The following is a 144,179-nucleotide window of genomic DNA, read 5'->3' as shown; positions in this document are numbered from 1 at the left end:
TATATTATTTCTACTTAAATGAATCATAGTTTCCCTGTAATTGTTTTATAGTGTATCACTTTTTCTTACATATTTTGCAACAGATTAAATTTTAAAATGCAATTCTTTCAAGTTACTTTCTTTCAGATGTTGATATTTAGCTGTCAACTTCATTTAGATATTAAGTTCAGTCACTCAGTCATGTCTGACTCCTTGAGACCCCAAGGACTGCAGCACGCTAGGCTTCCCTGTCTATCACCAACTTCTGAAGCTTGCTCAAACTCATGTCCATCGAGTCAGTGATGCCATGCAACCATCTCATCCTCTGGCTTCCCCTTCTCCCAACTTCAATCTTTCCCAGCATCAGGGTCTTTTCCAAGGAGTCAGTTCTTCGCATCAGGTAGCCAACGTATTGAAGTTTCAGCCTCAATATCAGTCTTGGCAATGAACATTCAGTACTGATTTTCTTTAGGATGGACTGGTTGAATCTCCTTGCAGTCCAAGGGACTCTAAAGAGTCTTCTCCAACACCACAGTTCAAAAGCATCAATTCTTTGGCATTCAGCTTTCTTTATAGTTCAACTCTCACATCCATACATGACTACTGGAAAAACCATAGCTTTGACTAGACAGACCTTTGTTGACAAAGTAATGTCTCTGCTTTTTAATATGCTGTCTAGGTTGGTCATAACTTTCCTTCCAAGGAGCAAGTGTCTTAATTTCATGGCTGCAGCCACCATCTGCAGTGATTTTGGAGCCAAAAAGAAAAAAATAAAATAAAATCTGTCACTGTTTCCATTGTTTCCCCATCTATTTGCCCTGACGTGATGGGGTCAGATGCCATGATCTGTGGTTTTTTTATGTTGAGATTTAAGCCACCTTTTTCACTCCCCTCTTTCACTTTCATCCAGAGGCTCTTTAGTTCTTCTTCACTTCCTGGCATAAGGGTTGTGTTGTCTGCATATCTGAGATTATTGATATTTCTCCTGGAAATCTTGATTCTAGCTTGTACTATACCAATATGGCTATACCTGCTTTTTTTTGGTAACATTCACTTGGAGTATCATCTTCTACTCTTTCACTTTAAATTTGTTTGTCTATAGAGTTGAGTCTCTCAAGGCAGTGATAAGTTGAACTCACTCGACCTCTGAGTTCAACTCATTTACACTTAGGGTGATTTCTGATATATAAGGACTTGTTATTTAGTTGCTAAGTCATGTCCAACACTTTTGTGATCCCATGGACTGTAGCCTGCCAGGCTCCTCTGTCCATGGGATTTTCCAGGCAAGAATACTGGAGTGGGTTGCTGTTTCCTTCTCCAGGCGATCTTCCTGACCCAGGGATTGAAACTGCATCTCCTGCATTTGCAAGTGAGTCTTTCACCACTGAGCCACCAGTGATTGTTTTGTATCTCTACTGTTTGTTTTTTACTTTATACTTCAGTTTACCTTTTAGGGTTGGTAGTTTTCTAGAATGATTTGTTCAGTTTCCCTTTTTTGTGCTTTTGCTCTAGACATGTATTTTGTGGTTACCATGAGGTTTGAATAAACAATTATAGATAAAACAGTCTTCTGCTGATAGCAACTTATCTTCATTTGTTTTTAGAGGTCCCATCATTTTTCCCACCCTCTTTTATATTTTTGCTGTCACAAATGATCCCTTTTTATGCTGTGAGTTTGTAACTGAACAGTAGCGGTTATAATTATTTTTAATGCTTTTTTTTCCTTTGAACCTCAATGCTATAGTTGTTTAGAATCCTATTCTATAATTGCATTACAGTTTTCTGATTCTGTCTTTACCAGCTTACTCAAAGTATTGTGTATTTCTGTCTTATTGTTTTAAGTAGAAAAGGTCCTTTCAACATTTCTTTTAAGGCAGATCTAGTAGTTAATGGGTGAACTCCCTTGGTTTTTTTTTTTTTTTTTTTTAATCTGAGAAAGCTTTTTATTTACTCTTCATATATGAGGGGTAACTTGACTAGAGTATCTTGTCTGGAAGTCTTTATCTTTCAATACTTTTAACATGTCATTCCACTCTGTCTGTAGAATTTCTGCTGAGACATCTGCTTATAGTCTAATGGAGGTTCATCTATAGGTTTCCCTGTCTGCCTTTAATCACCTTTCATTACTGAGATTGATGGATTAATTGTAATGTATCTTGGAGGGGGTCTTTTTGCATTGAGATAGTAAGATGATCAATTATCTTCATGGACCATATGTCTGCATGTTTCCCTTGGTTTAGAAAGTTCTTAGCTATTATTTCCTGGAATATCCTCCTTGTCCCCTTCTCTTTCTCTTTTTTTGGTACAACTATTATTCTTCTGTTAGTTCTCCTAATGGAGTCTGATGGTTCTCATAAAGTTTCTTTACTTTTTTAAAATCTTAGTTCTCTCTCCTATTCCAACTGAATCATTTCTAGATTCCTATCTTCCAGACTGCTTATTCTCTCTTCCACTGGATCTGTTTCCATGTGTTCTAGTGCATTCTTCATCTCATACATTGAGTTCTTCAACTTCAGAATTTTTTCTGTTCTTTATAATTTTAGTATTTTTTGGCAATTTACATCTCTTTACTAATTTTATTCCTGAGTTCACTGGATTACCTTTCTGAGTTTTCTTGTAGCTCACTGAATTCACAACAGCTATTTTGAATCCTCTGTTAGTTAGATACCAATCTTCCAGACTTTGAGTTTGGCTGTTGGAAAATTGCCATTCTCTTTTTTGTGAAACCATATCACTGTGGGTTTTTTTTCATGGTATTTGATGAGATGTGCCTCTACCAGCACATTTGAACTAGGGACACCTTTCTTTTTTAAGTGAAGCTTTATTTACCTTGGGAATTAGAGGCCTTTCTTTTCTTTCCTAGAAGGTGGCACTGTAGCACACATTTTCTTTTGTTTTTATGAGTTGCCTCCAGCTATATTTGGGAGTACACACTTCCACCCCCTATTCCTTCTGCCAGAGGAGTTGCAAGTGCCATTGTCCTTTCTTGCACCATAAAGGTCACCAGTTCTGTTGCTGCTTACAGGATTGCCAGAATCATAGGCACCACTATCATCGCTGGGGTAACCAAGGTGCCCTATGCTGCAAACACCACAACCACAGCTAGGGGAGCTGGGGCTGCAGGTGTTGCTACTGTTGCTAAGGGCACCAGGGTCATGGGTACAACTGATGTTCCTAGAACTGCTGGGGTTTTGGAAAGCACTGGTTCTTCAATCCACCCACCATCATATGTACAGATCTATGTACATACAATATTATGTAAGTTAAGACATATGTATTGATTTGATAAATTTATATATTATAGTATGATTATCATCAAAGCATTAACTAACATCTCTATTATATTACATAATATAACTTCTTTGGGTGAGGGATGAGATTTAGTCTCTTAGCATCTTTGAAGTAAGAATATAATTCAGGATTATTGGCTATAATTATTATGCTATGCATTAAACCTCTAGAACTTATTCGCCTTCAAATTGCAACTATGTATCCTTTAATAACATCTTCTGATTTCTTCAACCTCTCTAGACACCAGTAATAAAAATATTACTGGAATTATTCTTCACTGATACTCATATCTTCTCTTCATCCTATATTTCCATTCTCAGTAATTTAAGCCACAAATTTTCAATTCATTTCCTCCTTTTCTTTATCCACTCTTATACTAAACAACTAAATCATGAAGTATCTCTTGCTCTACTTTCTTAATATTTCTAGAATCTATACCTTTTCTCCATCAGGCCAATTTTAGCTAAGCCCATGTGCTCTAGCTTAGTTTACTTCAACAGCCTATGATCTGGACTACCTGTCTTTTGAGAGTCCTTTGGACTGCAAGGAGATCCAACCAGTCCATCGTAAAGGAAATCAGTCCTGAATATTCACTGGAAGGACTGATGCTAAAGCTGAAACTCCAATACTTCGGTCACCTGATGTGGAGAACTGACTCACTTGAAAAGACCCTGATGCTGGGAAAGACTGAAGGCAGGAGGAGAAGGGGACAACAGAGGATGAGATGGTTGGATGGCATCACCAACTCAATCGACATGAGTTTGAGCAAGTTTCGGGACTTGGTGATGGACAGGAAAGTCTGGTGTGCTACAGTCCATGGGGTCGCAAAGAATCAGACATGACTGAGCGACTGAACTGACTTATTGACCTGCTTTTGCAAATTAATTCATTCCCTGTATTGCATTCATTTACTCATTCATTTATCCAGTATTTATTTAATATATACTCTGGGACCAGTGTGTATGTGTGTATGGCTAACCTTGCTAAAACTCAGTTAATCATCTTATTATCTTCCTTAAAACCCTTCAGTGAGCTTATCTATTTCTACAAAATCCAATTATTTTAAGTTCTTTATTTCTCCACTACTTTGCTACTTCTCAATCCTTCTTATTGCTGTTGTTCAGTTGCTAAGTTCTGACTCTTTGTGACCCCTTGGACTGCAGCACACCAGGCTTCTCTGTCCATCACTATGTCCATGAGTTTGCTCAAACTCATCTCCATTGAGTGAGTGATGCCATCCAACCATCTCATTATCTGCCACCTGCTTCTCTTCTTTCCCTCATTTTTTTCCCCCAGCATCACAGTCCCCTTTTCCAGTGAGTCAGTTTTTTGCATCAGGTGGCCAAAGTATTGGAACTTCAGCTTCAGCATCAATCCTTCCAATGAATATTCAGGGTTGATTTCCTTTAGGATTGACTGGTTTGAACTCCTTGCAGTCCAAGGGACTTTCAGGAGTCTTCTCCAGCACCACAGTTTGAAAGCATCAGTTCTTTGACACTCAGCCTTGTTTATGGTCCAACTCTCACATCCATAATGATGACTGGAAAAACCATAGTGTTGACTGTATGGACCTTTGTTGGTAAAGTATGTCTCTGCTTTTTAAAACGGTCTAGTTTTGACATAGCTATTCTATTCTTCTCAATACTGGTCTACTTAAACATTTAGATGCTTCCTCTGGCTTAGATCACTCTTTTCCCCAGTGCTTTGTCAAGACTCATATGTCCTCCCATAGTATTCATGTAAAGCACTCATCATATTGTATTCTAAGTATCTGACTGTAATGCCTCATCCCTTGAAAATAAGTTTTTTGAAGATAGACAATGTACATTAGTATTCACTACATGTAAACTGTTTAGTAAAAGTATGGGGACAGTAGAATCTCAATAAAGAATAACTGAACAAAGCCCTGATCATCTGAGCATTACAATATATGGCTAAACTTAATTTTCCAACATTTTATGACAAACCTTTGAATCTTACATACAATATTAAAAATAAAGTTCAACAAAAGCATATTAAACAAATCTTAACAGAGCCATCACAAGGATGGATATCAAAACTGTAATAAAAAAACTCCCAACAAACAAAAGCTCAGGACCAGATGACTTCACCGGTGAATTCTACCAAAAATTTAGAGAAGAGCTAACACCTATCGTACTCAAACTCATCTAGAAAATTTCAGAGGAAGGTTAACTCCTAAACTCATTCTATGAGGCCACCATCATCCTAATACCAAAATCAGACAAAGATGACGCACAAAAAAGAAAACTACAGGCCAATATCACTGATGAACATAGATGCAAAAATCCTCAACAAAATTCTAGCAAACGGAATCCAACAACATATTAAAAAGATCATATATCACGACCAAATGGGCTTTACTCCAGGGATAAAATGATTCTTCATATTTGCAAATCAATCAATGTGATTCACCAAACTAACAGACTGAAAGATAAAAAACCCTATGATTATCTCAATAGATGTAGAGAAAGCCTGTGACAAAATTCAACACCCATTTATGATCAAAACTCTCCAGAAAGCAGGAATAGAATGAACATACCTAAACATAATAAAAGCCATATGCAGCAAACCCACAGCAAGCATTATCCTCAATGGTGAACAAATTGAAAGCATTTCCTGTAAAATCAGGAACAAGACAAAGATGCCTCTCTGACCACTACTATTCAACATAGTATTGGAAGTCCTAGCCACAGCAATCAGAGAAGAAAAAGAAATATAAGGAATCCAGGTTGGAAAAGAAGCAAAACTCTCCCCGTTTGCAAATGACATGATACTCTACATAGAAAACACTAAAGATACCACCAGAAAATTACTAGAGCTAAGCAATGCATATAGTAAAGTTGCAGAATATAAAATTAATACACAAGAAATCCCTTGCATTCCTATACATCAACAATGAAAAACAAAGCAAGAGAAATTAAGGAACTGATTCCATTCACCACTGCAATGTAAAGAATAAAATACTTAGGAATAAATTTACCTAAAGAAACAGACCTATATATAGAAAACTATAACACACTGATGAAAAAAACAAAGTGACACAAATTGAGAAATATGCCATGTTCATGGATTGGAAGAATCAATATAGTGAAAATTAGTATACTACCCAAAGCAATATATAGAATCAATGCAATACCTATCAAGCTACTAATGGTGCTTTTTCACAGAACTAGAATAAATAATTTCACAATTTGTACAGAAACACACAAAAAAAAACCTTGAATAGCCAAAGCAATCTTGAGAAAGAAGAATGGAACTGGAGGAATCAACCTGCCTGACTTCAGACCATACTATGAAGCTACAGTCATCAAGACAGTATGGTACTGGCACAAAGATGGAAATATAGATCAATGGAACAAAATGGAAAGCCCAGAAATAAATCCAGGCACCTATTGACACCTTTTCTTTGAGAAAGGAGGCAAAATTATACAATGGACAAAAGACAACCTCTTTAACAAGTGGTGCTGGGGAGTCTGGTCAGCCATGTGTAAAAGAACGAAACTAGAACACTTTCTAACACCGTACACAAGAACAAACTCAAAACAGATTAAAGATCTATATGTAAGACCAGAAACTATAAAATTCTTAGAGGAAAACATAGGCCGAACACTCTGACACAAATCACAGCAAGATCCTCTATGGCCCACCTCCCAGAGTAATGGAAATACAAATAAACAAATGGGACCTTATTGAACTTAAAAGCTTTGCACAATGAAGGAAACTATAAGCAAGGTGAAAAGGCAGCCTTCAGAATGGGGGGAAATAATAGCAAATGAAGCAACTGACACAGAATTAATCTCCAAAATATACAAACATCTCATGCAGCTCAATACAAGAAAAACAAGCAACCCAATCAATAAATGGGCCAAAGAACTAAACAAACATCTCTCCAAAGAAGACATACAGATGGCCAATAAACACATGAAAAGATGCTCAACAGCACTCATTATTAATGAAATGCTAATAAAAATCACAATGACGTATCATCTCATGCCTATCAGAATGGCCATGATTAAAACGTACAAACAATAAATATGGGAGAGTGTGTGGAAAAAAGGGAACCCTCTGACACTTATATATGTTGGTGGGAATGCAAACTGTTATAGCCACTATAGAGAACTGTGTGGAGAGTCCTTAAAAAACTGGAAATAGAACTGCCATATGACCCAGAAATCCCACTGCTGGGTATACACACCGAGGAACCAGGATTTAAAGAGACACAGGTACCCCAATGTTCATGGCAGCACTGTTTACAATAACTAAGACATGGAAGCAAACTAGATGTCCATTGGCAGATGAATGGATAAGGAAGTTTTGGTACATATACACAATGGAATATTTCTCAGCTATAAAAGAGAACACATTTAAGTTGGTTCTAATGAGGTGGATGAAACTGGAGCCTATTATACAGATTGAAGTAAGTCAGAGAGAGAAACAACAATACAGTATATTAACACATATATAGGTAATTTATAAAGACAGTAATGACGATCCTATATGCAAGGCAGCAAAAGAGACACAGATGTAAAGAACAGGTTTTTAACTCTGTGGGAGAAGGTGAGGGTGGGATGATTTAAGAGAATAGCATTGAAAGAGGTATATTACCATATGTAAAATAGATGACTAGTGCAAGTTTGATGCATGAAGCAGGGCATTCAAAGTCAGTGCTCTGGGACAACCCAGAGGGATGGGATGGGAAAGGAGGTGGGAAGGGGTTCAGGATGGGGAGACACATGTGCACCCATGGGTGACTCATGTTGATTATAGCAAAAACCACCACAATATTGTAAAGAAATTATCCTCCAATTAAAATAAGTTAATTTTAATAAAGCATTATAGGCAAAACCTAGTCACTTTTCTAAAGTATCTGAAACATTCAGGCAGGACAGTAAACCAAGAATTATACAAACTTCATGAGAAAGGCAAAGGGAAAGTCTTTGACAGGTTGCTCATACTTTGGATGTGACTTAGGAAGTCATATGTATGCTGGCAGCATATTATAAAAATCCATTCTTCAATATTCTTATGTTGTAATTTTTATTCAATACTACATATTATATAAAATAAGCAAGCATTGTATCACTTGATTTTTCTGTTATGACCATCTCTTCATTATATCACTGAAAATTCATGTACATTTGTGCCCAGGTGTGATGGACAGGGAGGCCTGGTGTGTTGCAATTCATGGGGTCGCAAAGAGTCGGACACGACTGAGCAACTGAACTGAACTGAAGAATGTCACAAAGATACTATGTCTAAATTCATATGAGGAGAAAGGCAGATTCCAGAATGTCAATATGACAGCTGGACTATCATTCATACAAACTTTGAGGTGAGTAATGGAAAATGTTTCAGTGAAATGTGTCCCCTGTTTTAAGATGTTTCGGGTCACTGTGTGATGGCTTCTTGATGTATCAACTTGGCTGAACAATATTCTTCAAAATTGTCTTCCTAGTGTATAGAGTAAGCTTCAGGGAATATTTTCTTGAGACAGTTAAAAGAAAGGTGATTATAGTCATCTTTTACCATATACTCACCTTCTCTTGATTATTCAGTCAAACATTTTTCTGTGTTCTACTTTTGTAAAGGGATTTTATAAATATTAACGTCCCTAATCAGTTGATTTTATATAAATCAAAAGAGAGCATCCTGTACATAAACCAAGCTTAATCCATTGGTATTTATTTAGTATAATTGACCTATATGGAACTGTTAGTTCCAAGTCAACAACATAGTGATTTGATATATCTATACATTACAATATGATCACCATGATAAGTTTACTGTCACCATGCAAAAAGATCATTATTGACTATTTCATAGCCATATATTTCATCCCTGTTACTCATTTATTTTGTAACTGGAATTTTGTACTTCTTTGTTGTTGTCATTCAGTTCTCAGTCATGTCTGACTCTTTGCAGCCCCATGGACTGCAGCATGCTAGGCTACCTGCCCTTCGCTATCTACCAGAGTTTGCTGAAACTCACTGTACCTCTTAATTTTTCTCAAATAGTTCAAGCCATCCTCCTCTCTTCTGTCAACTACCTGTTTGTTCTCAGTATCTATGACTGTTTGTGTTTTATTATGTTGGTTCTTTTTTTTTTTTTTAAGATTTCACACATAAGTAATTTCATACAATATTTGTCCTTTCTCATTCACTTAGCATTATACCTTCTCCATCTATCCATACTGCTGCAAAAGGCAAAATTTCACTTTTCATGGCTAACTGTATATGTACTCCACGTCTTCCTTATCCATTTAGCTGTCAAAGATAGCATCTATATTTTGATTGTTGTAAATAATAGTGCAATGAACACCAAGGTGCATTTATCTTCTCAAATTAGTGGTTTTGATTTCTTCAGGAAAATACCGCAAAGTGGAATTTCTGGATTATATGGTCATTGTATTTAAGGTTTTTTAAGGAACTTCTCTATTGTTTTCCATAGTGGCTGCACCAATTTACATTTCTGCTTTTCTGCAAACAGTGCAAAAGGATTCGCTTTTCTCCACATCCGTATCAACACTTGTTATTTGTTATCTTTTTTTTTCCATTTATTTTTATTAGTTGGAGGCTAATTACTTTACAATATTGTAGTGGTTTTTACCATACATTGACATGAATCAGCCATGGATTTACATGTGTTCCCCATCCCGATCCCCCCTCCCACCTTCCTCTCCATCCCATCCCTCTGGGTCTTCCCAGTGCACCAGCCCTGAGCACTTGTCTCATGCATCCAACCTGGGCTGGTGATCTGTTTCACCCTTGATAATACACTTGTTTCAATGCTGTTCTCTCAGACCATCCCACCTTCGCCTTCTCCCACAGAGTCTAAAAGTCTGTTATCTTTTCTATAATACCCATTCTGACAGATGTAAGGTAATATTTTGTTGTGGCTTTGCTTTGCATTTCCCTGATAATTACTGAATTTGAGCATCTTTTAATGTATCTCTTGGCCAGTTAAATCTCTTCTTTGGAAAAATGTTTATTTAGGTCCTCTGCCCACTTTTTAGTCAGGTGTTTTTCTCCTTTTTTTTTTTTTTTTTAATGCTGTGTTATGTGATTTTTGGATATTTTTTATATTAACCTCTTATCAGATATATCATTTGAAAATATTTCCTCCCATTCAGTAAATAAGAAAGTGTGATACTTCCAGACTTGTTCTTTCTCAAGATTATTTTTGCTTTTTTGAGGGTTTTTTTTTTTTTTTTTTGCATTTCCATAAAAAATTTAGAATTACTTGCTCTAGTTTTGTAAAAAATACCACTGGTATTTTGATCGAGAGGGTACTGAATCTGTAGATTGCCTTAGGTAACTTGGTCATTTTTAACAATATTCTTGAGCATGATACATGGTACATCTTCACATTTTTTTTTGTCTTTATTTTATGAATGTCATAGTTTTTTGAATACCTTTTACAACCTTGGATGGTTTTATTCCTAGGTATTTGATGACACTAATGCAATTGTAAATTCAATTGCTTCTTAATTTATCTTTCTGATATAATGCTAGTGTATAAATATGTGACAGACTTACATTTACTTTGTATTCTATAAATTTACTGAATGCATCTACTAGTTCTAATAGGTTTGGGGGTGACATATTTGGAATTTCAATATATTGTCATCTGCAAAACAGTGGCAATTTTACTTCTTCCTTTACAATTTGGATTCCTTTTGTTTTTCTTATTGATGTGCTAGGAATTCCAATATTACGCTGAATAACAGTGATGAGAGTGGGCACCGCTGTCATGTTCTTGATCTTAGAGGAAATTCTTTAAGCTTTTCATCGGGTATGATGTTAGCTGTTGGCTTCTCATATATGGCCTTTATTATGTTGAGATATGTTCCCACTGTACCTGTATTGTTGCATTTTTACCAATGGATATTAAATATTGTCAAAAGGTTTGTCTGCATCTATTAGAATGATCAAATGATTTTTCATCAATTTGTTAATGTATTTTATCACACAGATTTTGGGCTATTGAACCATCTTTGCATCCCTGAGATAAAACCCACTTTATTATGTTTTACAGTTCTTTTAACATGTTATTGAATTAGGTTTCCTGGTATCTTGAATTTATGCAGCCTTTTCATCAGTAATTGTATGCATATGTGTTCAGTTGTATCCAATTCTTTGCGACCCCATGGACTGCAGCCTGCCAGGCTCCCCTGTCCACGGGATTTTCCACATAAGAGTTCTGGAATGGGTTGCCATTTCCAGGGGATCTTCCTGACCTAGGGATGGAACCCACATCTCCTACATTGGCAGGCAGATTCTTAACCCATGCACCACCTGGGAATCAGTGATTATAGGCCTGTAATTTTCCTTGCAATGTCTTTTTCTGGTTTTGGTATCAGAGTGATACTAACCTTGTAGAATGGACTCCCAGGTGGCTCAGAGGTAAAGAATTCACCTACCAAGGCAGCAGACACTGCTTCAACTCCTAAGTTGGGAAGATCCCTTGAAGGAAGAAATTGCATCCCATCCAGTATTCTTGGGTTTTCCTTGTGGCTCAAATGGTAAAAAAATCTGCCTGCAACACAGTAGACATGGGTTTGATCCCTGAGTCAGGAAGATTCCCTGGAGAAGGAATACCAACCCACTCCAGTATTTATGCCTGGAATATCCCATGGACAGAGGAACCTGGCAGGTTACAGTCCATGGGGTCATAAAGAGTCAGACACAACTGAGTGACTAACAATTTCACTTTCCAGTATTTTTGTTGGGAAAATCACATGGACAGAGGAGCCTGGCAGGCTACAGTCCATGGTCACAAAGAGTCAGACATGACTCAGCATGCATGCACAACCTTGTAGGATAATTTCAGAAGCATTCTTTCTTCTTCCACGTTTTGGAATAGTTTGAGAAAGAAAAGTGTTAAATCTTTTTTTAAAAATTTTGATAGAGTTCACCTCTTAAGCTTTCTTGTCTTGGGCTTTTATCCAGTTAGAGTGTACGGATTACTGATTCAATTTAATTACTAGGAATTGGTCTGTTCATATTTTCTACTTTTTTCTGAATCTGTCTTGGGAAATTGTATATTTCTAGTAATTTGTCCATTTCTTATATGTTGTCCATTTTACTGGTGTATAAATTGATTAATTTGTTTGTAATAATTTTTATGATCCTTTGTATTTCTCTAGTACACATTATAACTTCTCTTTTTTCACCTTTTATTTATTTTCTTTATGAATCTGGCTAAAGATTAATCAATTTTATTCATTTTTTCTAAGAACCAGCTTTAGTTTCATTGCTGTTTTTTTAACTCTCTGTTTCATTTATTTCTGCTTCAACCTTTAACATTTCTTTCCTTCTACTAACCTTAGGCTTTGTTATTTTTCTAGATCCTTTAGGTATGTTGGGTTTTTTATTTGACACTACTTGTCTCCTGAGGTAGGCTTGCTATAAACTTCACTCCTACACAGTTTATCCTGTGACCCATATATTTTGAATCATTGTGTTTTCACTGTCATTTATCTCCAGGTATCTTTTAAACTCCTTTTGATTTCTTCAGTGATCCATTGTTTGGTAGCATACTATTTAGCCTCCATGTGTTTGTGTTTATTGTAGTTGATTTCTCGTTCCACAGTGTGTCAAGATGCATTAGATGACTGTAGTCTTCTTAAATTTTGGGCCTACCACATGATCTATCCTGAAGAATGCTTCAACTACAATTGAAAAGAATGTGCATTGCTCTATAGATATATTAAATCAATATGATCCCATGTGTTGTTTAAGGCCAGGATTTCCTAACATATTTTCTTTCTGGATGAGATGTCAATTGATATAATAGGGTATTAAAATCCCTGATTATTGTTATATGACTGTCAATGCAAAGAAATAGAGGGAAAAAATAGAATAGGAAAGACTGCTGCTGCTGCTGCTGCTGCTGCTAAGTCACCTCAGTCGTGTCTGACTCTGTGCGACCCCACAGACGGCAGCCCACCAGGCTCCCCTTTCCCTGGGATTCTCCAGGCAAGAACACTGGAGTGGGTTGCCATTTCCTTCTCCAATATAGGAAAGACTAGAGATTTCTTAAAGAAAAGTACAGATACCAAGAGAATATTTCATGCAAAGATAGGCTCAATAAAGGACAGAAATGGTATGGACCTAAGAGAAGCAGAAGATATTAAGAAGAGGTGGCAAGAATACACAGAGGAATGATACAGAAAAGATCTTCACGACCCAGATAATCACGATGGTGTGATAACTCACCTAAAGCCAGACATCCTGGAATGTGAAGTCAAGTGGGTCTTACAGAGTATCAGTACAAACAAACCTAGTGGAAGTGATGGAAATCCAGTTAAGCCATTACAAATCCTAAAGGATGATGCTGAGAAAGTGCTGCACTCAATATGTCAGCAAATTTGGAAAACTCAGCAGCGACCACAGGACTGGAAAGAGTCAGTTTTCATTCTAATCTCAAAGAAACGCAATGCCAAAGAATGCTCAAACTACCACACAACTGCACTCATCTCACATGCTACTAAAGTAATGCTCAAAATTCTCCAAGCCAGGCTTCAGCAATACATGAACCATGAACTTCCAGATGTTCAAGCTGGTTTTAGAAAAGGCAGAGGAACCAGAGATCAAATTGCCAACATTCGCTGCATCATCAAAAATGCAAGAGAATTCCAGAAAAACATCTATTTCTGCTTTATTGACTATGCCAAAGCCTTCGACTGTGTGGGTCACAATAAACTGTGGAAAATTCTTCAATAGATGGGCATACCAGAACACCTGACCTGCCTCTTGAGAAACCTGTATGCTGGTCAGGAAGCAACAGTTAGAATTGGACATGGAACAACAGGCTGGTTCCAAATAGGAAAAGGAGTACATCAAGGCTGCATATTGTCACCTTGCTTATTTAATTTATAAGCAGAATACATCATGATAAACGCTGGACTGGAGGAAGCACAAGCTGGAATCAATTGCCAGGAGAAATATCAGTAACCGCAGATATGCAGATGACACCACACTTACGGCAGAAAGTGAGGAAGAACTAAAGAATCTCTTGATGAAAATGAAAGAGGAGAGTGAAAAAGTTGGCTTAAAGCTCAACATTCAGAAAACTAAGATCATGGCATCTGGTCCCATCATTTCATGGCAAATAGATGGGAAGCAGTGGAAGCAGTAACTGACTTTATTTTAGGGGGCTCCAAAATCACTGCAGATGGTGACTGCAACCATGACATTAAAAGATGCTTACTCCTTGGAAGGAAAGTTATGGTCAACCTAGACAGCATATTAAAAAGCAGAGATATTACTTTGTCAACAAAGGTCCGTCTAGTCAAGGCTATGGTTTTTCCAGTGGTCATGTATGGATGTGAGAGTTGGACTGTGAAGAAAGCTGAGCGCCAAAGACTTGATGCTTTTGAACTGTGGTGTTGGAGAAGACTCTTGAGAGCCCCTTGGACTACAAGGAGATCCAATCAGTCCATCCTAAAGGAAATCAGTCCTGGGTGTTCATTGGAAGGACTGATGTTGAAGCTGAAGCTCCAATACTTTGCCCACCTGACGCAAAGAGCTGACTCATGTGAAAAGACCCCGATGTTGAAAAAGACTGAAGGCAGGGGACACCAGAGGATAAGGTTAGATGGCATCACCAACTCAATGGACATGAGTTGGGGTAAACTCCAGGAGTTAGTTATGGACAGGGAAGCCTGGCGTGCTGTAGTTCATGCCATCACAAAGCATCGGTCATGACTGAGTGACTGAACTGACTGACTGACTGTCAATATCTCCTATTGCTAACATCTGCTTTCAACTGTTGGGTTTTCCATATTTGTTGACATATCGAGTGCAATACTTTGGTGGAATCATCTTTTAGGATTTTAAAAAGCTCTGCTGTAATTCCATCACCTCCACTAGCTTTATTGACAACAGTGCTTCCTAACACCCACTTGACTCCACACTCCAGAATGTCTGGCTCTGGGTGAATGACCACACCATCGTGGTTATCTGGGTCATTAAGATCTTTTTGTGCAGTTCTTCTGTGTATTCTTTCCATCTCCTCTTGATCTCTTCTGCTTCTGCTATGTCTTTACCATTTCTGTCCTTTATTGTGCCTATCTTTGGATGAAATGTTCCTTTGATATTTCCAACTTTCTTGAAGAGATCTCCACTCTTTTCCCTTCTTTTGCTTTCTTCTAATCCATTGCATTGTTCATTGAAGAAGGCCTTTTCTCTGCTTGCTATTCTCTGGAACTCTGCATTGACTTTCCCTTTCTCCCTTCCTTTTTGCTTCTCTTCTTTCTTCAGCTATTCTGAAAGCCTCCTTAGACAACCACTTTGTCTTCTTGCTTTTCTTTTTCTTTGTGATGGTTTTGTTCACTACCTCCTGTACAACATAGGTGCTCCTATATTGGGTGTACATATATTTACAATTATTATGCCTTTGTTAGATTGATCCCTTTATAGTATGTACTTATTTGTCTTGTGTACCATCATTGCTTTATTAAAGTCTATTTTGTCTGATAGTTAATTGACCTTCTTTCCATTTTTCTTGAAATGTCTTTTCCATCTGCCAACTTTGTTTGTGTCTTTAAATCTGAAGTAAGTCTCTTGTAGACTGACATATACATGATCTTGCTTTTTCATCAATTTAGGCACTCTGTGTTTCTGATTGAAGTATTTACTCTATTTACATTTAAAGTAACTATTGATAGGCCAGCTTCCTGGGTGGCATTAGTGGGAAAGAACTTGCTGGCCAATGCAAGTGACTCAAGAGATGCAGGTTCAATCCCAGGGTAGAGAAGATCCCCTGGAGAAGGAAATAGCAACCCCCTCCAGTATTCTTGCCTGGAGAATTCCATGGAAAGGGGAGCCTGGTGGGCTCCAGTACATGGGGTCAAAAGAGTTGGACATGACTGAAGTTAACTTAGCACACACAGCATTGATAGTTATGTAATTACTGCCATATTGTTCATTGCTTTCCAGTTGTTTTGTAGATCATTTTTCATTTTACTCTCTTCTCTTATAATTTAATATAATTCAACTATGTTTAGTACTTGGATCCCTTTCTCTTTTGATTTGTGTTCACAATGAGATACATACATAACTTCCTAAATAGATATGATTAAATTTGATTCTCTCTAAATTCAAACACATTATAACCACCCTATAGTTTACGCTCCTTATATTTGTTTTTTCATATCATTATTTTACATATTTCTTTAAAAACTGAACAGAACTGATAGTTAAGGAACATGGAACAAAAGACTGGTTCCAAATTGGGAAAGGAGTATGTGAAGGCTGTATATTGTCACCCTGCTTATTTAACTGATATGCAGAGTACATCATGAAAAATGCTGGACTGGATGAAGCACAAGCTGGAATCAAGATTACTGGGAAAATATCAGTAACCTCAGATATGCAGATGACACCACCCTTGTGGCACAAAGTGAAGAACTAAAGAACCTCTTGATGAAAGTGAAAGAGGAGAGTGAAGAAGTTGGCTTAAAATTCAACATTAGGAAAACTAAGATCATGGCATCCAGTCCCATAACTTCATGGCAAATAGATGGGGAAATAGTGGAAACAATGAGAGACTTTATTTTCTTGGGCTCCAAAATCACTGAGATGGTGACTGCAGCCTGAAATTAAAGTCGTTTGCTCCTTAGAAAAAAAGTTATGACCAACTCAGACAGCTTATTAAACAGCAGAGACATTACTTTGTCAACAAAGTTCCGTCTAGTCAAAGCTTTAGCTTTTCCAGTAGTCATGTATGTATGTGACAGTTGAACTATAAAGAAAGCTGAGTGCCAAAGAACTGATGCTTTTGAACTGTGCTGTTGGAGAAGACTCTTGAGAGTCCCTTGGACTGCAAGGAGATCCAACCAGCCATCCTAAAGGAGATCAGTCCTGGGTGTTCACTGGAAGGCTGATGCTGAAGCTGAAACTCCAATACTTTGGCCACCTGATGCAAAGACCTGACTCATTTGAAAAGACCCTGATGCTGGGAAAGATTGAAGGCAGGAGAAGGGGATGACAGAGGATAAGATGGTTGCATGTCATCACCAACTCAACAGACATGAGTTTGAGCAAGCTCTGGGAGTTGGTGATGGACAGAGAAGCCTGGCATGCTGCAGTCCATGGAGTTGCAAAGAGTCAGACATGACTGAACTGAACTGAGACCTATGTCTTCATATTATCTGCCCTCTGTGCCTGTCTATATCTCTTCTCATAAGGATACCAGTCATATTAAATTAGAGCCTGTTTTAGTTATCTCATTTTAACTTAATCACCCTTTCTCCAAATATGGTGGCATTTTGAGGAACTAGGGTTAGGATTTTGACATAGGAATTTTAGGGGAACACAATTTATGGTAGTTAATCAGATAGCACCTGCTCGCTAGCACATATCAAAATCCCAGACACCAAGATAGAAACCATGTATCCAGCATAATCATTGTTTTTACAAACAATCTAGGCACAGTGAATCCACGTAATCAGTTTGTGAATGGCTCAGCTGCCAAGTACCTAGATTCCAGTCATGAGAGAATCTTGCAAGCAGGTTTCTCTAACAAGATAGCAGGCTCAGATCAAGTGTATTAATGCTTTTGTACATAGACTGACAAGTTCAAGATTATTTTTAATTTATGACATATTTCATACTACATATAACATGTTTGTTATTGTTGTTAAATATTACTTTGATTTTTAAGGAGACAAAAAATATTTTGCTGGTTAGTCCATAATCACTTTGGCCACTGCTTTCCTCTTATTCTTCCCCTAAGCTTATATAATAAATACATGCAACAGAAAGTTATCCAGTGATTTTGCTTAAATTTAGCAGAGTAAAAGTTTCAAAATACAAAATGAAAAAAAACCAGCGAGAAAATTGGGAGAAAAGAATCTATATTATCTCTAAAGCAAAAAAAAAAAAAAAAGAAAAAACTAGTTTTAGATGTTACTTGAAACACAACCCATGAGAAGTGTCTATTTAGGCACATACATTACCAAATCTCCACTTGTGAGAGGATAAACTTGTGTGACTGTTTTCAGGGAAACACGATGATATCTGTAAGTTGAAAAATAAAATCAGCAACTCTTTAATCTAGGAATCTATTTAAATAGATGCTTATTATAGAATTTTTCTAACAAATGTAAAAATTCATAAATGTAAGACTAGTTGCATAAATTATGGTAATTACAGCATTACACACTATACATGTGCAGTTAAAAACTAAATTAAATTACAGTGAGCTCATATGGAATGATCTTCAAGACATATTTCTCAGTGAAAATGAACACTAAATGCTTCATTAAGATTTGTTTGTATGTACATAATGATACACAGAATATAGTTGTTTGCTTCTGGGTTGAGAGTCTTGAGATCCGAGAAAAGGGTGAATTAATTTACTTTTGAGTGTTCAGATTTTTACCCACATATGTTAAGACTTTACCAAGACAAAATCCTGCTTCTTACGTCTTCTGAGGGACTTTAAATGATTAAATCAATTAACAGGATGAACTTTGAGAAGGGCTGTCATAGAAATCAATACATATTGGAATTTAAGATAACATAAAGGGTTAGATTGATAATGCAGATTCAGAGGACTCAGATCTTACCCATTATCAACCTTCACTAAAAATTTCAGGGATATATGTAATTAACACACAGGTGAAAAAACAAAGGCCCAAGACCTCTAGTCCAGTCCCCCAAGTCCTACTATACATCAGATGCTCTCTGGCTCAATGTAACAGACAAGTTTTTTTGTGAGAAATGCTTTACTTTCATAGAAGGAGCCAGTTAAATTAAGAGATATGTTTTACACTGAGAGGATTACACAGATACATAACATTTCCAACCAAGCATTACCCAAAAATCTCTATATTCCAGTTTGTTTACCATGAGCAATTCTAGACAATTTAGGAAGATTGTTGCTAAATGTTTCTTAGGCACTATACTTGGCTTCCCTCATGGCTCAGCTGGTAACAAATCCATCTGTAATGTGGAAGACTTGCATTCAATCCCTAGGTTGGGAAGATCCCCTGAAGAAGGGAAAGACTACCAACTTCAGTATTCTGGCCTAGAGAATTTCATGGACTGTATAGTCCATGGGTTCTCAAAGAGTCAGACACGACTGAGCCACTTTCACTTTCAGGCACTATATTAAGTACCATGCATATAAAGTTGAATAAAGAAAGACCTGCTTTCAAGAAGTTTATATTTCATTAAAGGGGAGTGACAGGTAAAGAGATATTATTTTTTTAACTTTTTGTTTTGTACTGGGGTATAGGCCATTAGTAATGTTATAATAGTTTCACATGAACAACAAAGGGACTCAACCATACACATGTATGTATCTATTCTCCCCCAATCAAGATTGCAGGGAGAAATATCAATAACCTCAGATATGAAGATTATACCACCCTTATACCACAAAGTGAAGAGGAACTAAAGAGGCTCTTGATGAAAGTGAAAGAGGAGAGTGAAAAAAGCTGGTTTAAACTCAACATTCAAAAAACTAAGATTATGGCTTCCAGTCCCATCACTTCGTGGCATATAGATGAGGAAACAATGGAAACAGTGATAGACATTATTTTCTAAAAGATATCCCAGAAGAAATTGAAGAAACAAAAACTTATGGCCCAGGAATAAATGCCACAGAAAATAAATGCAAATAAAAGTGTTGATTGTCTTAATTAGTAAATATTTCAAGTGTTACCAAAAAAAAAAAAGAAAAGTGCTAAAATGGAGGGAAGCACAGAGGAAGAGAAGAATTGGTGCTTTTGAATCATGGTGCTGGAGACTTCAGAGTCCCTTGGCCAGCAAGAATATCAAACCAGTCATTCCTAAAGGAAATTAACCCTAAATATTTCCTGGAACGAATCCTGCTGAAGCTGAAGCTCCAATATTTGGCCACCTGATGCAAAGGGCCAACTCACTGGAAAAGACACTGAAAATGGGAAAGATTGAAGGCAAAAGGAGAAGGTAGAAGCAGAGGATGAGATGGTTGGATAGTATCACCGACTCAATGGACATGAATTTGAGCAAACTAAGAGACAGTAAAGGACAGAAGAGCCTGGTGTGCTGCAGTCTATGAGGTGGCAAAGAGTTGAACTTAGTTCAGTGATTGAACAACAACAACAAAGGAAGATAATTTGACAAAAGCTTAAAGTGCACTACTCATCTCACACGCTAGTAAAGTAATGCTTAACATTCTCCAAGCCAGGCTTCAGCAATACATGAACCGTGAACTTCCAGATGTTCAAGCTGGTTTTAGAAAAGGCAGAGGAACCAGAGATCAAATTGCCAATATCCGTTGGATCATCAAAAAAGCAAGAGAGTTCCAGAAACACATCTATTTCTGCTCTTTAACTATGCCAAAGCCTTTGACGGTGTGGATCACAATAAACTGTGGAAAATTCTTCAATAGATGGGCATACCAGAACATCTGACCTGCCTCTTGAGAAACCTGTATGCAGGTCAGGAAGCAACAGTTAGAACTAGACATGGAACAACAGACTGGTTCCAAATAGGAAAAGGAGTACGTCAAGGTTGTATATTGTCACCCTGCTTATTTAAGTTGTATGCATAGTGCATCATGACAAACGCTGGGCTGGAGAAAGCACAAGCTGGAATCAAGATTGCCAGGAGATCTAAAAGAGACACGTGTACCCCAATGTTCATCGCAGCACTGTTTATAATAGCCAGGACATGGAAGCAACCTAGATGCCCATCAGCAGACGAATGGATAAAGAAGCTGTGGTACATATACACCACGGACTATTACTCAACCATTAAAAAGAATTCATTTAAATCAGTTCTAATGAGATGGATGAAACTGGAGCCCATTATACAGAGTGAAGTAAGCCAGAAAGATAAAGACCAATACAGTATATGAACATATATATATGGAATTTAAAAAGATGGTAATGATAACCCTATATACAAAACAGTAAAAGAGACACAGATGTATAGAACAGACTTTTAGACTCTGTAGGAGAAGGCGAAGGTGGGATGTTCTGAGAGAACAGCATGGAAACAAGTATACTATCAAGGGTGAACAGATCACCAGCCCAGGTTGGATGCATGAGACAAGTGCTCAGGGCTGGTGCACTGGGAAGACCCAGAGGGATGGGATGGAGAGGGAGGCAGGAGTGGGGATCGGGATGGGGAATACATGTAAATCCATGGCTGATTCATGTCAATGTATGGCAAAAACCACTACAATATTGTAAAGTAATTAGCCTCCAACTAATAAAAATAAATGAAAGAAAAAAAAAAAAAGTTTGCCAGGAGAAATATCAATAACCTCAGATATGCAGATGACACCGCACTTATGGCAGAAAGTGAAGAAGAACTAAAGAGCCTCTTGATGAAAGTGAAAGAGGAGAGTGAAAAAGTTGGCTTAAAGCTGAACATTCAGAAAACTAAGATCATGGCATCTGGGCCCATCACTTCATGGCAAATAGATGGGGAAACAGTGGAAACAGTGGTCGACTTTATTTTGGGGGGCTACAAAATCACTGCAGATGGTGATTGCAACCATGACATTAAAATATGCTTACTCCTTGGAAGGAAAGTTATGACCAACCTAGACAGCATATTAAAAGGCAGAGACATTACTTTGTTAACAAAGGTCCATCTAGTCAAGGGTATGGTTTTTCCAGTGGTCATGTATGGATGTGAGAGTTGGACTATAAAGAAAGCTGAGCGCCAAAGAATTGATGCTTTTGAACTGTGGTGTCAAAGAAGACTCTTGAAAGTCCCTTGGACTGCAAGGAGATCCAACCTAAAGGAGATTAGTCCTGGGTATTCATTGGAAGGACTGATGTTGAAGCTGAAACTCCAATACTTCGGCCACCTGATGGGAAGACCTGACTCATTCGAAAAGACCCTGATGCTGGGAAAGATTGAGGGCAGGAGGAGAAGGGCACGACAGAGGATGAGATGGTTGGATGGCATCCCTGAGTCGATGGACATGGGTCTGGGTGGACTCCAGGAGTTTGTGATGGACAGGGAGGCCTGGTGTGCTGCGGTTCATGGGGTCGCAAAGAGTCATATATGACTGAGCAACTGAACTGAACTAAAATGTCAGAAAGGCTTCCTAGAAGTGAGAATACTTAAGCAGTATTAAAGGCTGACTGAAATTATCCAAGCAAGAAAGTGGGAAGGGCTGTCAGGAAGAGAAAGCAGCACAGCAAGATAGAGAGTTTTGAGTCAGGGAGCTCATAAGGAGAAGTCATCTAGGAGGATTTCTCATCTTCTGGTTTGGGTAGACACTGGTACTGTCACTGAGCCAGGAAATGCAGGAAGAATGGCACCTTTGTTTTGTCCTGTGGTGAAAAGTGTGGGTTGATATTTGAATATATTGAATCTGAGTTGATTGTGAGAAATCCTTGTGGATTATAACCAAAGTTTAGATTTCAAATTTCAAAGTCCTAAGCATATGTGTGACGTTAAGACAAATAAAGCAGATGTAAAAGAAGAGTGTAATGATTAAGAAACTGTCTCTTGGGCCACTATTTAATATTGACCTTCTTTAATCTTTGAAAAAATGGGGTAATTGACAAGGGTGTTAAAACCATTAATGCACAAACTGTTTAGCACAGTACCTGGAGTTAGCAGATTCTTAATAAATAGTAGGTACTATTATTAAATGGCAAAAAAATAAAATAAAAGGATAAGAATAGATCAAGGAATCTAAGGGGCTAACTCCAAATTCCTAACATCAGATACAGTCTCTGCTTTTAAAGTACTCACAGCCTAGTTAGCTCCCTGAAGGAAGGTCCATATTTTTTTCTCATCATTGTATCCTTAAATTCCCAGCTCAGATGACTGGCCTAAAGGAGCCAGGCACTTGATAAATTTTCACTGAAAGGTTGAGAGGACGAAAAAGAGGCCCACAGGAGAACACAAGAGAGGCAGACAATAGGGACAGGAAGAAAGTAAAAAGAGAGCTAGAAATGAAAGAGGGAGACTAGAAGAGGAGGAAGGACAGTAAGTTATGTGGGATCTGGAGTGGATTGGGAAGAGATTATTATGGAAACATGGGGGTGGGATGTGGTCACAGTTTACAAGGGAGCCATGTGTATTTGCCAAGCCTCTGGCTCTAGAATGGGCTGCACAATCACTCTTGTTTGTTTTCTGCATAGAACCAAACCTTCTTGGAGAAGAGGAGAAATTAGCCAGCTAATGCGCCAGGGAAATTCTGTAAGTTTTGACTTTGGTTTGGTGTGGCTGAGGGCTGTAGGTTTCCTAGAGAAATATGGCGCCCTCGGCACGTAGGTACCAGGCCCCGCGCCCTAATTTCCTGGCTCTGAGGCTCCCAAGCCAGCGCGCGCACGCGAGGGGCTCGCCCTCGGGAGGGCGCTCTGTTCTGCGTAGTTGAGCACCCGCACGTTCGGAGCCTGGAACGCTGCGAGCGTGGGCCTCTGGGACGCAGGATACTGGTCATTCGGTCCGGTGGGGACGGAGGGACAACGTCAGGGACGGGGTGTGAGGGGAGGACAGCGGGGGCGCAGAGGGGCCCAAGCCGGCTATGGAGTTGTACCTCAGCGCCTGCTCCAAGGCAGCCAACGTCGCAGCCACCAAGACAGCCACCAGCGGCCTGACCACGGAAAGCCAGCAGTGCGGAGACGTGAGTGGCCCCCAGGCTGGTCAGCTCTGTGTCCCCATCTGCCGGGCCTCCAGCCTGGGAGGGAGGGCCGGGCCAGTGAGGGCCGCGAATGGTCACGTGCCCTCCGTGAGGCCCGTAACGGCCCAGCTTCCGAGGCCCTCAAGCAGCGCCGCCGCAGGAGGCGGGGCTGGGCGGGTGCTGGCGCGGCGCTGCTGAGAGAGCTGCTAACTGGAAGCCAAGGTCTTCCAGGCTGCCTGGCAGGGCGGGACCTTTCCCTTTCTTCCTTCCTCAGAATTGGAGTAGCAGTTAAGTTGGCCTAAACTAACATACCTAAAGGAACGATAAAACTCTCCAATTGTATCCGACAGGGTGAGCACAAAACTCAATTTTCGGGGGTCGGAGCGGCTCAGCTACTGGATCTGCCTCTTGGGGTCAAGCTGCCTGTGATCCCGGGAAGCAGTAGTTTATACTATACCACGAAATTAAGTGAGAAGGTAAAGTGATGTTTAATTTTCTTACATTGACTTCGTTCTTTTCTGAAAATTAAGTGTTAGTTGCTCAGTTGCGCCTAACTCTCTGTGATCTCATAGACTGTAGCCCGTCCATGTAGCTCCTCTGTACATGGAATTCTCCAGGCAAGAATAGTGGAGTGGGTTGCCATTTTCTTCTCCAATGGGTCTTCCCCACACAGAGATATAACCCTCGGGTGGCTCGGATGGTATCCGATGGAATCCGCCTGCAGTGCAGGAGACCTTGGTTCAATCCTATCCTTTGCTCTCCTCCCCAGCTATGAATTTGGACCATCTTTCAAGATTTCTTTTCAACTGTTACAGCCCCTAATTTGTATTTATTTCCTTAGAGTTTGCATTGCCCTTGGTTTGTATAAGTCGATCCAATACTATAATTTTATAATTTAAATCTTACTAGGTTATAGTGTATATGCCCCTCAAACCCTTCCATGTTTTTATTCCTCAGTGTAACAGCCTCCCTCAAACCTTCCCACTCCTTGATTCAGTAATTAACAGGGCAGGAAGTGCAATGCATTCTTTTTAACCATCTGCTTTCATCAATATGGCAAAAAAATTCTACTGGAAAGAATTTTCAGTTAACCGCCATGCATGCATACTAAGTTGTTTCAGTCGTGTCTGACTCTTTGCGACTACATGGATTGTACCCCACCAGGTCCCTCTGGCCATGGGATTCTCCAGGCAAGAAAACTGGAGTGGGTTGCCATAACCTCCTCTAGCAGATTTTCCTGACCCAGCAATCGAACTCTCCTCTGTTACGTTTTCTGCATTGGCAGACAGGTTCTTCACCTCTGTTACGTTTTCTGCATTGGCAGACAGGTTCTTTACCACTAATGCCAACTGGGAAGCCCAACATAGTATCTGTGATGTCATCAGAAATGAGTAGGACCCTCCGTATTTAATCCTTGCCTAATAAACATAACTTATTAAAAGTGAAACTTTGCTTTTGGAAAATATGTAATATCTCTTTTTTTAAAAAAAATCTATTAGCATAGAGCAAATTACCTGAAAACATGATACCACACACAGTTTGATTGCATCATAGCCACACAAACCAGGTTTATGAAAGAATGCTCAACCTATATCACTTCTCTTATTATATAAACTTAGCCCTGTCTTCCAAATGCTTCCTCAAATATATTATTTGCTGTATTAACATTTTCTCTGTCCAATATTAATTCAGTTGTCAACTAGGTTTTAAAGACATTCTCTATTCTTTATTATATTCATTTCCCTCAAATTCTTCATTAACCATAATTAGGCAAAATTTCCCTGAAGACTGACTTTGTGATAGCCTTCTTTTTCTTTCAGTAAAATCTCCTCAATGAAGTAGTGCCTTATATTTACACTTTTTTTTTTTACCCAGTTTTAATTGACAGCAGAAGGATTACCCTGACACTAAGGAATGGGTTTGTATAAAAGATGTTCTTTGTTTACCGATCAGTAGCCCAGGGTTGATTTTGAGAAACACAGACCATCAGAAGAACCAGAGATCAAATTGCCAACATCCACTGAATGATCAAAAAGGCAAGAGAGTTCCAGAAAAATATCTACTTCTGTTTTATTGACTATGCCAATGCCTTTGCCTGTGTGGGTCACAACAAACTATGGAAAATTCTTAAATAGATGGGACTACCAGACCACCTAACCTGCCTCCTGAAAAATCTGTATGTAGGTCAAGAAACAACAGTTAGAACCGGACATGGAACAACAGACAGTTCCAAATTGGGAAAGGAGTACATCAAGGCTGTGTATTGTCACCCTGCTTATTTAGCTTATATGCAGAGTACATCATGAGACATGCTGGGCTGGAGGAAGCCCAAGCTGGAATCAAGATTACTGGGAGGAAAAAGAAAAATCAATAATCTCAGATATGCAGATGACACCACCCTTATGGCAGAAAAAGAAGAAGAACTAGAGACTCTTCATGAAAGTGAAAGAAGAGAGTGAAAAAGATGGCTTAAAACTCAACATTCCTAAAATGAAGATCATGACATCTGGTCCCATCACTTCATGGCAAATAGATGAGGAAACAATAAAAACAGGGAGAGATTTTATTTTCTTGGGCTCAAAAAACCCTGAAGATGGTGACTGCAGCCATGAAATTAAAAGACATTAGCTCCTTGAAAGAAAAGCTAGGACCAACCTAGACAACATATTAAAAAGCAGAGACATTATTTGGCCAACAAAGGTATGTCTAGTCGAAGCTATGGTTTTTCTAGTAGTCATGTATGGATGTGAGCATTGGACTATAAAGAAAGCTGAGTGCCGAAGAATTGATGCTTTTGAACTGTGGTGTTGGAGAAGACTCTTGAGAGTCCCTTGGATTGCAAGGAGATCTAACCAGTCCTTGCTAAAGGAAATCAGTCCTGAATATTCATTGGCAGGACTGAAGTTGAAACTGAGTCTCCGATACTTTGGCCATCTGATGTGAAGAACTGATTCACTGGAGAAGACCCTGATGCTGGGAAAGATTGAAGGGAGGAGAAGAAGGGGAAGACAGAGGATGGTATGTTTGGATGGCATCACGGACTCGATGGACATGAGTTTAAGTAAGCTCCAGGAGTTGGTGATAGACAGGGAAGCCTGGCAAGCTGCAGTCAATGCCAAGACCATGGGGTTGCAAAGAGTCAGACATGACTGAGTGACTGAACTGAACTGAGATCATCAAAGCTAAAATTCAGTATCTAAAATACAGTGGAAGTGACAAATAGATTCAAGGGATTAGATCTGATAGTGTGCCCGAAGAACTATGGACGGAGGTCCGTGACATTGTACAGGAGGTAGTGATGAAGACCATCCCCAAGAAAAATAAATGAAAAAGGCAAAATGGTTGTCTGTGGAGGCCTTTCAAATAGCTGAGGAAAAAGAGAAGCTAAAGGCCAAGGAGAAAAGGAAAGATATACCCATCTGAATTCAGAGTTCCACAGAATAGCAAGGAGAGATAAGAAAGCCTTCCTCAGTGATCAATGCAAAGAAATAGAGGTAAACAGTAGAATGGGAAAGACCAGAGATCTCTTCAAGAAAATTAGAGATACCAAGGGAATATTTCATGCAAAGATAGGCAGAGTAAAGGACAGAAATGGTATGGATCTAACAGAAGTAGAAGATACTAAGAAGATGTGGCAAGAATATACAGAAGAACTATACAAAAAGGATCGTCATGACCCAGATAACCACGATGGTGTGATCACTCACTTAGAGCTGGACATCCTGGAATGTGAAGTCAAGTGGGCCTTAGGAAGCATCACCACAAACAAAGCTAGTGGAGGTGATGGAATTCCAGCAGAGCTATTTCAAGTCCTAAAAGATGATGCTGTGAAAGTGCTGCATTCAATATGCCAGCAAATTTGGAAACCCTGCAGTGTCCACAGGACTGGAAAAGGTTCCAAAGAAGGTCAGTACCAAAGAATGTTCAATCCAGTGCACAATTGTACTCATCTCACATGCTAGCAACGTAATGCTCAAAGTTCTTGAAGTCAGGCTCCAACAGTATGTGAACCATGATCTTCCAGATGTTCAAACTGGGTCTAGAAAAGGCAGAGGAACCAGAGATCAAATTGCCAACATCATTGGATATAGAAGGAAAAAGAGAATACCAGAAAAGCATCTACTTCTGCTTTACTGATTATGCCAAAGCTTCTGACTGTGTAGATCATAAAAAACTGTGCAAAATTCTTAAAGAGATGGGAATACCAGACCATGTTACCTGCATCCTGAGAAATCTGTATGCAGGTCAAGAAGCAACAGTTAGAATTGGACATGGAACAACAGACTGGTTCCAAATAGGGAAAGGAGTATGTCAGGGCTGATTTCTATGCAGAGTACATCATGCGAAATGCCGGGCTGAATGAAGCACAAGCTGGAATCAAGAATGCTGGGAGAAATATCTATAACCTCAGATTCACAGGTGACACCACCCGAAGGCAGAAATTGGAAAGGAACTAAAGAGCCTCTTGATGAAAATGAAAGAGAAGAGTGAAAAAGGTAGTGTAAAATTCAACTTTCAAAAAATGAAGATCATGGCATCCAGTCCTGTCGCTTCATGGCAAATGGATGGAGAAACAATGGAAACAGTGACAGACTTTATTTCGGGGGGCTCCAAAATCACTATGGATAGTGACTATAGCCATGAAATTAAAAGACGCTTGTTCCTTGGAAGAAAAACTATGACCAACCTAGACAGCATATTAAAAAGCAGAGGCATTACTTTGCCGACAATGGCCCATCTAGTCAAAGCTGTGGTTTTTCCAGTAGTCATGTATGGATGTGAGAGTTGGACTATAAAGAAAGCTGAGCACTGAAGAATTGATGCTTTTGAATTGTGGTGTTGCAGAAGACTCTTGAGAGTCCCTTGGACTGCAAGGAGATCCAACCAGTCCATCCTAAAGGAAATGAGTCCTGAATATTCACTGGAAGAACTGATTTTGAAGCCAAAACTTGAGTACTTTAGCCACCTGATACGAAGAATTGACTCCTTGGAAAAGACCCTGATGCTGGCAAAGATTGAAGGGAGGAGGAGAAGGGGATGACAGAAAATAAGATGGGTGGATGGCTTCATCGGCTCAATGCACATGAGTTTGAGCAAGCTCCAGTAGTTGGTGATGGACAGAGAACCCTGGCGTTCTGTGGTCCCCAGGGTCTCAAAGAGTCGGACATGACTGAGCAACTGAACTGAACTGAACTGAATATCTAAAAGAAGTTGACAGGTAAATATCAACATCTAAAAGAAACAATCCAGTTCTTGACTCATGACTCACGACTCAGATTGTTGATTGTTTTCCTTAGAGAAAGATATGGACTTCACTTCTGGTCTCACTGAATTATGACATTGCCCTATGGAATTCCTTTTTTTTTTTTTTTTTTCCTTCCTTAGTGAATCTTTGGTAATTAGGGAATTCTGCTTTAAAACGTAGACACCTTGGAAGAGAGTAAAGTCTAATATTAAGCAAATTGTCAGATATTTATCAAGGGAACTTTTAAATGGATAAGACATCCTAGCATCCTGTAGCTCCCCAGTCTCCCTCTTTTTTCACATAAGCATCCTCGACTTACCATGAAGGAGTTCTTTTTAGGGTCCCACCCAAGCCAGGCTCTTTAGTGTTCAGAATCTGACTGAGGTGGCTACTGCCAGACAGAACACAGACTGAACACGAATTGGTACTTGCAGACAGATACCAGTGTGCAAAGATGCATGGTGTGTCAGATCACAGAATTTGAATAGCATGCCTGCACAGGGCATGGTGTGCTCCCAGGTTTGCCATATCTCCCACACATTCCGGTTGCCTTTCACTTAAGACAGTGAAAGCAGTACTTTAACTTTAGACTAAAAATTTCTGTTGTCTGGCCAAGACGATCTAAAGGATAGTATAAATATAGGATACAGAGACAACATTTAGATGACTTCTGCACTTACTTCTACCCTCTCCTTTTCCCCTTTCAGAGGTTCTCCCATTACCTATTATCACCATCCTGCTATTGAAAAAATTTTGAAAAAATGAACTAAGTACTGACATATCCCCCCTGGCAGATTTTAAAGTGCCTCACCTTGGTAATGTTTTAACTTACATATGAGCTTAAATTATTCATGTTTCCTCTAGAGTAACAGATAAACTAACATGACTATTTGTTATTTTCCTTCTTTGATACGGTAATGGCTATTTCATAAGGTTGTATTTGGTCTTTACATGTATGGAGAAATCTCAATCCCTAGCATTATTCTTTATAATTGCTTCTTCAATATATTGAACTTTATAATATAGAGTGGTAACTTTTTCCTGACTGTAGCACTCAGAAATCATTGGGTTTCTTAGATAAGAGTTCAAAATACAATAATTCTTTTATTCATCATCTTTAACATATGAGTTTTACTTCTGTTTTTTTTTTGGTCAAAGTTGTTTCAGTGAAACTTTGTGGAAGATTTTCTGTTTTTCTTTATTGTCAGAATATGAGGTACAATAATGATATTGATATTATCCCTTTATCCTTTGAATGCAGTTCCTGGATCTGGAGGAGGGAAGAGGAAAAGAGAGAGTCTTAGTTTTGGCTTTATACATTAAAATAAAGTTTATACTTTATGCTTTCTATTCATTTCCTCCTTCTTTTTCTAGCTTTGGGCTAGGGACTGATAAAGATGGGGGGGATTAATTGAGTGAGGGCATGGTTTTAGAATAATTGCAGTTAGTGAAGAAAAAAAGGTAGGGATAAGCAATTAACACTGCCCATTCCAAATTCTTTTTCTGATTTTCTCCCACTTCACATTCTTACATGCTTTATTTTCTATATATAGTCTGGTCATTTTAATACATTGATATTTAAAAGAGAAATTGATTAATTGTACATTTATAATATGCTTAAATCTCTGTTTGCAGCTTTTTCAACCTTCTTACGGTTTTAACCTGACTGATCCTTACTGTCGACTTTTGGAAAACCAATACAAAAGTCTCCATGATCCACATTTAAGAGCCTACCATAAGCGTAAGGACATCTTGAGAAGATTAAAGAAAGGTGGTTACATCACCAGCAATAATAAAGTGAGTTGAAGATAACTTTAATCATTGAAAACCTCTAAGATTTGATAAAAGCTTGCTTCTGTTCCTCACTGGGGGACCTGGCTCACCTTTAATTTGGTCAGAAGAGATACTTAATGGAAAATTCCATTAAATCAATCAGTATTTGGGTCAAAGAAAATCAGACGGTAATTATTTTCCAAGTGAAACTACTTCTTCCTTTAACTTTTTTTCCTTGAAATATCAAAAGATGACTACCAAATAGTTTGAAGATATAAAAAGAATTTTCCCAACTGTATCATAGTTTTCTTTGTCTCTAATGGCACTGTATGCTTGTCAAGGATTATGTCCCATGTACTTTTTAAAAAATTAAGACAAAATAAGAACCTAGAAAAATCAGCCTGATACAGTCCTACTACACTCTGTTCTTATTGAGGTTGAACATTATTATTACATTGTTATTTTATTTTAATAACTGTATGTACTCAATTCCTTGCCATAGCATAAGTCATGTAAATAAAGTAATGCTGTTTGAATAGCAATTTCCTGTTGATTAAAAATTCTAGAGAGATATTACTTACAAAATTGTTAGCAAGTTTTTACTCGGTACCAGAGTGTTATTTTACTTCTATAAAGTAATTGCTTTGATTTTTAGATATTTTTATTTATATACATTTGTTTTTATCTTGTGTTTTTTTTTTAGATTGTGTGTACCTTGAGGGAATTGAATAAGTACAGGCAATATCTTACCAGTTTAAAATTAGACTTCGAAAGAAACTATATAAGAGAACAAGTAAGTTAAATATTTAAATTTGGTTTCTGTACGTGGGGTTTGGAACAATGGTTTGCTTGTGGGCAGAGTATTTTCTTATAATATTCTACCTTTAATTTTGGTCACCTAAATAATTTCTCCAAGTAAAAATTTAGAGCAGAAGAAGGTAATATTTTGAGGTTGCTATTTTGGGCCAAGAAAGGGAAAGGGACCAGGTCACCTATTAATATGCCAGTGGTAGCTGGCAAAATTTACTAATTAAATTGTTACTAGGATATGCCCCATCTACCTGATTTGGGACCAATTGGAAGAGTCTGTTGTGGCAGCAAGATTCTTAGGCTGGAAACCAAAACAAGTTAAGTAACAGGAGAGGAAAAGTATGAATAGTTATAACATCCTAAAAATGCAAGAACATGTACACTGTATGTTTGTACACATGTGTGGCTGTGTTCATCCACTAAAACATGTGAGCCTCTGCCCATGTGTGTGTAAGTGAATTCAGACTTTAGAGTCACGAGTTGGATAAAAATGAAAAAGCTGCACATATGTGTGTTTTACAGATTTATGTTCTAAGGTCAAGAGTTGTATAGAAATGAAGATGATTCCCCTAACTTTTAAGTGTTCTCTATTTCCCCTCATTTCCTCCTCTGTGCTGGGAGTTTCTCCTCTGCTTGTTCCTTTTTCTTTTAAATTAATTTCTTTAGAATGGATAGAAAAATAAGCTGAATTTTTTTTTTTAATTTTCAGAAACAGAAATCTTGATTTTGATTCAATTGTCCTTATCTACAGTGGATTCAAAATAGATTTAAATGCAGTTAAACGGAATTAGTTATTTACAAAGTATGGGAATTTCACTAAACATTAAATATAAAAAAAGCAGATCAAAAGGCATTTTTATTTCTGGGAAATGTTAAAAAATTGTATATACATATATACACACGTCTATATATACATATATATAGATATGTTACACATATGCTTTTTTTAATAGAAAATGCTTGCAAAACAAGTAAATAAACTACAGGAAGACAATCAAATACCTGGACGTTCTGATGTTACACAGTTCCAAAATTGGTTGTTAGAGGAAGGCGCCCCGTCTAGTAAGGACCAAGAACCATTAATAAGGCACAGGTGAGATTGAAGTTAATGCATATTTTATGTATATATTGTATATTGTATATATATTGTATATATATATATATAACTTATATATTGTATATATAAGTTACAAAATGCTAGAAATAATTGAAGCTAGGATTTTTTTTAAAGTACGGGATGCTATTTAACTTCACTATTTCAGTATGGAGAGGAAGGGAGACTAAAAGGTCCGGGAATTGGGAACTCTGGTACCAAGGCTATAATCATGAATTTCTGCTAGAGAAGATACAGTTTCTGGGAGTCCAGGAGGTAATCCGAGCTGTTAACTGAATAATCAAATCCAAAATCCATTCTATAGTCGGAAATGGAGGGAAAGTATCTTTAGCTTATGCTTTTAATAGTTTTTTATTGAGTCATCTTTAAGAACTGGCAGCATTGTTTGAGTAAATTAATGCAAATTCAAAAAAGGAGGTTAGATATAGCTTTAATACTGATAAAACATGTGTGATTGCTTAAAAAAACTGCAAGCTCTTTGTTGTTGTTGTGGTTGTTCAGTTGCCAAGTCATGTCCGACTCTTCATGACCCCGTGGACTGCAGCATGCCAGGCTTCCCTGTCCTTCACCATCTCCTGGAGTTTGCCCAAGTTCATGTCCTTTGCATTGGTAATGCCATCCAACAGTGTTATCCTCTGTCGCCGTCTTCTCCTGCCAACAATCTTTCCTAGCATCAGGGTCTTTTCCAATGAGTCAGCTGTTTGAATCAGGTGGCCAATATAATCGAGCTTCAGCATCACTCATTCTAATGAATATTCAGGGCTTACTTCCTTTAAGATTGACTGGATTGATCTTCTTGATTTCCAAGAGACTCTCAAGAGTCTCTTCCAGCATCACATTTCGAAAGATTCAATTCTTCAGCACTCTGCCTTCTATATTGTCCAGTTCTAACATCTGTACGTGACTATTGGAAAGACTGTAGCCTTGACTATATGGGCCTTTGTTGGCAAAGGGATGTTTTTGCTTTTTAACACACTGTCTAGGTCTTTCACAGCTTTCTTGCCAAGAAGTAATCATCTTCTAATTTCATGGTTGCAGTCACCATCAGTAGTGATTTTAGAGCCCAGGAAAAGGAACTCTATCACTGTTCTACCTTTTCATCTTCTATTTGCCATGAAGTAATGGGACCAGATGCCAGAATCTTAGTTTTATTAATATTGAGTTTTAAGTTGGCTTTTTTGCTCTTCTCCTTCACCCTCATCAAGAGGCTCTTTAGTTCCTCTTTGCTTTCTGCCATTAGAGTAGTATTATCTGCATATCAGAGGTTGATATTTCTCCTAGAAAATTTATTTTTTTTCCAAAAACAAGTACTCGGGCCTGGTACACTGGGAAGTCTCCCAGAAACCTTGGTTCCAGCTTGTAACTCATCCAGCCTGGTGTTTCTCATGATATGCTCTGCATATAAGTTAAATAAACAGGGTGACAATAAACAGCCTGTCGTACTCCTTTCTCAGTCCTGAACCAGTCAGCTGTGCTACAGGGTTCTAACTGTTGCTTCTTGACCTGCATACAGGTTCCTCAGGAGGCAGGTTAAAATGGTCTTTGTATTTCCATCTCTTTAAGAGTTTTCAACAGTTTTGTTATGATCTACACAGGTAAAGGCTTTAGCATAGTCAGGAAACAGAGGTAGATGTTTGTTGTTTGTTTTTTGTTTTTTCTGGAATTCCCTTGCTTTCCCTATAATTCAGCAAATGTTGGCAATTTGATCTCTGGTTCCTCTTGCCTTTTCTAAACCAAGTTTGAACATCTGGAAGTTCCTCGGTTCGTGTAATGTTGAAGCCTAGCTTGGAGGATTTTGAGCATAACCTTAGTAGCATGGGAGATGTGTGCAATTGTCTGGTGGTTTGAACATTCTTTAGTACTTCCTTTCTTGGCAATTGGGAGGAGGATTGACCCTTTCTAGTCCTGGGGCCACTGCTGGGTTTTCCAAATTTGTTGACCTAAAGAGTGCAGCACTTTAATAGCGTAATCTTTCAGGATTTTAAAAAGCTTTGCTAGAATTCCATCACCTTCACTAGCTTTATTGGCAGCAGTGCTTTCTAAGGCTGACTTGACTTCACACTCCAGATTATCTGATTCTGAGTGAAAGACTGCACCATTGCGGTTATCTGGGTCATTAAGATCTTTTTTTGTACAGTTCTGTGTATTCTTTCCATCTCTTCCTGATCTCTTCTGCTTCTGTTATGTCTTTACTGTTTCTGTCCTTTTTTGTGCCCATCTTTGGATGAAATGTTCCTTTGATATTTCCAGTTTTCTTGAAGAGATCTTCTAGTCTTACCCTTTCTGTTGTTATCTTCTATTTCTTTGCATTGTTCTTTGAAGAATGCCTTCTTGTCTTTCCTTGCTATTCTCTGGTACACTGCATTTAATGGGGTGTACCTTTTCATTTCTCCCTTGCTTTTTGCTTCTTTTCTTTCCTCAGCTATGTGTAAAGCCTTCTCAGACAAACACTTTGCCTTCTTGCATTTCTTTTCCTTGGCATGGTTTTGTTCACTGCTTTCTGTACTATATTACAGACCTCTGTCCCTAGTTCTTCAGGAACTCTAGTTGCTAGATCTAATCTCTTGAATCTATTCATCAACTCCACTGTATATTCATAGGGGATGTAATTTAAGTTGTTCCCGACTGGCCTAGTTGTTTCCCCCACTTTATTTAATCCTGAATTTTGCTATGAAGAACTGATGATCTGAGCCACAGTCAGCTCCAGTTCTTGTTTTTGCTGATTGAATACAGCTTTTTCATTTTCAGCTCCAAAGAATGTAATCAATCTGATTTCAGTATTGACCATTGGTAATGTCCATGTGTAAGGTCATTTTATGTTGTTTAAAAAAAAAGGGTGTTTGCTATGACCAGTGTGTTCTCTTGGCAGAATTCTGTTAGCCTTTGCTCTGCTTCATTTTGTACTCCAAAGCCAAACTTGTAGTTGTCCTCCACTCTTCCCCAGGAGCATGTTGGTCACCTTCCAACCTGGGGAGCTCATGTTTTGGTGTCATGTTTTTTGGCCGTTTTATACAGTTCTTGGGGTTCTCATGGCTAGTATACTGGAGTGGTTTGCCATTGCCTCCTCCAGTAGATCACGTTTTGTCAGAACTCTCCACTGTGATATGTCCATTTTAAATGGCCCTACATGGTATGGCTCATAGCTTCATTGAGTTATGCAAGCCCCTCCATCATGACAAGGCAGTGATCCATGAAGGGGCAAGCTCTTTAGATGCCATCTATTCATGTCCAGTCATTACCTTTCCATGGTCAAGACCATTGCTTAGGAAGTGAAAATATATTTAATTTTTTTCCCTCCTCCCTCATTAAGATGTGGAGTTAAGCTGCATTTCCTAACTGCTATGTTCCATGGTAATTTTGTAACACAGAGACATACCAGAGACTGAGACTATACATGGAAGATGTGTTCAAGGCCTTTTAAATTACAAGAGAATCACCATACATCTTTTCTTAGAAAATTCAAATCGTTTTTCCAAATTTGAAGTCAGTGTTTCAGTTATTTCAACCTTCTTTGCAAATACATATTCCTAAACCTGTTGTGAATATGTACCATACAAAATGTTTTTAATAATATGCCCCACATTTATCCTTTTCTTGGCTACAATAACAGATACTTATATATATAATATTATATATATAAGCTCAAGAAATAAACCAAACAAGGAGTAGTTTTGGAATATCAAAGCAGATGATGTCATTGTAAGCAAAATTCCTAGTTCACCGTGACTTACATTTGCTTTTACTTAGATATCTGGATATGATAAGGAGGGAGTTAGAACATCTTGAGCACACAGCTGAAGAGCAACGCCTACTCCAAATGGATAGAGAAGAAAGACGACTGCGAGAACATGCAAGAAGAAAACTTAGTCTTCGTAGAAAAATTGAAGAGGTGAGAGACAGCAAATTTAAAATAGAGAAAAATTGTGTACAGTTGTTCATTTGTAAATAAATTGAGCTGTCCATCATGCTTCTTCAGGTAATGTCAGGTCTAAACATTTTACCCACATGATCTTTCTCCACAGCTGTAATCAGAAGTTGTTACAGAAAGTAAGGATGACACCACACACTATGTATATGAGCCAGTATCTGCTCTTAAAGTGATGATGGAGAAAGTTACTAGATACTGTTCTACTCCATTATAGCCCTCAGTGTGGAGAAGAAAACATTTTAAATTTAGATTTAAATACCCATGCATTCCTAATAGGAGTACAGTAAAGAAAGCCCATTCTAGAGCCAATGAATGATTTTATTAGGTTAGTGCAAAAGTAATTGCAATTTTGCATTGCTGAATGTTGCTATGTGATATTGGAATGCATTCTTAAGTAAATGTGGTTATGTTATATATCATTTTAATGTACATTTCTTCCTTTATGTTTTTTGCTAATGACTTATTACTTGTTGTGTATTTATTTTAGACTAGGGAAATGACTGGAAGAGGTCAATCCTAATCCCAATTCCCAAGAAGCACGGTACTAAAGAATGTTCAAATCACCAGACAGTTGCACTCATGCTAGTAAGGCTCTGCTCAAATTCCCGCAAGCCAGGCTTCAGCATTACGTGAGCCGAGAACTTCCAGATGTTCAAACTGGGTTTAGGAAAGGCCGAAGAACTAGAGATCAAATCGTCAACATTTGCTGGATCACAGAGAATTTGGTGGTTCCAAATAGGGCAAGGCGTACGTCAAGTGTATATATTGTCACCCTGCTTATTTAACTTATATGCAGAGTACATCATGAGAAACGCTGGGCTGGGAGAAGCACAAGCTGGAATCAAGATTGCTGGGAGAAATATCAATAACCTCAGATATGCAGATGACACCACCCTTATGGCAGAAAGCGAAGAACTGAAGAGCCTCTTGATGAAAGTGAAAGAGCAGAGTGAAAAAGTTGGCTTAAAGCTCAACATTCAGAAAACTAAGATCATGGCATCTGGTCCCAGCACTTCATAGACAATAGATGGGGAAACAGTGGAAATAGTGACAGACTTTTTGGGGGGAGGGCTCCAAAATCACTGAAGATGGTGACTGCAGCCATGAAATTAAAAGATGCTTGCTCCTTGGAAGAAAAACTAGGACCAACCTAGACAGCATATTAAAAAGCAGAGACATTACTTTGCCAACAAAGGTCTGTTTAGTCAAAGCTATGGTTTTTCCAGTAGTCATGTATGGATGTGAGAGTTGGACTATAAAAAAAACTGAGCACAGAATTGATGCTTTTGAACCAGTGGTGTTGGAGAAGACTCTTGACAGTCCCTTGGACTGTAGGGAGTTCAAACCAGTCAATCCTAAAGGAAATCAGTCAATCCTAAAGGAAAGCATGATAGACAGCTGAATATTCATTGGAAGGACTGATGCTGAAGCTGAATTCCCGATACTTTGGCCACCTGATGCAAAGTATTGACTCATTGGAAAAGACCCTGATGCTGGACAAGATCGAAGGCAAGAGAGGAAGGGGACAACAGAGGATGAGATGATTGGATGGCATCATCAACTGTATAGACATGAGTTTGAGCAAGCTTCAGGAGTTGGTGATGAACAGGGAAGCCTGTCATACTGTAGTCCATTTGGTCACAAAGAGTTGGACTCAACTGAATGACTAAATTGACTGAACTGCTTCTTGGTAGGAAAGCTATGACAAACATAGTGTGTTAAAAAGCAAAACCATCCCTTTGCCAACAAAGGTCCATATGGTTAAGGCTATGGCCTTTCCAGTAGTCAAGTACAGTTGTGAGAGCTGGACAATAAAGAAGGGAGACTGCTGAGGAATTAATGCCTTCAAACTCTAGTGCTGGGGGTGACTCTTGAGAGTCCCTTGGACAGGAAGGAGATAAAACCAATCAATCTTAAAGGAAATCAACCCTGAGTATTCATTAGAATGACTGACACTGAAGCTTCAATACTTTGGCCACCTGATTCAAACAGCTGACTCATTGGAAAACACTGATGCTGAGAAAGATTGTTGGCAGAAGAAGGTGACAGGGGATGAGATGGTTTATGGCATCACCAATGCAATATACATGATCATGGGCAAACTCTGAGAGATGGTGAAGGACAGGGAAACCTAACATGCTGCAGTCTATGGGGTTGCAAAGAGTCAGACATGACTTGGCGACGGAATAGCAGCAAACAGAAATGATGTTAGACAAAAAGCAAATTTGAGCACTTTTGTTATTCAGTTTCAAAATGGTCATAAAGCAGTGGAGACAACTCACAACATCAACGATGCATTTGGCCCAGGAACTGCAAATGAACCTGTAGCGCAGTGGCTGTTCAAGTTTTGCAAAGGAGATAAGAGCCTTGAAGATGATGAGCAACAATGACCGGCCATCAGAAGTTGACAGCAACCAATTGAGAAGATCATCAAAGCTGATCTTCCATCGAAGCTGATCTTAAAGAGAACTACATGAGAAGTTGCAGAAGAACTGAACTTTGACTATTCTATGGTCATTCAGCTTTTGAAGCAAATTGGAAAGGTGAATAAAGCTTGTTAAGTGGATACCTAATGAGCTAACTGCAAATTAAAAAATCTTTGAAGTGTCATCTTATTCTACACAACAACAATGAACCATTTCTCAATCAAATTGTGATGTGTGGTGAAAAGTCGATTTTACGTGACAACTGGCAATGAAATGACTAGCTCAGTTGTCGGACCAAGACAAAGCTCCAAAATACTTCCCAAAGCAAACTTGCACCAATAAAATGTCATGGTCACTATTTGGTCATCTGCTATCAGCTTAACCCACTATAGCTTTCTGCATCCCCATCAAAACCATAACATCTGAGAAGTATGCTCAGCAAATCAATGAGATGCTCCGAAAACTGCAATGCCTGCAGCTGGCACTGGTCATGAAAATGTGTCCACTTCTCCTTACAATGCCCAACCACACATCGTACAACTAGTGCTTCAAAAGTTGAACAAATTGGGCTTTGAAATTTTGCCTCATCTACCATATTCACCTGACCTCTCACCAACTGACTACCACTTCTTCAGGCATCTCAACAACGTTTTGCTTGTTGTTCACAATCAGCAGGAAGCAGAAAATACTGTCTAAGAGTTCAATGAATCTCAAAGCACGAAGCACAGATTTTTATGCTACAGGAGTAAACAAACTTATTTCTCAGTGGCAAAAATGTGTTGATTGTAACAGTGCCTATTTTGATTAATAAAGATGTGCATAAGCCTATTTTTAATGATTTAAAATTCACAGAATTGCATTACTTTTTCACCAACCTAATACTTATGCTTGGTCTTATTTCTGTTAGGCTCTTGACTTGTTCTGAGTAACTTGTTTGTTGGTAGTGGATAAAATACAGAGGTTAATTGTGTATGCATACTGAATATGGTAACATGATGCTCTTTAGGAATGGAAGACAAAAGAGATGTTACTTCTGACAAGGATTGGAGAAGATGTTAAAAGAGAAGCTAGGATAGAGGAACAACGGCGTAAAAGCAGGGAAGAGACTGGCAAGAAGGTAGGGTGAGATTTAACCTCTGGTTGGGGCTGATTGAGGATGTACTTTTGATAGTTTTGATTTTTGAATGTAGTTCACTTTGTGAGATGGCAATAGAACAGTTACCCCAAATGATTTGTATTATACAAAGTGAAAGTTATAAAAATTTTTTATTGTATTTTGGTCATATTATATTGTAACTGTAATATAAAAAGTACTTCCCTATTATTTGATAAAGCTGCTTTTGACTTTATCTCACACCATAAACTACACTTGTAATTCCTATAGAAAAAATTTATATAACTGATTTTTTATTAGAATTAGAATTTTGAAACAAGTTCTCAGTTTTTCCCCACCAGTTAATCTTTTCAGAATACTTGTTTTGAACTTTAAATAATAATATTTTATGATTTAGAGTAAATCAGTATAAAGAGAAATAAAATTCATTTGTAATTCCATCACCACCATATTTATTTATTGGTATACATACACACAGAACTGTATTCTTACACATTGTGTAATACTTCTATGAATGTTTATGTATTTGAATGAATACATACATTCATGTTATTATTCCTTACAGATTCTTTTGTAGATTGCTTTTTTATTAACAAAATAACATGGACAACTCTATGTCAATAAATGTTATCTAAAATAATCTAAATAATTATTTTAGGTAATTTCTTGTCGACAAACCTATGTGTTAGTGTAAGATTTACGTAGTTTGGTTATACTGATATATACTGCTATATAATTTTTTAAATATTGAAATTGAAATATATTAATCTTTTATATTACCATTCTGTTGTTGTTGTTTAGTTGCTAAGTCATGTCCAACTCTTTTGCGACCCCTAGGGAAGCCCTATAGACTTATTACATGTACATTTTAGTATTGTCAGTGACTCGTTTTTCATATGGCAATCTCAGCTTACTTGAATTTACTATAATTATTATTTTCTATTTAATTTTTCACCACTTTTTTATTGGAATGCAGTGCCGGAGATCTGAGTTCAATCCCTAGGTTGGGAAGATCCCCTGGAGGAGAGCATGGCAGCTCACTCCAGTATTCTTGCCTGGAGAATCCCCATGGACAGGGTGGGCTACAGTCTGTGAGGTCACAGAGTCAGACCCGGCTGAGCGACTAAGCACAGCACTAATTGATTTACAGCGTTGAGTTAGGTTCAGGTGTAGAGAAAAGGGATTCATTCCATTTTAGATTCTTTTCTCATGTAGGTCATCACAGAATATTGAGTAGAGTTTACGGTGCTATACAATAGGTCCTTGTTGGTTATCTATCATGTATATAGTAGTGTTTTGTGTGTGTTATCACAAGCTTCTGATTTATTCCTCCACCCCCTCACATTTCCTCTTTTGTAACCATAAGTTTGTTTTCCATATCTGTAAGTCTGTTTCTGTTTTGTGAATAAGTTCATTTGTTTTTTTTTTTTTTTAATTGTATCCTACATATGAGTGATATCATAAAATATTTTGTCTTTTCTGTCTGACTTAGTATGATCATCTCTATCCAGGTCATCTGTGTTGCTACAAATGGCATTATTTCATTTTTTATGGCTGAGTAATTTTCTGTTGTGTATATGTACCACATCTTCTTTATCTGTTCCTCTATCAACGGACATTTGAATTGCTTCCATGTTTTCGCTGTTGTGAATGCTGCAATGAACACTGGAGAGTGTGTATCCTTTTGGACTATAGTTTTCTCTAGATACTTGGCCAGGAGTGGGGTTACTAGGTCTTACATAGTAGTTCTGTTTTTAGTTTTTTAAGGAATCTCCATATTATTCTCCACTAATTATCAGAGAAATGCAAATCAAAACTACAATGTGATAACACCTCATACTGGTCAGAATGGTCATCATCAAAAAGTTTACAAACAATCAATGCTGGAGAAGGTGTGGAGAAGAAAAGGGAACCCTTCTACACTGTTATGGCAATGTAATGGTGCAACTACTATGGGGAATAGTATGGAGATTCCTTAAAAAACTAAAAATAGAACTACACTGCTATGCTTTTTGGCCATCTGTGGGTCTTTGGAGAAATGTCTGTTTAGACCTTCTGCTTATTTTTGATTGGGCTGTGTGTTTTTCTAACTGAGCTGAAGGGACTGTTTGTAAATTTTGGAGACTAATTCCTTTTCTGTCTCATTTGCAAATTTATTCTCCCTTTTTGTTTATGGTTTCTTTTGCTGTGCAGAAGCTTTTAAATTTAATTAGGTCCTGTTTGTTTTCTTGTCTTTTTTTTTTTTTTCATTTTTCTTTTCATTACTCTAGGAGGTGGATCAAGAAAAAGATATAGTTGTGATTTATGTCAAAGAGTGTTCTGACTATATTTTCCTCTTAAGAGTCTTATAACATCTGGCTTTATATTTAGGTCTTTGATCCATTTTGCGTTTATGTTTGTGTATGGTGTTAGTGAATACTCAAATTTCATTCTTTTAGGTGTAGCAATAGAATGCCCCAGGTTTCCTCTTAATTTTCACCTGATGACATTTACTGTGTCTCCATAAGCTTTAGTCTCAATCAAATTCTGGCACTGGGCGTACCCATCAAACATGACCGCTGATGGTAGGCATGGTAATACCACAGGCTGCTTGGGGCATCTTAATGGCAGAGCAGTTTGAATTGTTGGTATTTCCAGTGCAGTTATTCTAAATTGGCTTTTTGAATTGCAGTGCAGCTATTCCAAATTGTCTTTTTGAATTATGTTTTAATATAAAAGCTTTTCAATTCATTTTTATGTGTTTCTTAGTATAATCTATATTCTTTTCTTTTAGATTTGACATTACCTATATTTTTACTCAAATTATGTGTGTTTTTCAGAGTTATCAAAAACTTTTAACATAAGAGATTTATCTTAGCTTCTTTGTCAAAAATGAGTTTCATTAGTCTAACTTTACTCCTTTTTTCTGTTTTTTGACCTATTTGTCTTATCTTGATTATACATTTAATAATTCTTTAAATCAGTAATTTTAGTATTCCAAATTTGTTTTTCTGTTTCAGAGTTGTTTTGTTTAATCTATATTTACATTTATATTTATATATATATTTTAAAACCATCTTGTCAGTGTTTGCCAGGAAAGTTTGCTGAGAGTTTGATGGGAATTGTATTGACTGTATAGGTCATTTTGGGCAGAATTGATTTCTTCAATATATCGGATCTTCCAACTCATGAACCAAATACCTCTATTTATTTATGTCTTCTTAACTTTTCTTATATAATTAGAAGTGTACAGCTTTTAGACATCTTTTGCTAGATTTATTCCTATATATTTCATAATTTAATGTATTATAATTTGTATTTTTAATTTTAAATTCCAATTATTTTGTTAGGATATAGGAAAGCAATTTTTAATATTCATCTGATATGGATAAAAACACTTACTAGCTCTAGTAGTTTTATTGTAGGTGCCAACTGATGTTCTACATAAATGATCATGGTGCTACAAATGATCTTGGTGCTCATTAAACATGGATGCTTTTTTAGTTCCTTTTCTTGCCTGATTGCATTGACTAGAACCTCCAGTATAATGTTTATTAGAAGAAATCATAATGGACATTATTGTCAAATATTTATTTTGTCCTGTCTTGCCTCTCTACATAGATATTAGACTGCTTGACATTGCACCAGACCTTAATGATGTTTTTCATTTTGTAGTACTTTAATTGAAATATAGTCAGTGTACAGTATTATGTTAGCTTCAGGTGTATTATATAATGATTTGACACACCCATACATTGTAAAATGATCACCACAATATGTCTGGTAAACTTTGTTATACAAGCTGATTTATATTATTGACTGTATTCCAGATGCTGTATATTTTGTCCCTTTAATTCATTAGATAACTTGAGATTTGTACTTCTTAATACCCTACATCCCTACATCCGCTTCCCACCAAACTCCTTCTGGAAACCACATGTTTCTTGTTGTCTATATCCGAATTTGTTAGTTTTATTTTTTAGGTTCTACATTTGATATTATGTCACATTTGTCTAACTTGAATTATTTCACTTAGCATAATATCTTTCAGATTGTCCATGCTGTCACAAATGGCAAGATTGAATATTTTTAATGGCTAAATAATATTCCATTGTGTGTGACCACATCTTAGTTATCCATTTGACTATGGATGAACACTTAGATTGCTTCCTTTTCTTGGCTACTGTTAATACTACTGCAGTGAACACTTGAGTGCCTGCATCTTTTGTATTAGTGTTTGTATTTCCTTTGATTAAATATCCAGAAGTGAAATTGCTGGATCATATGGTAGCTCTATTTTAAATTTTTTTAGGATTTTACATACTGTTTTCTGTAGTGGCTGCTACCAGCTTATAATTTATAATCCAGACAACAGTGCCTTGAGGGTTCCCTTTTCTCCACATCCTTCAGTTCAGTTCAGTTCAGTTGCTCAGTCATGTCCAACTCTGTGTGACCCCATGGACCGCAGCATTCCAGGCCTTGCTGTCCATCACCAACCCCGGAGTCTACCCAAACTCATGTCCATTGAGTCAGTGATGCCATCCAACCATCTCATCCTCTGCCGTCCCCTTCTCTTCCTGCCCTCAATCTTTCCCAGCATCAGGGTCTTTTCAAATGAGTCAGCTCTTCTCATCAGGTGGCCAAAGTATTGGAATTTCACCTTCAACATCAGTCCTTCCAATGAATATTCAGGACTGATTTCCTTTAGGATGGACTAGTTAGATCTCCTTCCAGTCCAGGGGACTCTCAAGAGTCATCTCCAATACCACAGTTCAAAAGCATCAATTCTTTGGCACTCAGCTTTCTTTATAGTCCAACTATCACATCCATACATGACCACTGGATAAACCACAGCCTTGACTAGATGGACCTTCGTTGACAAAGTAATGTCTCTGCTTTTTAATATGCTGTCTAAGTTTGTCATTGCTTTTCTTCCAAGGAGTAAGTGTCTTTTAATGTCATGGCTGCAGTCACCATCTGCAGTGATTTTAGAGCCCAGAAAAATAAAGTCAGCCACTGTCTCCCCATCTATTTCCCATGAAGTGATGGAACCAGATGCCATGATCTTAGTTTTCTGAATTTTGAACTTTAAGCCAACTTTTTTACTCTCCACATCCTTACCATTTGTTATTAGTTGTGTTTTTAACGATAGCCATTTTGGCAGAGGTGTGGTGGTACTCATTGTGATTTTGATTTGCATTTCCCTGAAGATTAGTGAAGTTGAGCATCTTTTCATGTATTTTTTGGGCATCAGTATGTTTTTTAGAAAAATGTCCATTCAAGTCCTCTGCCCATTTTTGGTTGTGTTGTTTATTTGTTTTTGATAAGTTATATGATTCTGTTTTATATTTTGGATACTAACCTTTTATTGGGTATATCATTTACAAATATCTTCTCTCACTCAGTAAACTGCCTTTCTGTTTTGCCAAGAATCTATGTGTCCAAAAAAGTTTTAGTTTTTTGCAGTCTCATTTGTCTATTTTTGCTTTTTTTTTTTTTTTTTGCCTGAAAAGCCAGATCAGAATAGTAATAATAATGCTAAAATTTATGTCAAAGATTATAATACCTGTTTTTTCTAGGAGTTTTTTGGTTTGGAATCTTAAACATTTAAATCCTTAATCCATTTTGAATTTGTTTTTGTATATGGTATGAGAAAGTAAATCAGTTTTATCTTTTCCCTTTAGCTGTCCAGTTTTCCCAACACCATTTATTGAAGAAGCTATCTTTTTCCTATTGTATATTTATGCTTCCTTTGTTGTACATTAATTGACCATATAAGTGCAGGTTTCTTTCTGGGCGCTCTCTTCTGTTGTAGTGATATATGTTTCTGCTTTTGTGCCATCTCCAGACTGTTTTGATTACTGTAGTTTTATAGTATAGTTTGAAACCAGGGATTATGATTTTGAACATCTTTCTCAAGATTATTTTGAGAAAAGACGCTCATCTATCTCAAAAACTTTTATGTTTTCATACCAATTTTAGAATTATTTGTTCTAGTTCCGTAAATGTCATTGGTATTTTAATAGGGTTTACATTGGATCTGTACATTGCCTTGGGAAATATGGTCATTTTAACAATATTAATTCTTCCAATTTGTGAGCACAGTATGTCTTTCCAATTTTTTGTGTTGTCTTAAATTTATTTCATTAATGTCTTAGAGTTTGTGATTTTAAGTCTTTAATCTCCTTTGTTAGAGTTATTCCTAGGTAATGTATTCTTTTTGATGCAATTGTAAATGAGATTGATCCTTAATTTCTCTTTCTGTTAGTTCATTGTTGGTTTGTACAAACATAACTTGTGATTATTAATTTTGTATCCTGCAATCTTACTGAATTAATTTATTAGTTCTAATAAATTTGGGGGCATCTTTAGGATTTTCTCTATATAATAAAATGTCATCTGCAAACAGTTTTACATCTTCTTTTCCAATTTGGACACAGCTCATTTCTTTACTTGTCTAAGTATTATGGGTAGGACTTCCAGTGTTCAGTTGCTAAGTTATGTCTGATTCTTTGCTCTCTCCTGAACTGTAGCTCACCAGGCTCCTCTGTCTTCCACTATCTCCTGGAGTTTGCTCTAATTCATATCCCTTGAGTCAGTGATGCTATCTAACTATCTCATCCTCTGTTGCCCCCTTCTCCATTTGCTTTCTGTCTCTACAGCCTCAGGGTCTTTTCCAGTAAGTCAGTTCTTTGCATCAAGTGACCAAAGCATTGGAGCTTCAGCATCAGTCCTTCCAATGCATATTCAGGGTTGATTTCCTTTAGGATTGATTGTTTTGATCTCCATGCAGTCCAAGGGACTCTCGAGAGTCTTCTGTGAACAGCACCACAATTCAAAAGCATTGTATTGTACTCAGCCTTCTTTATGGTACAACTCTCACATCTGTATATAACTACTGGAAAAACCATAGCTTTGACTATATGGGCTTTTGTCAGCAAAGTGATACCTCTGCTTTTTGAATACTTGTCTAGATTTGCCATAGCTTTTCTTCCAAGGAGCATGTGTCTTAATTTCATGATTGCAGTCACCATCTTCAGTAATTTTGGAGCCCAAGAAAAGAAAATATGTCACTGCTTCCACTTTTTCCCCTTCTATTTGCCGTGAAGTGATAGGACCAGATGCCATGTTCTTTGTTTTTTGAACGCTGAGTTTCAAGCCAGCTCACTCATCTCTTTCACCCTCATCAAGAGGCTCTTTAGTTCATCTTCACATTCTGCTATTAAAGTGGTATTATCTTCATATCTGAGGTTGTTGATATTTCTTCCAGCAATCTTGATTCCAGCTTGTGATTCATCCAGTCTAGTGTTTTGTGTGATGTACTCTGCATTTAAGTTAAATAAGCAAGGTGACAGTATACAGTCTTGTCATATTCCTTTCCCAATTTGGAACCAGTCAATTCTTCCATGTCCATTCTATCTTGTGCTTCTTGACCTGCATTTAACTTTCTCAGGAGACAGGTAAGGTGGTGTGGTACTCCCATATCTATAAGAATTTTCCAGTTTGTTGTGATCCAGATAGTCAAAGGTTTTAGTGTAGTAAACAAAGCAGAAGTAAATGTTTTTTTTTTTTTTAACGTCCTTGCTTTCCCCATGAACCAACAAATATTCGCACTTTTATCTCTGGTTCCTCTGCCTCTTCAAAACAACTTCCAATACTGTGTTCAATAAAGGTAGTGGAATGGGGTATCCTTGTCTTATTCCTTCTCTTATAGGAAATGCTTTCAACTTTTCACCATTAACTATGATGTTGGCTGTAGGATTATCACATATGACCTTTATAATGTTGGGGTATCCTTCCCCTGTCACCTACTTTGTGGAGAGGTTTTTTTTTTAACTTTTTATTTTTTTATTGAGAGATAAATGCTTTACATAATTGTGTTGATTTCTGCCAAGCATTAACATGAGTCAGCCATAGGAGAGTGTTTATCATAAATAGATATTGAATTTTATAGCACCTTTTTCTGCATTGATTGAAATAATTGTATTATTTCTATTTTTCACACTATTAATATGTATCATATTGATTTTTTTGCAGGTACTGAAACACTCTTATACTTTTCAGACAAATCCCACTTGATCATGGTGTGTGATCCCTTATAATGTATTGTCAAATTCTGACTTCTAATATTTTGGGGCTATTTACATCTGTGTCTACCATTGATAATGACCTGTAATTTCCTTTTTTGAGTGGTGTTTTTGTCTTGTTTCAGAGTGATGCTGGTCTCCTAGAATTAGTTTGGAAGACCCTTCCTTCCTCTTTGATATTTTGGAATTATTTGAGAAGGATAGATATTAAGTCTTCTTTAAATATTGGTAGCATTCATCAGTAAAGATTTCTGGTCCTATTGATTAAATTTCATTACTGGCAATTTCTTTTTTCATATTTTATCTTCAGTCTTGGGAGATTATACATTTCTAGGAATGTATATTTCTTCTAGCTTGTGTATTTTATTGAGATATAACTGTTCACCATAATCTTTTATGGTGTTGATTATAAATTCTTTTCCATTTCTGATTTTATTTGGGCCCTCTCTTTCTTGATGAGCCTGGATAAAGATTTTTCAATTTTTTTATCTTTTCAAAGAACCAGATCTTATTTTCATTGATCTTTTCCAACTTTTTTTAGTCTTTGTTCCGTTTATTCTGCTCTGACCTGTATGACTTCCTTCCTTCTACTAACTCTGAGTTTGTTTGTTCTTTTTCTAGTTTCTTTGGGTGTAGATTAGGTGGTTTATTTGAGAATTTTGTTCCCTGATATAAGCTTCTATTGCTGTAAATTTCCTCTTAGAACTTCTTTTAAGTTCCCTCTTAGAAAAGTTGCTTCCCATAGATTTCGGGTCATTGTGTTTCCATTTTCTTTTGTCTCCAGATATTTTTAGTTTGATTGCTTCAGTGACCCATTGGTTTTTTAGTAGCATATTATCTAGCCTCCACATACACATATTTTTGTGGATTGCCATTTCCTACTCCAGGGGCTCTTCCCAACTCAGGGGTCAAACCTGCATCTCCTGTGTCCCCTGCATTGGCAGGCAGATTCTTTACCACTGAGCAACCTGGGAAGCATAAAACGTGTGTGTGGTGTGTAAAATCATATATATATGTATATATATATGTGTGTGTGTGTGTGTGTGTGTGTGTGTGTGTGTGCGCATTACATATGATTGCTTTAGTTGATTATCTCTTTGATTCAAATGCTTTCTAACAACCCTATAGTTTTATTCTCCCCTCCATTTTTAATGCTTTTACATATTATATTTTATATATTTTGGGGTATCCCGTAACTACTTTTTGTGCATCCCTTAACTACTTAACTACACTCACAGTCAAGTGTGACTCAGTCTCTTGTCAGGATTGCTCCTTTGTCCTGGCTTCTGGTGTGCACAAGGTTTTGTTTGTGCCCTCCAAGAGTCTGTTTCCCCGGTCCTGTGGAAGTTCTGTAATCTAATCCCACTGGCCTCCAAAGTCAAATTCCCTAGGGGTTCTGAGTCACTTTGCTGGACCCCCAGGTTGGGCTTCCCTAGTAGCTCAGTTGGTAAAGAATCTGCCTGCAATGCAGGAGAACCAGGTTCGATCCCTGGGTCGGGAAGATCCCCTGAAGAAGGAAATGGCAACCCACTCCAGTACTCGTGCCTGGAGAACTTGATGGGCAGAGGAGGCTGATGGGCTACAGTCCATGGGATCACAGAGTCGGACACAACCATGCAACCAATTTTCATTTTGACTTAACTACTTACTGTGGATATGATTTTACTACTTTTGTTTTTTAACTTTCCTACTAGTTTTATAAGTGCTTGATCCACTGCCTTTACTGTGTGTGTGCCTTTACCAATGAGATTTTTCCTTTTGTGTTTTTCATATTTCTAGTTGTGCTCTTTTCTGCTTAGAGCAGTCCTTTTCACATTTCTTTTAAAACTTTTTAGTTGTCTTTTCCGTTCAGTTCAGTTCAGTCACTCAGTCGTTTCTGACTCTTTGCGACCCCATGAACTGCAGCACACCAGGCCTCCCTGTCCATCACCAACTCCCGGAGTTTACCCAGACTCATGTCCATTGAGTCGGTGATGCCATCTAACCATCTCCTCCTCTGTCGTCCCCTTCTCCTCCTGCCTTCAATCTTTCCCAACATCAGAGTCTTTTCAAGAGTCATCTCTTCGCATCAGGTGGCCAAAATATTGGAGTTTCAGCTTCAACATCAGTCCTTCCAATGAACACCCAGGACTTATTCCCAGTCCCCTATAATAAAAAAGATATCTTTTCTGGTGTTCTAAAAGCTCTTGTAGGTCTTCATAGAAACGTTCAACTTTGGCTTCTTCAGCATTCCTGGTCAGGGCATAGACTTGGGTTACCATGATATTGAATGGTTTGCCTTGGAAATGAACAGAGATTATTCTGTCATTTTTGAGATTGCATCCAAGTATTGCATTTTGGACTCTCTTGTTGACTATGATGGCTACTCCATTTCTTCTAAGGGATTCCTGCCCACAGTAGTAGATATAATCATCATCTGAGTTAAATTCACCCATTCCAGTCCATCTTAGTTTGCTGATTCCTAGAATGTCAACATTCACTCTTGCCATCTCCTGTTTGACCGCTTCCAATTTGCCTTGATTCATGGACCTAACATTCCAGGTTTCTATGCAATATTGCTCTTTACAGCATTGGACCTTACTTCTATCACCAGTCACATCCACAACTGGATGTGTTTTTGCTTTGTCTCCATCTCTTCATTCTTTCTGGAGTTACTTCTCCACTGATCTCCAGTAGCATATTGGGCACCTACCTACAAAATTCATGGGCTGACCTTCAAATTTGAATGACAGCCTTGCTAAATATTCTTAGTTGTAACTTTTCCGTTTATCACTTTGAAGTATTGTACCACTCTTCTGGAGTGCAAAATTTCTGCTGAAAAGTTAGCTCAGAGTCTTACGGATATGTAACTATTTGCTTTTCCCCTGCTGCTTTCAGGATTCCTTCTTTTCTTTAATTTTTGCCAGAAATTGGTGTGAACCTCTTTGGTTGATCTTGATTGGGATTCTTTGTGCTTCTTGGACATGGATGGCTGTTTTCTTTCCCACATTAGACAAGTTTTCATCTATTTTTTCTTCATCTAAGTCCTCAGCCACTTTCCTTCTCTCTTCTCCTCCTCCTGTGACCATTGTAATGCAAATTATGGCATGACTGATGTATAGAATTGTCTTAAACTCTCATTTTGTTTAACTGTTTTTTTCAGTTCAAGTTAGGTGATTCCAACTACTCTGTCTTACAATTAACTGATCCCTTCCTCTGTATCAGCTAATCTGTTGACTCCTTCTAGTGTTTTGTTTGTTTGTTTTTAGCTATTTTATTAGTTCCATTTGATTCCTCTCTATGTTTTCTAACACTTGTTAAACTTCTCACTGGTTCATCCATCTTCTTCTGTGTTCCTTGAGCAGCTTATGCCCATAATCTTGAACTCTTTTATCAGGTAGATTGCTTGTCTCCCCTTATTTAGTTCTTTTCTGAAGTTTTGTTTATGTTTGGAACATGTTTCTCTCATTTTGCCTTATTCTTTTTATTTATTTCTATGTATTAGATACATTGGTTATATTTCCAAGTCCTGAAGATGTGTACTCATGTGGGTAATATCCTTTGAGGCACAGCGGTACACTCTCCTCTGGTCATGAGAACTATGTGCTCAAAAGGTGTCCCATATCAGATCTACATGGCCTGGCTGACTGCCAAGCTCTGCATCACATGATGGCTGCCATGCCCACTGGTGGACAGCACTGGGTCCTGGTGCAGCTGGTTGAAAGGCCCAAGGGTCCCATGCCTCAGCCAGCTGACTGGTAGACAATGCATGTCCTAGTAAGAGTGGCTGTGGGACCTCTGGTAAATGGAGCAGGTACCAGGCCCCTGTTGGGAGATGATGGGTCCCAATCAGGATGGTCGTATAGCCCAGATGGGTCCCAGGACTGTTGCCAGCTCCCTTGTTAGCAGGTCATCCCTCAGTGCTAACGACCTAAAAGGAGGACCCCAAAATGGTACTTAGCAGCATTGGTATCCTTGTAGTAAATCAGGCCTCCAAAAGTGGCTGCCACCATCATCCCCATCCCCAAAGGGAATGCCACTTGCCTCCTGTCTCTCCAAGAATCTCTCCAAGATGAACAAGCTGGTCTGATCCATGCTTCTTTCACCTTACTGCCTCTGCCCTGGGCCTCAAAACATATATTTGCATGTGCATTTCTAGAGCAAAGTCATTATTTCCTACCACCCTCTGCTAAATTTCAAAGCCAGATATTCTTGAAGTTTGTCTTTTTGGTGCAGGACCTCTCTGGCTGGGAAGCCTAATGTTGAGCTTGGACCTTTTTCTCCTTGGGAAGAACCTTTTCAGTTGTGATTATCCTGTTGTTTATGGGTCACTGACCCCAAGGTGAGGCTCTAGATTATATTACATGTCTTTGTCTCCTACCAGTCTCATTGTGGCTACTTCTTTCTGTCTTTAGTTATGGAAAGTCTTTTCTGCTAGTCTTCTTGTCATTCTCTTAGTTACCCTGAAAATAGTTTTAATTTTGGTATGTCCATGATCAAGGAAGGAAGCCTGGGGTCTCCCTTCTCTACCATCTTAGCCACATTGCCTAATTTTGCATTTTTTTTTTCTCTCAGTATTTCTTTTTGGATGGTTTCTTTTTCTGAATATATATTAATCTCTTCCCCTTGAGTGTGAACTCTACCATTAATGCACCAAATGCATTGCTTATCTCACACATTTAAAATTGATTTGGGCACTTTCTGTACTTTCTGTGTCTCTTGTTTATCTTATAAATATTTGGAATTCAGTTATTGTATGTTTTTAATTCAGGTGTAGTTAATTTATAATGATGTTCTAAGTGTACAGAAGTGATTCAGTTATACACACACACACACACACACACATATATATTCATGTGCATATATAAAGTCTTTTCCAAATTTTTTTCCACTATAGATAATAAGAAAATACTGAATATAGTTCCCTGTGCTATACAGTAGGTCCTTGTTTACCTATTTTATATATAGTAGTGTGTATATGTTAATATCAAACTCTTAATTTGTCTCTCTACCCATTGCCTGCTACCCTCTTTGGCAGTTTTCAAATTTTTTTTTTTTTCCTGTGCCTGTGAGTCTATTTCTGCTTTGTAAATAAGATTATCTGTGTTATTTTTTAGATCTCACATATAACTGATGTATATTTGTCTCTGGCTTATTTCACTTGGTATGATAATCTCTAGGTCCATCCATGTTGCTGCAAGTGGCATTGTCATTCTTTTTATGACTGAGTAATATTCCATTGTATGTGTATACACACATATCGTGTCTTCTTTATCCATTCACCTGTCAGTGGACATTTACATTATTTCCTTGTCTTGGCTGTTGTAAATAGTGCTGCAGTGAATGTTGAAGTGAGTGTATCTTTGTGAGTGTATCTTTCTCTATATATGTTGAAGTGAGTGTATCTTTGTGAGTGTATCTTTCTCTATATATGTTGAAGTGAGTGTATCTTTGTGAGTGTATCTTTCTCTATATATATGCCCAAGAATAGGATTGCAGGATCATATGGTAACTCTATTTTCAGCTTATTTATTTTAATGTTATCTTTAAGTTTAACATCTGTATTATTTCTGAGTTATTTTTGATTGATTACTCTCTTTATGGGTCATATTTCTGTGCTACTTTATATGCTTGATATTCCTTGATTGGATGCCAAATATTATGAACTTTTTATTGTGTGTGCTGAGTGTTTTCATCTTTGTATAATACTCTTTAACTCTTTTTTCTTATATGTAGATAGGTTTATTTGGAAATGGTTTGATTTTTATAAGTCTTGCTTTTTAATATTTGTTAGATAAGAATAGAACCATATTGAACCTGGGGTGAGTTATTCATCACTGCAGAGACAAGACCCATTTTAGTACTCTACTCAATGCCCTATGACTTAATGAATTTTTCTGGGTAGCCTCATGTGAATAAGCATCATAGATTAGTGTCAAGTATTCTTTTCTTGATTCCTTTGGGATGGGCCTGTCTTTGGTCTTGGGTAGTTTCTCACATAAAAGTCATAAGTACTAATCCATTCTCTTGCTGACTGCTCCTCTAGGAAATTCTCTGAAGATTACTGGGGCTCTTTCTCTGTGCAGCTGTCTCTTTTCTGGTATATCCAGTGTCAATATTAGTCCAGAGATATACAAAAAAAAGCCAGATTTCATGTATGATTTTCTGTTTATATGTGTTTGACCTGAGTGACTTTTGGTAAGGGAATTCTCCAACTGAAGATGATTTAGAAATTGCCTAAAATCACAGGAGAGCAATACATTGAGATGATGTCTGATCTGAAACTGGATACCCTGAAGGTTTGCAATGAGAACAACTGCATCTAAGGGTTAAATATATTCTTCCTGTTTGACAACATATGGAATTTTACCCATTACCACCCTCCCAAATTTATGTTCAGAATAACCTTACAAGTCACAGGACAGGAATGACTGCTCATTTCCAACATACTGTCACATATTAAATATTTATTTGTATCTTTAAACAGCAAGTTGATGTTAACCAATATACTTGTTTAATATTTTAGAAACAAGCTCTTCTAGAGAAAAAAATGGCTTATCATTTACAAAAAATGCAAGAAAGTGGCATTAAAAAAGAAGATATGAGGAAAAATACAAATGATTACGGAGAACAAGATGAACAACATTATGCATGTGAGAATATTAATATCTAATGTAGCTATGTAGAAAGTACTTGACTATATATTTATGTAAAAAATTATTTTGCAAAACAATTACTCATGCTTGCTATCTGCTTTGTACCAGGGCAGGATTCTAGGAATTTCCCTATCACAGTTCAAGTTGAAATGTAGACATATATACATACATATATATATATATATATATGTATATATATAAATTAAAAAAAACTAAAATAGCCTTATCAAGTGATTCAGCAGAGTCATCCCTATACTGCAGTTCTAGCCAACTTCCTTATACTTAAAATATATTTTGTGCTTAGTTCAGATTAGTCGCTCAGCCATGTCAGTCGCTTTGCGACCCCATGGACTGCAGCACTCCAGGCTTCCCTGTCCATCACCAACTCCCAGAGCTTACTCAAACTCATGTCCATTGAGTCAGTGACGCCATTCAAACATCTCATTTTCTGTCATCCCCTTCTCCTCCCACCTTCAATCTTTACCAGGATCAGGGTCTTTTCCAAGGAGTCAGTTCTTTGCATCAGGTGGCCAAAGTATTGGAGTTTTCAGCTTCAGCATCCATCCTTCCAGTGAATATTCAGGACTGACTCCCTTTAGGATACACTGGTTGGATCTCCTTGCAGTCCAAGGGACTCTCACAAGTCTTCTCCAACACCACAGTTCAAAAGCATCAATTCTTCAGTGCTCAGCTTTCTTTATAGTCCAACTCTCACATCCATACATGACTACTGGAGAAACCATTGCTTTGACTAGATGGAACTTTGTTGACAAAGTAATGTCTTTACTTTTTAATATGCTGTCTAAGTTGATCATAGCTTTCCTTCCAAGGAGCAAGTGTCTTTTAACTTCGTGGCTGCAGCCACCATCTGCAGTGATTTTGGAGCCCCCCCAAAATAGTCTCTCATGTTTCCATTGTTTCCCCGTATTTGCCATGAAGTGATGCCATGATCTTAGTTTTCAGAATGTTGAGTTTTAAGCCAGCTTTTTCACTCTCCTCTTTCACTTTCATCAAGAGGCCCTTTAGTTTTTCTTCACTGTCTGCCATAAGGGTATTATCATCTGCATATCTGAGGTTATTGATATTCCTCCTGGCAATCTTGATTCTAGCCTGTGCTTTTCGCATGATGTATTCTGCATGTAAGTTAAATAAGCAGGGTGCCAATATGTAGCCTTGACGTACTCCTTACCAGATTTGCAACCAATCTTTTGTTCCATGTCCAGTTCTAACTGTTGCTTCTTGACAGGCATACAGATTTATTAGGAGGCAGGTCAGGTGTGTTATTTTCATTTCCTTAAGAATTTTCCACCATTTGTTGTGATCCACACAGTCAAAGACTTTGGCATAGTCAATAAAGCAGAAATAGACGTTTTTATGGAACTCCCTTGTTTTTCTGAGGATCCAATGGATGTAGGCATTTAGTCTCTGTTTCCTCTGCCTTTTCTAAATCCAACTTGAACATCTGGAAGTTCACAGTTCACGTATTGTTAAAGCCTGGCTTGGAGAATTTTGAACACTACTTTATTACCGTGTGAGATGAGTGCAATTATGCAGTAGTTTGAACATTCTTTGGCATTGCCTTTCTTTGGGATTGGAATGAAAACTGACCTTTTCCAGTCCTGTGGCCACTGCTCCGTTTTCCAAATTTGCTGACATATTGAGTCTGGCACTTTCACAGCATCATCTTTTAGGATTTTAAATAACTCAACTGGAATTCCGTCACCTCCACTAGTTTTGTTCATACTAATGTTTCCTAAGGCCCACTTGACTTCACATTTCAGGATGTCTGGCTCTAGGTGAGTGATCACACCATGATTATCTGGGTCATGAAGATCCTTTTTGTACAGTTCTTCTATGTATTGTTGCAACCTCTTAATATCTTCTGCTTCTGTTATGTACATACCGTTTCTGTCCTTTATGGTGCACATCTTTGCATGAAATGTTCCCTTGGTATCTATAATTTTCTTATAGAGATTTCTAGTCTCTCCCATTTTATTGTTTTCCTCTATTTCTTTGCATTGATTGCTGAGGAAGGTTTTTTTATTTCTCCTTGCTATTCTTTGAAACTCTGTATTCAAATGGGTATATCTTTCCCTTTCTCCTTTGCCTTTCACTTCTCTTTTTTTCTCACCTGTTTGTAAGGCCTCCTCAGACAACCATTTTCCCTTTTTGCATTTCTTTTTCTTTGGGATGGTCTTGATCACTGCATCCTGTACAATGTTGTGAACCTCCGTCCATAGTTCTTCAGGCACTCTGTCTATCAGATCTAATCCCTTGACTCTATTTGTCACTTCCACTGTATAATCATAAGGGATTTGATTTCAGTCATACCTGAATAGTCTGGTATTTTCCCCTACTGACTTCAATTTATGTCTGAATTAGGCAGTAGGGAGTTCATGATCTGAGCCAGCTCCTGGTCTTGTTTTTGCTGACTGTATAGAGCTTCTCCATCTTTGCCTGTAGAGAATATAATCAATGTGATGGGCCCTGCCTGTCAGAACAAGACCTAGTTTCCTCCTCAGTCAGTCTCTCCCATCAGGAAGCTTCCATAAGCCTTTTATCCATCAGAGGGCAGACAGAATGAAAACCACAATCACAGGAAACAAACCAAACTGATGAAATGGATCACAGCCTTGTCTGACTCAATGAACTTACGAGTATGCTGTGTAGGGCCACCTAGGACAGACGGGTCATGTTGGAGAGTTCTAGCAAAACGTGGTCCACTGGAGAAGGGAATGGTGAACAAGTTCAGTGGTCTTTCCTTGAGAATCCCATGAACTGTATGAAAAGGCAAAAAGATAGGACAGTAATGATGAACTCCCCAGGTTGGTCGGTGCCCAATATGCTACTGGAGATTGGTGAAGAAATAACTCCAGAAAGAATGAAGAGATGGAGCCAAAGCAAAACCAGCAACCACTTGTGGATGTGACTGGTGAAGGAAGTAAAGTCCAGTGCTGTAAAGAGCAATATTGCATAGGAACCTGTAATATTTTGTGCTACTGAAACTAAAAATTTGTAAATAATTGCTATTACCTACCAACATGATGTTCTACTATTTGGTCAGCCATAAAGAATAGATAGTACCAGGAGAAAAAAAAGATGAAGGAAAGGAGGAAGTAGAAAAAAAGAGGGAAGGGAAGAAAAAGGAAAAAAGGAAGAAACAAAGTTTAAAGGAAGGACTTCAGGTCATTACTTTGTTATGCCCAATATCTACCAGCTTCCTCTTATTTCCAACATTATAAGACTATAGTAGTATTTATTAAATTAATTATATTAAAATTTCTTGGCCAGAATAAAAATATGTAGGTTTATTTTTAATTATCTGTGAGTATATGTATCAGGGAAGAACATAGTAATCTTCCATGAGTTATCACAGCATCCCATCAATCCTGTCTCTGTCCCATCAATGCTGTTTCTTGGTGAGAGCCTCCCTTTGTCACTCCAGTAGATTATTAACTAGTCTCCATTGGGTCTTATTTTTACCTGCCTCAAATTCATTTTTTATGCTATTACATAATTATATGTAAAGGTCTACTCTGATAATTTCTTCTCTTGCCTGCCAAACTAGATTCCTATTAACTCTTAAATGAAGCTCAGACTTCTTAAGCAACCATTCATCACCATCGAGGGTCAAACTTAAACCTAACTTTACTTCACATTACCTCCTTGAAGAAGATGGATATGTTCTAGGGGTGATATGCACACAAACTGGAGCCAAACTGCTGAAGTTCAAGTCCTGCTTTATCATTTTCTAGCCTTGTAAATAGGTTATACAAATTATTTAACATCTTTGAATCAGTTTTATCATCTGAGAAGATCATACTTCTAAATCCCATAAAGAGCCCAAAAGTTCTAGCCCATAGCAAGCATTCAGTTAATTGTCTAATCAAATGAGACTACTGACCTTTCCCAAAACACAAGTTACCATTTATACTTTTGTGCTTCTCTTTATCCAAGTTTCTAGCCTGGAATGCCATGTTTACTGTTCATCTATTCAAATCCTACAATTCTTTAAATATTCATCATAAATGACACAATAAAAAAATCTTTCTTGATGTCTGTAATTGGAAGATACCTCTCCTTTGAACTCTCTAATACTTTGTGTTGTTCTTAATCCATGTATTCCATATTTCCTACTATCTTAATTACCCATAATATTGTAACTCCCACCTTTGTGTTTCACAGAGTACTAAGTACTCTTTGTGTTTGTGTCTGTGTGTTTGTGAATGTGGTCAAGAAGACACTTGAAACAAATTGTTACCTCAAATCTCCTCTTTTGAGAAAGTGGTATATAAATTATTTTATCTAGGTGACAAATTGAGTTATACCTCTATAGTGATGTTGTCATCTTCCAAATAGCTTCCAGAGGGACAGAGAGAATAAGAGAGGAAAGGAATATTGGCTGAACCTGGTCTAGTTAGAGGAGAGATCACTCTCATATGTGACAATTTTACTGAAAAAACATTGAGCACACATGCTATGAAGTTCCTTTGTCCTCCTAATTTGTTAGAAGCAGGAATTATCATTTCCTTTTTTACAGAGAAGGAATATGTATGTGGTTACTTTTGCTAATTTGTGAGGCACATTCAAGAGTTGCAGTTGTCACTGTGGGCTAGTGGGTCTCCAGCCAGTAGCTCTATTGATATCCCATCTCTATAAAAAGGAAATAGTAAGTTACAGTTAATAACCCAGGTATAGCTTTTCTGTCAGAAGAAAATTCTGTCCCTTCAAGTATATCTTTTAACCTAAAGGGATAATATTTGAAGAGTAATACCATTTCACATTTCTTCTTGTTCTACAATACCTCCCCAAAATGCTGAATATAATTAGCATGTGGGCTCACTTCCTATTATGGTATGATAAGAGAGTGTATCTTGGGTAATTCTGTCATCACCATTATTAAAAATAAATGTTTTGTTGCATTTTAAAGCTTTTTCTCCAAAGAAGAAAAAGAAGAATAATGATGACATAAAGGTAATTTATGCTGTTGCTGACCAGAAACCAAACAGAGGAGCATATGGTAATTTAATATTAAGAAATATTAAATAGTATTTTTAGGGAAGACTAAATTTGGATGGCTTTTTTTTTTTTTTTTTTTTGGCTTAAATGCAGATAATTCCTCTATTCCTTTTTGTCAAATGACAGATTTAGGGTGATACTTACAAATAATGATACAACTCTATTGCTTCCAGAATTTTATCTCTAATTATTAATTTAGTATTCTGGCCTTATATCATCATTTTAGAAAAATTAAATGGTCTATTGCTGCTGAATGAACAGTATGTGAAACAAAAAATTGCAAGATAATTTTTATATTGCCCAAAATGATTTTTGGAAATTATGAAGTGAATCAGAAATTAAGTACATTAATTCAGTCCACCATGAACTCCAATGAAACATCACTTTATTATTTACATCATTCTGTGTTACTTCATGTTGTCTGTTAGAGCTCATTGGATTAAACCAGGAACCCAAATAACAGCATAAATATCCTCCAAATAATACAGTATCAAAAGTATAAGACTATTTTAAATTGAGCAATATGAATTCTTCTCCCATATTAAATTTCCAAGGAAAAATTAAGTATAGAAATTAAATCCATATTTATTTATCAGTTAAATTCTAAATAAAAAGTTTAAAATCTTTCTTACCCGAGGGTGTAATTTGAATACTCTCGTAAAGTCTCTAGGGTGAAACAGGATTGAGCTAAGGCTGTCTTCCAATCAGGACTACTGTAGTTTACTTAATTCAGCTCTAAACTTTGTGGGTCCCATTTTTAAAATCCAAAGTTTTTTTTTTTTTTTAATAAAACACCAAATAATTCCTTACAACATATACAGTTATAACAACACAAACCACATATCCACTAAATAGAGACAATAAAACTAAATTCTCAGTTTCTGAAACAGTTATCCTATGCAGAATGATTTTCTAAAATTGTAGTGTTGAATGCAGGTCAGACTCGTCTTAGAAAGAAAAGAAAGTTAGTCATTTAGTCATGTCCAACTCTCTGTGACCCCATGGACTGTAGCCCACCAGGCTCCTCTGTTCATGGAATGATCCAGGCAAGAGTACTGGAGTGGTTTGCCATTTACTTCTCATTGATGTCAAAATAGCTCAGTGATACTGGTCGAGAGAATGGTAAATGGAAAGTACTATTTTCAGCCTCACCAGGGTATTGGTCTATCTGTGACAGTTCTCCAGGTATCAAAACTATAAATTTAAGTATAACTGAAAGACAAAGATGAATTCTAAAACTGTATTAATGCTTTATCTGGGGGCAGCGGGGAGGTACTATTTCTACTTTCCACTCCTAGTGATTGGCATGTGAATCATTCTTTTTTATGAACTTTAGAAATGTACAGTAGTGATATCACAGTTATATATTAAAAGTGTTCCTTTCTCTCATTCACCACCATAATCAAACCTCCTTACTTTGCCTCTCATCGTTGAATTGAATATGAATTCCATACGGTGTAATAGCCTTTCCCCTATTATGGGCAGTTTTCTCAACATTTTGTAATTGGCAACAATCCAAGCAGAGTTCAGAGGTCAGAATTCTCTACAGTTCTTGCTTCTTGTCTCTGTATTTTTACATTCTTGAAAAAAGATCTGGAGGTAATTTATTTTGGTTTTAAAATTACTTTAAAGCAAAATGGAATGGTTTTATGTAATTGCATGAGTTTTAATACACATGAAATTGTGTGACTTCTATCACAATCATAACATTTCCAACATTCCAGAAATGTCCTTTGGCAGTCTTATATTCCTCCCTCCCACTGATAAGCCCAGACAACCACTGATATGTTGCCCATCACTACAATTCTTTTTCCTTTGGAAAATGTCTTATAAATGGACATTTTGATAATCATTCCTTTCACTCAACATAGTGCCTTTGAAATTCATTCAAATTATTTCATTTGTCAGCAGTTTACTTCTTTTTATTTCCATTGTGTGTATGCAATGGATTTATCTATGCATATATCAGTTGAAGAAAATTTGGTTGTTTCCAGATTTGGGTGATTATGAATAGAAAGATCAGAAGTATACATTAAGTATACATTAAACTTCTTGTGTGAACAAGGGATTATTATTGCGAATATTGAAGTTTATAAAGAATTGCCTATTTCACAGAGTAGCTATAACATTCTGTATCCCCCATTAGTAATGAATGAGAGATCTATTTACTATGCATCCTTGCATCCATTGATATTATCAGTAATTTTTATTTTAGCTATTTAAGTAGATGTAATGATATATCATTGTGGCTTTCATTTGTATTTCTCTGATGTCTAATGATGAGGAGTATTTTCTCATATGCTTTTTGCCTTTTGTAAATCCTGCCTGGTGAAGTAGCTGTTGAAGCCTTTTCCTTATTTTTATTTGGACAGTTTTCTTACTATTGAATTTTTAAAGTTACTACTGTATTCTGAATATAAGTCTTTTTCAGGTATGTGATTTGAAAATATTTTAATCTGTGACTTGCCTTTCAATTTTCCATTTCTAATTATTCAGTATGTCTATCCTTTTGCCCATATTGCACTTTGATTATTGTAGCTTGTTATTGTCTTAAAATGAAGTAGTATAATTTCCAGCAAGTTTATTTTTCTTCCCAGTTTTGATGGACATTTTAATTCACTTGCCTGAGTATAACTTTTATACTCAGGTTTACATCAAAAAAATATGCCAGGATTTTTGAATGAAAGAGAAATAAATCTTTATAGGGTCTTCCAGTTCATAAACATGGTATTTCTTCCTATTTGATTCGGTTACCCTTGATTTCTTTCATAAGTGTTTTGTAGTTTTCAGCTTAGAAATCTTGTATATGTTCTGTTATATTTATGAATAAGTGCTTCATTTTTGGTACTATTATACATGGTATTTTAAAATTTTGATTCCCAGTTGTCTGTGGCTATTGTTTTTACTATATCTCTTTGTACAGATATTTTAGTGGTTGTTCAAGGTAATAGTATACTTACTTAGCTTATCACAATCAACTCTTAACTAGACATTCCACCTCTTTATGTAAAATGTAAAGTGTAAAATGTGGAAAACTTAGCACTACTTTCCTTATTCCTTATTCCTCTCCCCTTTGTTATTAGGTACCTTATATATTATGTCTACATACACCAAACACCCACTCACACAAAGTAATCATTATTTAAATAACTAAATAGAGGTAGACAATCTATTATGTTTAGTCAAATAATTTACATTTTGGTTGCCTTTTAACCCCTGATGTTTCTGTTTTTATGCTTTTTATCCTAACTATTTTTCTGTTGGAGTATAGTTGATTAACAATTTGTGTTAGTTTCAGGTGTACAGAAAAGTAACGTATACATGTGTCTATTCTTTTTCAAATATTTTTTCATGTGAAGAAATTCTCAATTCAGTACAATAAAATTTCATATATTTTCATTATAGTTTGTATATTTTGTTACTTTTTCAGGATCATTTGTATGAATTCTCTTTGATATTGAAAAATTATGAATCTTTTACCTTGTTTGTGGGAAATATTTTCATCATTTTGTTAATGGCATTTTTTAGCCTTTCTTATTAAACATTTCAAACATAAGCAAAAACCAACAGAATACTTATGTGCCTCTCTTTCAATTTCAACAATTCATGGACTATTTTGTTTTGTCTGTGCCCTCAACTTCTCCCTGGTGCCCTATTGTTTTAAAGCACCTCACCCACATTATTTCATCCATCAATATATTACTATGTACCTAAATGATAAGGATTATTTTTAATGCATAACCACAATACCATGATTGCATTACACAAATGAGTAAGTCATTAATGTAAAGTGAAAGAAAGTGAAGCTGCTCAGGTGTTTTCAACTCTTTGTGACCCCATGGATTGTAGCCTACCAGGCTCCTCTGTCCATGGGATTTTCCAGGCAAGAGTACTGGAGTGGGTAGCCATTTCCTTCTCCAGGGGATATTCCCAACCCAGGGATCGAACCCAGGTCTCCCACATTGCAGGTAGACACTTTACCATCTGAGCCACCAGGGAAGCCCTTAAGGGAATTGCTTAATGTAATCAGACATTAAATCACTATTCAGCTTTCCAGTAATCTCATAAATATCACAAAAATATTTGGAAGTTACTTTGAATCTACATTGACAAATAATACAGTAGTTTGTATATCTTCTGAGTCTCTTTTAATCTATGAATTCTCCTTCCATATATCCCTCTTCTTCCCTCCTTCCCTTCCTCCTCTTTTCAAACTACAGTTTATTTGTTTCAGAAACTGAATTGTTTGCCTTGTTGAGCTCCTCAGTGACTGAACTTTTGCTGATTGCATGTCTATAGTGTATGTTATTTCTTCTGTATTTCTAGTAAAGTATTAATTTATTTACTTTCAGGTTCAGGTTCTTTAGCAAGGTTGATTCATAGATGGTCGTGTATCTTTCTATCAGGAAGCACCATAATATTGCATTGTTTTTCTCTTTGTGATATTAACAGCCATTTGTGCTCAAGGCCTGATCCATGGATTAATTATAGATTTCAAAATTGGGTTATTTTAATTCTATCATCTCTCTTTTATAAATCAGACTAGTCTAATAAAAAGAAATTTACTCTCAACTTCTGATTGGTTATATTGTGATACAGGTATTTAAGAAAAGCATACTGATGCTTAATATTTTAGCATCATTTATTAGTTTTCAAAATAATGAATTATTTCAGTAGCATCTTCCATACGTGTGTGCTATGTCACTTCAGTCATGTCCAGCTCTTTGTAACGCTATGGACTGTAGCCCATCAGAATCCTCTGTCCATGGGATTGTCCAGGCAAGAATACTGGAGTGGGTCGCTATGCCCTCCTCCATGGTATCTTGCCCACCCAGAGATCAAACCTGACTGTCTTGCACCACTGGCAGTTTCTTGCATTACAGGTGGATTCTTTACCCACTGACCTACTAGGGAAACTTCCCATATTGCTATTACTGTGCTTGTTTATGCTGAAATTGTGACAGCTCTAGCAGGTAAGAGCCCCTTCAAGATAACTCTTAAATCCTTTTTGACACAACCCTATTGATTTTTGTTAGCTTTCTTGTTAACTCAGAAGCTTATCCTTTACACTGGTTTTCAACAAGTGAATTTCATTGGCATCGTTGAAAAGATGAAGTGATATATATAGTTGGACCTATTTCTGGACATGGTCTTTTGTTTCATTGGTCTGTTTGCCCTTATGTGAAAACAGTATCCTGTTAATTACTGTAGCCTTATAATGAGTCTTGAAATTTGGCAGTTTGAGTGCTCCAACATTTATTGTTTTTCTAGGTTAACTTGGTTGTTCTAGGGCCATTGCATTTCCATAGAAATTTTAATTTTTTAGTTGAAGTATAGTTTATTTACAATATTATGCTAGTTTTAGGTGTAAAAATGATTCACAGTTTTTGGCAAATTATATTCCTTTATAGGTTATTACAAGCTATTAAATATAATTCCTTGTGCTATACAGCAAATCCTTGTTGTTTTATCTATTTTATGAATATAGTTTGTATCCATTAATCCCATACTGATTTGTCTCTCCCTTACTCCGTCTCCCCTGTGGTAACCATGTTTGTTTTCTAAGTCTGTAAGTCTGATTCTGCTTTGTAGAGATTCACTTGTATTACCTTTTGGATTCCACATATAAGTGGTATCATAAAGTATTTTGTCTCTCTCTGTATGACTGACTTCACTAAGCATAATATTCTCTAGGTCCATCCATGTTACTGCAAGTGGCAATATTTCATTCTTTTTATGGCCACATAATATTAATATTCCATTTTGTGTGTTTGTGTGTGTATCTTAAGTCAGTCATTTGTTGATGGGAACTTGGATTATTGTATCTTGACTATTGTAAATAGCAGTGCTGTGAATATTGGCATGCATGTATCTTTTCAGCTCTCTAGTGTCTACAACAGTCATTTGGAATTTTTGTGGGTTCACCTTTCATTTCTTTTTCTTGCTGGCCAGGACTTCCAGAACAATGTTGAACAAAAAGGTGATTGTGTACATCCTGATCTTGTTCTAAAATTTAAGGCTAAGTGGTCAATATAAACTAAATTATTAGCTCTAGAGATTTGAAGATAACTTCTATCAAAAGAAAGACATATCCTTTCATACTCCCATTCACTAAGAAGTTTTATCATGAATGGGTGTTGAGTTTTCCCATGTTTTTCCTTGCATCTTGGAGGTAATCTAAATTTGCTCCTACTGTAGTAAGTTACTTTGACTTATTTTTGAATAATAAACCACCATATTTCTTGGGATAAGCATCACTATTCATTATGTATTATTTTTTAGTATATATTGTTAGATTCAGTTTATTTATAATTGTTACATCTTTTGGCATGGGAGGATATTAACTGAGTTTTTCTTGTAATGTCTTGTAATTTTTATATGATTTTTATATCTGAGTGATTCTGATCTCAAAGTATGAGTTAGGAGATGAGTTTACTCCTCTTCATTTTTCTGGATGAATTTGTGTAGAATTAGTGTAAATTCTTTCTTTGGTATGTTGTATAATTCTGAAGGAAAGTCATTTGAGCCTCGAGTTTTCTTTGTGGAAATGTTTTAAACTACACATTCCATTTATTAAATAGATATGATGTTCTTCATATTTTCTGTTTGTTCATGAATGAGATTTGGTCATTTTTTTTTGCTTTTTATGGAAAATATATCTCATTTTATAACTTATTGCTATACCTTTTCATAATTTATTATTTTTAGTATTATCTATAGACTCTGTTATGCCATTATCTCTGTGTCTTCTCTTTTTTCTGATCAGTCTGACTTATCAGTTTTATTAAACTGTTTATTTTCTCTTGTTTTTCTATTTCCTTTTCACTTGGATCTTATTTCTTTTCTTCTGCCTATTAAGTGTGACAAGGATGTGGAAGAATTAAAACTTTGATACACTGCTGAATAGTATGATATGGTACAACCACTTTGGAAAACAGTTTGACATTTCTTAAAAATTAGACATATACCTACCATATGACCTAGCCATTTACTACTATGTATTTACTCAATAAAAATGAGAACATATATTCACAAAAACTTGTGCAGGTAAATTCATAAATATTTGTAAGTTGCCAAAACTGTAAATCTCAAACAACAGGGGAGTAGATAAAAATAATTGTGACAAATCCATTGCAATGGAATAATTTTTAGAAATAAAAGGAATGAATTTTTAAAACATACAATATTATGTTAACAGAAAGAAAGCAGGCAAAAACAGAATACATACTATATGATCCCATTCCTATAAAATTCTAGAAAATGCAAATAAATCTTGTTTTAGAAGTACAGAGCAGTGTTGTCAGAGATTGGGAAGAAAGAGATAGATGATTACAAAGGTGAATGAGAGAACTTTCAGGGGGTATTATAAATTTTATTTTGGTTGTAGTGATGGCTTCACAGTTATGAGCATATTTTTAAATTCAGGAAACCATGTAGTTAAAGTAGCACAGTTTATGTTACTTCAATTATACTTCAGTGAGTTCTTTTTAAAAATATGCTGTTTCTCTTTCATTTCTTTCAGGACCCTCTGTAAACACTCTTCATAGATCTCTAAGTAGTTCAAAGAATGTTGCCAAAAAAACTGTACCTGCTGTTGTTTGTCAGCCAGACGCACAAGATGATGCTGAACAAAAGGTATAAAGTTATGTCTCAAACTTTTGTATGCTGATTATTAATTTATTTTGTTAACTGTTGCTTCTATGAACCATCTCCTTGTCTAGCATGTTAACTTATCTGTTAGGGATATTAGGGTCTATTCCTGAGAACTGATCCTTTTCCCTATATGGGTTGAATTACCTTTGTGCTAAACTCACTATGTAATTTAGCAGAAACTGATCCAAACAATCATTTAGCAACTGCAATGATAATAATATCTAACGTCTATTGTGCATTTGTTGGCCAAAACCCTATGGCTTTTTCCAGAAGGAAGGGAAAATGAATAAACCAGTCACACAGGATACAAAGGAGAATAATACATAATCTTTCCTCTTAAGGACTTGTTTAGGGAAGCAGACAAACACAAAAAAATGTTTTACAGTAAATAAAGAATATGGAAAGATAAATTTTATTTTGATTCTAAGCAATGTGTTTTTAAAGCATTAATTGGATTAGAATAGTTTGGATTATATTTCCCTGAAACAAAGCAAATGACTAAAGTTTTTAGAATCAGCCATTAAATAGATTACCATGAATTTAAACAAAGTATAGAATACTGGAAGAGGAGCAGATTTATACATGGCTACATACTAAACTCAATTTTGAACTAGTGAAATACCTATAGAACTAGTACCTACCTGTAGAAGGTACTATAGGAGGCTGGTATTAAGTATTGCCCCTGAGATAGTTTTCATGAGAGAAAAGATTAAAGACAAGAAAATCTGTATTAATTTGGTTGATTGATGGAAGGCAAATCTCTTTAAGAAGTAAAGTTACTAATGAATGTTCTTATCTTTAATGTTGTGCCATTTAGAAAGATGGAGAGACAAGTAGAAAACCAAGTGTTTTTGATGATAGAGGTAAGAAAATAAAGAATATTTCATAATTGTTCTGTTATTTGTTAAGTTCCTAAATATGGTTTCACCATATAGTTTCTCAAGTTGTTTTACTTGATTATAAAACTCATGGTTATTTTGGAAAATAAAGCATGATATGAAACTATTTATGAATTTTGATTTTTAAATTAGCCTAAAAATTTGAATGATTTCTTGATGAGTATGGTTTTTGAAAATTGTGAGGTATATGCATGAGACAAGTGCTCGGGCCTGGTACACTGGGAAGACCCAGAGGAATCGGGTGGAGAGGGAGGTGGGAGGGGGGATCCGGACGGGGAATACATGTAAATCAATGGCTGATTCATGTCAATGTATGGCAAAAACCACTACAATATTGTAAAGTAATTAGCCTCCAACTAATAAAAATAAATGGGGGGAAAAAAAACTAAAAAAAAAAATTGTGAGGTGTGGACAAGTTAGCATACTTGCTGTAGCTGTTCCAGTGATCAGTAGAGTAAGGTACTGACATACTGTGGTTCAGTAGGTTACAATACAGAGCACTTCCCAGGAAGGCCCTCATATTCCACTGCCATATATTCCTTATAGGCAATATATCCTAACTTGTATCTCCTCATGAGTGGAATATACAAAAGCTAAGTTTTTCTGCATGTTGTTAGATTTCTGGAAGTCACTTAAAGTACTTCCATGCATATCCTACAGTATACACACATAGAACATGCTAGAACCCTCCACACCATAGCCAATGACCACCTCAGATTCAATACAGAAATCAAATTCTTCATCCTCTGTTTTTACCCAGGCACAAAACTTACTAATCTTTGACTTTTCCTCTTAAATTTTGTATCCCAGCATTACCAGTCTCTGTCTAACCTACCTCCTTAATTCCTCTTCCCCTCTCCTCTTTTCTATTGCCAAAACAGCTGACTTTGTTTTGTCCATCTTTGAATATTTTAGTAATCTTTCCCCAACCTCTTCCTCCTCTTTTTAATTCACTATATGGTTTGGTATAAAACCAATTTTCCGAAAACACAGTTTTGGTTATTCACCTATTCAAGTTGTGAATGGTTTTCCATTGCAGGCTAAATGAAATGCAAATATCCAGTTACACCTGCCAGTGGTTTGTGATTATAGGAATTAAATTGGCATAGTAGTATATGAATTAGGATCAGAGGTTAAGGATCTCAGACTTGGTTTTGAGGGCAGTGGTGAGCCACTGGAAACTTGTAGGCACTGAACATCAAAAAAGCACATGTTATTCTTGGTGATACTTCCTTAACTCAGGTGAATCCCCAATTGATGTAACCCAGTGATTGTGCTCAGTCAGCAGGGAGAACACTGAATCAGTTCTTTTCATGAACATTCATCCTTAATCCAGCAATATTATCTTTTTGTATGTAATTGTTTCTCTTCTTTGTCCAGGGGAGCCATATGTCTCAATTCAAGATTCAATGATTTCACCTCAGAATTCAGCTACGAGAAATGTTCCCAGATCTTCACTGTCTTATTTGAATCGTTCAAAAGTTGAGGTAGATAATATTTTCTTTGCTCCAAATGCAAATAATAAATGAAGTACAGTTTTATGATCAACACTGGTTAAAAAAAATTCATTCATGAAGCTACTATATAGAACAGCTTTACTTGCTGAAATTAATCATATCCTAAAATTCCCCAAAATAGGCTGCAACATATAGTTCATGGTACATACCTGCAACCTTCAGAGAAAGTATCAAATTAGGCTTATTTGATTGGGCTTTGGGTAGTGCTGATGGAGTGTTCTGAGACAGACCATCTCTTCCCATTCCCTTTTTGACTAATGATCAGTTACTTGCTTTTGAAAAGTTACCAGCAAAAGTTCAGGGTGTGGCTTCTGGGTATTACATAAATGCATAGATACCTTTCTCTGTGGGTTGCCAACTTGCTATCACATGAGTCAAAAACCACATCTTCCATTACATTAGCAGCACAGTATTAACTGGTTGAATTCTTAAAAACTTAACATGATTTAAAAGAGATTTCAGTATACTGGAAATTTATTAAATTTTTTCTAAATGAATTCTATTTGATTACAGTAGAAAGTAGCATCATTTTCCATGTCTTCTAATGCATAATTTTTGAGAGAGTCCATTATATACAATTCATAAATGTGTGTTTAATATAATATGCTTTTCTGTAGCATAGTTTTATTATGAACAAGCAGTTTATGTTTCAATGTTCTGCTATTTTAATAACCACATTAAGCATGAAAAAGAAATTTTTTACTAACTCTCAACATCTGAAGTCCTCATATTGCCCAATAAATATTGAAGACTATGTCATTTACTAAAAACCAAAACAACAACAAAAAAATGAAAAACTTCTTAAACTTCTTTAAATACATTTTATTATTAACCTTTTTTGAGTAATGTGTATATTCTTAAATTTGCCATCCATATTTCTTGAAAATGAATATTAAATGTCCACAAATATCTAGTTTATTATGAGAAATACCATTAGAATTTTATCATGAAAAGTATTACATCCTGTTTCCAACATATTGTTCAAAGCTTACCACTGTCAGAAAATGTATGTCTGATGGTCTGTGTTCAACACTTTTATCTGGAAATTTAAAGTCTATTGTGAATTCACTGATTAGCTCTAGAAATCAACAAATTCAGCAACGTTGTGGGATACAAGGTCAACACACAGAAATCACTTGCACTCCTATATACTAGCAATGAAAAATCAGAAAGGAATTAAGGAATCAATACCATTCACCATTGCAACAGAAAGAATAAAATATCTAGGAATAAACCTACCTAAGGAGACAAAAGACCTGTATACAGAAAACTATGAAACACTGATGAAAGAAGTCAAAGATGACATAAAGAGATAGAGAGATATTCCATGTTTCTGGGTAGGATGAATCAATATTGTGAAAACGACTATATTACCAAATGTAATCTACAGATTCAGTGTGATCCCTATAAAATTACCAATGGCATTTTTCATAGAACTAGAACAAAAAAATTCATGATTCATATGGAATAGCCAAAGCAGTCTTGAGAAAGAAGGATGGAGCTGGAAGAATCAGCCTTCCTGACTTCAGACTATACTTAAGTGCTACAGTCACCAAGACAGTATGGTACTGACACAAAAACAGAAATATTGACCATTGGAACAAGATAGAGAACCCAGAGATAAACCCACGTACCTACAGGTGCCTTATTTCTGACAAAGGAGGCAAGAATATACAATAGGGCAAAGACAGCCTTTTCAATAAGTGATGCTGGGAAAATTGGTCAGCTACATGCAAAAGAATGAAATTAGAACACTTCCTAATGCCATACACAAAGATATGGATTACTCAAAATGCATTCAAGACCTAAATGTAAGACCAGAAACTATTAAACTCTTACAGGCAGAATGCTCAATGACATAAATCAAAGTAAGATCTTCTGTGACCCACATCCTAAAGTAATGGAAATAAAAACAAAAATCAACAAGTGGGACCTAATAAAACTTAAAAAAAAAAAAACTTTAAAAAACTTAAAAAAATAAAACTTAAAAAAAAACTAAAAAAATTTTAAAAAGTGTTTGCATAAAAAAGGAAACTACAAACAAGGTGAAAAGACAGCCCTTGGAATGGAAGAAAATGATAGCAAAGGGAACAATGATAAAGAATTAATTTCAAAATATACAAGCAGCTCATACAGCTCAATACCAGGAAAGCAAATAACCCAGTCAAAAAGTGGGAAAGGAACCTGAAGAGACATTTCTCCAAAGAAGATATACAGATGGCTAACAAGCACTTGAAAAGACGCTCAACATCACTCATTATTAGATAAATGCAAGTCAAAACTAAAGTGAGATACCACCTCACACCAGTCAGAATGGCCATCATTGAAAAGTCTACAAACAATAATTGCTGGAGAGGGTGTGGAGAAAAGGGCACCCTCTTGCATTGCTGCTGGGAATGTAAACTGATACAGCCACTATGGAAGACAATATGGAGACTCCTTAAAAAGCTAGGAATAAAACCACCATGTGACCCAGGATTCCCACTCCTAGACATATACCCTGAGGAAATCAAAATTGAAAAAGACACATGTACTCCAATGTTCATTGCTGCACTTTATACAATATCTAGAACTTGGAAGCAACCTAGATGTCCATCGACAGATAAATGGATAAAGAAGCTGTGGTACATATATACAATGGAATACTACTCGGCCATAAAAAGGAACACATCTGAATCTATTTAATGAGGTGGACAAAACTGGAACCTGTTATACAGAGTGAACTAAGTCAGAAAGAGAAATGTGAATATCATATACTGACACATATGTATGGAGTCTGAAGAGATGGCACTGATGAATTTCTTTTCAGAGCTGCAGTAGAGAAACAGACATAGAGAATAGACCTATGGACATGGTGGGATGAGAGGAGGGAGAAGGGGAGATGTATGAAGAGAGTAACATAGAAATTTATAATACCATATGTAAAAGAGATAACCAATGGGGATTTGCTATATGACTCAGGCAGTTCAAACAGGAGCTCTGCAACAGGCTGAAGTGTGGGCTGGGAGGGAGGCCCAGGAGGGAGGAGACACGGGTGTACCTATGGCTGGTTCTTGTTGATATATGACAGAAAACCACAAAATTCTGTAAAGCAATTATCCTTCAAGTTTTTAAAAAAATTATTTTTAAAGCCTATTGTGGAAATTCCCCGGCACTCCAGTAGTTAGGACGTGGCATTTCGCTGTTGGAGGTCTGGGTTCCATACCTGGTCTGGAACTTAAGATCCTGCAAGCTATACAGTGCAGCCCCCAAAAAGGAAAAAGTCTATTGCACCTGATTCACTGCTCTCAAACTCTCGTATATTCAGAGAATCTGCATTCTGCCTTCCAGCTCTACTTAAACATTTATTCTTTTAGTGTTGTTAAAAAAAAAATGTACCTGTTCATCTATTCCATTGAGTTAGCTTCCTTACTAATCAGTGCACTCCAAAGATACTTAATTTAACAGTAAATGATATTGTGCAGAAAAGAACAAGCTTGAGACTGCTGACTTTGTAGTGGCTTGCTTGCAAGACTGGCCTATGGCTAGTATTTGGAAGCCTGGCTTTTCTAACATTCTCTAACTGATATGAAAATTCCCCAACTGAACAGTGCATACATGTACCTAGACTCTGCAGAAAATGTGATTTTTGTTGAACATCTGATTTCCTTTTGAGAGACTAGAATTTCAGATATGCATTAGGCAGAGGATGTCTTCATGATGAACCTTCAATAAAATCCTTAAGTGCTGAGTTTCTAATGGATTTCTGAGGCAAAACATTACACACATGTACTTTTATTGCTGGAGAAAAGAGCATGTTCAAATGTGTCCTTTCACAGGAGGGAGAAAGCAACTGTGCTTGTATTTTCCCAGACTCCTCCTGTCTTTCCCCCTTACTTATCCTATAGTGTATCCTTTTACTATTAATATAATAAATATTAGATGTGAGTACAACTATATTCTGAGTCCCATGCGTCTCAGCAAATTACCACATGTGCATAGTCTTGTGGCCCTCCTATAATATATATATAATATATAATATAATATAAATATATTTATATTATATATATAAATATAAATGTAAAGTTGTTTAATTCTGTAAATAATAGATGTAATATAACCATCAAAACACATGCATTTCTTTAAAAATTGCTTTAAAAAATTTAAGAGTTCTCAAAAATCATAAATCTTTGTGTTTTAAATATATAAATAACAGTTGATCAGATCCTGGAGAAACGTATTTGAAGAAATTTGTTTTGTTGTTTGTATTATGTAGAAGGAGATAAATGTTGACTGGAATGGAAGATCAAAGAGAACAAACCTGTTCTGCGAATCAGGTAAATATCAACAGCTGTTGAGTAAATCGTGGAGTCTGTTAATTCATTTTTTCAACTAACATTTATTGAGCTCCTGATTCATGCCAAGTGGCGCTAAAGACTGAAAAAAGAAAAAACATAGTTCAGTTATAGTGTAGTAAGGAGATAGACATGCCAATAGCCACACCCAATAAGGTAAGTACAATAAAGAAAGTAGGTGTGCATACATAGCAGAGGAAATATAAAGAAGACAATGCCTAGATCTACCTAGGGTCCTCAGAGAAGCCTTTACAGAATAGGTCATAATTAAGACATGAAGGATGAGAAGCAATTTTCTATTTTAATTTTGAGAAAATTGATACTTTTTAATAATTGTTCTTTCTCTAAATATTGAGTACTTTTCTATCAAGAAGTTGCCTTGAATACTGTTTTATGATATACATAGATGACACATAAATATGTGAAACATGGGATAGATTGATTTGTGCATTAGTTTATTCCTAAGTAATTTTATCATTTTTATAAATATTTTCTACATTCATGTATAAATAGGTTCCTAATGCTAGAGAAACACAATAAAGTTTTTAATCTTTTATTGAATTATCTTATGAAAATCTCTTGTTAATTTTAATATTTTTGCTCATCTCTTTTTTCTTAATAAATAATTATGTGAAAAAATTCTTAATTCCCAAGTGTTTGTGCTCATTTTAATATCCTTTCTAAATATAATTACTGGAACTTCCAATATTAAGTGGCATGGTAGTTAACAATATGCCTATTAAATTTTGTGTTTTACCTGAAATAGTTTTGATGTTTCACCATTTAGGGTATTTGCCATTGGTTTTGGTAAACACACTTTTATTATCTTTAAATAGTGTTTTTCCTATCTTATTAGGAATATTATGGCTGATGATGAAATTATGAATTTATTTTATGAAATAAAGTCATTTGAAAAATCTTTTCTAGTACCTATTGATATAATCATGTGATATTTTCTCCTTTGATTTATAAGGATCATATTGACAGATTCTATCATATACTATTTTCCTAATCAGAAATAAATCGCACTCATATTTTACTTTTGTATATTCTTTAAATTGAAGTAAAACATAATCAGGAAAGACTACAAAACAATACAGCTTAATGAATTAACAAAGGAAAACACCCATGAAACCACAACATAGGAGAAATAGAACATTGCAAATCTAGCAGAAGGAAAGCCTAGTTATACTCACTCCCAAGCAATATTCTCTCTTCTCACCAAATACTATCATTATCATATAAACTATTCTGATATAGTTTATATATATATATAAATATATACATATATATATTTGTATATATTAGTGCAGGTCCCTACCATCTTCTTATCAAACCAGTACTCCACTGTCCTCATTCCAAAAGCCTTGTAACATATCTTGATGTCCAGTAGAGCAAGTAGAGTATCTTGGCCCTTTGCCTTTCCATATAAATTTTCCAAGAGTATATTTAAGTTTACTTTAATTTCCCTCAATAATACTTAATGCTTTTGTGTCTTAAATATATCTATTGGATTTATTCCTGGGAGCTTGATTTTTTAATGATAATTTGAATAGTATTTTTGAAATTTGTATTTTTATATTTATCAATAGTCTAATGAAATAAAATTGTTTTCTATATTAGTAAGAAACCTGTGTAACCTCAATTATTATTCCTAATAATTCATTTGCAGATTATTTTAGAGTTTCTACACATATCATTGTTTCTTACAAGTGTCAGTATTTCTTCCTTTTCAACCCTTTATTTATTTATTTATTTTTGACATTTTAACTGTCTAGTAGCATTAGTCTTTCTCAAGAGATAAGTCATATGGTCTGGTATTCACATCTCTTTAAGAATTTTCCACAGTTTATTGTGATCAACACAGTTAAAGGTTTTGGCATAGTCAATAAAGCAGAAATAGATGTTTTTCTGGAACTCTCTTGCTTTTTCGAGGATCCAGTGGATGTTGGCAATTTGATGTCTGGTTCCTCTGCCTTTTCTAAAACCAGCTTGAACATCTGGAAGTTCACGGTTCACGTATTGCTGTAGCCTGGCTTGGGGAATTTTGAGCATTACTTTACTAGCGTGTGAGATGAGGGCAATTGTGTGGTAGTTTGAGCATTCTTTGGCACTGCCTTTTTGGGATTGGAATGAGAACTGATGTTTTCCAGTCCTGTGGCCACTGCTGAGTTCTCCAAATTTGCTGACATATTGAGTGCAGCACTTTCACAGCGTCATCTTTCAGGATTTGAAATAGCTCAACTGGAATTCCATCACCTCCACTAGCTTTGTTTAAAGTGATACTTCATAAGGCCCACTTGACTTCACATTCCAGGATGTCTGGCTCTAGGTGAGTGATCACATCATCGTGATTATCTGGGTCATGAAGATCTTTTTTGTAAAGTTCTTCTATGTATTTTTGCCACTTCTTCTTAATATCTTCTGCTTATGTTAGGTCCATACCATTTCTGTCCTTTATTGAGTCCATCTTTGCATGAAATGTTCCCTTGGTATTTCTAATTTTCTTGAAGATATCTCTAGTCTTTCCTATTCTATTGTCTTCCTCTATTTCTTTGCATTAATCACTAAGAAAGGCTTTCTTATCTCTCCTTGCTATTCTTTGGGACTCCGCATTCAAATTAGTATATCTTTCCTTTTCTCCTTTGCTTTTCACTTCTCTTCTCTTCACAGCTATTTGTAAGGCCTCCTCAGACAGCCATTTTGCTTTTTTGCATTTCTTTTTCTTGGGGATGGTCTTGATTCCTGTCTCCTGTAAATTGTCATGAACCTCCATCCATAGTTCATCAGGCACTCTTGTCTATCAGATCTAGTCCCTTAAATCTATTTGTCACTTCCACTGTACAATCATAAGAGATTTGATTTAGGTCATATCTGAATGATCTAGTTGTTTTCTCCACTTTCTTCAATTTAAGTCTGAATTTGGCAATAAGGAGTTCATGATCTGAGTCGCAGTCAGCTCCTGGTCTTGTTTTTGCTGACTGTATAGAGCTTCTCCATCTTTGACTGCAAAGCATATAATCAGTCTGATTTTGGTGTTGACCATCTGGTGATGTCCATGTGTAGAGTCTTCTCTTGTGTTGTGGGAAGAGTGTGTTTGCTATGGCTAGTGCATTCTCTTGGCAAAACTCTATTAGTCTTTGCCCTGCTTCATTTTGTACTCCAAGGCCAAATGTGCCTGTTACTCCAGGTGTTTCTTGACTTTCTACTTTTGCATTCCAGTCCCCTATAATGAAAAGGGCATCTTTTTTGCGTGTTAGTTCTAAAAGGTCTTGGCGGTCTTCATAGAACCGTTAAACTTCAGCTACTTCAACATTACTGATGGGGGCATAGACTTTGATTACCTTGAAATTGAACGGTTTGCCTTGGAAACGAACAGAGATCATTCTGTTGTTTTTAAGATTGCATCCAATACTGCCTTTCAGACTCTTTTGTTGACCATGATGGCTACTCCATTTCTTCTAAGGGATTCCTGGCCATAGTAGTAGACATAATGGTCATCTGAGTTAAATTCACCCATTCCAGTCCATCCTATTTCGCTGATTCCTAGAATGTCAATGTTCATGCTTGCCCTTTCCTGTTTGCCCCCTTCTAAATTCCCTTGATTCATGGACCTAACATTCCAGGTTCCTATGCAATATTGTACTTTACATCATTGGACCTTGCTTCTGTCACCATTCACATTCACAACTGGATGTTGTTTTTGCTTTGGCCACATCCCTTCATTCTTTCTGGAGTTATTTCTCCACTGATCTCCAGTAGCAAATTGGGCACCTACCAATCTGGGAAGTCCATCTTTCAGTGTCGTATCTTTTTGCCTTTTCATACTATTCATGGGGTTCTCAAGGCAAGAATACTGAAGTGGTTTGCCGTTCCCTTCTCCAGTGGACCACATTCTGTCAGACCTCTTCACCATGACCTGTCTGTCCATCTTGGGTGGCCCCACACGGCATGGCTTAGTTTCATTGAGTTAGACAAGCTGTGGTCCGTGTGATCAAATCGGCTAGTTGTCTGTAATTGTAGTTGCTTCTTTACCTGCATACAGATTTCTCAGGAGGCAGGGAAGGTAGTCTGGTATTCCCAACTCTATAAGAATTTTCCAGTTTGTTGTGTTTCACACAGTCAGATGCTTTGACCAAGTCAATAAAACCGAAGTAGATGTTTTTCTGGAACTCTCTTGCTTTTTCGATGATCCAACAAATGTTGGCAATTTGATCTCTGGTTCCTTTGCCCTTTCTAAACCCAGCTTGAACATCTGGGCCATATCCAAGTTTATCTTGGTAAACTGAGTCTCTTATATTGTGTAGTGACCTTTATCATGAGTCATACTTTCTGTTTTAAATTCACCTTGTCTAATATTAATATAGTTGTATACACTTTCAATCTTTAATGTTTAGATGTAGCTCTTAAAAATATTTCTGGATTTTCCTTCACGTTATTCAGTATTAGCATTTCTGATTTTTAACTGAAGTAAACTAGTTATATTTATGTTAATTATAGATCTTTGGGAGATTTTTCCTTCCTTTTCTTGAAGTTGATTCTCCTTTTTAATATATGCATAATATATATGTTTAAATTAAGCATATTATATATATTTTTTAATTTATTATTTTCTCCTTTCTTTTAGAATATTAAATGTATTTTAAATACAGTTTTCTCTCTACTGTTTGAAAATGTATATTTCTTTTGACAATTATCCTTAAATTTTAACATGTATACATAAAGTTAGAATATTTCAAAGTGGGTATATTTTACTTCTAATCACAATCTCATATTTACCTAATAATTTATCAAGTAAAACATTCAAAATTAAACTGTTTTCCTCTTTTTCATACAGTCAAGCTGTATTTATATTTACTCAGATATTTATCATTTTGTTGTTGTTCATCATTCCTTTTTGCATTTCATACTTTATGGAATCACCTTCATTCTTCCTAAAGTATATCAATTCTTTAGAAATGTCACTAATGAATACATTTTGTTAGTAAACTCTGATTTTATTTGCTAGAACTATATTTATTTGCTATAGGATTTAATTAATTATGGCTGGATATACCAGTTCTCAGTTATGTTTTTTAGCACTTTAAGAAGATTGTTCTACTTAAATGATCTACATTCCATTCTACTTAATTTCATGTAATCAAAGAGTGATCATCCATCTCCCTGACCTTCCCACCCCCTGCCACGCACACCACACCACAGGCTGCTTTTAAGATCTTGCTTCACTTTAGTATCACTATGATGAGCAGTTCCAGATATGTATCAGCTGTATTTCTCTCCTATATTGCCTCTTCTCATTTTATTTTTTTCTCCTAAAATTCCAAATATGTATGTATGTATGCATGTGTCTGTGTGTGTGTATTTCCCTTTCTACTTCTACATCCTCTAAAAACCACTGTATTTTCCATTTTTCTCTATAGCATTCTGGTTAATTTCTTGAGTTTGTCTTCCATTTCAACCATTCTCTCTTCAGTTATATCTATTTTACTATTATATTAATTCAATACACTTTTAGTTTATAGAATAAACATATACATTTTATATATTATAAATATGTACTTTATATTTATTTAATATATAATATATTTTAATATGTAAAGTATATTTTATACATTATAAAATTTCTCATTTTCCAGATTTGACTGGATTTTTTGATAGGTTCTATGATTTCCAATTACTTTATGTATTTAAACATATGAAATGCATATATTTTATATATCTGATAATTCAGATATATGAAATCTTTGAGGTCTAATTTTAATATTTCTTTTTCCTGATAAAAGGTACATTGATTTTTTTTTTATTTGTCTATGTGTATGACAGGGATGTGTTGTTACATGTTAGCTCATTTATGACAGAATTCTATATTTTGATAGGATGTATTACTATGTAGAAACTCAAACTGCACACATTAAATATGTACAGCTCTTGGAATATTATACTTCAGTAAAGCTGTTAATTTTTTAATATACTTCTGCTAGGCATCTGGGAGAGCTATAAGTACAGGTTCATTTTAAATTAATTTCTCATTTGGAGGTTTATGGACCATAAAGTGAATTTACACCTGAAAATCACATAAGAGATAATCTGTGGTTGTGAATTATTAAGATATATTTTTATTTTCTCCTTTTCTCCCTCTTCCACACTGATACCAAGGCATAATGTGTTTGTGCCTTGGTATCATGTGCATCTCTGTGCCACAAATTTATTTAAAGACAGCTCTTTCACCAAGAGTGTAGCTCTGTGGGATCCAATATGTTTTTTATAAGCTCTAGGTTTCAATTTCCCATATGACTTGAGCCTGATATATTTTAATTCCCTGGCTCTCCATTAAGTTTGCAGTTACGGCCGATGGGCAGAGGGCAGGTATCAGCTTCAACATTTCCTTATGGTTCTATATTTATGTTCCCTCAGTTTCTTACTCTAAAAGACTTCTCTTTCCTACTTGAAACGTTATCATTTTAAAGAAGATAGCTATAATGTTGTATACAGAATTCTAGGAAAATATTTTGATTTGCTACAGCATATTAATGAAAACCATAGAAGAGTTTTTTTCTTTTATTTTGCTTTTAAAATTGTATTATCCTCACACTTAATTTCTCAGTTATATGAAATCTTAAATTGAAGTACTACTTCTCAAAATCTGAACACACACAACAAATATATCTACACAAACTCAAAAAGGTCCATAGGATTTAAGTAAGACTTTTTATATACATCATTGTTACATATTTGCTACTCATTCATTGGGATAAACAAGAATTACCACTTAAACTTGACTTTGAACAGGCTGTAATTACTAATACTTTTCTGTATCCAACACATTCTTTTTGTCTAAAATTTTTATTTATTTCTACATTTGCATAATTAACAAACTAAATCCACTGTGCCTGTAGAGATGTATGTAAAAATTTCCTGTCACCTGTATCCAGAATCTTTACTATTAGGTTGGTACAAAAGCAATTGCAGTTTCAGACCATGAATTTTGAATCATTATAATTAGGCTTAAGCACATCTTTATTAATCAAAATAGGAGCCGAACACATTTTTGCCAGTAAGAAATAAGTTGGTTTATTTCTGTGTTGCAAAAATCCATGCTCCAGGAGTCAATGAACTCTTGGAAAGCATTTTCTGTCTCCTGCTGGTTATGGAAGCATTTTCCCTGCAAAAACTTGTCAAGATGCTTGAAGTGGTAGTCAGTTGGCAGGTCAGGTGAATATGGCAGATGAGGCAAAACTTCATAGCCTAATTCATTCAACTTTTGAAGTAATGGTTGTGTGTTGTGCAGTAGGGCATTGTTGTGGAGGATAATTGCAGCTGGGTGTTGTTATGAATAAGAATTGGGCCTATTCTGTTGACCAATACCAGCTGCAGGTGTTGCAGTTTTTGGTGCATCTCATCAATTTCCTGAGCATACTTCTCAGATGTCATGGTTTTGCTGGGATTCAGAAAGCTGTAGTGAGTCAGAAGGTTATCAGACCACCAAACAATGACCATCACTTTTTTTTTTTTTTTGATGCAAGTTTGACTTTGGGAAGTGGTTCAGAGCTGCTTCTTCGACCAGCCATTGAGCTGGTCATTGACAGTTGTATGAAATCCACTTTTCTTCACATGTCACACTCTGATAGAGAAATGGTTCATTGTTTTGTGCAGAATAAGAGAAGATGACACTTCAAAACAATGATCTTTTGATTTGTGGTCAGTTCATGAGGCACTCACTTTTCAAGGTTTTACACCTTTGCAATTTGCTTCAAATGCCGAATGACTGTAGAATGTAGTTCTTTGGCAATTTCTCGTGTCATTGTTAAGAGGGTCAACTTCAATGATGGCTCTGTGTTGGTTGTAGTCAGCTTCCAATGGCCAGCCACTATGCTCCTCATCCAAAGCTCTCATCTCCTTTGCGAAACTTCTTGAACCACTGCTACTGCAGTGTACATTCATTAGCAGTTCCTGAGTCAAATACATGTTGCTGTTGTGAATTGTCTCCCCTGCCTTATGACCCATGTTGAACTCAAATAAGAAAATTGCTCCAATTTGCTTTTTATCTAACATCATTTTTATAGTCTAAAATAAGCAGCAAGTAACAAATAATTAGCAAAAAAAATAAATAAATAAAGTGAGAAATGTGCATTAAAAGGAGGTATATCAGTTATAACCACATTTATTTAAGAATGGATTCCAGGATCAAACTGTTAAGTTCAATGTTAAACCGCAATTACTTTTGCACCAACTTAATAAAACCCAGTAATGGAATCTTACTAGATTACATACGAGGCAAATTAGATGATATTTGAGTGAGAGAAGACTAATGGCCAACAAATCAATGAATAACTTTCGAGGAAACATTAATAGTGTTCTCAAAAAATGAATGTTGGGGATATAGTGTTGGATTCCTATCGTACTCGGGAGGACAGAAGAGCAGACCTTCAGTCTCAGCGTGGCACAGTCAGTGTACAGTGGGACCGGCAGAATGCTTTAGGAGCACTGGAGCAGAGTGTCCACGCATGCTGTGTGTGCTTAGCTGCTCTGCCATGGCCGGCTCTTGCGGCCCCATAGACGGGAGCCCACCAGGCTCCCGTGTCCACAGGACTCTCCAGGCAAGAATACTGGAGTGGCTTGCCATTTTCTTCTCCAGGGGATCTTCCCAACCCAGGAACTGAACCCAGGTCTCCTGCATTGCAGGCAGACTTTTTAACAGCTGAGCTATGAGGCAAGTCCCAATATTCATTTACTTAGTTCCAAAGAAGTCTTTCTAGAAGAGTTAACATAAGCTGAATGAGACCAAAAAGATAAGTTAAAAGAGGACATAGGGTGCTCCAGACAGAGGAAATGGCAAAACAAGGGCCCAGAGGCATGGAAAATACGATACACTTAAGAAGTAAGTAATTCTGTGCCTCTGATTCATAGAATATATATGGAAGACTTGCCAGTGAGGATACTAGAGAGCTAAGAAAGAACATCAGATTGTACGATATATCTTATGCCTTGCTAAGGAATTTAGATTTCATTGTGGAGAGTCCCTGGAGGCTTTTAAACAAGACTGATAACAGAAAAAAGACCTATTAAAGGACATGAATTGCCATTTTATAATTTGCTGGGGAAGGATGCAAACTAATTGTTCTTTTTCTGCTAAATAGGACTTCAGGCTCCTGCCACAGCCCAGGGTATTTTCCCTTCTTGTGTTTTTTCAAATACGTAAGTATCTAAGAAAGTTAATATATAATTATAAATTAATATTCTAAGAAGTACATGAGTGATGTTAAAAAGCAAATAATTGCATGGGATCCTCCATTGTAGTTCTACTTAGATTTAGTGAACTGATGTATTTTGCAAATTCTCATCACTAAGGTTAAATTGTAAAGTAGACAAGTGAATATTGTTCCATTTCCTTCTCTATTTCCTTATCCCACTGTGGCTCCACACTCACCCTATGTTTAGAGTCTTCATGGCACTTTCAAATATGACCTCTTCTCTTCAGGTAGCTTTCCAGAATCTAGACTTGTCTCTTTGCCTTTATCCCCTTTTAAACATTTACCTTTCCTTGAACTTTTTGAGATTACAGACTTCCTAAATATGGTAGATTAGTTTTAATTTTTAAATTTTTAATTAGTCATTCTTATCCTAAAATGTGTTTGCTGTATAATCCAAAATAATAATCTCTAGTGATGGCACTTGCCTTACTTTGAAAAAGAGATTTGGGGTACCTCAGGGGTTTTTATTCCTCAAACTGGTGGTGATCAGTTTCTATTGGTATTTAGATAAGGCTTTCTCAATGTTAGAGCTGAGAGACTTATCATTTTAGACCCAACACTGTTACCTTAAAAAAAAAAAAAAAAGCAATTACCCAAATAAGATCCAGCTTCAGTTCAGTTCAGTCGCTCAGTCCTGTCCAACTCTTTGTGACCCCCTGAACCACAGCACACCAGGCCTCCCTGTCCATCACCAACTCCTGGAGTCCACCCAACCCATGTCCGTTGAGTCAATGATGCCATCCAACCATCTCATCCTCTGTCGTCCCCTTCTCCTCCTGCCCTCAATCTTTCCCAACATCAGGGTCTTTTCCAGTGAGTCAGCTCTTTGCATCAGGTGGCCAAAATATTGGAGTTTCTGCTTCAACATCAGTCCTTCCAATGAACACCCAGGACTGATTTCCCTTAGGATGGACTGGTTGGATCTCCTTGCGGTCCATGGGACTCTCAAGAGTCTTCTCCAATACCACAGTTCAAAAACATCAATTCTTCGGCACACAGCTTTCTTTATAGTCCAACTCTCACATCCATACATGACTACTGGAAAAACCATTGGCTTGACTAGACAGACCTTTGTAGACAAAGTAATTTCTCTGCTTTTTAATATGCTGTCTAGGTTGGTCATAGTTTCCTTCCAAGGAGTAAGCATCTTTTAATTTCATGGCTGCAGTCACCATCTGCAGTGATTTTGGAGCTCAGAAAAATAAAGTCCGACACTGTTTCCACTGTTTCCCCATTTATTTGCCATGAAGTGATGGGACTGGATGCCATGATCTTAGTTTTCTGAATGTTGAGCTTTAAGCCAACTTTTTCACACTCCTCCTTCACTTTCATCAAGAGGCTCTTTAGTTCTACTTCACTTTCTGCCGTAAGGGTGGTGTCATCTGCATATCTGAGGTCACTGATATTTATCTTGGCAGTCTTGATTCCAGCTTGTGCTTCTTCCAGTCCAGCATTTCTCATGATGTATTCTTCATATAAGTTAAATAAGCAGGGTGACAATATGCAGCCTTGACATACTCCTTTTTCTATTTGGAACCAGTCTGTTGTTCCATGTCCACTTCTAACTGTTGCTTCCTGACCTGCATACAGGTTTCTCAAGAGGCAGGTCAGGTGGTCTGGCATTCCCATCTCTTTCAGAATTTCCCACAGTTTATTGTGATCCACACAGTCAAAGGCTTTGGCGTAGTCAGTAAAGCAGAAATAGATGTTTCTCTGGAACTCTTGCTTTTTCGATTATCCAGCGGATTTTGGCAATTTGATCTCTGGTTCCTCTGCCTTTTCTAAAACCAACTTCAACATCTGGAAGTTCATGGTTCACATATTGCTGAAGATTGGTTTGGAGAATTTTTAACATTACTTTACTAGTGTGTGAGATAAGTGCAATTGTGTGATAGTTTGAGCTTTCTTTGGGATTGGAATGAAAATTGACCTTTTCCAGTCCTGTGACCACTGCTGAGTTCTCCAAATTTGCTGACATATTGAGTGCAGCACTTTGACAGCATCATCTTTCAGGATTTGAAATAGCTCAACTGGAATTCCATCACTTCCACTAGCTTTGTTCGTAGTGATGCTTTCTAAGGCCCACCTGACTTCATATTCCAGGATGTCTGGCTCTAGGTAGGTGATCACACCATTGTGATTATCTGGGTCGTGAAGATCTTTTTTGTTCAGTACTTCAGTGTATTCTTTCCACCTTTTCTTAATATCTTCTACTTCTGTTAGGTCCATACCATTTCTGTCCTTTACTCTGCCTATCTTTGCATGAAATGTTCCCTTGGTATCTCTAATTTTCTTGAAGAGATCTCTAGTCTTTCCCATTCTGTTGCACCTAAAGCTGGCTAGATGGTATTGAATTCTGTTAGCTTTTGCTTGTCTGTAAAGCTCTTGACTTCTCCTTCAAATGTGAACAAGGGCCTTGTTGGGTAGAGTATTCTTGCTTGTGGGTTTTTCCCATTTGTTACTTTAAATATATCATGCCACTCCCTTCTGACTACAGAGTTTCTTCTGACAAATCAGCTGATAACCTTATGCAGATTCCCTTGTAAGTTATTTGTTGCTTTTCCCTTGCTGCTTTAATTATTTTCTCTGTCTTAAAGTTTTATCAGTCTGGTATGTGTCTCTGTGCATTCGTCCCTGTGTTTTTCTATATGGGACTCTGCACTCCCTGGACTTGAGTGTTTTCTTTCCCATGTTAGGGGTTTTTCCAGCTATTGTCTTCTCAGATACCTTCCCAGGCCCTTTCTCCTCTTCCTGGGACCCCTGTAATTGGAGTGTTGGCTGGTGTGTTTAACATCCTAGAAATCACTTAGACTGTCCTTTCTTTTCATTCTTTTTTCCTTATTTGTTCTGCAGCAGTGAGTTCCACCAGTCTGTCTTCCAACTTACTTATTTATCCTTCTGCCTCATTTATTCTGCTATTGATTCCTTCTAGTGTATTTTTTATTTTAGTTATTTTATCTCTGTTCTTTAAATCTTCTAGTGCTTTCTAAACATTTTTTATATCTTCTCAGTGTATACCTCCATTCTTTTTCCAAGATCTTGGATCATCGTTGCTAACATTATTGTGTATTTTCTTTCAGGTAGATTACCTATCTCTACATCACTTACTTGTTCTTCTGGGTTTTCATCTTGTTTCTTCATCTAGAACATATTTCTCTGATGGCTCATTTTGTTTCACTTTCTGTGTTTGTGGTTTGTGTTCCACAGGCTGTAGGATCATAGTTCTTGCTTCTGCTGTCTGTCCCTGGTGAGTGAGGTCAGTCTAGGGGCTTGTGCAGGCTTCCTGTTGGGAGGGACTGTACCTGCCCACTGGTGAATGGTGCTGGATTTTGTGCCCGTGGTGGACAGGGCCATGCCACGGGGCTCAGGACAACTTTAGCCAGCCTCTTTGTTGATGAGTGGGGCTGTGTTCCCATCTTGTTGGTTGTTTGGCCTGAGATATCCCAGCATTGAGGCCTGAAGGCTGTTGGATAGGGCCAACTCTCAGTGCCAAAATGGTGACCTCCTGGAGAGCTGACACTGAGGAATATTCCTTGGGACTTCCGCCAACTTCAAGGAGACCTTTCAAGACTCACAGGTAGGTTTGGCCCAGGTTCCTATGGAGATACTGCCTTGTTCTGGGTCCTAGTGCATGTGAAACCTTGCATGCACCCTCCAAGAGTGGAGTCTCTGTTTACCCTAGTCCTGGGGCTTCTGCAGTCAAGCCCTGCTGGCCTTTAAACCAAATTCCGTGGGGTCTCCTACTTGTGATGCTAGACCCCTAGGCAGGGAAGCCTGATGTGGGGCTCAGAACTCTCAGACCTCTGGGAGAAACTGCAATACGTTTCAAGTCTGTGGGTCACCAACCCAATGTATACGGGATTTGATTATATCACAGAAGCACACTTACTGTTTCGTTGTGGCTTCTTCTATGTCTTTAGATGTAGAATACCTTTTTTCTCATAGATCTAGTCTTTTCTGTGGATAATTGTTCAGCAGTTAGTTGCCTCTTTGGCGTTTTTGTGAGACAAGATGAGCTCAAGTCCTTCTACTCTGCCATCTCGTCACCCTTCTGAAAGCATCTATTTAACTGTATACATGTTCTCCAGAGATCTTGGGAGAATCCAGTTTATGAGCAAGCGAACACTGAGTTCATTCCAAATCTGTTTCCTTTGCATGTGACCTCACAGTTCAGAGACACTCATTGCTGCTGGAGCAGGAGCCCATGTCTCATCACTGCAAACTCAATGTCTCATCACCCAGCACAAACTCAGTGCCTGATTTTATAATGTAAAGTACAGGACTAGAAAAAGTGAAAAAGGTGTATCAATTTTATTATAAGTAATTAGGAAAAAGATAAGCAAAGGGCCTACACATTGAAATACATGAAAATAAACGCCTGAAATATACAAAAATAAGTAAGAATCTAAATCTTAGATTTTGTTTTATTAACTATTCTATAATTTTCATTGAGTTCTTGTTACCATGAGAAAATTGCATTGTTGACTTCATTATCATGATAAAAATCTGACTAGAATAAATGATAGAATATTGTCATACATAGAAAAGGGCTACATCTAAATTTGTATTTAAGAGGGCTATAAATGTATTATTTTAACCCATGGTTATTGAATAGTTATCACATAATTCCTTGCTGTTTGATGAAAGCATGGGTAAAACTATGGGATTTGAAAGGGTAAGTAAAGGATTATCTGAAGCTCTGGTTAAATGTCTTGCCACTTCATGCTGCCTTTTAGCAAACATGAAAGACTAGCTTACCTTCTCCCTCCAAGCCTGTGTCCTTTCCCAGAGGACCACACAGCAGGAATGTCTAAGGTGGGTCAGAAGTAGAATTTTCTAATAGACATTTTTATGCAACAGCTATAATTCTGCTTCTGAGTATTAAGGCATATGGGCCAGTATCAAAGAAGGAAGAGAAATAGGTGGTGGGGGATGGAAATACAGTTTATTCTTCTGAATTTCTGTTAAAAAAAAAAAAAAACTTTCAGATATAAAGAGAAAAAAACTGATTCAGTGATTATAAGTTTTGGAAAAAGCTACATAAATTCTTGACCCTAAATAATAACAAAATTATCAACCTTTCTTGACTTTACAGAAAACAGCATATCCTACAAAACTGCTTGCAAGAAAAAGTATGTATCATAAAACTCATTGATAAAGCAGCATATTAATGATAATTTTAAATGTTTCATAGTAGAAAAAAAAACTATGCAATCATTCACTGATATTAATGTCCCTCTTTGCTCATTTTTTCTTCTTTAAAGTTCACTTTCAGTTAATTCTTAGATTTTGCAGTAAGGTTCTCATAAAAAGATAATTTTGCCCATTCAGGAAGAGGTCTCATGGAGATGGGCAGGAAGTCAGGGGAGGAGCATTCAGGGACCTAGCCATTATAAGAATAGTGTCAAATAACCATAAACCCATTCTTTCATGGGAAGCCACTACACATCACTTTGCAGACTCGGCTCATGAGTTGGGATGCTTGGATTTGTCCCGAGTCAGTTTGGTGGGAAGGGACCTAACCACCTAAGAACAAAACATATTAGGAATAGCTTTCTTTCATATGTCATACTTAGCCTAAGAATAATAATGTAGTTCTATCATTTATGATCTCTGGTAGTAAGAAAAGCAAAAAGCAATATATATATTGAATGTCTCAGTTTATATGTCATAGTAGATTATAATAAATTGTTTTTACTCAAAACATTTCATTTTGGATGTTATATAATGTTTTGGATGTTGTATAATGAATGCAAAATGTATGAGAAGATTCAAGGATTAGAGTAGAATATAATGGCTTTCCCTGGGGTGCCCCCAAACACCATGTGTCAAAAGAGAGTATGCTGCATAGGTGTTAACTTATCTTTGATTGTTGGCCTAATATGGGTATAACTGTGTGCTTGTTGTTCAGTTGCTAAGTCGTGTCCGACTCTGTGACCCCATGGACTGCAGCACACCAGATTTCCCTGTCTTTCACTATCTCCCAGATATTGCTCAAACTCATGTCTGTTGAGTCAGTGATGCCAGCCAACCATCTCATCCTTTGTTGCCCCCTTCTCTTCCTGCCTCAGTCTTTCCCAGTATCAGGGTCTTTTCCAAGGAGTCGGCTCTTCACATCAGGTTGGCCAGAGTATTGGAGCTTCAGCATAGGTCTTTCTCATGAATATTCAGGGATGACTTCCTTTAGGATTGACTGGTTTGATCTCCTTGCCGTCCAAGGGACTCTCCAGCACCACAATTTGAAAGCATCAATTCTTCAGCACTCAGCCTTTTTTATGATCCAATTCTCACATCCACATATTACTACTGGAAAAACCATAGCTTTGTCTATACTGACCTTTGTCAGAAAAGTGATGTCTCTGCTTTCTGTGCTAACTTAAGGCAGTATTTTGGGTGTTAACAGCCCCATTACAGAAATCCTTTTTTTTTTTTAATTCTCCTGCCCACATGACAGCTTTCCAGGCTTTGCTGCCAGTTTACTTATGTTTACTAGTTTTTGTTTTAAGAGTCATAACAATTTTGAACAGACTATTAGTTGAGAGTCCCTTGGACTGCAAGGAGATCCAACCAGTCCATCCTAAAGGAGATCAGTCCTGGGTGTTCATTGCAAGGACTGATGCTGAAGCTGAAACTCCAATACTTTGGCCACCTCATGTGAAGAGTTGACTCATTGGAAAAGACCCTGATGCTGGGAAAGATTGAGGGCAGGAGGAGAGGAGGATGACAGAGGATGAGATGGCTGGATGGCATCACAGACTCAATGGACATGGGTTTGGGTGGACTCCTGGAGTTGGTGATGGACAGGGAGGCCTGGTGTGCTGCGATTCATGGGGTCGTAAGGAGTCGGACATAACTGAGCGACTGAACTGAACTGAACTGATTAGTTTATTATAGGCAAGAGGATTTTTATTAATACAAATCCAAAGTATGTTTTCGGTACATAAGCAGAAGTATATAGAAACAGATGGATTCTGTTACTGAGGCTCTTAGTCTAACTTTAAGTAAGTGAAAGTCACTCAGTCATGTCTGACTCTTTGTGACCCCATACAGTCCACGGAATTCTCCAGGCCAGAATACTGGAGTGGGTAGCTTTTCCCTCCTACAGGGGATCTTCCTAACCCAGGGATCGAACCCAGGTCTCCTGCATTGCAGGCGTTTTCTTTACCAGCTGAGCCACAAGGGAAGCCCAAGAATACTGGAGTGGGTAGCCTATCACATCTCCAGCAGATCTTTTTGACCCAGGAATCGAACCAGGGTCTCCTGCATTACAGGTGGATTCTTTATCAACTGAGCTATCTGGAAAGCCCAAACTTAAGCATAGGATAGCACCATTGACCACCAAGGATGGTCATTCAAATCTAGTCCCTGAGGTTTTATATCAAGCTCAAAAGGAGGAATTCTCTAAACCTATCCTTGCTCAACCCTCTTGACTCTTTGAGATGCAATTCTAGCGTCCCTTATTTTCTATCTAAACTCATTTGTTCCTTCACTGTATCACCTTTTCTTTGCCTTCTATGACAGTTTCCATTGATACTATCTTGTTAGATACAAACCCATGCAATCTCCATAAAGCATGAACTTTTTTTTTTTTTTTTTGCTTATTAGCTTCTTAACAATTAGCTGTAATCCTTTCCCTGTAAACAAATCACAGGCTCACCTCTGCATCAGGGAATGAGAGGAGAGCTGGCTTCTTTTCCATCCTTACTCTTAGCTAGACAGATGCCTCTGAAGGCACCCAAGTGTTTTGACCATATCTGTTTGAGAAATAATTTGTTAGAAATAATCTGGATCATTTTAAAATAATTTTGCTATGTTGTAGACACTATGTTTCTTCTTTAAAAAATACATGCATGTAATATAATATGCCTAGAAAGCAATTTAGTGATTTTTCATTTTCTTTCTTTTTAACCAAAAATTCTTTTATCCCAGTCATAAATGTTAGGAAAAAATAAATAAGTAAAAATGTTCTGAGGGAATGGGAGCCAAATGGAAACTTATTTTTTTTAACTTTAGTAGAGAATAAACCAACTTGAAATTAATTTGAAATTCTAAATATATATATTTACCATGTTCTCTTTATAACCGTGATGGTATCAAGCTATGCATTGTTTGATATAAAACATCAAATATTACCCTCTGTTGCATCATAGAGTAGATAGTTAAATGATTTTCTTTTCATTCCTGCTTGCCTCAAACCAGGTAACTTCTGAAGAACTGAATAGCATAATTCAGAATATAATGACCTGGGTTGTGGCTACAGTTACCAGCATATTATACCCAGCCATCACAAAGTATGAAGAAAGGTTGAAAAATAATACATATCCAGTGTCTGAAGACTCTGTCCTCTCCTCAGATAGTTCAAGTTTTTGTAGCACATGCAGTGAAGAGTTTACATATGGAAGCTACACTTCTGCAACAACTAAATCATTTAAGAGACAGCCCTGTGCATTTGCAGTTGACATATCAGTAAGGAGACCAACCACACCATTAAAGCCATCTGCCCATGTGGAAAAAGCAGTTGTGGGAGAAACATGTCACATTACAGGACAATCTGTAGCAAATGGATTAAAATATAATGAAACAAGCATGGTATATACATACCCTGACCTCAGAAGTTGCAAATCTGATAGTCATCTTCTAGCATCACTTGAAACAGGCCCAAAAAAATCAAAGGATGCTACCACTGAAACAGATGGTTTAGAGAATCCATTGTTTTCTGATCAAAAAGCAAAAGCCATGAATGAAATGAAGAGTTTAAAGAATGTTTTTGTTAACTTTAAGTGTCACTTAAAAGGGGAAACTGAATTGATTTTGGAAAGCATTTTTCAAGAAATAATGTCTGATTTAACACATGCCATTCCCTCTATTTCTTCTGTTACTGCTGAAGTTTTTGTTGACCAAAGTGAGCCTATAAGAGGAGACTTGGTTTCCAGTGCTGATATCTGCTCAGTAGCTTCAGAAATTGTGGAAAATATGCTTGAGAAGCTACAGTCTGCAGTTGAGAAAAAATGTGTCCAGATATATTCACAAGATTTATCAGCCAACATTCAACCAAGCCTAACACCCAGTGGAGAATCTCTCACTCTATCATATGAAAAACCTTTAATAGCTTCAGTGCCTGCTACTGCGGAACCCATGTGTGATGTTGCAGAGGATATGGTGCATGCCATTTTAGAAAAGCTGATGACTCTTACAGCTCGTAAGCAAAATGAGCTTCCTCATCTTGAAGAGGCAACTAAACTTTCCTATCAGCAACATGTGGCAGACCCAACATGTATGCGCCATATAAAAGCCGACAAAAAGAAATGTAATCCTGAACTTGATGCAGCTAATTTAATTGTTAAAGAAAAGATACAAAATTTAATGTCAAATATTCTTTCCCAGTCCTCTTTGGTTGGCTATATAGAGGAAGCAATCAGCACTATACTAGGATTTGTACAAACTGAACTTAATAATGAGAGACTTATTGCATCTGAAGAAACAGTAGTACTCCTTAAGTTGCTTGATGATATCTTTACTCAGCTACATCAGGAACCAGTAAAAGCAGGTAATCAAAAATGTAGACATTCTAGACTGAGAAGTCCTTTTGACACTGAAGTAAAATACAGACTCACTGGCACTAGATTATCTAATGGCCCTAGGTCTGGAAGACCATTTCCACCTGTTAATGTTCCTGGCATGGTCCTTTATTCTGAAGATGATAATGAAGAAATAGACAGAATTGTGGAAAATGTGCTTGATTCATCTTTCAAAGAGGAAAAAGCAAAATCACAAGAACAAATTTCTGAGCATTGGTTTACAAAAGGAAATGCTTGTCTAGAATACCAAAGAAATAGCAAACTACCTACAAAGCCTGCTTCTCCAAGAAGCAAAGTTGCATTTCATAGTCGCAGATTAAGGACTGAGTTACCATTTTTTAAGGATAGAAAAATTTTGAAGGAAAAACCCTGTTTGAATAAAGACATTCTACTTTTCAGCCAAGATCAAAAGCATCAAATACAAAAGGCTTCAGAAAACACAGTTAAAAATATTTTAACAGAAATGCTCAAGGACATATCTTCTGTTCCTCCTGGTCACTTAGAAAGTGGAACTGACAAAGCTTCAGTTCTTGTTTCAGAAAAATCTCAAGAACCATCACATCAAGAATGGATGGACCAGCTGTTTTCTGTGTCAGAAATTAGTACGGTAGCTCAGGAAATAACAGACACTATATTAAACATACTTCACAAGGCAAGCTGCATTCCCAGTACCACCAAAAATTCCATTTCATCATCAGTTCATCCAGCTTCTCTAGAGAGTCCTGACACTCTCCACATGGTCAAAGCAGCACCAAATAAAAAGCCACTAAAAAAATGGTTCGATAGTGAAAAGAAAATGAAATATTTATCTTCACTCGATGGAGATCTGGCAAAACCTTCCCTGTTAAAATCTGAAGAGAGTGAACCAAGACTTGCAGATGAAATTACTGATAAGATCATTAATGCAGTTTTTAAAAAGCTGAAGTTATTTATTTGTCCAAAATTGAAAATGGGCTTCAAACCTTCACTTGCAGAGAAATCTTCATTGCAATCTCAACTTAGTACTTACACAGCTAAAGTGGTAAACATTGTTTTGCGTGCTATCCAGAATGAACTAGAACTCAGTGAGAAAAACCTAAATCTTAGGGAAAGAAACCATACCAAATCCCTCACAGGTAAAGGATGTTTTACTGACACTAAGAAATTAAAATCTCATGTCTCAGATCTCAATGGTGACATCATGGAATCACCATTATTAACTTGTATTTGTGAAATATTATCAAGTGGACATTCAGATCAAAGCAGTATTTCACTCTCTTCAGATAACTCAAAGCCAGCAGCTTCACATGGATCTGATAATGTTGATAAAGGGAACATTTTGCCAAGCAGACAGGATAAAAAATCTTTTTACAAAGTTTTAGCTACTCCATGTGCTCTCCATAGTGTCGTTAATGGAAAAGATCTCAAAGAGAATTCCAGATTACAAGTGTTAGATAATATTGGGGAAACACTCTATGAAATGTTATGCAAGCTCATAGGGGCTCACCCTCACTGTCAGCCATCTTGTTCTAAGCTAAGCGGAGAGAAGACCAATAAGAATCAGCAAAGAACCACTGAATTGCAGTCTAATATTCAGCTCATTTCCACAACAATTTTGGAATATATCATTGCAAAATTATGTAGTGTCGACACAGATACTAGTTCTGTCAGTTGTGGATGTAAAGCTATCTCAGAGCCTCTCGATATTGACAACCTATCATTTACTTCAATTATTGAGGAAATGGCCAAATGCACTGAAATAATCTCCAGCATAGTTTCCAGGATGGTTCAAGAGGGTAATAAAGAGATGACTAAAAGCATGGAAAAACCTATTGCTCCCAAGTCTTCCAAAACAGGGAGCGCAAAAGAAATGCATTCAAATAAGCTAAAAGCGGTAGCTTCAGATATTCTTAATATGGTTTTTGCTAAACTGGAAGGGTTTGCCAATGGAAATTTAGAAACTCTGGATTCTACTAACGATGAAAATAAAAAAACCAGTAAGATGAACATGGAATGTGAAAGCCTCAGAGTTTTCACAGACACACATGAAGAACTATTGCAGTCAGCTTTATACACAAATGCAAAGAAAGTATCAAGTGCTATTTTGAAAGCTATTCAAACAGAATTAAATATGAACCCGTTAGATTTGAGGACAAGTGTGAAAACACCACCACCTGAGAAACAAATGCTAGAGAATATAGTCAGTTTAATCTTAGATGCAGTATCCTCAGATATGCTTGATGAAACTGAACCTGAAGAGAGAGACAGTGAAACTAATGGATACAGGCCAATCTATGGAAATTTTCTTCCTGGTGGAGCTGAATCAGATTCATTTCTAGAAGATGCTACAAACACAGAGAAAGAATTCATTGGTGAGAGAATACCACTAACAGAAGAAACTCAATCAGATTCTCTTCAACAGTGGGTTCTAGAAAGAACCTTAAACAAACTTGAAGTGAAGCTCAAAGAACCACAGAAATCTCCAATTGTTCCCATTATAAGAAATATTTTGAATGAGATCTTTCAAAATGCTTTGGTCAGTCAATTAAATATGCTTTCTCTCTCCCACTCCCGTTTAAGCGACATCCCTCACAATGTTGGTGAGCCAGTTGCTCAAACATCTGTTCCATTTATAGATAAAATGATGGTGTCTGAAGCAGATGTAACCATAGTGGCAGATGATGTTGTTACAACTGTATTTGATAAACTTTATACAGCTGCTAAGACAGAGACAATTGCAAGTGAAAATAGCTATAAAACCATCACCTTCTCAGCAAATGTTTCTTTCCATGAACACACCTATGGAAGAGGAAAACCCTCCATCACTGCACTGAACAAGAATCCATATACTCTTCAGTCCAGATTCAATATTGACAGACAGGCTAAAGGAAACATAGTTGAAGATATCATGCAGGCAATATTAACAAGTTTAGAAACTTTTGCTACTTCCAAAGTACAGTCTCTTTTTTGTCCCCAAATCAACTTCACAGTTCCAATGGCTTTACCTGTTCAACAGGATAAGAGTACATTAAGCAAAGCTTTGTCAGCCAAAGATCTGTATTCTGAGAGTCAGTTTTCCTCTTGCTCAGTGGATAATGTTATGTCACAAAACACTAACTCATTTTGTCAGGTCTCTTTGAACAAATTAAATACATATGCAACAGAAGTGGCCAGAAAAATTTTAAAAGGAATCAAAAATGAATTAGATAAAGAGAAGGAAACTCCTTTCTTAATGAATAATATTGTGGTTTCTGAAAGTATTACAAGTCAAATTGTTAACACAGTATTAGATATTGTATCATCCAAAGGAAAATGTGACAAGAACAGTTCTGACAAAGACATCAGTTCAGATCAGCAAGAAGGTATTATTGAAAAGCTGTTTAATAAGACTGAGTATCGAAAAGTACTTCAGTTTCAAATACAAGATACCATTGAAAATGTCTTATGTGATATTTATGAAAAAACACTCAACCAGAATAATCTCTCATTTGCCACACCCACTTTGAAATGTAGCATAGCTGGCAAACATCCCAGAGCAAATTCTGACATTGAGGATGTAAATAAAATTCTTCCAAAGTTTTCAGTTCCTAAATCTGATGTTATTTTGATATCCAATGATATAGTAGATATTGTACTTCATAATCTCAGTTCTGCTGTCATGCTTAGCATAAATGCAAAGGATCCTACTTCTACTAGATTGCCTCTGACCTTTTGTAATACGTTTCCAAAAGCACAGTGTCGGCAGTCTCTTCTTATGGAGTCAGAAAGTGAAAGGAAAACAGAGCATTTTCCATCTTCAAAAATTCTTAAACCAGCTTATGCTAATGATAGCCAGATAACTATAGTAGAGAAAGAAGACCCCAAGAAATGTGTTCCTGATTCATGTGAGGAAAGTGCTAACTTCATCACTCAAAGTATTTTTAATTGGTTAGAATCATTTGCCACAGAAAGAATAGATTCGTTAATTATGCTTGCTTTCCAGCCTAAAAAAAAGTCATTTGTGAGACCAGAACTGGAAAACTGTAAGCAAGATGGCATCATCTTTCATGAACCAAGCCAGGTGGAATCAAATGTGAATATTCTGAAAATATCAAATGAAAATATTCTCAGCCAAGAGCTCACGGATTCCACTTTTGCCAGTTACAGAGAAAAACTTGGATCTACAATTCATCTATCACAAGCTAGTCTTAAGGAATATTCTGACATCATTGCCAGTGCCATTTTGAATTTTATTAAAAATGACTTAGACCTTGAAATCCAAAAGATGCATCCATATCCAAACAATGTTTCATTCCAAGAAATTACCATTGTAAGTGAAATTGTCAATGGTATCTTAAGGAGTTTATATAATAAAAGATCCGCAAAGGAAATCAGTTTTTACTCAAAAGACAATCCTAATTTATTTTCACAATTAACCATATCAAATGAAATATCACTGGGACAAAGAGCTCAGGAAAAAAACACCAAACTGTCTCTGTCTTCAAAGTATCCATTAGAACAAACCCAAATGGCATTGGAAAGGGAAAGCCAAAGAATTGTTTTAGAAGAAATATTTATGAGAAATGAAAAATCAAAACAAAAAGAAAGAACTGCATTATTCATTGCAGTGGAAGAAATTATAAGTAAAGTGTATCAAAAAATAATAGAAATCATAGGCCATTTACCTTCCTTTAATGAAATACCCCACTTTATACCTAACTCTAAAACATCAGACATAACACCAAAAAACTTCTGTCAATCACATATCAACAATGTGGCAAGTGACATAATTGAAAATGTTTTGGGGAAAATGTACTCGGTAATTGTGACATCATTATATGAAAATAATGAAGGAGAACCAGCTGACAAAAATATTTTACCAAAGAAATCACCAGGCATCAAAGAAACTAAAGCAGGAATAGGAAGTAGTGTCACTAGATTTGTGCTACCACAAGTTTATCCTTATGCAGACAGTCGAAATATCTCTCTATTGGAAAATACTTTTTTACGATATTCACCATCACAAGTGGGGAAAGATCTAGTTCAAGTGGTTCTCAATAAGATCACAAATTTTGCCTCATTTTATCTAGAAGGGACTGTGTCCCTTGAAAGTTGTTCTGATGAGTCGCAACCTTTAAGACTACACAGTTCTAAAGTGAGCCCTAAGCCAAGTGTTAAAACAAGTTTAAAAGCAAGATCAAAAGTTACTCCTTTGCCTAAATTTAGAACAAAACCACACATAGGACTTAGTCTTGCTAAGGCCAAGAGCAGGACCAAATTAAGTCCTGGAGAGAAGACGCCAAAAAACGTTTGGGCTAAGATGGATATCAGGCTGCCACACATCCTATCAACAGGAGATGCCAAAAACTTACTGGAAATGAAACTGCCTGCTTCGGAACTAAAAATGTATGCCAAGGATATAATAAGTAATATCCTGAAAACAACTGTTAAAGAATTGGAAAAGGTGACACGAACTAGAGCAATGGTAAACAATAGAGCTTTACCATCTGATCAAATCATGGCAGCAAATAAAATAGTTGATACAGTTTTGCAAGGATTATATGTGATCAATAACCACAACTCAGCTAATCCTATCAAATTCTCACATCTGGATGATCCCAAACTTTCACAGGGAAATATAGGTGCAAAGTCTCTTGCCAAACCACAAGCCTGTTTTTACTTGGAAAATGTTTCTTCACAGTTAGAACAGATTTTTCCTAAAGAAGGTATATTTAAAAAAATGTTTGACAAGTGGCAAGCTGAGTCAAATGACATGGAAAACGAAAAGTGTAAGCTCTTGATGATAGCTGAAAATGGTTTGACTGAAATTTCAATAAAAGCAAAAGAATTAGAATATTCTCTTTCGCTTTTAAATCTGCCACATCTTGAGGACTGTGAAAACCGATTTCATAGTTGTTTTAAGGGAGCTTCTACTAGAGCTGAAGACACCAAAGCACAAATTAACATGTTTGGGAGGGAAATTGTTGAAATGCTGTTTGAAAAATTACAGCTGTGCTTTTTGTCCCAGATGCCCACCCTATATGGTAAAGAAACTCCAGCAAATAGGAAAGAACACATTACTACTAAAAGTAAATATGGTTTTCCAACCAAGGACACCCTCAGCAATGTACCAGTATATAACACTAAAACCAAAGACCAAAGTCCTTTGGGCTCTAGCAACCAAATTGTTCAAGAAATTGTAGAACGGGTTTTAAACATGTTAGAGTCATTTGTGGACTTACAGTTTAAACATACCTCTAAATATGAGTTTTCTGAAATAGTGAAAATGCCTGTAGAAAATCTTTTTCCTGTCCAACAAAGACTATTAAGCAAAAAGATGTTGCCAAAGTTACAACCACTGAAAAAATTTTCTGATGAATCCAAGTCAAGTACTATTGTTTCCAAGGAAAATGTACAGAATACCCTTCTACAGGTTCATTCATTCCATTCAGCGTTACTTACATATGCTATTAATATTGTCTGCAACATGCTTGGTGTAATTAAGAACAAGCTAGACAAAGAAATAAGCCAAGTGGAACCATCTTCTGTCAGCATAGTGAAAGAGAACACTGCAGCAAGTGAGATCATTGGGACACTGATGGACCAGTGTGCTCATTTCAGTGAGTCTATAATCAAAAACCTTCCCAAGGAAAATTTGTTTCAAGGAGTAGAAAATACTTACATTGTTAACCAGGTTGAATTAGCAACTAATACGAAAATGCCCATGTCAAAGTTAAAGGAAGTAAGATTTGGGAATAATCTTCCACAAAGCAGTGCTCCAGGTTTGGGTTTTTATTCAGAGGAAAATATGAAAAAAAGGTATAAGTCTTCATCAAATTTACCCTTATATTCCAGAGCCTCTGTCGAAGACACAGTTAGAAACTCAGAGCCAATGAGAAGGCCTGATTCAGAAAATAGACCTTCATCTTCTAGAAACAAAGTGCAAGACACTATCCCAAAGGAATCTGACTTGGGCTATTTTGATCAAGCTATGAAAGGAAATGGCTCCCTCCCTGAAGGGAGTGTCTTAGAAAAACTGCTAAAGAAAGCAAATGAATCCACAGAAACAGCATTAAAGCAAGTAATGTCATTTATAGAAATGAGAAAAGGTGAAAATCCAAGAGTGTTTCATTACGAGATCTCCAAACCAGTTGTTGAGCCTAGCCAAATTCAGACAAGTGTTTCTCCACTCAAGATTTGTTTAGCTGCAGAAAATATTGTCAGTACTGTGCTGTCAAGCTATGGATTTCCAAATCAACCACACATTAGTGAAAGCACGGAAACAATGAAACCATTTTTCATATCAAAGCAAAACCCTTTGTCTATAACATCTGGAGGACAAAAGAATGAGAAAAGTTTGCTTAGAATGTGGGATAAAAGAATCAGCTATATACTTGAAGAAGAAAACAAAAAAGCTGAGGTCAGAAGGGAAGATTTTTCGTTATTGCAAAAATGGGAAAATAAGAGTTACCTGAAAATAAAGCCTCTGAAGGAAGTTGAAGTCATTGCTTTTGCTGACCATGAACTGGGTCCAAATGAAATTCATTTGGTATCAAGACATGTCACCACATCTGTGGTCACATATTTCAAGAACTTTGAAACTAGAGGTAAGTAAGAGTGGGCTTAGTTTAGAAAGAAAATAATCAAATATATGTAAAAGAGCTCCAGTTCAAGAAGCTTCATTTACTGTTTTTCTGAAAACAGCCTTAGAGGGAGGGTGTTTAATCACTTCTTAATATAACAGGATACTAAAAAAAAAAAAAGTTAAACATTCATATGGTTTGAATCTGAAAAGGTGTATTGCTAATTTTTCCATATCTGCAGATGAGAGAAAATGTGACTATTGAAAAGCAGGAGATTTTGGTTTGAACATGAGGTCTGAGTTCTAAACATTTTTAAAGTTCTCATGCGTGACTTCTTTATAATTATACCAACATAGAGGTAACTGGTTGAAAGTTGTGTTTCAACTTTAAGGTGTACAGTTGAAGCCATTGCTATGATTAGTCACAGTTTATAAGAACAGTGGTATGAAGCCTCTTGTTTTGTTTGTATTCCAGTATTATTATATTCCTTTTAGGTATAATACTCTATACATATCATTGAAGTCATTTTTTTAAAAGGGGGTGAAGATATACTTATCTATATATATTTAGCTTCTCAGATGGCTCAGTGGTAAAGAATCTGCCTGCCAATGCAGGAGACGTAGGATACATGGGTTCGATCCCTGGGTCAGGAAGTTCTCCCGGAGGAGGAAATGGTATCCCTCTCTTGTATTCTTGCCTGGAAAAATTCCATGGACAGAGGAGCCTGGCAGGCTGCAGTTCACAGGGTTGCAAAAGAGTCAGACACAGCTTAGCGACTGAGCATGCATACATCTATATGTTTGGTTGAACTATATGATAGCCACTTTATGTCAAACTTGATAATTATTGGCAGTTTCATAAAATTCCATCTAATACTATTATAGCCTTGAGCTGGATCATTAATTCCAGTCGCCAGTAATTCATTGCTACTTTACCAGTATAGATACATCACTTAACCATCATTGAAATAGTAGAACACATATTATCAGTCCTAACTACTTATACAATGAGGCCATTTCCTGTAATTGAAACTGGTATTATTTCAAGGTGGACAGTTGGGTGTGTCTGCAATTCCAAACTTATAAGTAGAATTGCTTCAAAACCGCCTAATTGAACTTAGAGAATGAAGAAAAACAAAGAAAACAGGAGAAGATAGGATCCGTAATCCCATCCCATTGGCATTTGTCTCTGTGGTGGTTTAGTGATAAGGTCGACTCTGACTCTCTGTCAGAGAGAGTCCCATGGACTGTGCCTCCTCCGTCCATGGAATTTTCCAGGCAAGAATACTGGAGTGCGTTGCCATTTCCTTCTCCAGGGGATCTTCCCGACCCAGGGATCAAACCTGTGTCTACTGCCTTGGCAGATCAGATTCTTTACCACTAGCCCCTTCTTTCTATCATGTCTCTTCTCTATTCCCAGACACGTCCAGGGTTTTCAGTGATGTCACTCATGCTCCTTCCATGTGGAGCTCCGTTTCCTTACTTCCTTCACCTCAAGACATCTAAAACCCGTCTAACTGTCAAAGTTCAGCTTAAAGCCTCCACTCTCCGCTGGTCTTGCCTGATTCCACAGAGATCACTGTGTACTCGTTAAGATATAACACTACACTACACTTGGAAATCATTTCTCTGCCCCAGGAATTCCAGCTCTTTAGAGCACCTTAACCATCTAAGCAAACAGATACCAGCAGTAGACTTAGATATTTGAATATCAACTTTATGGCTAAAATTAAGATTCCACAGGTGAGAAATAAGTATCTGAAGAAAACCCAGTATTTTTCTTGACTAGATTTTTTTTTTTTTTTAGTGAGGTGTTCCAAAGATGAAATTCATACATAAGTAATTATCAAAATACTGAATTTTCCATATGTCCCTTAATGCATACTAAAATGGTAATGTTTTCTTTTTTAAGTTTCCAGTGAGAAGGTGTCTATTGTTTCCACACTGTCAAGGAAAAAATGTGAATCAAAATTGCCTCTAAGAAGCATATATAGTGATTCTTCACTTTATCAATTTTGTGAACATCTCACTGAGTCTGTCATTTGCCATTTAATGTCAAGCATTTCTGGCAGCACCACAGATAGTAGAGAAAAAGAGAAAACATCGGAAAGACAAAATGCCGCATTTGACACTATTATTTCAATTGATTCTCAAGTGTTTGAGAGTAGGTCAATTTCTGTTGGAGAACTTGCTCTAAGTATCTCTGAAATCATCACTGAAATCCTGTTAAATAGTAACATCATAAAGACCGACACTGCACAGCAAATGTTTTCATTAACAAGAAAGTACATTTACTGCCCAGGAGTAGGTGCTGCTGACTTTGATGATCTCTTTCAGGACCTCTTAATAGGTGTGATTCATGTACTGTCCAAAGAAATAGGGTTAAACCATCAACTTGAAAACAGTGGAAGAAACAAACCATTTCCCATGCTTAGAAGTAATAGTGTGCCCATTTGCAACAGAAGAAATACCATGCAAAGACAGAAATGTTCCAGAGACTGGGGATTAGCTACTCACCAAACTGATCATATCATTCAAAAAAATAAATTAAATTATTTGGCACACAAGTTAGATAGTCTGACTGGCAGCCTAAAAACTCATGAATCCAAAGAAATAGTCAACAGAGTTTTCAATATTGTTTTAGATTTGTTTTTACCAGATGAACAGCCAGATGAGGCTATGGATTCTGAAATAAAAGCAAGAACATTTTTCTCATCATCATATGAAGGGCAATGTAATAACATACTTGGAAATAACTTAGGGCTCTCCCCTAAATCAGTTTTCCTTCTCAATGTTGTATGTGAGAAACTAATCAGAACACTTTTAGAAAAATGCACAAACTCTGTCTTTCTTGATAATTGCCCTCTCTCTGAAGAGGTATCAGCAGAAGAATGTCAACTTTTAAAAATACTTCAAAGTGTAGATGAAGAATTTGACTACTGTAATGGAGCAATGGACTGTGGACAATTTCAAGGGGATTATATGTCAGACATTTTGGAAAACCTGGCAGAAATGGATCAGGATTTACTGTCATCAGACTCTATGCTTACTGTTATCTCCCACAGCTTGGTTAAATCATTGATGGATAAACTATGTCATGGTATACAACTCCCCCAAAGTCCACCTTTTGCAAACAAGCATTTGAAGTATGGAACAAGGGAAATACAATCTAGTTTTATAAAAGCAAAAAGGCCAGAATTAACAGAATTGGAAAAAGGTAGAGGCTCTTTAGGACCCATGAGTTATTATGTCCATGCTTTGACAGGACCCCTGAATAATCCCAGTGTAGTTAGTTCCAAAATACAAGCACCATTTGGCAAGAAGTATTCAGTAAATTTTGCTAATGTGCCACCTCTTAAAAGACAGGGAACAAAGGATATGAATACAGTTGCCATCCATAATAAGCAATATCCAGGAGATATGACTACAGGTGTTTATTCAGCCACATTTTTAGAGGACATAATTTCAGAACTGTTTTTTAATCTCTCTATTTCACTGTTGGGCAAAAATGAAAACATCACGGATGCCCAGCTCAATGAGATGAATACATTATTTGTCAACAGTGTGGTGAATGAGTTTAATAAGGCAAGGGTCACTGTTTTACGGAATTCTGAAGAAAGGCTCTGTTTTCCACCAATCCATAAAGAAACTGTTAGTAGGATTGTTGACTCAGTTTATTATGGTGTTTTACAGCAATATAAATCAAAAGTGACCTGTGGTGGTAATCTGGCATGTGACAGTACTTCAATAGCAGAACAAATAACTAATAGCATATTGTTAGAGATTTTGGACTACCATCTCCCAACTTGCTTCAGGGAAAAGCTGTTACACAATTCATATTACCCTCTCAATGCTGAAATTATATTGCAGAAACTTCAAAATAACCTGAGAGAATTTACTTCCAAACCTAGGTCTTTAACAGACTATAGCACCATGTTATCACAATCATTTTTAGAAGATATCATCAGAAGACTTTTATTTCAACTCATTCCTCCACCCAGTAAAGATTCCTCTTTGGAAAAAAATTATTTCATGAGTTCAGATTTTAATGAGATGTCTACCTGTATAATAAATAAGGTTATATCAGCCATTTCAAAACATAAAATTTGGTTCACTATATATGATAATCAATATCTGTGTAAAGGAAAAAGCCTCCAGAAGATGGTGGATTCTGTTTATAGAAATATTATGCAAACATATGACTCTTTTATTTCAATACAGAAAAGTATACTCAGCCGAAGCCCAGTTTTGGTTGACCGAATAGCCAGTTTTATTATCCAAGAGATTATTGAAAATCACCTTCAGCCATTTTTGTGTGGAGAAGGTTTACCTCGTCCAAAGACTCCTTCAGATGCAATATCAAATATGGTTAAACAAGTTCTCAATGAAGTCATAGAGTCACATAGACCCCAGACACCATTAGCTCCAGGTATTTACCCTGAGACATTTGTAAGGGAAATTGTTGCCAGACTTATGTCAAAAATTTTCAGTCCACAGCATAACACTGAAATTGAGCTGGAAAACATGACCCAAAAAATTGTAAACTCAGTAAATAATCATTTTGACAAAGCTAAAGTTCACCTTCTATATAATGACAAAGAACAGTCTTACCCCTCTGTGGATACAGATATTGTGGATGAACTGGTCACCTCAGTTTATAGAAATGTTTTAAAACAGTATGGATTAGATCCTGAGTTTGTAAAAGAGTCTGAAGACAGCAGTATTTTTGTGAAAAAAATTACCAACTTAGTTGTAGCAGCTATTTCAGATTACCTTCTTCATCCACTGTTTTCTGGGAATTTGTCATCTTCATATTCTCTTTCAACAACTGACAATGTTGTTCAAGACATTCTTAGTAACATCAGTGGATCTACCAAGCCAAGTCAGAGTTTATCTCCATATAACACCTTGTTGCCATACACATTTTTAGAAGACATAATCAGAGTACTATTATCTAGAATTTTTCCCTCTGCACATAGCATTGTTGCAAACAGAGAAATCCCAAAAGATAGATCAAAAGCTAATTTCAATGAAATTGCTTCAGATATAATCAGTGATATTCGAAGGAAAATTTCCCAACATGAAATTCGATTCTCAAAAGATGAAGAAGAAACCAAGTTTCTTTATTCAGAAGATGATATCCACCATCTTGTGGACTCAGTATTCAAAAATATTTTAAACTCTGAGTCTCAAGAATCAGTTGAGCCAAGTATCATAAGTAGTAATGATGTTCTTATTGACAAGATAGCAGGTTTTATCATTAAACATGTCTGTCAACAACATCTTCAGCCATTTGTGGAGGGAAAGTCATTACCTTCTTCATCATACATGTATTTGGGTGATGAGAGAAGGCAGTGGTTTTATGCCAGTGTGTATACCTCAGCTTTTTTGGAAGATGTGATTTCTGGGGTTTTAAGCAAAATATTCCACAGGGGGTTAGGCATTGTACAAACAAAATCAATAAGCGATTCAGAAGATGAACTATTTGATAAAGTTGAAAAACTCATACATTTCATAACAGAGGAATTCTCAAAAGCTAAAGTTAGCATTGTAGAGAATGCAGAGAAAAATTTATGTTTGCCTCCAGTAGAGAGAGATATAGTCAAAAACATTATTGACACGGTGTACAGCAAAGTTGTACAAGAATATGAAATGGAAATAATGCCTGATAAAAATTTTCTAAGTGACACAAAGACACTGGCTGCAAAGATAACTAAAATCATCCTGTCAGAAACCTCTGATTTCCAAATTCATCCGAATCTTAGAGAAAAGCTTCCATTTGGGTCACAAGCCAAACTTGGTACTGATATTTTGATAAGGAAAGTTCACCATGACATTACTAAATCAAGGTCCCAAAGACAGGCTTCAACAATATATACTACTATGTTATCACATACTCATTTGGAAAAAATTGTGTCTCAGCTTATATCTCAGATGAGTCCATTTGCCTCCAGTACAGAACACCCAGATACTTCTCAATCAGACTTAAGTAATCCAGTCATAAAACTGATAAATGAAATCATGTCAATAATTTCAAAACATGCAGTATGTATTATTAAACATGGGAATGAAAAACATAGTAAGATTTCAGAAAAAGATATCCAATCCATGGTTGATTCCATTTATTCTGCTCTTTCCTATTCAAGTATATACCAATCTCTTACAAAAGATAAAAAAGATATGCGTAATATGCCTGTTTCAAAAATAGCAAGTTTTATAATAAAAGAAATCTTTAACCATCATCTTCAGTCATTTTTATCTGGAGATAAAACTCTCCTTTCAGCTGTAGTTGATCAGACTTATAAACAGAAAGTATTAGATCCTAAAGAAAAAGAGTCGTCCTTCATCATGAACTCAGCTGTCTTTTTGGAAGAAGTAATTTCTGAACTTTTATGTAAACTCCTTTATGCATTCTCACACAATGTCTTGGCTGCTGAAAACCCAGATACAGTAAAAGCCAAAGTTACTGGCATTGTTACAACATTAGTAAAATCAATTGTTCTGGAGTTCACCACAGCAGAGATTTTTCTTGCAGATAGCTTTGATGCTGATATGTGTTTTTCAGAAGAATATAAAGAAGTGGTTCAAAGAACAGTGAACCTTACTTATAAAAAAATATTAGATGAATATAAATCTCTGATTCAAATATATAGGGCTATGCAAAGTGACACTGCTTGTTTTGGAAGAAAAATATATAATTTCCTTTTGGAAGAAATTTATGACTACCAGGTAAAGTCATTAGTTTCAGGAGAATCAATATCTTCTTCCTATTCTTCTCCTCAAGCTGATAAAATCATCAGAAATGTACTCAATGTCATCATGAGAGATAGCCATGCCTTACCATCATGTATTACTGTGTTGCCACGTTCTCTTTTAGAAGATATGATTTACAAGCTTCTAGTGCATATCTTCCCTTTGACTGACACTGAAAGTGAACTAAAAGAGGAAGAGGTTTCAGATTATGAGTTCATGGATGCAGCATCAAAACTAACTGATGAAATCATCAGAGAAATTTCTGAACATGAGATCCGTCTTGCTACGGCAGAGGAGAATGCAGGAAGTGTGCAATTAGAAGTGATTGAAGATTTGATTAACTCTATATGTAATAATATTTTGAAAAAATCTGAATTTCAAGCTGAAGTCCAGAAAGATGCAGACAAAAATGGAGGCTCATTCCTCAGTAAAATAGCTGGTTTCATTATGAAGGAAATCATGGATCATCATCTGCAGCCATTTTTACATGAATCATCTTCCAATAGCTTATCTAATTGCGACCATGTCTCTGTACATTCTATACCTGGTGAGAAAAAGACACAGCCTTCTCTATATTCAGCTACATTTTTGGAAGATGTAATTGTTGACCTTGTTCGCAAATTTTATTCTCTTCCAAGTATTACTGAAGAGAGTAAGAAAAAAGAAAAACCAGAGCCAGATGTTGTGAGCTTGGCTATAAAATTTGCAAACTCTCTAATAGGAGAATTTAGGAAAAGTGAAATTAAAGTTCTGCCAAATGCTGAAGAAATGTTTTCTTTTCCACCAATTGATAAAGAGACAGTTGATAAGATATCCGATTTTGTGTATGATCAGTTCATAGGAACGTATGGATCTAATGATATTCAGAAGAATGGTAAAAATAACATTGTTATAGAAATGATTGCTACTTTAGCCCAGAAGGCAATCTCTGCTTTCAAAATTCAAACACTTTTTTCAGGAGACTGGTCTTCTACTTTCTTTTCATTTCTAAATCCAGATAACATCACTCAAAGGGTTAAACAACTTCCACAGCAAACTTCTACACAGATAAACAGATGCCTAAAAGAGAATCAACTTACTTTACCAGAACAGTCATGTAAACACGGGTCTCTAGCTTCAGACCAGGAAAATGTGTTGGATACTTTGAAAGTAGATAAAGGTGCGATGAGCAAAAAGAAAAGTTTCGAAACTAAGGAGACCTCAATGAAAGCAGGTGATATCCAAGATCCAGTCCTTACCTCTGTAACTAGTATTATGAAAAGCAACATAGTTAACCTGTTAGGGCCAGCTGCAGGTGTGGCAAATAAAGAGAATAAAAACAAAATGGGAATTCCAATTCAAAAATACAATGTATCAAAAGTTACTTGTCCAACTAGTAGTGTGAAAACTAAAGATAAAGGGAAGCCATATTTGAAGGGAACACTTGAAAATAATGAAACTGACAAGAAAAGAATATCAGCTTCAGATAAGGAGGGGCAAGGTAAGGTGGTACACACACAATTTCTAGTAGCTACTGATGGTGAAAGGGAAATCTTTCAACTAGATTTTAAAACAGACAATGAGAAGAAGGTTGACAAAACAGAAAGTTCATTAAAAACAGAAGACAACCCCCTTCAGTCATCTTTGATAGCCAAAGTGAGAAATACAGAGAACACAATAGAGAGACCTTCAGAAGCAGTTACCCAGAAGCCAAAGGATGAGGAAAAGAAAGACTCTTCAGCTCAAACAGACACAAAGGAAGGACAGTACTCAGATTATGAATTAGTCCAAAATGTCACTGAAAATATTTATGACAATATCTTCGGAATGTACCATTCTCAAGAATCAGCAGATTATTTAAAACAACAAAGTCTTCCAAGTCATTCAGCATCACCTATAATTCAAGCATTGCCTGGAACTCAAGAGGTTGGCGAGGATTTTGCTCAGTCTGTTTTAACAAAGGATTTATTCCTGTCAGCCAACAAAAATGTCCCTGCCAAAGAGAAAGAAGAAAAAGAGAATGCAAGCAAAATAGAAAAAGAGAGGGAGAAGGAGAGAGGGGGGAAAAGAGAAAATGACAGAGTGAAAGTTAAGGATATTAAAAAGGAACCTAGTAAACCAGACAGTCCTCAGTACCCACCAAAATGTGAACCTGGAGTTTTCCCTGCTAAATTTTTAGAAGATGTTATTACTGAAATGGTTAACAAATTGGTCTTTTCTTCCTCACCAGAAACACAAACATATGATAGATGTCAAAATGCATGTGATGATGAAAATCAAGCTGAACTCTATGACACAGCTATGAGACTTATTGATTCCCTGTTAAAGGAGTTTTCTGATGCTCAAATTAAGGTATTTAGGCCAGATAAAGAATATCAGTTTTTTCCATCTGCAGATGAAGTGTCATCAGTTCCTAAGGAATATCCCAGGCATAAACAATCAAATATAAATGAAGCACCAGGCACCGTTAAGAGAATAACTGTGGATAAGAGTCACACAATGACTGAAAAACCCTCTTCAAATAAGATACTTTTTTTAGATAAAATGTCATCAATTGATAAAACCTTGGTCAACAAAGTTGTCCATGCCTCTGTGTGCAATATTTTGAAGGAATATAAATCTCAAGACTCCATCTGTAAGAATATAAAGAGTAATGGGGGAAATTTAGCAAGAAGACTAACAAGTGCAATGATAAATGAAATTTTTCAACATAAGCTTAATTTGATATTGTGTGATGAGTTTCCAGCTTTGTCATGTTTGCCTCTGGAAACTAAGGATGTTGTTAAAAAGGTCCAAAAGGTGGCTCAAACAGCCAGCAAAGAATGTCAGACATCATCACCATATACCATCATGCTGCCTCATGAATTTTTAGAGAATGTGATTTCTACTCTTTTATCTAAAATTTTCTCAACAGTATCAAACACCAAAGCAGAAACATTTGAGGGCAGCTGGTTTACAGAACTGGATTTCCTTCAAATGAAGTTATTAAGTACAGTTACAACAGAGCTCTCCAAAGATGAAGATATGATTATACAGTATGTGGAATCGTTACATCCCAATGATGATGAAATTATTCAATTAGTGGTTCATGAATTCTATGATAATCTCTTGTCACAATTTGGGTCACAAGAGAGTATACAAAATTGTGCAGCCAGTGGATGTAGAATTCTTTCAGAAACCATAGTTGACTTAATTCGACGAGAAGTGACTGGCAATCAGTTGCAGAACTACTTTTCTGGAGAGCTAACACCGTATCAGTGTGCAGAAGTTGACAGTGTTGTTGAAAATATTCTTAAAGATGTAATCCAAACGGCTGACATTCCCCAGCCTCATCCATCGCAGGCGCGTATACTGCCTTATAACATAATAGAAGAAATTGCTGTAAAATTTTTATCGAAGCTTTTATCTGTGTTTCCAAAGGTCGATAAGGAAAGACCCAAATCCCTAGAAACTGAAATGCAAAAAGTAACATCAAAAATATTAAATTCAATACAAGAAATTATCTCCAAAAATAAGATTAAAGTTGTATCACTGGCAAAGGAAACACCTACTGCACCTTTAGCTGACAATGAAGCTATTGAAAAAGTAGTTAATTCTGTTTATACCAGTATTTTAAAACACTCTGGCTCACTCACTTCTATATTTAAAGATTTAATGGGTAAGAGTAGTGTCCTCTCTGATATAATAGGGTTTTTAATGGTGAAAGAAATTTCCAAATCTAAATTTCAACCTCAAGTACAGGAAGAATTATCAGGTCCAGAATTAGCTCTGGAAGCTGTTAAAATTATGGAAAAAGTAGTCAAAATGGTTGATGAATTTAAGTCCCAGGAAAAGTCTTCATCCAAAAAAGGTTCTATGTTAGATGCCATGTTTTTAGAGGAAGCACTGGCCTTGTTCTTGGCTAAAATAATAAGGTTGCCAAGTGGCTCAAGCCAACATACAAAAAACTTGTCAAAACCTGAATTAAATAAAATTGCATCTCAACTGACAAAATCTGTGACGGCTGAAATTTCAAAAAGTAATATTAATCTTGTTGCTGCTGATTCTGAAGAACACTTTCTAAATCCAGAAAGTATAGAAATGGTTTCTCAGGTTATTGATTCTATTTATAGTAATGTACTACAACAATCTGGAACGCAAAAGGATCTTTATCATGATATAAAAAGTACAAACAGAGTTTTCCCTAAAAAAGTGGCTAATTTAATTATTAATGAAGTTTCAAATTTTCCCTTTGATTCAGTTAGTCCAAAGAATTCAAATGCTGGTTTCTTTGGAGATCTAGACATTAACAGAATTGTTCAAAAGGCACAAGAGCATGCTGTTAACATGATTCCTGACTTAGATAAAGAATTAACTAAATATTCAATTATAGAGGACTCTACAATTAAAATAGTTCCACATGTTGGGAATAAACCCCTCAAAATAGATCCAAACATTATCTCAGAACACTTAGCAGTAATGTCTATAAAAACTCAACCCCTTGAGAAACTTCAGACGGAATGTTTAAAGAATACTGGACATAGCATAGCAGAACTGAGAAGAGCATCAGTAAGTGGAAGAAGTTACCCTTCAGGCACATTTACTGTAAGAGAGTTGAAGAGAGAAAGACGGACCTCATTGACTAAGACAGGACGACTAGATATAAAACCCTTTGAGGTAAGTATAAAAAGAATAGCAAAAAAAAAGTGAGAAATGGTTGTTCTGTTCTGTTCCTCAGATGGATATATGAGAATGTGTCTTTTGTTGCTGTTATTGTCCAGCCCAATAGGAAAATTGGTGGCACAAGTTTATTTGTATAGTTATATGACTTACTGGGACTTGCCACACCAGCTCTGAGGCTCATTCTAAAAGTCTCAGGCTAGTTTTCCTAAGACAATCAATTTAAACTTTAAAAAAAAAACATTAATGAGAATACAGGGATATACCCTTGACCGGCCTTCCCAGGTGGCTCAGACGATAAAGAATCTGCCTGCAATTCAGGAGATCGGGTTTCAATCCCTGGGTCAGGAAGATCCCCTAGAGAAGGGCATGGCAACCCACCCCAGTATTCTTGCCTGAAGAATTCCATGGACAGAGGAACCTGGCAGGCTATAGTCCATGGGGTCACAAAGATTTGGACATGACTGAGCAACTCTCATACAAACACATACACGCACACACACACACACTTGACAGCAGAATCGTGCTGACTAAAATAATAATAAAACTATCTAAAATAGGTTTCTCAAATATAAGGATCTACAGCAGTAATTCTACTCTTTTTACTTTTAGCAACATTTGTCAACACACGTCAGAATACAAACTCTTAGATTATACTAGTTTCTTATTATTTCACTTTAATAGTCTTCCTCAGGTTCTTCTATAATCTCAAGAAGTGTTAAGTTTCTTCTTATCCTTCTTCTAGATTTAGCTGCTTTAATGTTTCCATATTTATGAATCTGTTTCCTCTTGTTTTAGTCCCTAATTCTGCTGTGCAGTTCCATATTAGGCCCCAAATATATTAAAGTAGTGGAAACTTTAAAATGCAAAAATGATGTCCTTGTAGAAGGAAACTATACAACTGAGGACAAAGGATGGTGTGGCCAATGGAATTACACTAATCTACACATTTTTATCAGAGCCCCTTGTACTGATCGTGTCCTCTCATAAGAGGAATGAGCGTGCTTAGGGGTATAATCTATGTTTGCACAATGAGCCAAGTTTTATAGAACTCTTCTCCCTGGAGCAGACACTTGAATTAAATTTTCTCCAGCACTGTCCTGCAACCCATTGAACTAGGTATCAGGGCTGTTAAATATGTTAATTGGTACTTATGTTTTCATATCCAAGTACTGAGGTTATTATGGAAAAACATACTAGTTTAATCTTGGCCTTAACTTTTTTGAACCAGATGACTGGTTTTTTTAAGATCTAAAAGTTACTCCTTACATGGATTCTCATCATTTGTATTAGCATATTTTTTGGTAGTCTTCATTCATATATATATATATGTAACCCCTTAGTAAAATTTGTTAAAAGACTTAGAGTAACATTGCTGAAAAATAGTTTTTAATTATATGTAGAATTGTCTGTCACAAATCTCACTCTTGGTTACCCATTCTCTTTCATTAAATCATTTATAGACCACAGAAAGCAAGAAGAGAATATTTAAATGAAAATAATGGCCATTTTCCTCTTAAGGGGGAGAAAATTCATCCAAAAAATAAAGCACAAATAAAGAAGCAGACCTAGACAACTCTGATAAGACATGATTTGAACCAGTCTGGGTATCCATGCTATCAATCTCCTGCACAGGGACAAAAAGACTAAAGAACAGTAGATTAGAGGAGAGAATCTAGGTATTTGTTGGCTGTGCCCCAGGGTTTTATTTTCTGTTTTGAGATACCATAAATTCCTAATACACTAGGAATGTACATATTAAAACTATATGTAGTAACATTTCAAAGCCATATAGAATGATTTTGGATTTTCTAAACCACTGCCCCACCCCACCCCTGCCAATAACACAGAAAATCAAAACTGATTATGTATTAAGTTCTTAAGGAGACTCTTTGTGTATTTTGTTTCCATAGAAAATATTCTTTTCTGGTACCAATATTTTAAAAATTGGCTTGCAGTGTTCCAAAGGAATGTTGAGGTCTAGGATTAGGAACAATTTGGAGGTTCTGTGGCATCATCAAAGGCTACTGAAATGGGGATGTTATATTACTCAATTATAATTGTCTTTTCTTTAGACATTTAGATCTGTCTTTAGACATTGAAAATGAAAGGTGAGATTTGTCTAGGGAGGTGAGGAAAAAAATGAAGACTTATGTTTTGAAGATTCTTTTGGAAAACATATCCAAAGAATCAAGAGTGGAATAATAGAGATTAAAGAGTCAGAGACTTTCACAATCTTGGTCATTCATCATTTTTAAAAATCAAGAGCAGACAATACATTGCTTTTCTATTGAAAACATGTATATTTCAGTTTCTCTTTGATAACCTATCCACACTTTTAGAAAAATATATCATCATGTCTACTTCTCTCACAAACTTCCAAAGTAAAAGAATAAAAAAAGTATACATGATGCAACAAGATACAAAGTTTAAGCAAAAAGAGACAAAGAAGAACCTGTGTTAGTCCTTCATTAAACTCTCGAGTAAATTATGGTAGATTAACAAAATGGTATGATAAATTACATACAATCCCTGAATGTAAAAGAAATGATACCAACAAATATTTCTTACAATTTTCATGTTTCTTTTTTAAAATATTGCTAATGTAAACATAGCATCTGAAGATATTATTTTACATTAAAACTAGAAATCATACTGAAATAGCTCTTTTATAACAGAATCACAGGAAAAGTGATTGAGGCATTTGTTTCTGATATTCATTATACCTTCAATTCTAGGCTGTTTGCAGAAATTCATTTCAGAATATAAGAAAGCCTGATATCACCAAAGTGGAGCTTTTAAAAGATGTTCAGAACAAAAAAGAACTTATCCTTCGGTTAGTAGCTCATGATATTGAACAAGAAATCTCAGAAAGTACCATAGAAGAGGAACTAACTTCATCTGATGAAGATGAAGTTGTTTTAAGGGAGATTGTACAAGAACACTCAGGAGAAAATACTGAAGATCAAGTGAAAGATTCCACAAAGCCAGTAGAAAGCAAAGCTGTTTCTCCCAAGCCAACACAAAGCACAAGCAGTCTGAAAAAGTTTTTTTCACTAAGTAAATGTTGTCAGCCCAGTGCAAATGTGGAAAATACTGGAGCAATGTCAAATCATGTCATAGAACCTAAGAAGGAACAAATTAAAAGAACTGTTGCTGAACTTGACATGTCCCCCAGCTCAGGAACCTTAACTGAAACAAATTCTACTTGGGAGGAAAAGTCACAGAGTAAGGTGAGTGAGAACCATAACTCTCAATAACCAGATGTTTGTGGAAAGAGTAGAGGTGTTAAGAGATTCTGTCCAAGAATGCACCCATTAACTGAGTAGAAAAAAATACTAAAATGGTTCCAGATAGTCTCTTCCCAAGTCTGGCAACATTTACAGTATGCAAGAAATGTATAAAGTATGCAAGAAAAATTTACAAAATGAAAGAAACTTTTCTAAAAATATTTACAACATGCATAGAACACAATTGAAGGAAAGCAGATAATGGAAACAGACATAGAATAATTAAAAGCCAAGGATGACAGAAAAGGAAGCTATTTAAGAGAAATGAAAGTTAATTACTTTTGTATTTTAGAAGATTTCATCCCTTTTATATTTTGACTGGTAAATACATTTTCAACAAGTAGGGCAGGACCAGAAGATGGGTTGAGGTAGGAGGTAATTTAAAAAAAAGAAAAAATACAACTTCAGATTGTCTGGGTTTGAATCCCATCTTTCATAGCTATGCATCTTTTGGGGAAGTTACATAGCATTTTTTTTCCTACATGTTACTTAACCAACTTGCCCAAAGTTAACAAGTTCATCAAAATATTTTAAATATCACCCTTGCAATCAGCCCATAAACTCCTCTGTATTCATGGAGAACAACTTTCATCCCTAGTACCAAGTGCCTCACATAATGGTTTGAACTTAAGTGACTCTTTGGGTGGTTCCTGTTCAAAAATGTATACCGAAGTTTGTTTTTGAAAAGTATATATGATTTAGGGTTTCCTGGTGGGATAATCCTATTGATTATCCATTTGACATGATTCCCAGGTTAACACAAAAGCTGAGATGAACCAGAAACAACAGATACAACTCTGTTCAGTTCAAAAGCTTCCCAGGTAAATCATCTTAACACATACTCTAAACTATTTTTTGGGAATCAATGTGATTACATGACTAGATGCAGTCTGCAGAGTAGTTTTCTTGAGCCTCATATTCAGAAGTACTGGCTTCACAGATAACTAAATAATTGTTATAACATTAACAAAAGTAAAAATGGATTATATAAGCAGTAATCCCAGTAATAGTAGTCTATTTTTTCAAGATTATAATAGACACAACACTATAAAAGTTATAAAAATAACTTATAAAAGTATGGTCTTAAAGTCACACATGACTTCCCAACAAACAGATCAGAGTACAGGTTCACATGATTGAGTTGACAAGCTTCTGAACTGACCAAAGTTGTATCTCTGTTCTTTTTGAACTAAGTTTTCATAAAATACCTGTAAAGTATAGAATTAGAAAACCATATGCATCAAACTTTGTGCTATGTTTATCTTTAGCATTTACTCAACCTTCAACGTTATCATCTAGAACCTTTCACTAGCCATTTCCTAAAACCGATATTGGAAAAACACATTTTAATTAGAACTATAGGTTCCATCCATTTTTAAGTAATCTCTGAAACTTTTTCTAATTATAGTGTATGTTAAGAGGGGAGAAAATGCCAAGTATATGATAAAGTGCATATCAAATGTAATACATGGCTTGCATTTTTTCCAGAAAGAAGAAAAAATTCTTATTACTGAGCCGACTCATTACTTCATACACAGAATTATGAGTTCATCTTCATACAACCAAGAAGATCTGATTTCACATGCCAGGTATATGAAATTAAAGCAATATAAAATAGCAATCTGAGATGAGGGTAATGCTTCTGGGAAGAATGAAGTCCCTGGTAAAACTTGATTGGGCAAGTATTCAACCCTACAACTTCCTTCACTCCTTCTTGTCCTTTCCTCCCCTACCTCTCCACTGTGCTCATTCTCTAAGGCCTTTTCATTCTATCTGATGCCCCATTCCTAGTTACCTGCCTTCTACATTCTTCCTAGTCTAACAGTGTCTTGAATTAAGAATTTGCTAGTGTGTTACGGTTTTGTTTTGTTTTTTTAATCTGGAAGATAGTGCATATAGGAATGTGACCCAGTGCCTTTCAGCCCAAAAGGTTCCTACTCAACTCTCTTTAAGTAATTAAATGTTCCAGTATGTATGAATCCAAACAAGAGAGGGAACAGTGTAAGTTGGAGCATTCAGAGATGAATTCTAGAAAACAATGTAGTTTGATGTGGGTCTGTATAGATAGACAGCATTTATATGAAAAGTCAACCCAAGTTTGGATGATTATCAGAGCAACATCTGAACTGTGTAGCTGTAACATCAGATTGCCAACATTCACTGAACCATAGAGAAAGCAAGGGAATTCCAGAAAAACTTCTACCTCTGTTTTGACTACACTAAAGCCTTTGACTGTGTGGATCATAACAAAGTGTGGAAAACTCTTAAACAAATGGGAATACCAGACCATTTTACCTATTTCCTGAGAAACCTGTATGTGAGTCAAGAAGCAACAGTGAGAGCCCGGTATGAAACAACTGATTGGTTCAGGACTGAGAGAGGAGTACACCAGGGCTGTCTGTTGTCACCCTGCTTATTAACTTATACGCTGAGCACATCGTGAGAAATGCTGGGCTGGATGAGTTACACTCTGGAATCAAGATAGGAGGGAGAAACATCAACAACCTCAGATACACAGATGATTCCACTCTAATCTCAGAAAGCAAGGAGGAACTAAAGAACCTCTTGATGAGAATGAAGGAAGAAAGTGAAAGAGTCAGCTCAAAACTGAATATTAAAAACTAAGATCATGGCATCTAGCCCCATTACTTTATGGCAAATAGAAGGGGAAAAAGTGGAAGCAGTGACAGATTTCCTCTTCTTGGGCTCTAAAATCACTGTGATGGTTACTGCAGCCATGAAATCAGAAGATGATTGCTTCTCGGCAGGAAAGCTTTGACAAACAGAGACAGTGTGTTGAAAAGCAGAGACATTACTCTGCCAACAAAGGTCTATATAGTCAAGGCTATGGTCTTTCCAGTGGTCCCATACAGTTGTGAGAACTGAACCGTAAAGAAGGCAGAGCGCCAAAAGATTGATGTCTTCAAACTGTGGTGCTGGAGAAGACTCCTGAGAGTCCCTTGTACAGCAAGTTGATCAAACTAGTTGATCTTAAAGGAAATCAACTCTGAGTACAAATTGGAAGAACTGATGCTGAAGCTGAAGCTCCAGTATTTTGGTCACCTGATGTGAAGAGCCAATACTTTGGAAAAGTCCCTGATACTGGGAAATACTGAGGGCAGAAGAAGAGGGTGTCAGACAATGAGATGGCTGGATGGCATCATCGATGCAATGGACATGAACTTGGGCAAACTCCGGGAGATGGTGGGGGACAGGGAAGTCTGACGTGCTGCAGTCCATTGGGTTGCAAAGAACCAGAAACATCTGGGTGACTGAACAACAGCAACAGACTTGAAATCTAATTAGAAACTATATCTAGAACAGAAGTTGCCTAAAATTATCCTTAAGTTTATAAAAGTATTCATAACCTAGAAATGGAAGTATTTCTATTGTGGGAGAAGCAATAGGTATAAATAGAAAAATCCACCTGGTTATAATTTTTCCCCACACATCATGATGCAGTTCTTTTTGACACACTATTTTGGGACATTTGTTCCTGGCCAAATTATTGCCTCTTGTTCCTAAATAATGATTGATTGTATCAACAGACAAAATAGTAATGTAGGCACCCCTCTACTATTTATATCAATGAAGACAGAGGGCACAGATAATACCGAATAAAAGTCAATTTAGAGCAAGCTAGCAGGCCAAGAAAATGCAAACCCTTATTTTCTTGTAGAAACAAAAATAACTACAGACTGATAAAACAACTTCACAAGAGCTCTAGAAACCAATCAAATAACAGCATCAACCAAGGGAATGCCCAAAGAAAGGCCGCATTCAAAGTGGCAGGAAATTCCACAGACTTTTCTTATCATTGCCCAACCCCCTTCTGCAACATGATGTGGCATAGTTGGGAAGAAATGGTCCAATTCTCAGTTTTTTCTCTTGGAGTGGAAAGAGCAGTTTGGAACTTATTTGCAATGTTCGGATCTATCTGTGGACTACCTGAGAGACTATTTCTGTCTCAACTGAAGAAGCACAGATTGGGAATGATGGCATAGTTTGGATCTAAGCCTGGAAGCCACAGAAGTCAGTAGATGGATGCCATGGTGCATGGAAATCACAAGGGACTACAGATGTGCAGACACCTGAAGGCAAGAGATTACAGATAGAGGGAAACAGCAGAATAGCTAAGGCTCTGAGAAGAGACCTCAGGCAGAAAGTGAAGAAGAACTAAAGAGCCGCTTGATGAAAGTGAAAGAGGAGAGTGAAAAAGCTGGCTTAAAATTCAACATTCAGAAAACTAAGATCATGGCATCTGGTCCCATCACTTCATGGCAGATAGATGGGGAAACAGTGGAAACAGTGGCTGACTTTATTTTCTTGGACTCCAAAATCACTGCAGATGGTGATTGCAGCCATGAAATTAAAAGACGCTTGCTCCTTGGAAGAAAAGCTATGACCAACTGGGCAGCATATTAAAAAGCAGAGACATTGCTTTGCTGACAAAGATCCGTCTAGTCAAAGCTAAGGTTTTTCCAGTGGTCATGTATGGATGTGAGAGTTGGCCTATAAAGAAAGCCGAGCCTGAATAATTGATGCTTTTGAACTGTGATGTTGGAGACAACTCTCAAGAGCCCCTTGGACTGCAAGGAGATCAAGCCAGTCAATCATAAAGAAATCAGTCCTGAACATTCATTGGAAGGACAGATACTGATGCTGAAACTCCCAATACTTTGGCCACCTGAAGCAAAGAACTGACTCATTGGAAAAGACCCTGATGCTGGGAAAGATTGAGGGCAGAAGGAGAAGGGGACGACAGAGAAGGAGATGGGTGCATGGCATCACTGAGTTGATGGACATGAGTTTGAGCAAGCTCCAGGAGTTGGTGTTGGACAGGGAGGCCTGGCATGCTGCAGTCCATGGGGTTGCAAAGAGTCAGACACGACTGAGCGACTGCACTAAACTGAGAAGAAACATGATGATACTCTTAGGAAACAAAACATTTAACAGCAGGTAGGGAAAAGTGAAGAAGGGAAAACAAAAGTACATACATAGGCCCAGAAGGACATAGGCCCAGAATAAAATGAACACCTGAAGGCTTTATCTCTGTCTGTTCCCAAGGTTCCCCATTCTGCTAATTAGTGAAGGGTTTCTACACCAACCTCCAAAAGCTGGAAGAGATAACTGTTTCTTTAAATGCTCAAATTCCATCATAAGATCACAATGTATACTAAGAAACAAGAAAATTTGGCACATTTTTAAGAAACCAAATCCTCAGAAAATGTCTGTGGAGAAGCACACCAAATGGACATATATAACAAAGATTTTAAAATAAATGAAACACAAAGAACTAAAGGAAGTCAAAGGAAAAGAATACCAAAAAAAATAATATAAATAAAAATTAAGAGATTAAAACCTGTTAAAAAGGAACTGGTCAAAACTAACAGATCCTGTAACTGAAAAATATAGCAACTAAATTGTAAAATTCACTAGATGGGCTCAAAAGCAGTCACAATCAAGCAGAAGAAATAATCAGTGAATTTGAACACAAGTCACTTGAAATTATTGAGTCTGACAAGCAAAAAGAAGAGGCTGAAAAAAAGAGTGAACAGATTCTATGGAACTTAAGGGATATCATCAAGCATACCAATACACACACACCCACACACAGGCACTATGGCGAGTTCCAGAGAAAAGAGAGAAAAAGGGCAAAGGGATTATTTTAGGAAATAGGGCTAAAACCTCCTCAAATTTGAAAAAGCATGAATATACAAATAATAAGTTCAGTGAATTTTAAGTAGCATAAGTACACAGAGACTACCTGAGGCATAATCACAACCACCAAAAGCTAAAGACAAAAGAGAATCTTCAAGTAGCACCATAGAAATTGCTTGTACAAGAGATCTCCATAAAACTGTCAGTAAAACTTTCAGAGGAAAGCTTGCAGGATGGAAGGCAGTAGATTATATATTTAAAGGGCTAAAAGAGAAAACTGTCATGTGAGAACTTTATTACCAGTAAAAAATACCCTTCAAAATGAAAGAGAAATCAGAATGTTCTAAAATAGAAAATGAAATGCAAGAAATGTTAACACAAGTTCTTCAAATTGAAACTAAAGGATGTTGGATGGTAACTCAAAGCCATATGAAAATTTTAAATTCTCTAGTAAAGTTAAATATATGGACAAATGTAAAAACCAGTATTATAATAATTTTAGGTGGATTCTTTACTATCTGAGCCACCAGGGAAGCCCAAAGACTAAATGGAATTTATATAAAGCCATAATTTGGGACAGCAGTAACAAAGGGCTGGCGGTTGATCTATCGAGGAGTAGAGTTTTAATATGCAACTGAGGTTAAATTGATATCAACTTAATTATCATAACTTTAAGATGTTATATGTACTCTCCGTGTTAACAATAAAGAAAATAACTATAAAATATACATGAAAGGAAACAAAAAGGGAATCAAAATGTGTCTCTGCAAAACCTCAACTAATAAGAAGGAAGGCAGCAGTGGAGCAAATGAGGGATTTCATTCTTCAACATAATAAAGGTAATATCTGACAAACCTACAGCTAACATTATATATAACCATGAAAAGCTGAAAGCATTTCCTCTAGGATCAGAAAGAAGAAAAGGATGTCTACTCTCTCCAGTTTTATTCAGCAATAGCTGACACTGTCATCACTTCTGTTCATATATTACCAGAAGTCCTAGCCAGAACAATTAGGCAAGGGATGAAAGGTATCTAAATTGGAAGAGAATTAAAATGAGCTCTGCTCATAGATGACATTATCTTATATGTAGAAAACCTAACAATGCCATACCAAAAAAAAAAAGAAAAATACTTTTAAAAGAAATATATGAGTTAATCAAAGTTGCTAGATATAGAATCAACCCAGAAGAAAACCATTGCATTTCTATACTCCAATGAAAACTGAAAAACATACCTGGAGGAAGTTTAAAAAGACACAAATTAATGGAAATATTCTGTTAAGATTTCAATATATAATACCCAAAGGATTGTGCAGATTAAATGGAATCCTTATAAAAAGTCTGACTTTTTGCAGAAAAAGAAAAAATACATTTGAATATTTATATGGTATCTCAAAGGACTCCCAGTAGCCAAAACAATCCTGAAAAGAAAGAACAAACTTGGACTCCTGATTATAAAGCTTATTACAGAATCATGGTAATCAAAGCAATGTGGTGCTGACATAAAGACAGATATGTAGACCAATGGAATAAAATAAATAACCCAGAACAGATCCTTAATATATCATCAAATACTTTTTGATAAGCATCCCAAGACCATTAAATGGAGAAAAACGTCTTTTCAACAGATGGCATTGGGAAAACTAGGTAACCACATACAAAAATGAAGTAGACCTTTACCTTATACTATGTAGAAAAACTAATTCAAAATGGGTCAAAGACACCTAAGTAAACTGTAGAATTCTTGTAAGAAAACATATAGGGAAGGTCCATGACATTGGATTTAGTAATAATTTCTTGGATTGATACTAAAAGTACAAGCAGTAAGAAAAAAATTTTAAAAATAAATAAGAAAAAAATTAGATAAGTTTGACTGTACCAAAATTAGAAATTTTTGCACTTCAAAGGAGAGTAAAATGTCAGCACATAGAATGGGAGAATATAATTGTAAGTCATATATCTGATAAGGAAATACTATCCAGAATATATAAAGAACTCCTATAACTCAACAAAAACAAAAAACAACCTGATTAAAAAATTAGGCAAAGGGCAGCTTGAATAGATACGTCCTCAAAGAGGATATATAAATGGGCAATAAGCAGGTAAAAAGATCCTCAACATCACTGATCATTAGGGAAATGCAAATCAAAACCACAATGAGATGCTCTTTCACACCCATGAGGGTAACTATAATCAAAAAACAATTTTTTTTTCATACAATAACATGTTGACAAGAATGTGAAGAAATCAGAACCCTTGCACAATGCACTGGAAACTTAAAATGGTACAGGCACTGTTGAAAACAGTAGGAGAGTTTGTAAAAAAAAAAAAAAAAATTAAACACAGAGTTACCATATGATCCACAATTCTACTTCTGGGTATATACTCCAAAGAACTGAAAACATGGACTCAAACAAATATTTTTATATTATATTCATAGCATCATTATTCACAATAACCAAATCTTGGAAGCAGCACAGGAGTCCACTGATGGATGAATGGATTAGCAAAATATAGTACATAATTTCAACAGAATATTTCTCAGTTTTAGAAAGGAAGGGCATCCTGACAAGGACATGTCACCTTGAAGACATTATGCTAAATGTCACAAAATAGCAAATTTATGATTCCACTTATATGAGATACCTAACTAGTCAGATCACATAGGCATAAGGTAAAATATGGGTTCCAGGGGATGGAGAGAGAGGGGTGTACAGTGTTGGTATTTATGAATTAGGATTTATGAGTACAGAGTTTCAGGTTCTGGGCAAATGAAGAAGTTCCAGAGATGGATGATGGTGATAGTTGCACAATAATGTGAATGTACTCAAGTATAAAACTGTACACTTAAAAATGGTTAAGATGAAAAAAAAAAAAAAATGGTTAAGATGATAAATTTTATGTGTATTTAACCAGAATTTTAAAAGTGGGAAGAAAGTCAATTTAGAAATAATCTGCATTTGACTTGGAAACTCAGTGATACATTATTCCAGGTTTACCGCTGTATGGAGAATGAGGACAGATTGTGATTTTACTTAACCAGTAATTTCTTGATTCATTAAATACACAAAAAAAATGAAATGTTCTTTTTCTCTTCTGTTTTAGTGAAACTGAAGATCATACTGCAGAGAGAACTAAAATTTTGGAAGGTTGGATTTATTCTTTTTCTTAATTTAAAGTAGAAACTATTCAGAAGGATACTGTACTGCTCTGATCAGTTTTTTTAAGTTATCAAGCCTTAAGTTGATACTACTTTTTCCTATGAGATTATCTACTTTTAGAAAGGATCCAGTACTATATCATGCAGGTGTTAAAATAAGTGAACTATTTTATGTTACTATTAATGATTTTAGTCAAGAATATGATGTGATAAATGAATTTATGTTTACCATGCTCCTGTGAGAAATATCCACAAAATCAGGGTATATATTATAGTTTCTAGCTGAACCAGAAACCATGATACTAGGATTTAACAATTTATTTGAAAACTTACCCTTTCTTTGTGCTTAACCAAATCAAAACGTACCCCTGAAAAAGGCCTTTAGAGCTAAATTCATATGCTTACATTTAAATGTGGCTAGTATGGACCTCTGGAGAAGGAAATGGCAACCCACTCCAGTGTTCTTGCCTGGAGAATCCCAGGGATGGGAGAGCCTGGTGGGCTGCCGTCTATGGGGTCGCATAGTGTCGGACACGACTGAAGTGACTTAGCAGCAGCAGCAGTATGGACCTCACTTAGTTTTTTTGGTTTTCTTTTTTTCAACCTATAATTATATTGAGTGCTTAGAGCATTTGTGTGAGGACTGTCTAGCACTCTATTTGTTGAAACCTCAGGTAATTAATATGGTTCTAGCAGTGGTAGCATGTCCAAGAATTTGAGTTTGTGCCTACTATAAAGTGGCCTTTAAATCTGAACCACAAGTTTACCCCGGGTATTTTGAACATACAGCTCACTCAAGGTGTTACTTAAGAAACATATTCTCTCAACTTGAAAGAGGAAATCGTTTTTATTAAGATGGTTCATAAAATCACAGTAAGTACACCAGAATTCTATAAACATACTGTAACCTGGTGTCAAAATAATCACTGTATGATTCCCATATTATAGAATCCTAGGCTGTTTAGAGTCAGACAAAAATCACTTAATATAACTTCCTTCATTGTTTACATGAGGAAATTCAAGCTCAGGATGAGGAAGTGACTTGTCCAAGGTTACTTTAAGTCACAGGCAGAGCCTAGTCTAGATCCCAAGTCTTATGACCCTAAATTCAGTGTTTTGTTTATTCCAGCTTCATTGCAATGATCAAGCTTAATTCTTATATCCTTCAGTAATATTGAAGCTGTCCAATTCATTAATTCAGAAATTCACTGAGCACCTCCTTTGTGTTCTAAAATCCCATATTTGAACATGACTGATAGAGTCCTCAACATCATAGAATTTACCTTGTAACTTGAGGCAGAGCAGCAAAGATAATTACAGGTATAAGTATTTCCCATCCCATATGAAACAAAAACCAATGAAATTACAGTGGCATGCAAAACCTTACATCATCTGGACATCAACCCAAACCCCTATTAACACCTCCTCGGTTTCCCTTTCTGGCTCACCCTGTCCTGGCCTCACTGACCTTCTCTAGTCCTTAAACATTCCAGGAATTCAGGATCTGTCCACTTGCTAATCCTCATGTAGTGCTCTTCCTCCTGTATCTACATTGCTTATTCTTCACCTTCTGAAACTCAGATGTCACCTTCTCAGTGAAGTCTTCTTGGACCACACTCTTTGAAATTGTAACCTCATTGTCAAGATGAGGTTACTGCATATTCCACTTCTTTGCTTTTTTTCTCCCTAGCTCTTACTACTGTATGACAGACTTTGTGTTTGTTTTTTTCACTATCTCCTTCTAGAATATAAGCTCCATGAAGATCACAGCCATATCCCCAAGGGCCTAAAACAAGCTTATAGTAGGAGGAGGCAGTAAATAAGAGAGACTATGGGACTAACTAAAGAGAGTGCATAAGAATTCTGTTTTGAATATGTTAAGATATTAGATATTAAAGCTAAGATGTCACATAAGCCATAGGATATTTAAATCTTGAGTTGAATGACAAGATTAAGGTTGAACATTTTAGTTTATAGTTTCATATACACTATAAAATATTCCTAATTTTAGTTTATAGTTTTATATAGAATATAGAAGAAAATCTCAAATAACTTCAATCTGAATATCCTAGCATCCTAAACTAGCAGGAATTTTTCTGTGACTTTTCATCAAAACAAATTCCTAGTACATCCTGGAAAGTTGATAGTCACCTAACCTAGAAAGATAAAAACTAGTGTTTGGAATAATAGCCATGGTAGTAAATCCAAATGTCCTCAGTTATTAAAAGTCAGTTCAGTTATGTGCAATATAGAGTTAGATACTTTAGAAATATTATTAACCAACAGTGAAATTTTGCCAACCTTGTCAGGTAAGTCAGATAATTAGCTCTTCTCTTGAATTAACTGAGGTCTTGCTACTGTTTTTTTTTTCCCCACAACCTAAATTGATCCTAACAAACATGTGTTGACTCTTGATGAGTACACGTCTATAAAATGCATAGTTTTTTATACATGAGATATTAAGTCTTCTTGAGACAGAGACAGGAAAATAGTCTCATTGACAGTCTATAAAGGGGAGGAAACTGAGAGAGAAGTCACATTAAATTCACTGGTGAAGCTAAGACTTAAACTCGGGTTTTCTGATGCCCTAGCAGGTGCACTGCCGTCTTAGTGACGGGTCTTTGTGAAACTTATCTCATGGTATCATTTCTACTTCGTTGGGTTGAATTTTTTAACTGGTGTCTTGACTTCCCCTGAAAGTTCAGGCAACTTTCAGTTGTGCAGCAACTCCACCAGGTTCCCTCTTGGCATTGTCTCAAAATTCTCCTCATTCTCACTCAGAATCTTTCACAAGACTAGCTCTTGGGATAAACTTCCTCTTTGTTCCAATTGTCTGCTTTTAATTAGCTATGTAAAATCAAAGAGTGCTAAAACTGGAAAGGCCCTTAAGGAATCACATATAGGGTAACTTCTTCTTTTATATGCAAAATAAATAATAAAGAGGCACATAGGGATTGAATGGTCATTCATAGATTTATAGTTATTAAGTTATAGAATCTGTCTTTCCTATGACATCACACTTCATCTTTCATAATTCCTAAAAGAAGGGCTAAAATATGCCACATCTAAGGATCTCATCTATTTCAGTTTTGTTCACATTGTCAATGTACTAAAACAATTTCTTCTATTAGCCTAATTATGACTTTTCAGTGAAAAACAAAAGATGAGGTTTGTGTCAATATTATTTGTGCCTCAGAAAGAATACTATTTTTTTTCCTGTTTTTTTCTTCCTCTCCACAGCAAGTTCTCAGGAACAAATGCCAGAAAATTCAAATAGTGTTAAGGTAAGTATTTTTTCTATAGCCTCTAATTAGAATATATGAGGCCATTTGAGTATATTTTATTTTTCAAGGTCAAATCAATGACTGTGTGGTACTGTTTGAGGGGCACCAGGAAGTATTCCCCTATTTGCAATTTCTTCATGTTCAGATCTCTCCTCCAGGCTAAGACTTGTCCATGGTACCCAAGAAATCCGTCAATTCTCACCTTAGCCTTAAGCTATCATTCCTTGAATAAGTGCACAGGATAAGCCACTGTTCCTTCTTAGCACCTGAAAACAATTCCATTACTTAACTCTGTTACCAGAGTTCCAGTGGAGGAAATCTGAGAAGGAATGCGTCACGTGGCCCTTCTTAGGGCAAGTAGACCCAAGTGAGGGGTTTGGTGGAGGCAAGGAAGAAACAGAAGCTTCAAAAATGGAAGAGAGCAGGTTATAAGAAATAAGATTTTCAGAGTCAAATCTTACAACTCATACTTAAGATAACTTTTACCACATCTCTAAAGATGTTGGGTTAGTTCCTCACTCAACCTAATATTCATTTTTAAACTTAAACATCTGTTTGACAACCTCAGGCTTCACTTAGGCCATATTTTCCAAGTAAAATCATATGTCACTAAAATGGAGACAATCTCTAGTCCAAGGACCTGATTAACAGGCCATTCCTTGTGCCAAACTGAATTGCTGGCTAGTCTGCACCCTTTTGGCTCTTGTCCTTTTTCCTTACTTAACACTTTTCCATGGTAAAATTATGCTGAAAGTTTTTATTCAGCCCAGTTCTGAGTAAGGTAAAGTAAAGCACATTCCAATTGTGTCTCTCACTGATTAAAAACTCTCTAGACAACTACTGAGGGTACTGAAAAGCAAGTAATTCAGTAGTTTGAGGCAGGAGATCAGAACTCCAAAACCATTATGAGTTTCATGTGTTTTTTCCTCTCATATCTCCTAACATAGACCCAGGGCAGTTCAAATCCTGTAATTACATAGAGGGAATGGATAAAATAAGAAAGCTCCAAGAGAAACCATGGCTCTCTTACCAGAATTAGGAAGAAGTACCTGTGAAATGGAAAGTAGGGAAGCTCACTTTTCACTGAACACTTTTTCCCCTTCTTCTGCCCTGTCTGAAGGGAAGTTTTAGCCATGAACCTGCACAACAGTGGCAATGAAGCTGTGAGGCACTTAAGACTGAGAGAAAATATTTCTCTCTGACCAGAGGAATTAGTCTCCAGCAACATGAAGAACACTAGGGGGAAACCTGCTATGTTTTTCTCTGCCTTCTTTTGTTACTTTACCCTGGACATCGATACCATCATGGGATGTATGAGACAGCCCACAGGAAGGCTAGAGCCATTGCATTATAAACATAGAGTCAGAATAGGGGACTGTTGAGAATCAGAGACACTGAAATCAAAGAGGGACATGAAAAAGGAGCCCCTCCAAGTCTGTTTTTATAAAGTGTCTCCTGAGATGTGCATGCAAGGAACTGACTTGAGGTTCTATAGACAAAAGGCTATGAGAAATTGAACTACAGTCTTAATAGAGATACACACTAAAAAATACTGCCAAGACTCTGAAAACTAAATTTACATTGGACCACAGTCACAGAAGACAGGGTAGGATGTGTGTTCTGAAATTTAATGGGTTAATTAACTACCTTAAAAAAAAACAAACAACCCTCTACAGAGGATTTTAACAGTTCTTAGAATCATATAAATTGTTCAAAATGGTCAGGATACAATACAATATTACTCAACATACAAAGAACTAAGACAGTGTCTATAACTTTAAAGGGAAAGGACAAAGATGCCAACTCCAACATAGGCAATATTTTTAAATTTTCAAATAAAAACTTTAATTGATATTAAATTTAATTAGGCTTCATTGATTTATTTTTATTCTCATTGTCATTCTTCTAGGAGGTGAGTCAAAAAGATCAAATAGGAACCAACTAAATTTAAAAACTTTTGCACAGCAAAGGAAACCATAAATAAGACAAAAAGACAACCCTAAGAATGGAAGAAAATATTTGCAAAGCAATTGACAAAGGATTAACCTCCTTAATATACAAACATTTCATGCAGCTCAATATCAAAGAAATAATGCAACCAAAAAATGGAAAGAAGACCTAAATAGACATTTCTCCAAAGAAGACATACAGTTGGCCAACAAACACGTGAAAAGATGTTCAACATCACTAATTATTAGAGAAATGCAAATCAAATCCACGAGGTATCACCTCACACCAGTCAGAATGGCCATGATCAAAAGACACATGCACCCCATTGTTCATTGCAGCACTGTTTAAAATAGATGTGACATGGAAATAACCTAAATGTTCATCAACAGAGAGGTGGATAAAGACAATGTGGAACATATATACAGTGGAATATCACTCAGCCATATAAAGGAATGAAATTGGGTCATTTGTAGAGACATGGATAGACCTAGAGATTGTCATACAGAGTGAAGTAAATATGAGAGGAAAACAAATATTGTATAATATCACTTACATGTGAATTTAGAAAAATGGTACAGATGAAAATATCTGCAGAGCAGAAATAGAGACACAGATGTAGAGAAAAAATTTATGGTTACCAAGGGTGGTGGGGACGTGAGGGTTGAGATGAACTGGGAGATTTGGACTGCCGTACATACACTACTATGTATAAAATAGATGACTGATGAGAACCTACTGTATAGCACAGGGAACTCAGTGCTCTCTGGTGACCTAAGTGGGGGAAAAAAAAAAAAAATCCAAAAAAGAGGGGATCCAGGTATAGCTGATTCACTTACTACATAGTAAAAGCTAACATTGTAAAACAACTACAATAAATTTTTTTAAAGAACCTATAAATTTTTATTAAAAAGATTATGTTAACAATGTTTCATGAAGTAACAGCAGATACTCTTGAATCTAATGTAATGCTGGAAGTTCTTAGCAGAACCTAAGTTATTTTATTCACCTGAGACACATGGTAGCATCTGCTTCCTCCTTATAGAATAGGTATTATCAACTCTGATTCTCACATATTAGTCATGTGTTTTTCTTTAGTATCAATATCTGCCCCACCCTCAGGGACTTCAATTCCATGGTGGTATGGGACTGAGGGATTCATATTTAAAAAAAAAAATTTCATAGATAATTCTACTTTGCAGCCAATGCTGAGAATAAGTTCTTTACACAGTCTCTGCTCCATTTTATTCTTCAAGCATCCTGTTCAAAATATCTCAAACTCTGCCTCAAATCTTCTTGGAGGAACTGTGGTAGAACTCATTAATATCTGGTGGTCTTTGCATAATCTATACGCAAGGCATTTTGTGTTACATATATTTAGCCTTACTTTATTGACTTATTTCCTTTTTAAATTACTAGCATTCTAGAATAGCTACAATGACATCTTGCTACCTGTCCCAGGCTATTTCATGCCTTTCTGGGGAAATTGCTTCTTTTGCATTCAAAGATGTGATAAAGTCCTAGGAATAAAGCGAGTATCTGAGCCATGTTCCCTGCTCTAGATCCACACAGCCACTTGACTTCTCTTTGGAAACAGCTTTTCTTCCATAAAAGGAAGTTGAGTTATGTAATAAACATCTATTTCCTTCTCTTATCTTTATTATCAGAAAATAATCTGTAACTTACTACTCATTGCAATTTATCTCAAAGAGGAGAAGGGAGAGACAAAGCTGACATTTTTTTGTCTCTTATGATACCTGAGCCTTCAATTATTTGGTAGTCAAGGTTCATATCTATGATAAGGGTCAGTCCTAGGCATATAATTGGCAAAATGTATGAGTCTCAGAGAATAATTGTAACTGCAGAACACAGAAGTCATATGAAATGCTATAATGATTATACTACATCTCTTGAGGATTTTTAGATATCTCTAGTATGTAGTATCTAACAAAAGGTTGAATCAGTACTTTGCTTTGTCTTGCAGTTTATCACCATTTTTGAAGGAAACAAGAATATTCTTCACAGTGTGAATCCCTCAAAAGAAGTCATTTCAGGTACAAAATATGTTATGCTTTTAACATTACTTCTAGAATGAGTAGTTTCTCCTTTGCAGTTTTGATGCATGTTATCAGTATGAGATTGCTATATATAAAAATACAAATATTATATATAAATATTAAGATATTATTTCCACTTGCAGTTTACCATGCAATTCTTAAAACAAAGAGGTAATAGGTAATGGAACTAACATTGATTAGGTATCAGCTATCTTCATTTTACTAAAGAGAAAGTGAGAATAAGTTATTCAAGGTCACCCCAAGCTAGTAAGCTACAGCACTGGGGTTCAAATACAGATCTGCCAGACTTCAAAGCCTGAGCTCATTCAGCATGACCATAGCTGACATACTCAACTGATCACAGGAGCTAAGTAGGTGACAAACAAGAACAATAGTTGGAGCAGGGGTCCGTGTCATGCCCCATCTAAAGAAGGGAGCTATTACTCAGGTCCAGTCATTGGCATGCTGGCTTCTTGCCAGGCCTTCTAATTCAGGTCTTAACTTTTTTCAGAAGAAAGTAGAGACAGTTTTGTGTGAAAAATCCTGGCTTTCAGATTTTATGACGTAATTTCAAAACACCTGATGAATGGGACAAAACTTGTTTATATCTCCTACACCATATAATGTTCCCCCTGCAAGTCTTAGAACCCTAATTTACAAATGAGAAAATGGAGGTAAATAACTATCGGAGGTTATACAGCCAACAAATGAAGAGCTTTTAGGGTTCAAAAACATATCTTCTTACTTTTATCCTACATTCTGTCTTCTCTTTACACTGTGGATCCATATAGTTGCCATTGCATCCCAGAACTAGGTCCTTAGTGGTGAAAGGTTGTTGTTGAACGATAAGACGCCGGGATTCTTGGCCTCCAGAGGCGATGAATTCAATCCGGAGCCAGAGACGAGGCTGGATCGCTCAGAGGTTTTGTGTAATAAAGTTTTATTAAAGTATAAAGGAGATAGAGAAAGCTTCTGACATAGGCATCAGAAGGGGGCAATAGAGTACCCCCCTCCTAGTCTTTAGTTGTATGTTATATAATCACTCACAGTCTGTTAATGAAAAGAAAGGAATGTCATAAAATTTAGAATGGCACCAGATAATTCATCCCTGGCCATAAAACGATTAACTCGAATCTTGTAGAAGGGCAGAATACCAACAAATAGTTCCATTTACATAGATTAGGGGAACAATACCTGAGTAAGTAAGTTAGGCCATTTGGAACCAACTTGAAGATAGAGTCTGGGGTACATTAACATAGCTTAAGACAACATTTCCATAAGAAAAAGAAATGTGTTGGTTAACTCAAGGTTTGAGAGTATTTAGCTTCAGGTGAAACCAGGTGTCATGGCAACACAGCATTTTCAGAGAAACCTCCTTTTAAATTTGTATAGAGAAGAAAAATATATCCCTGGTTTGTTTCTTCCTGCCGCTTAAGAGAGATAAAAATGTCTGGCACTTGCAGCCTTTCCTCCATTTGGAGACCCCTGGCCTTCCTGCCTGTTATCCTCTCAGTGGGTAATGACCAAAAGATAGCTTATAGTTTTGTTGTGAAAAGAATTATTAATTGATAAACACAGAGTTCACTGATCACTCTGGGAATGATGCTGTTAACCTAGTTCACCAGCCACCCACCAGTATTCTATTAGAGAATATGGATTTGGGCAGTCTTTGGTGTTTCTAGAAACTGCTTTACAACACTGGAACCACCCAGAATACCTTTCTGACAGTGAAGATTCCCAGACCCTCTATAGACTGGCTAAGTTAGTATCTTGGAGTAATGATGCCCAGAAATATGCATTTTTAACAAGACCACCAAGTTTTCAGAACATTAACCCTTACCTCTCCAATGAAAATTTCAGAAGCCTTGTCATAATGCCTCAGTCATGTTAGAAAAATTTTTATCTTTCCTTTTCAGAATGTACATTTTTCTCTTTCATCCATACTTCTGTCTTTTTCCTGCAGATTTTGGCTTTTTCCTTTTTAATTTTTAGATAATTTAAAAAACAATAGCATGGTAAAAATCTACGCAGAGTCTTCCCAGGTGACTCAGTAGTAAAGAATCTGCCTGCCAATGCAGGAGACTCAGGAGACCTAGATTCAATCCCTGGGTTGGTAAGATCCCCTGGAGAAGGAAATGGTAACACACTCCACTATTCTTGCCTGAACAAAAAATCCCACAGACAGAAGAGCCTGGTGGGCCACAGTCTATAGGGTTGCAAAGAGTCGGACACAACTGACCAACTGGGCATACACAAAAAACCTAAACATACTTTCTCTTATTCTTTATTCTGTTGGCTTTCTTGGACTTCCCTGGTGATTGATGATAAAGAATCTGCCTGAAGTGCAGGAGACCCAGGTTTGAACCCTGGGTCAGGAAGAACCCCTGGAGAAGGGAATGGCAACCCACTCCAGTATTTCTGCCTGGAGAATTAGACGAACAGAGGAGCCTGCTGGGCTACAGTCCATGGGGTCACAAAGAGTGAGACACGACTGAGCAACTAACACTTTCACTTTTCACATCTGACAGCTTTAAATTTGCTGTTAGCTGTGTTAGCTTTTAAGGGGCTTCCCAGGTGGGTCAGACGTAAAGAATCTGTCTGCCAGTGCAGGAGACACAGGAGGCCTGGGTTCGATCCCTGAGTCAGAAAGATCCCCTGGAGAAGAAAATGGCAATCCATTCCAGTATTCTTGCCTGGGAAATCCCATGGACAGAGGTGCCTGGCAGGTTACAGTACATGGGGTCACAAAAGAGTCAGACGTGACTTAGTGACTAAACAACATTTTAGCTTTAACCGTAGATCAGCTTGCTAGAAAAAACAAATCTAATAACTATAAAAGGTATAGTGTTGAATTCTGGCATGTACTGGAATTAAGAAAAGATGGGCTTTTTCTATTATGTGTGCTTTCATGTCCTATCACATCCTATCATAAGTTTTCATAAAAATACATAAATATTCACCTCCGTCTTTACATGTAAAATACTCATTTTTAAATTTTAATATGATATTCTCTAAGAATCCATGCCCTGAAGAAGTGATACAGAACAGTAATTCCAAATGGAAACTTTTATTATCCATACAGTCTTCTTTCACATGACAAAAAAATCACTTGAAGTCAGTCAACTAAATATTTGCCCAAAGTTGTGAGAAATAACAGCAGTTTTAATGCACTTCTGTTTTCAACTGAGCACTCTGAAATAGACAGTCTCGCTGTGTAGAGTTGAAAGTTATCAGTACTCTGTATGTGAGTTTCACTCATTAGCCTTTTTCAGAGGTTCTTCTGCTAGAAAAAGAAAGGTATTCTTTGAACACCTGATTAGAGAAGCATCTGAGTACAGCAGGCATGATGATGCCATGAGAGTCAGAAAGCTGGACCCTGTCAAAGTGTGATGCCTTTCTACTATCGTGACCATAGGCACGGTTTCTGACTTCATCAAGATTCATAACCAAAAATGGGGATATCATTCTGTTTCCTTCACACGGGTATTAGAAGGATCAAATCAACAAAATCTTTGTGAATATTTTTTAAATCCCATAATTTATTTTATAAATGTCAATTTCTGAATTCTAAATCATTAATCTTATGGTATTACTGTCTCAACTAGAATGTCTAATAAATATCTATACTGCTTTGCTTTGTCCATAGAAACTTCCAGGTCTGATGTTCCCAAACAAGGATCTAAAATGCTGGCAAAGGTATCTTCAGCTCTGTCAAAGGTGTTTTCTCGAAATATTAACACCAATATTTCCAAATCTTCCTCACCACCTCACCAGAATGAGCACTGAAGTTTTTATACCTGATATTACTCTGCTTGCTTCCCTTAGAAAATAAAATGTTTTTTAAAACATAACATAGTGTCCAATCAGATGATTCCTATAACTCTGAGCAAAAAATTAAGAGCAAGAGAAAGAGAGGCCTGAGTAGCAAAATTTTGACAATGCTTCAGATTAGAATTTTGGTAGAAGGAGATGCTGAGTGCTGGTATTACATGCATGCCATGAAAATAAAGAGACAAAAAGTATATCAAGTAAATCAATCAGCCCTCATTACCCACCAGAAAATGAACTTGAAATTTTTTCCTATTAAATTTTCAGAGGGTATGTTCACCAAAATAGTTAGAAGCTGAGATAAAACTCAAGCTGAATTCTCCGACAGATATGAAACTGATTGGTTCACTATAAAAGATGTATTTGTATGTTCAAATAAGAAGTATCTCTTACCCACTACAGGTAAAATTTCATCAGTTTATAAAACACCTCACAAATAAAAATATGTAACTGTTGATAAAGAACCATCAAGAAGTATAGAATCACTGTGGATAAAATATTATATATACATAAGATGACCCCTCTCCTTAAAAACCCTTTCAGACAAGGTATGTTTGTGGATAAAATACCATCAATAAACAAATTGCTGATCAGTAAAGTTACTAAATTCTTTATATAGACACCTTATAGGAACACAGCTCTCAACATTCTATTTGTAAGAACATAAAAAGTACGGAGGAAAACTTAACAAGATGGGTCACTAGTACAGTGATAAAGGAAATTTTTTAAAAGCAGTTAACTTGCTACTTTGTGATATGGATCCAAATGTATTCAGCATGTTTGCTTCTGGGTTCTAAAAGTGTTTTTTAAAAGATCCAAAGATGGACCAAACAATAAAGAATGTCAGTCATCACCATTAGCTATCCCAGTGCTGACTCATACATTTTCAGAAAATGTGATGTCTTCTCTTTTCTCTATATAATATTCTTGACAGTAGCCAGCATTAAAGCAGAAACATCTGAGAAAATTTTGTTTTACACAATTGGATTTCCTTTAATAAATTTAGTCAGTGAGGCTATGACAGATAGTTCCAGAGGAAAAAATGTAATTATAAAGAATTTGTATATTCCAGTGATGATGAAGATACTCATCATTTATTCTATTTATAATAATTTCTTATAAATTATTTGATCTGAAAGATCATACAAAATCATGTACACTATAGATGTAGATCTTTTAAAAAATGATAGTTGATAAGAAATGATTGGCAGTCCAGATGAAAACTATTTTCAGGAGAACTAATTCTACCAGTGTGCGTAAATTGACAGTTGAGTGTATCCTTATAAATGTCATCCAAACAAACCACTGATTGTCCCCTACTTTAGAAATCCCATGCTTTCAGGTTGTCTTTTAACATAAAAAAGTTTTACTGTAAATTGTTTTTAATAAAAGCTCTCATCCATGTTTTCAAAAGTTGATAAGGAAATAAGCAAATCTTTAGCAAATCTGATTCAAAGACACTCTGATTCACATACTTCTCTAATTAATGATTTAACATGTAAGAGTAATGTACTCTCTGATAAGTTTTTAATGATAAAAGAAATTTCCAATTTTCTCCAACTGAGGTAGAAAAAGAAGCATAAAGTTCAGAATTCTTGAAGCTGTCAAAATTATGAAAAAAGTGATTTAAATTATTCATAAATTTAAGTTCTAGGAAAAACCTTAATCCAGAAAAGTTTTTATTACATGTCATGTGTTGAATAAACTTTGTAGCTGTTTAGCTAATATTTGAAAAGATGCTAAAAATATCAAGGACTGAGTTGAAGGAAATGCATATTACCTGATAAAATCTGTAGTAGCTTAAATTTCTATAAATAATGAACTTTTGATACTGAAAAATATTTTTTAAATCCATAAAGCTTGGGAATAATTTCTCAGGTTTTTTATTCCATTTCTGCTGTACTAATACAGAGGTTGACAAATCTTTTACATAAAGGGCTAGATAGTGGGCATCATACTTTTGGAGGGTATAATGGTCTCTGTCAGAACTATTACATTATGCCTTTCTAGCACAGAAGCAACCATAGTTAACGTATGAACAAGTGAATATGGCTGGAAATTCAGTTTATGAAAAGTAAAATTTGAATTTTAAAATGTTTGCATCACAAAACATCTTTTGTTTTTTTCAGTGATTAAACAAATTGTAAAACTATCCTTAATTCACAGATTTCACAAAACGAGATGGTAGGCCAGGTATGTCCCATGGTGGTAGTTTCCTGACCCATGTACTGTGAAAATTTGGGACCCATAAATTAACTGAGTTTGATATTAAAGATACTAGTACAAATCAAAGATACTTTGATATTAAAGATATTAAAAATAGTCCTAAAAACAATGAATTTGGGGAGTTCTCTGGAAGTCCAGTAGTTAGGACTTGGTACTTTCATTGCTGTGGTCCAGGTTCAGTCCCTGGTAGGAGAACTAAAATCCCACGATCATGCAGTGTGGCCAAACAAGCAATGAAATTTTACTAAGGAAGTTTAAAAATATATTACAAAAAATTAATACATAAGGTTCAAATATTCATCTTTTTTGTAATTTGATTATTGAATACATTTCTGAAAAGGCACATGTACGTTCTGCCACAAGCCACCTTGAATTAGAAAAAGAAAGTTACATCAAGATTAAATTTGAAGTTGAATTTTCAGTAAAAATTTGTTCTTACCTTAGAAATAGCAAATCAAAATGGATCCAGATATATTTTCAGAACACTTCGTAGTCACATTTGTGAAAACCTCTCAACATCAGTCTAGATTGCAGCTCAAAGTTCCCAACCCCCTACAGAAATAACTGACAAGCAAAAACAGTCAAACCCAACTTTTCAGAACTTTGTGAAACAGTTAAATGTTTACAGTAACTAATCAAACACTGAATCAAGAAAAAGGTAACTGGAAAATGGTAGCAAAAATGTATGATGTTTTTACTTGTCCTTGCTCATTCTCTCCCCAGCACAGTGGCAGTCCTAAAAGAAAGAAACTTGCATTCCTTGTGTGTAAGTCTTTGGACCCTGCTTCTGGAAGGAGCAGAGCAGACTTCATTGGAAAATTGTTGTGTTTGTCTGTTACAAACTATCTGGGAGCTGCATGAAATAGTGGCAAAGCACTTGTTCCCAGTTCATCCTAACTGGGAACTCAGAGCAGAAAATCAATAGACATCACTCAAAAAAACTGCAAGCCAAGCTAACAACTCACAGATGCTTAGGGGGTAAAATATGAAGGAGACATAAAACAGATACCAAAATCCGAGGAACAAAAGTTAATGTAGTTTCATTAAGAAATTAAGACATTCAGAAGCATCTAGGAGAGGAATACAGAAAGCCATACACATGCCCACAGCAAAACTCATGCTCAGAAAAGATATGAAACACCTTCGGCTTTCACTTCAAGCCAATCATTAGGCTAACTAAGCCTAGCTAAGTGTTTTAAGTAGTTCCCCTCATAGATCCTGCAAAGACTAGGATGTGTGCTTTTTAGCTTCTGGTATTCAAGGAACCTCTGTTGAAACTCTAGCTTAACACAAGGAACAGACTTCAGTGACCAAAGAAGACAAGAAATACATCCTTTGAAACTATAGTTTAAGAAATTCACTAAACAAATGGGCTACTATAGCCTTCAACAAACAAACAAAAAAAAAACATGGAAAAGATGGAGACCTGATTTCCAGGGTTACCACGTTATGAATCACAAATTTCCAGTTTTCAACAACAACAAAATCAACCCCCCAAAATCCCACAAGGAATACAAAGAAATAGGGAAACATATCCCCTGTAGAAGAACAAAATAAACATTAAGAAACTTTCCCTCAGGAAGCCCAAACTTTGGCGTAATATATAAAGATCATAGAACAATTATACTGCTGCTGCTGCTAAGTCACTTCAGTCGTGTCCGACTCTGTGCGACCCCATAGACGGCAGCCCACCAGCCTCCCCCGTCCCTGAGATTCTCCAGGCAAGAACACTGGAGTGGGTAGCCATTTCCTTCTCCAGCGCATGAAAGTGAAAAGTGAAAGTGAAGTCGCTCAGTAGCATCCGACTCTTAGCGACCCCATGGACTGCACCCTATCAGGCTCCTCGGTCCATGGGATTTTCCAGGCAAGAGTACTGGAGTGCGGTGCCATTGCCTTCTCCGACAGTTATACTAAATATGCTCAAAAAGCCAAAGGAAAACCTGGACAAAGACTGAAGGAAATCAGGAAAACAATGCATGAACTAAATGAGTGTATCAATAAAAAAGTAAAAATTATAAAACAGACTCCAACAACCACCGTGGAAAAGTATGACAGTTCCTGAAGAAGTGAAACATAGAATTGCCACATATTCTATTAATTCCACTTCTAGGTATATACCCAAAGAATTGAAACCAGGGATTCAAATACTTACAGACAAGTTCATAGCAGCACTATTTACAATAGTCAAAGGTGAAAACATCTAAATATTTATCAATAGGTGAAGAGATAAGCAAGATACAGTATAAACATACAATAAAATATTACTCAGCTTTGAAAAGGAATAAATTTCTGATATACACTACAACAATGATGAGCCTTGAAAGCATTACACTAAGTTAAATTAACCAGACTCAAAAAAGGTTAATGTATTGTTCCACTTATCTGAGCTACACAGAAGCAGAAAATTTATAGAGAAAAGTTGAACAGATTTTAACAGGAACTGGAAAGAGTGTGGATTGGGAAGTTACTGCTTAATGGGTACAGAGTTTCTTTCTGGGATGATGAAAAAATTCTAGAAATGGAGAGAGGTAATGTTTGCAGAACACTGTAGATGTACTTAATGTCACTGAATTACACTGAAAATAAGTAAAAGGGTAAATTTTGTTATATTTTACCATAATAATAAATAAATAGCATATAAAAAAAATGGAACATAGACTCTGGAGATGAGAAGCACAATAATGAAAATGGAAAATTCACTAGACGGGTTCAACATAAGACTAAAAATATAAAAGAAATAATAAGGTAAACTTGAAGCTAGAAAGATTAAAATTATTCAGTCTAAAGAACAGGAAAAAAATGAAAAATAAACAGAGCCTAAAGAATATAAATGAGATAAGAACCTATGTGATACTGTCAAGCAGACCAAAATATGCATTATGTGAATACAGGAAGGAAAAGAGAAAAAGAACAGAAAGAATATTTGAATAAATAATGGCCAGAAACATTCCAAATTTATTGAAATTCATGAATCTACAAATGTAAGCTCCAAAACTGGGTAAACTCAGGGACTTACACCAAGAAACATAATCAACCTGTCAAAGAACAAAATATCATGAAACCAGTGGGAGTGATACCTTACATTTATTTATAAGGAACCTCAGTAAGATTCAACAGGTAAGTTCTCATCTAACTATGTGGGACAGAAGACAGTGGGATGACATGTTTAAAGTGTTAAAGAAAAAAGAAAACTGTCAACTAAGGATTCTACATAAAACAAAACTGTCCTTAAAAGAGGGAGAAATTAGACATTCCCAGATAAATAAGAACTGAGGAAGTATGTTATCACTAGACCGACCCTACAAGAATTGATAAGAATCCTTCAGGTTGAAAAAAAAAAGATGATAGATGTTGCGGTCCTTTAATGGACCAGAACCTGGTGGTCCAGAGTCGACCATGAGAAACTGAAAGAGAGAAAGAAGCTAATGTTCCCTGGTTTACACAGAGAACCAATAAAACCCTAGAACAGGGCTTGCACCGCTCACAAAGGCACAGGGCGCCCTCTCAAGGAGATCTTGAAAGTCCAGACAGGAGAGTGAGCTCAGCGGGTTTCTATGCTCCAGAAAATTAGCCAGAGGGAGGGAGAGAGAGACAGAGAGACGGAGAGGGAGAGAGGGAGAGAGAGAGAGATTATTTTTGGTTTGTAGCTGCATCTTTTTCTATAGGATTTTAAAGACAAGTACATTATAATAATTCAATGGTATTGGCCACAGCATGTATAAATATATATTTTTTACAATACTTATATGTATTGCACATACAATAAGTACAGGGAAGGAGAGGAAATAAAGCTGTATAGGAAAGGAGATTTTCCATGCAATTGCTGATTGTGTGGATCACAATCAACTGTGGAAAATTCTGAGAGATGGGAATACCAGACCACCTGACCTGCCTCTGAGAAACCTATATGCAGGTCAGGAAGCAACAGTTAGAACTGGACATGGAACAACAGATTGGTTCCAAATAGGAAAAGGAGTACGTCAAGGCTGTATATTGACACCCTGCTTATTTAACTTACATGCAGAGTACATTGTGAGAAACTCTGGGCTGGATGAAGCACAAGCTGGAATCAAGATTGTCAGGAGAAATATCAATAACCTCAGATATGCAGATGACACCACCCTTATGGCAGAAAGTGAAGTAGAACTGAAGAGCCTCTTGATGAAAGTGAAAGAGGATAGTGAAAAAGTTGGCTTAAAGCTCAACATTCAGGAAACTAAGATCATGGCATCTGGTCCCATCACTTCATGGCAAATAGATGGGGAAACAGTGGAAACAGTGACTGACTTTATTTTTCTGGGCTCCAAAATCACTGCAGATGGTGATTGCAGCCATGAAATTAAAAGACACTTGCTCCAAGGAAGAAAAGCTATGACCAACCTAGACAGCATATTAAAAAGCAGAGACATTACTTTGCCTACAAAGGTCCATCTACTCAAAGCTTTGGTTTTTCCAGTAGTCACGAATGGATGTGAGAGTTGGACTATAAAGAAAGCTGAGTGCAGAAGGATTGATGCTTTTGAACTGTGGTATTGGAGAAGACTCTTGAGAGTCCATGACTGCAAGGAAATCCAACCAGTCCATCCTAAAAGAGACCAGTCCTGAGTGTTCATTGGAAGGACTGATGTTGGAGCTGAAACTCCAATACTGTGGCCACCTGAATCAAAGAGCTGACTCATTAGAAAAGACCCTGATGCTGGGAAAGATTGAGGGCAGGAGGAGAAGGGGATGACAGAGGCTGAGATGGTTGGATGGCATCACCAACTCAATGGACATGGATTTGGGTGGACTCCAGGAGTTGGTGATGGACAGGGATTATGTTCATAAAAATATTGATATTTAATTATTTGCTTGTGATGTCCTTATATGGCTTTGTGTCAGGGTAATTCTGGCCTCATAGTATAGATTAGGAAATGTTCCTTCCTCCTCTTGATTTTTGGAAAAGTTTAAGAAATACTGGTGTTAATTCCCATTTAAGTGCTCCATATAATTCACTAGGGAAGTCATCTGGTCCTGGATTTTTCTTTGTTGGGAGGTGTTTAATGCTCTGTTTCATTCACTACTATTCAACATCAGAGTAGAACTTTTTTTACCAAAGCATTTAGACAATAAATTGTCTTAATTGTCCAAGTGAGAGAGAAAAGAGTAAAACTATCTCTGCTTGCATAATGAGTAGAGATCCCCAAAGAAGATCCACAAGAAGGCTACTGGAACTAATAAGTGAATTCAGCAAGGTTACAGGATAGAAGATAAATACAAAAAAAATCTACTGTATTTCTAGGTACCTGAAATAAATACCCCCCCTCAAAATTAAGAGCAGTTCCCACAATATCACCTAAATAAGAATCAATCAAGAAAGGATGTGAAAGACTTATAATAAAAAGTTTATAATGTTTCAGAAAGAAATTTTAAAAGGGCTAAATAAATGGAAAGTATCTTCATGATCTTATACTTTTGGCAATGGATTACTGAATATGACACCAAAACCATGAGCAACAAATCTAGACTTGAAAATTAAAAACTTATCTGCAAAGAATATTATCATGAAAGTGAAGAGACAACCTGTAGAATGGATGAAAATATTTTCAAATCAAGTATCTGATAAAGGTGTAATGTCTAGAATATACAAAGAACTCATGCAACTCAAAAACAATTAAAAACTTGAATGGACATTTCTCCAAATAAGATATAAAAATGGCCATAAGATTTTGTAGACATGCAATTTCATTAACTATTAGGAAACTGAAATCAAAACAACAATCATTTACTATTTCATTCATACTAAGATTAACTTTTTTTTTTTTTTTTTAAGGAAAAAAGAAAAAAAAAAAACGTTGAGTGGGCCAGGACATAGAGAAAACAGTATACTCGTAAATTGTTTTTGGGAATTGCAGCTGCTGTGGAAAAGTTTGGTGGTTCTTCAAAAAGCTGAACATAGAATTACCATGTGACTCAGCAATTCCACTCCTATATATATGCCAAAATTAACTGAAAATGGGAACTCAAACACTTATACAATAACACTTATTGCAGTACTATTTGCCAAATGTGGAAACAACTCACCTATTTATCAACAGATAAATATACCCAAAAAAATGTGATCTATACATATAGTGGAATATTATTTAGCCATCAAAGAATGAAGCCCTGATACATGTGACAACAGAAATGAACCTCTAAAATGTTATTCTAAATTAGTGAAATAATCCAGATTCAGGACAAAAATATCTTCTACTTAAATTACATATTGTACACAATAGGCAAATGCATAAAGATAAAAGGTAGATTAAACATTACCAGGAACAAGGGTTGGAGATAGGAATGGGGATCACTGCTTACAATTACTGCTTAATTGTGGCAGTTTCGACTTTGACTACTGAGACATTTTTGGAAATAGCAGGGATGATTCCTTGAAACTGTGAATATCATGCCTTTGAATCTTACACTTCAAATATATATTAAATGTCAAATATTCTATGTTCTATCACAAGAGAAATTTAAAAGCCTCAACTGAAGATGTGATATCAAACTGGAACTGGTCATAGAATAACT

General features: G+C 36.4%; 1 protein-coding gene across 1 annotated transcript; it reads left to right on the top strand.

Annotated features, from left to right (window-relative positions):
- The first annotated feature begins 23,784 nt into the window (after positions 1-23,784).
- FSIP2 (fibrous sheath interacting protein 2) lies at positions 23,785-135,359 on the top strand. The gene is made up of 23 exons (XM_043894231.1): positions 23,785-23,883; positions 24,231-24,356; positions 30,761-30,922; positions 31,602-31,691; positions 32,662-32,801; positions 36,570-36,711; positions 40,183-40,293; positions 54,862-54,988; positions 64,975-64,983; positions 67,533-67,645; positions 68,481-68,526; positions 69,943-70,049; positions 74,335-74,395; positions 83,551-83,608; positions 88,760-88,796; positions 91,864-100,807; positions 102,695-112,170; positions 114,912-115,406; positions 116,952-117,052; positions 124,231-124,274; positions 127,526-127,569; positions 131,501-131,570; positions 135,220-135,359. Exons 1-23 carry the CDS (start codon positions 23,785-23,787, stop codon positions 135,357-135,359), a joined length of 20,742 nt encoding a protein of 6,913 aa, XP_043750166.1.
- Positions 135,360-144,179: the final 8,820 nt, after the last annotated feature.

This window comes from Cervus elaphus, chromosome 33 (assembly GCF_910594005.1).
Source record: "Cervus elaphus chromosome 33, mCerEla1.1, whole genome shotgun sequence".
Taxonomy (NCBI): Eukaryota; Metazoa; Chordata; class Mammalia; order Artiodactyla; family Cervidae; genus Cervus; species Cervus elaphus.
Note: the sequence above shows the minus strand (reverse complement) of the source record. Positions and strands in the feature narration are given on the sequence as shown.

Excerpts from the sequence above, each read along its gene's own strand:
- FSIP2 (XM_043894231.1), top strand. The coding sequence starts at position 23,785 with ATGGAGTTGTACCTCAGCGCCTGCTCCAAGGCAGCCAACGTCGCAGCC. Across the intron at positions 74,396-83,550 it reads AAACCTGTTCTGCGAATCAG|GACTTCAGGCTCCTGCCACA; the intron begins GTAAATATCAAC and ends TCTGCTAAATAG. Across the intron at positions 88,797-91,863 it reads AAAACTGCTTGCAAGAAAAA|GTAACTTCTGAAGAACTGAA; the intron begins GTATGTATCATA and ends GCCTCAAACCAG.